Source organism: Ambystoma mexicanum, chromosome 12, assembly GCF_040938575.1.
Source record: "Ambystoma mexicanum isolate Mex_15411 chromosome 12, UKY_AmexF1_1, whole genome shotgun sequence".
NCBI classification, from domain to species: domain Eukaryota; kingdom Metazoa; phylum Chordata; class Amphibia; order Caudata; family Ambystomatidae; genus Ambystoma; species Ambystoma mexicanum.
The window spans coordinates 55,509,091-55,653,269 of NC_090936.1; positions in this window are offsets into that span (position 1 = coordinate 55,509,091).

Genomic DNA, 144,179 nt, shown 5'->3' on the forward strand with positions numbered 1-144,179 from the left:
AATCCTCCCAACCATCTTGGCCTTCCGTGAAGGACACTTGATCATCGGCGGAGATTTTAACGCCATGCCGAACCCGCAGCTAGATAAAACGCTTCCCCTCACAAACGCAGACTGCACGCAGGCCCTGGCCCTAGCCAATCTATTCAGAGAAACAGAGACCGTAGATGTATGGAGACTACACAAAGATACCTCTCGAGACTACACGCACTACTCCAATGTACATAAGGGATATTCAAGAATTGACTTCATCCGAATCTCTGGCATCCTTTACCCATGTGTCAACAATGCGGAAATTCACACATGCATGATCTCCGACCACGCTCCAGTCTCCGTGAACCTAGCCATTTCAGACCAAAAAAACCCTATCCAGAAGTATTGGAAGCTAAATGACTCCCTCTTACTAGACTTAAGTATAAGGGCTAAAGTGGAGGAATCAATATCCAACTAGTTCAAGGAAAACACCACGCAATCATCCCCCATCAACATAATCTGGGACGCAATGAAGGCGGTGGTCAGAGGCGTACTGATAGGGGCAGGAGCGGAACAACGAAGAGTTTCAAATATAGCCATATCCAAGCTTGAGAAGGAAGTATCCCGACATGAATCACAGCTAAAAGCTTGCTACTCTAGAAAAGTTGAACGAGCCCTGAGGAAGGCCAAGAGTGCCCTGGAAATGCATTACGCCGACCGGACAGCCAAATCCCTAGCATATACAAAACAGTTTTATTACATTAAAGGAAACAAAGCAAACCGAATACTAGCACAGAAGCTAAAAGCAATCCGAAGTCGAAATAACATTCTCAAGCTACAAGGGGAAAATGGCAAGTTGGTTTTCTCCGAGACGGACAAGATCAACGAACTGATGAGATATCACAAATCCATAATGACCAGTGATCCCACAAACATAGAGGACCTGCCAGAATATCTGAGGGCGCTACCATCCCACAACTCATCTCAACTAGAACCCTTGGAAGCCCCTATCGATGACATAGAAGTCATCGAAGCCATCAAAACCCTCAAAGCTTCCGCCCCGGGCCCAGACGGCCTTTTAGCAAACTTCTACCAAAAATTTGCCAGAGTGTTGACACCCATATTATCCGCTTTATTCAACTCCTTCCTATCCTCAAGAGTAGTCACGAAATCCATGGCCGAATCAATCACAGTCCTACTACACAAACCCGGGAAGGACCCTGAGCTACCCGATTCCTACCATCCGATTTCTCTCCTGAACATCGACGGCAACATTTTCGCCAAAGTATTAGCCAGAAGACTAGGCCCAGTCCTCCCAAGCTTAATCGACCAAGATCGAACGGGGTTCATACCTGGTAGAGGGACGCACGACAATGTCAGGCGGACGATTAACCTAATAGAGTGCGCCCACAAATCAAAGATAGGAATGGCGGTAATTTCACTAGATGCCCACAAAGCCTTCGACCGTATGGACTGGGGCTATATCCATGCGGTCCTCCAGCGCTTTGGCTTCGGCCCCAACTTCACCACATGGGTTATGGCCAACTACCAAATCCCCACCACTCAACTCCGAATTAACGGCGCCAGGTCAGGTCACATACACATCAGAAGGGGCACCAGACAGGGTGCCCACTATCACCCCTAGTTTTCGCTCTGTCTATGGAACCCTTCGCCGCCAGAATAAGACAAAATGAGGGCATAAAGGGAATACAGGTGGGTGACCATGAGTACAAAATCGCGCTGTATGCCGATGATGTCCTACTTACTGCGACAAACCTTCCAACTTCCTTGGGGGCACTGTGGAAACAGATCGAGGAGTTTGGGGCCCTATCGGGATTCAGGGTCAACCTGTCTAAATCCTCAGCATTACCCATCAACATCTCTCACCAGGAAAGGGTTCTTCTCACCCCGCTCGCACCAAACCCCTGGGCCAAAGATGCAATTGAATACCTTGGGGTCCAGATCACAAAAAGCCCACTGCGCATGTACTCAAAAAATATCCAGCAATTACTCAGCAGCCTGCAGAACGACCTCAAAAGGTGGAAGCAGCAGGAAATCTCCTGGTTCGGGCGAATTTCCGCTATTAAAATGAACCTAATCCCCAGGTGGCTATACCAATGTGCAGCACTACCACTACAGATCCCTGCCCCGCCATACAGGCTCTACAAAAGAAAATATTGGAATTTTGTCTTGGGGGGGAAAGCCCCGTATCAACAAACGAATTATGCTGAAGGGGAAATCACAGGGGGGGTTGGGAGTCCCCGACTTAGCCAGATACTCACTTGCCGCCCAATTATCTCATGCATTCTCCTGGGTGCAAGAAGCAGATCCCCCGAAATAGCGACAAATCGAAGAGTCCTGGTGCCCGGTCCCACTACACGATCTCCCACACCTGCCACCCATAAAACCACAGGCAAACAGTGGACCCCCTATCAGCTACGACGGTCACGACCCATTGCTGGAAAGTCGCAGCGAGGAAATGGGGAACACGAGATGCCCTTGGTCCCATGTCCCCCATCTGGAACAACCCTGAATTCTCACCAGGAAACCCTCCATGGGATTTCCAAGCCTGGATAGCAGTGGGCCTGGTGCGAACTAGCGACTTTCTAGAAGAAGGCTCGCCCATCACATTCGAGAGGTGTAAAATAGAATTCAGAGTGGGTGAGCAGGAAAGATTTCGGTACACCCAAATTAGGCACTGGATGTCACACAGGAGAACCCGAGATAAATGCTCTAGAGATCCAACAGCACTCGAACTCACACTTTTAACACCAACCAGCAGAGGCAGAATGTCCACTATATACCGGCTCCTAGACAGGTCAGACCCTGCAAAGAAAGAAAGGTATATGACAGAATGGGAAAAGGATATTGGGCATGAAATAGCAGTAGAAGACGGGGGAAAATGTGGGCTAGATTGCACAAAAGCTCACAATGCATCTCGAACAGGGAAGGGGGTTATAAAATGTGCTACAGATATTATATCACCCCGACTCAAATCCACAAGGCCAATCCAGACATTCCCGATACATGCTGGCGCGGCTGCCCGGTCCCCAGATCTCTATTCCACCTAGTGTGGGGCTGCCCAAAGGCAGAGGTATATTGGAAGGAAGTCTTGAAACATATCAAAGATATATCCGGTCTCTCCATCCCCTGGGACCCAGGAATTGTCCTTCTAGGCGAAACCGGAGACGGCACATTCCCGATATCAGGACAAATTCCTCGCCTATGCAATCACTACTAGCCGCGAGAATCGCAATGGCCCTACTATGGAAAGACGAAAGCGGCCCCTCTATTGCCCTCTGGTGGGCCAAATGTTGGGACATAGCAGTGGCCAAAAAAATCTCAGCTATACGTTCAGACTCCCTAAATAGAACTTTGAATATATGGGACCCATTTCTGGATTACGCTACCAAATTCCCTGCCCTCACCAGGAGACCCCCACTCACCAGGTGGCTTCAACGCAGCCCGCTTTACTGAACTCCGAGCGGCCCCCAAACATGACAGAATCATGTCACAGTCATCCGTGACCGGGAGGTCCCAGCTGCAACAACCAAGAGCCCAGCATCATTCTTTCCCCGAGCCTACAAACACTTTTAGAGACTACTACTTATAATCTATCTGATAATTATTGCATTGTTGTAATGAATATATTATTTTGCAAAAACTCAATAAAATGTTGTTTAAAAAAAAAAAAGATGAAACAATGGGACTTGATTATAGCCACGTTAGATAATGGGAAGGCAGCGCATCGGGATGCGTAATAGGGAGAAGAAGAGCACCCAACCTTATACCCCCGTAGATAGATTAGTTGGTTACCAGTAGTGCGGTAACCTCCAGCTGGGTGCCTGGTACCGGTGTAGCTGGACGCGACCAAATGTGGGATCGCCTGAGATCCAGGGATGGAGCTGGGCAACAGTTGGGGTTGGGATGGGAGGGGTGCGGGGGGGAATTGGGGGGTTTAAAGTGGTTGAGTTGTGGCGGGGAAGGGAGGGGGGAGGGGAGGGAGTTGGGGGAGTGTGGTGGGGTTGAGAAGGGAGGAGGGTGGGAGGGAGTGGGGTGCAGGGGAAGAGTTTGTAGTTGAGGGATGTTTAAATTGTGGAACAAGCCTATATAAAAGGAGGGAAGAACCGAGACTTGGACTGTATTTGCGGAGGGAAGAGCGGGACCTGGATATGTTATGGGAGACCTTAAAGTAGTTACCTGGAATGTTAGAGGGCGCAATAGCTATTTAAAAAGGAACAAGGTTATGATGTATTTGCGCAGACAGAAAGTAGACATAGGCCTCATTACAAGTGAGGCGGAACGGGTTAGCGGGCTGCGCTAAAGGAGGCGGACCCGTTAAACCTGTTCCGCCTCATTACAAGCTCCCCTCGCGGGACCCGGTAAGTAACGCCTGGTCAAACCAGGCGTCCTTACTGGGTCCCACGAGGGGTAGAGGGAGCAAACAACGGGCCGCTCGTGATCGGTCCATTGTTTGCTCCCTCTCCCATTCCCATTGAGCCATATGGGGGCTCGGATGGTAATGGGGAAGGTCCGGGCCCGGGTTCCTGGAGGGAGGAATTACCGGGCCCTCCAAACTCGGAATGGCCCGGTAATTCCCCTTTCTGGGAACCCGGACCCAGACCCGATTTCGGCAGCAGCCATGCGGCATGGCTACTGCCGAAGTCGTAATGAGGCCCATAGCCTTGCTACAAGAGACTCACTTAACGCAAGAAAAACTGGAGGTGGTCCGAAAGAAGTGGAGAGGGGCTGTTGTAGGCGCAGCATACTCAGCTTATGCCAGAGGGGTGATTATCTGGGTCGCACTGCATGTTCCGTTTCAGTTACTGCACTCCACGGTCGAGCTAGACGGGAGGATGGTAATAATGAAGGGGTTGGTGGAAAACAAGTAAATATGTATTATAATCACATATGCCCCGAATCAGGATATGGCGGCATACTTCAGAACCCTATATAGCAAACTTAGCGAGAGCTTGGGGGGCCGGTGATTTGGGGAGGAGACTTTAATTGTGTAATAAACCCGAAAATAGATCAGATACTAAAATAGACAGACCCACCCCAGCGGCTAGGATAGGCAGTATTCGCACTACTCAGCCCCCAAGAACCTACACACTAGACTGGATTATGTGTTCATTACACATGAACTGATGACAGAAATAGCGCAGATAGAATATAAAGCGAGGGTCCTTTTGGACCATTCGCCACTGCTATTAGCATTGCAATACCGGCCACTGAGAGCGAAGATACCGACGTGCCGCCTCCGAGCAGAGGCGTTGAAGGATAATATTTTTAGGGATGACATGAAAGAAGAAATAATAAACTACTTTGAGATCAATACTGGCAGCGTGGAGTCAGCGGGTACGCTCTGGGAAGCCTTTAAACTAGTAGTGAGAGGGGTAGCTATAGCCAAGTCCAAGTGGCTCCAAGGAGGGATCTTGGCTGAACTACAAGAAGCGGAAACGGAGATAGAAATAGCATTGAAAAGGGGAGGTAACACCAAAGGAGATAATGAAGCAATACTTAGGCTGCAGCAGAAATGCACGGGATATTGGGAAAGGCAGTGCAACCTCAACTATAAAAAATACATAGAGAGGCAGCATGCAGGAGAGGACAAACCATGGAGAGTTCTGGCATGGCTATACAAGAGCGAGACTCTCAGACAAACTATTAGGACGATAGTGAAAGAGGATGGGCGTATAGTAGACACACAAGAGGGAGTTAATCAGGAATTCGCAGACTATTTTGGTTTGTGCTGGTTGTTGAAATAAAATCAATAAAAATTGTTTAAAAAAAAGTTTTTTCATGGTTTCATTTAGGGTGAGGATTTTTCACCCCTGGATCCCCCTCTTCCAGACGCTGACCCCTCTTTATTCTCAGCCTCCCTCCACCGGGTACACTACGGCTTTTCCTTCCTTCACAAATCTTAAAGTTTTTTTAAACAGTTCCAGTGAACATCCCTCAACCGAGTTCACTCTTGTCAACACAGTGTTTCTTTGGACTTTAGACTTGCCCTCTTCTCGTCAGCATCCCTCGGTCAGATTCACTCTTGCCAACTTCACATTCACAAATGTTTGTAGGATTTACTTCCCTTGCTTTCTCACAGTTCTTAGGTCAAAGGCTTTTGACTGTATGGGGATTTTGCTTGGCCTCTTGTATGACCACTTTGACCTATCTTGGCGGTTCTCCTACGGCCTTCTGGTAACTGTAGTTTCACTCAGGTAGCTGTAGTTTCACTCAGACGGGGATCAACCAGAGTCTCTCGAGTTAGCACCCATGTGGTGCCGGTTCCCTCTGCAGCTGGTCTTCCCTTCACACTTTTACAGTTCTTTGAACTCGCCACTTTGGGTCTTTCATTCACCACAGCCCGGCACTTATCGGCTCTCCCCTCGACTCACCAGCTGTGATGAACCGCTTGGCTTTCCTCAGAACTGGAGTCAAGGCCAGTACCACGGTAGCAGGAGTTTCCCTCCCTTCCGCTTATCAGCATCGATACGCTCTGTGTACCGTTGACATCTGTTGCAGCACACTTTGGCTATTGTCCTCAGTCTTAAGATTCCCTCTGCTGAGGTTTCATGGGTCTGCGTCAGAAAGGGCAAGGTCGTGTCTCTCCTTATCAGCCTTGGATTTTTGTCGTCTTTCTCCTCCTCTTGAACTGCTGGACCTGGATAGCTATCTCGTTGTGTGGTCTGCCTTGCTTGTCCTGTGCTCTCTTGCTCCACCTTTTATCCCTGTGGGGAAAAGGAAGGGCCGTCCGGTGTGTGTAGTTTACCTCAATTGCCTGACTTTGCCTGTCCCTTGTATTGAAACATGTCAGGTGAACAAGTTTGACATTACAAGTCCGTTGTCTGTTACAATATCAAGAAGTGTTTGGATTGGAAAGGGGAATTATAGTCTTTGCTCTAGAGGGGTAGGTGATTTCGGAAGGGTGAGTTTTAGAGGATCTGTAATTGTTGAACACTTTCGACTGAGAGTTCGGAAAGTGATAATCAGAGGGACGGGATTGGTAGGGTTTGCAGGGTAAACAAGGATAGCTGGGATTGTGAAATAAACAAGGAGGATTATGGGAACGGTAGTATTTTACCTGAGCAGGTTGGGATTGCGGGAAATAGTAATCGGAGGCCCGGGAAGAAGAATGATTGGGAGTATTCGCATAGTGAACAGGAAAACAAGGATTCTGAAAAAGATGGTTTCTGACTGCAACGGGTTGTGTAATGGATTCACCAATAGAGGAGGGGATGGTGGATTCTCGAAAAGGAAGTTTACTGGATGGAAGGTAGGTCGAGTTGATAAAGCACATGTAAGGCGTGGGGACCTGGTCTTCCTCATCCCTTTCTCTGGTATAGTACCGCATCTCACCTGGGGCATTCCCCCAAGCACAACCCGGGGCTCCCTCACCCAAGTGATCCTCCCTCGCTTGTCCACCCCTAGGATTGCGATCTGAGAGCGCCAGCCCTCACCTGGCTACCTGAATAAGGGCTTCCCGAGGTTTACTTGGGAGAATACCCTCAGGTTTCTCACAAAGAGGAAAGGGGAAAGTGGAAAGACGGCAGTTTCGGGAGAAATGCATTAACCCCCTGTAAGCAGCCCTGAAGGCCCTCCCGGTAAATGTTAAATAAAAGGGGAGCAGGAACGCAGCCCTATTTTCAGCCTATATTAGTCTTTATTTTTCTAGTGAAAGTTCCCTTAGCGACTCACTGATTCTAAGGGAGGTATCTGTCTGCAACCCCTTACTGCATTTTCATAGTGAAAGCTTCCCAAGAAGACAACTGCGGCATACCCTGCCAAAGGCTCCTGAAAAGTCTATGAAGCCCACATATAATGGTAAATCTTCTTTTATGTAAGCATTTTAATTAGGGCGCTCAATATTATCAAATTGTGCCACATGAAGCACTTTTTTACAAAAGCCATCTGTGCCTCACTAACGTAGTCTGTGTTCATCACCCATTCTCTTACCCTTCATAAGATTAAACTTGCAAATGCCTTTCTCAAAAATTGTCAAGCAAAGCAATTAGAAGGTACACAGAAATATTGCATCTTACTCGTTTTTGTCTCATTCTGAATTATTAGGGCCTTTGTACAAGACTATTGGATAATTTCTGTCCTGCCTATTTGTTCAAAAAGGGGATAGGTACATTTAAACCAATGAACCAATGCGATATTAGTGCGACCATCAGGCAAGGATGCTCTAGCTTTTCTTTCTTTTTTATAATTTGGACAATTTCTGTGAATTCATTAGTCTGCAGACCCCGTTCATAGTTCTAAAAATCTTTGAAATGCTCTTGCATTTACAGACAGGGACCTGAAAATTGACCTCGATATAAGAGGTCCGGTGTGCAGTCATAATGTGGAAAATAAAAAGTTGAATGACAAAAATGTCGAAAAATAAATGTTGAAAAAAAAAATGTCGAATCTATAATTTTTTTATTTATATGTATTTTTTGGATTTGGTAAGTATAAAAAATGGGTAAAATAAAAAAAAATTAAAAAGAGGGGTTGAGGAGGGCACCCCCCCATTTCGAAAAAAAAACGTATTGAAAAACAAATTCTACTTTTTTTTTTCCACATTTTTTTTCCGACATTATGACGTTCGACATTTTTGTTTTCGACCAAATGACTATAAACCAAGAGGTCCATATGTTTTGTTTAATGCACATGACCTTCCTGCAATTGCTCATGTCATTAGCCTTACTTAATACAGATCAATTGCGAAGAGTGTCGCTAGTCTGAATTGTTTGAAGCATAATAGACCATTCTCTCCTGGCCAAGTTATATTTGTAGTGCCTTAACCAATGTTTACACTGCTGGAGAATTCTCTTCTTGGTTTGAATATAATCTACCTTGGTAAAAAGCCTCTTAAAGAAATGCTTCAGGTCAGTTCTGAGTAATTTGTAATTTATTTGACCTTTTATCTGGGGGGCAAATGTAATCATTTTATCTGAATAGGTGTGCGTGATTGGTTGCTTGCTTACAGCTGCGAATTCCCGAGTCCAGGTACTGATTTTTCCTGTGCATCCTTGAACAGCCAGGATTTTTGGGACATCAACAAGAAAAATATAGAATTCTGGAATGTAGTCGTTAATATACCTGTTAAATGCAATAATGTTGCTATCAGACCAGGTATTTTTTATTATTATATTTTTATTGTTTATTAGCATATTGGCTTTACATATACCCTTACACAACCAACTGCATGACTTTGAAATGTATCTTAATTAGAAAAGGCACTTTAAAACCTCAATTGAAATTTAAAGAATACAGTGTGTAAAACAAAACACATTTTAGAATTCACAGTTGCCTATCACAGCATTAAAAAGATGGGCAATAAATACAGCAATTGACTCATTCACCTTTTAAGATAGCCTACGTTTTCTTTAACATTGTCCCTAAAACACAATTATTGGCATTAGCATAGTTTTTTGCCATATTGCATCTGCACATTAATTATTAATTGTTGTGATTCACAAAATCATTGTAGATGGCTGGCACAAATGTTTAATTTAATTTCAATTTAATTATAGAGCAGTTTTCCTGAACGCCTCCTGAGGGATTTGCAAAGGAGAACCATAAAGAGAAAACATCTTGATTGTAGAGAATTGAGCAGAAAGAAATGAGTCCTGAAGCAAAGAGTGATAAAAGTTCAAATTAGGATCACCATAAAGACACAGTCAAATGGCATTTCAATGGCATTTCAAAGGCTAGGAGTATTAAGAAACAATTAAAGGAAATGGGTCTGTGTGCACAAAGAAGTTAGGGAGAGGCAACAAAGACCATGTTATAAGAATGCAGGGGATAGGCTGTGAACATATCAATGGAATCACCTTTTAAATACTCTTCTTCTTTTTTTATTGTTGCATTTGTGGTTCATAGAAAACCTTACACAACATAATAAGAAAATACAAAACAAGAAATCACATAAGTACATAGAATAAAAACATTAAAACGTCCACATATTCCCAGAGGAAGGAAAAAGAAAAAGAAGAAGAAAAATACAAACTAAGGAAACTAAAACCTATTACATTGCACTCTATACATAACCTCAAATCATACAATCCTTTTTTCCATTCTTTATATCCAATTCTTTTGACACAAAAATTAGAACATTATTCAGGGCCAAAATAAGAGACACATTAGTACCCCACATGAGTCGACACCAAAACTATTTCATAAACACCTCTGAAGCTCCATCACCCAGTTCTTTAAACCATAAAACCCGCTTATTTGCAAAATAAGGACATGCAATCACCAGATGTTTCAATGTTCCATAAGCATCCTTACAACCGCAAAATACAATCAGCGCGTTCACGTGGCCATGCAGTATGCTCTTTCCAGTGTTTTATCCTCTCGACAGTAAGAAACTAGTTGAGTCCAAAACGCATATAAGTTGCACGCACTACATTACACTGAAAACATTTTATATAGAGGGACAGGCATTCTCGAGAATGTTTAAACCTTGAATATTCATCGTACATTGCGTAAGTTGATATCGCATCCAGCGTATCCACCCAATCAACTCTGAATAGGCGATACTTAACCCCCACTGGACGCTGTATCAGATCAACGGCAGATAACCCCATTGAGTCCAATATCCCCATCATCCTTGATCTGAAATGAGTAAGGGAGGCAAGAGATTCATCCTTTGTTGCCATATGCAGGGCCTCATTTAAAGAGTTGACAGGAATACTCCTCCTCTGTAGCCTGTATCAGTGCTGTCAAAAAACATGGATCCTAAGATGTATTTTTTTTAAAAATTGGAGTATATATCACATTGCCACAAAGTTGCTGATGCAAGATCCAAGCTTTGTGCGCAGAAATGTAAGCCTATAAAGCAACTTCATTGACCACTTAATTTAACCTCGGTCTAATAAAGAGAGTACAACCCTTTCTAAATTTTCCTTTCCGTCGGTGTCCCAATGGGATGAATTAATTCAGGCCAGCAAAGCATCTGGGTTGCCGATCGACCCAGGCACAAAATTAATATTACTAGTAGAGATTCTTACTGCTTTAGCCGACATCTTAAATTCTTCTTTTTCTCAATCTTCTATTGCAAAAAGCCTCTTTCAACCCAAATTTGCCATCACATTTCACACACATTTTCCAATTTTGCGGATATTTTCCCAGACTTTGAGCTGCTGCTGGAGAGATTGGCTCAACAAGGCTACCCACGCAACATGTTGGACTGGATGAAATCCTATTTTATGGGTCGAGCCCAAAATGTTGCATTAGTTAGACCTGAATCACAGGGATTTACCTCAGACTGTGGTGTCTCATGGTCTGAGGCTTTTCCCACAGTTGTTTAACCTTAATGTATCCCCTCTGGCAGACATTATTCATACTTCCAGAATGTGTTTTTACGTCCATGTCAATGATGCTCAGACTAGTCTTCATTTAGAAGGACACGGGAAAGGACACAAAGGATACAACACTCACTTTTAAGAATTATTTTGAAGTTATCAATCAACAGATGTTCTAAAATAGGCCAGAACTAAATAGAAACAAGCATTAGGTCTTTCTTATTAGTAATAGGTGTGAGGGGGTCAGTAATGTGAGACTCAAGATTGTGTTCAGTTTTTTTCAAGATTCAACATTTTATTTTGCACAAAATAATAAAATAAACCCTAATTAAACATACTCTCCTAAGGGATTCACTACCTAGTCCAGGATCCATGGGAACACCTCCCAGCATTCACAAACTAACCCTCACAATAAACAACACAAACATTCAAAGCAACATGAAAACAACCAGTGTCTTGGATGACTTCTACTGGTCCTGGGCAGATCCTGCTCCCCCAGGAATGCCCCAAAGTCAATTTCTTCCAAGGAAAAGAACGTCTTAAACAAAGTCTTGAAAAGTTCCAAAGAAACAAAAGTTCACACAAATACAAATCCCTGATTGATGAAAAGTTTATTTTCTCCAGTTCCACAAAGAAAATAACAGCACCAATGGGGATTCCTGGATGACTTCCTTCCAGGAAAGAATGGGTAAAGTTGAAGACAAAAGTACCACTTCTGTTGACATCGTTATTCCTACTTGGCCCAAGGAAGAACATGTCTTAGAGAAGAGTGAGAATCATTACTGAAGTTCTTGTGCCAGTGCTGACTAAGTGTTGGAAGCAGATGAGAAGAGTGAGAATTGTGATTGTTTCAGAATTGGTAGTCCTAACCAAGGAAAAGATTGGACATTGAACCAAGATGGACTTTTAGGTTTATCTAATCAGATAAGAGGAAAAGAGCCCTAAAAGGGGAGAGAAAACAGAACGAACAAGATTTCAAGAGAACAATATAAGACGGGGAGGGAGAATTGGAAAAGCCCAATATCTGAACTTTACAACTTGATAAAAGTAGTCTCACAGAACTACCTATGAATACTGCACTAAAGTCAAACTTGCTGAGCACGCAGCCCACAGGAGAAGGGAGTCATTCTCCTGTGCCTTAGTTGTGATAGTGGTAGGGTCAGCTTAAATTAGTTTTTGAACTGTGGACAGACCTTTCTTTGGATTCACATACAGTTGACAAGCACCCTTGTTAGTTTTGGTTAGGTAGGGAACCCCCCCCCATAATTTAGGGAAAGCGAGGCGTTGTCTTCACTATTCTTTTAATAAAGAATCAGTCTTAATGGAAGACCAGAGACCGTGTCTTCCTTCTGACCCACCACAGAAGGGTTATAGATTGGAGGACGAGACTCTAAAAGAGTGTTTTCGCAAATCTATGAAAACATGGCTTTTTCAACAACAGGTGACCAAGGACTAATTCCAAAGGATGCACATACTGACACACAGACCTCAACTCACAGTACTGCGCTACTGTTAAAAAACCACACCACATGCAGCGCTCCGCTGCTTTTGAGCTACTTCTGCACGTAAAACAACATTAAAATAAAGAGTTCAGTGGAAGTGAGATTAAAAGCGAGGGGACATAGGTGTACATGGGGAGTTTGGCGACAGGAGAGAATAATAGGAGGAGGGTGAGTGTAGCAAGAGAAATGGGAGGAGTGTAAGAAGAGTGGAGGGGCAGAGAAAGAGAAAGTGTAGAGACAGGAGTAAGTTGTAGGATAAGGCAGAGTGAAAAGAGAGAGAAGTCGGAGTGGAAAGAGAGAGAGAGAGGGCAGAGTGGAAAGAGAGAGAGAAGGCAGAGTGTAGAGAGAAAGAAAAGGCGTAGTGGAGAGAGAGAGAGAGAGAGAGAAAGAGAGAGAGAGAGAGAGAGAGAGAGAGAATATAGAGAGACCAGATGTCACACTCTTCACACTCTTTCCCTTGTCTCACCTGTTTGTCCTTTGAAGTCTTCTTTTTCTGAGGTCTTTCTTTGTGCCTGGACGTTCGGGACTGGTACAGGTATGGACGGGTATCCTCTGCCTCCAGTGTGTAGACCGAACACCAGCCTCGGAGAGAAGGTAAGCGTTCAATATTCCAGGAAGATTAGGTGAGAAAAGGTCTATGTCCGGGATGGATCTAGGAACCAGGGAGGAGTTGCGGTACTCGCAGAGTGCAGAATGCGAGCACGAAAGGAACCGGACCGAAGGCCTGGGAAGGTAGAGGCATGAGTGGACCCTCAGGCGGGAGCGCAAGGAGCTGCACAATTAAATACCAGGAAGGATAATTGGAACCGCTAAGTAGCAGGTGAGTAGTACGGAAGAAGAAGGAAAGTTAGGTACGCACTTGTCGGGTACTTGGAAAGTTAGCATTGAGACGCGCAGAGCCGCGGGGCGTGCCTGTTTTCTAGGAAGTGGCAAGTCTTTGCATAAACATTAGACAGCGGCTTCTCTCTGGTGTCTGCCATGTTGGTAGAATAGCGGGTATGACGTTGCGGTGCGTGATGGACCATGAAGTCAAAAAGGAGCGGAAACGGCGAATCATGACAACAGTTGTGGGGAGAGAAAAAAAGAGTAAGGCAAGGAAAAGGAGACGGAGAAGAAGGAGAACAGGGAGAGCGAAAAGGAGGGACATCAGAGAAATGAGTGAGATAAGGAGTGGGAGAAAGAGAGTATTTGAGGGGCAGTCCCCATCATGAACACAAATTCTCATATTGCGGGGCACCATGAGAGCAGGGAGGGAATCTTTAGAATGCCCGGGGTCGATTAGGCTGTGGCCTTTATGCCATCACCACCAGAGTAGGACAGCATAGAAGGTACGGGTTACTGGTCTCTATCTGACTCCTGTGGAATAGGCAAGCCTGGCCTGGTGAGAGCCTACAGGAGGTTAAGGGATGAGTCAGGGACACCCCTTAATGGGACCACTTGCTGTCTTCTAAATAAAAGCCTTTGAACTGTTTTCCTGGAGTTTGTGATATTATTCAACCCATCTGTGATAGAACATCCTGACTATGGACAATTTGTCCCTTCTCCCCAGAGGGCAGCCACCCCCTTTGAGGATAGGGAGACGAGCCCTCCACGCAAGACCATCTCTAGAGATCTGAGCAAGAGGGGCCTCCGTGGGAGTGATTCCCCTCTTGGGGACAAGGACTCCCATTCCTGAGCGGTACTCCCAGTCCAAACCACCTTGTCTGCATATAAGGATGTGGAAAAGACTTTACTATCTCCTGCAATGACTATGTTCCACAAATATCCTACTTTTCATGCATTGGCTACAGTGCTGAATAGAATACAGCCTGAACGCCGTAGGCTTTGAAGAATGGCACGGTTCTGTTTATTCCTATGACGTACATAAAAAAGGAAACTCCTAAAGAGGAACGGGAACCATTATGCATTGGCGTCCTGGAGGGGAGGAGCCACGCTTGGCTGCGTAGCCAGTGGCAGCAAGGAGGACAAGCAAATGGCAAGCCAAATGCTTGATGGTTGGCGTTATACCCGACCGAGGAACCTAGGTCGGAGAGGGAGCAGAGGCGGCAACGCCCGCATCTCATGTGGTGGCCTGACCATGAACAATCTGCGGTGGAACAGTAGGCCAGTAACGGACGCCGAAACCAGATCATTAGAGGGAGCCTGAGCTCTGTACACATTCGGCTGTATCTATGGAGACAGGTAGCCACTGGGAAAGTGGACAAGGGTACGGGAGCCTGAGAAACCTGAGTTTACGACTACCCTATAACAGGGGGATTGTGGAAGAGATATGGACACTGTGAATTAATGTTGAGAAAGCAGCAGAAGGTGTAGAACTCTGATAGGACATGGCGGACAGCCGCCGTATCTGAAACAACTTGGGTGAAAGAAAATAACCTGTACGAGGATCACAGGACCTTGGGGAAAACCCAACCCCTCGAAGGACAAAGTTTTTATTTTCTGTTTGTTTACACAAAACCCTGGAGCGATGGAAACGTTTGCAACAAGAGGCGGTTTTCTTTGAAAAAAGGAGAAAGTGAAACCCTAACTTGATACAAAGACTGGGAATAATATCCTGTGGTGCTAATAAGGAACTTTTTGAAAGCCAAGAACACAGCAAATATAAATTGGGCCAGGCAGGCGGCCTGTTGGGGCTATTGTACAAAGCCTCCCATTTCCCTTTTAGTTATCTGTTTTACTATCATGGTAGGGCCATCATAGCTATACGGCTAGTTAGCCGTTTCCTATCAAGGTAGGGCCAGTTAGTTGCATAGGATTTGGACTGAAGAACTTTATTTTGGACTTTAAAGCCCACTGTTAGCTTATGTTTTGTTAGGTGGGGAACTTCCCTCTTAGCTATAGGGCTAGTTAGGATTCCACCCTATAGAATGCCCTACCTCTCCTCATCCAAGAGCAGGCTTCCTACCTCATCTTCAGAAAACTGCTAAAATCCTGGCTGTTTAACAAGTACGACTAACCTGATTTTGGGGACCCTGCGGTCCCTACCTGTCTCTCTGCAACATTTACAGTCCCGCTTATGTATCATATTCTCCCCTTGCTCTGTTTCTTAAGTTACCAGCGATGTGATACTTACGGGTGTGGGCGCTGCCAATACATGCAATACATAAATAAATAAATAAATGCATGAATAAATAGGTGCTTTGACTCGTTTCATTTTAATAGCACCTTTTAAGAATGAACTCTTAATTGTCTGAGTCATTTTCTAGTTCACCAGAACTAACAGAACTAGTAAACATAGCAGATCAGAGCGATGAGATGCTAAATTAATTATAATGATTTCGGCTAAGGTTTGATTGCGAAAAGCCAGAAAATAAGTTCAATATCCTACAAAACCATTTGGCACTATAAGAAACAAGAGAAATGGTATAGATTAGAGCAGCACCAGCGTGAAGATAGCATGTGCATTGTGCTATGCTTGCAGGTTTCATATATACAGCAAACTGTTGGGATTATAGCTTGTTTTGAACAGAATGGATTCATTCTTTCACTCCAGTGGACCCACTCTGGCTACCCCCAGCCATGGCTGAGCTCTCAGTGGAATTAACCTCACGCCAACATCCTCAGGATTCCATTTCAGTTCACAGATAAAAAAAAAAGATCAATAGAAATGCAGGAGCCTGTGAAATGAAAGAAAGAAATCAGGTTTTCATCACTGCAAGAACTAGAAACTGCTTCATGGCTCAGCTTTCTCTTTTACCGAGGCTCGGGGGAACTTTGAACCTCCCTGTTTGCTGGTTTCTCTGCCGCCAGTGGGGGGCCTGCAGCCTGCTGCTCGCCAGATGTTTTGGACTACAACTCCCATGATCCTGCACCAATGACTATGCTGACTTGGGCTGATGGGAGTTGGGAATACACTGGCATTGTGTGTTCAATGATGCCAATATAACTGCACATGTGTGAACTGTGTTGGCGCACGTGTTCGAATGGGTGGGTCAATGCATTTGCAAATATACAGCAAAATATGGCCCATATTTCAAAATCCTTTCATCGGTGCACTGCCATTTTTCAGGGCATTTGCAATGGGGCAAAAATTGCTCAGGTTAAAAATTGCTTTGAAACAATCGGTTCTATGAACATTTTTCACTGGCTACATTTTCGCGGAATGTACTTGCACTTTTTTACAGCAAAAGGCAGGGAAACCCCTGCACCCTTCCCCTTACTATTCCCACCCCCATATGTACCTTACACTACTTACCATATGCATTTTTCTGCAAAAAAGCGCAAAAAACCCAAGCCACCAAAAATGCATTTCATGAAAATGCATTTGGCGCAAAGTGGGCTACACCAAGTAATCCTGCACATTCTCAAATACAAACACAAATCAAAAATAGCACAGAAAGTGCACTTTTTTTATATTTGCGTTAGTTTCAGAAAAGCACAGACAGCCCTTATTATTCTCAGGGGTGACTTGCGCATTTCAGGCGGCTGGGCAGCAGCGCAAAAGATGTGCTGGGCAGCCCTCTGGCATACATTAATGTCACGAGCATGATCTCAACAGTAACGTATGGTTAGCGCCAAGCTCCCACGGAGGTGATGCCAGCGCTTTTCACACTGACAGGCCCTCTGCGTCCCTGTCTCTGAGAAATGCTGCGGGTCATGTACAAAAAGCCCAATACGCTCAGGAACGACCATGCCATAACATGTGCACGCCCCTGAGCCTTGCGCAGGGGGCTGGTGTCTTATTTTTCTGTGTATTTCAAAGGGCCTCCTGTTTTTGAATACTGATGTGCTTAAAAATGCACATGAATGCCCCCTTATTTGCGCAAAGTGGGTAAAGGCGGGCATCTAAATGTGCACATGCATGATGCACGTATTCAAATGCATTTCCAGGTCAGGGCACTTTTATTGAGATGAGATGTGTGAGAATTTGACCCAATGTGTATTTGTAATGGACAATGTGTAGCCCTGGGCAAATGTCAAGGCCCAGCACCAGGTCGTTTCATCTGTTTCAATTGATATGGCCCTTACACCTTGACAGGGTGCTCTGTAACTGACAAAGAAAGCCTTTCTAAGTGGTCTTTTAGAGTATCGGCTTAACAGCTGGCTTAACTGGCTTAACAGCTGGCTGGCTGACTTTCTTTGTTCTACTGTGCAGAGGCCTATGAACCTGCCCTTGACAATCTGCAGCCACTCACCCCCTTCTCTCCACATCTGCCAACCATGGGTTGCCAAACTGTACTGTCCTGTAAAAGAGTTGGACTGCAATCTACCCCCAACACTCTGTTTCTTGCCCGACATTCCTCTGGTGGTTGTTGGGTTTGCTAGTTGTTCCCAGTAAGGTTTGTTGGGCGCTGGGAGTTTGTCCACAACAGCGAATAATAGAGGGGGCCAGAGATGATGGTTTAGCTGGGGAGAGTATGTCTTGGATGATGCGATGAGGGACACGATATGTTCCATCAAAGATATAATGTCCCAGGCATGATGTGGTAAGCCATGGCTGGCATGGCATGATGTCCGTTGATGGGACATGGAGTTACATGATGGGGTGGGTGTGGCATAACAAGGGCTTTTGTGACGCCATGATGCTCACATCTTTCAAACTATCTACTTCGACCATTCCCACTACTTTATCCCTCTCCTTCAAGACCACTGGAAACTAGCCACATTATTTGTAACGAGCCAAAAAACTAGTTTATTACCTAGAATCAAGACCCCATTGAAATGTTGAAAAAAACAGAACAGTTAGAGGGGTACAGTACAACTTCTGTTCGCAGTGTTTTATTTTAATCACGGCATGGACAGTAAATCAAGCCAACAGGTAAGGAAAAAGCAGACAACACAAGTAGCAGAAATACCAGATCAAAGGATTCGGTGCTATTGACATGCCCCAGATCCCGACGGCTCAAGGGAAAAGAGCGGTCGGGTCATACCCTGTAAAAGCGGCTGCAACATGGAACAAATGACCTGTAAACCTGTGCTTCCAAAGACGTTTGCTGGCATTTAAAAAGAATTAAAGACTTTGCTGTTTTCCTAGGCTATTCTCCTATTGGAGATTCTCAATCATATGTTCCTCTATTGTTTCGATCAGCGTTTCCGGCATGTTAGAAAAAGATAAATAAATAAATAAACAACTGCTAAGACAGCTATAAAAAAGTAGCGCTGATTCCGTTACCACCACTGTTGTACGTTACCGCCATATTTATCGTACCACCGAATTGTGAGTTTGGCCTTGAAGTGGACGATTTACCTCCGGCATAATGCTAAACATCGACTGATTTACCTCTGGCATAATGCTAAACATCGACTGATTTACCTCTGGCATAATGCTAAACATCGACTGATTTACCTCCGGCATAATGCTAAACATCGACTGATTTACCTCCGGCATAATGCTAAACATCGACTGATTTACCTCCGGCATAATGCTAAACATCGACTGATTTACCTCCGGCATAATGCTAAACATCGACTGATTTACCTCCGGCATAATGCTAAACATCGACTGATTTTCTGCACAGAAAGACTGCTCTAGATACATCTACCAAAAAGTCCCTTGCAGTTCTATGGACTCCAACAAATAGCTACTAAAACCACCATGTCGCCCCTCGTAATCCTGTGGTAAGCCCACGGGACCTAGTGGCGGTAATGGTACAGGAATGGCGCGATAAATGAGAGGAGATTTACCGCCAAGCGCATAATGAGCCCAGATGAACAGTTGTACTTTGTAAAACAAGCAACTTTCTATAAAATAAGATGCCACCCCTTTGTTCCTTTAGTGCGTGTTTTCAGGACAACATCCAGGCGACCTTGAGAGGGACACCATGAGAGAGCGCACAACAAAGCATGCCACCCTGAAAATGGCTATTTATAAATGTTGACTAGCGTCTCCACCTAGCAGTTGAGATTGCATAATTGTGAGCACGCCACATTTGGAATAGCCGTAAGCCACACCACAAATAAGAGCAGACTATAAACATGTTAGTAGGCTTTTATTATATTCATGTAATTCTGTTAAAAAGAAATTCATTAATATGTGCACCAAGTATTTTATGCAGGACACATGGATCAACAATGGGCCATGTGAAAGCATCATGAAGCAAGACACAGAAAACAGACTTAAAGTTCAAACAAAAGACATTTATTAACTTAAATGTCAGGATGGTCGATGGCCTAACTTGCCCTATGTTTAGGTGGGATTTCCCTACCTGAACAAAACTAAGGAAAGTCTGACTAAAGAGTTCAACTTAAAAGTCTATTGTGTCCAAAACCTATACTTGCCCTCACAACTAAAGCTAAACAACGTGTAGGGGTGTCAATAATCAAAGAAATGGTGATCAACACAAAGTTCTGAGCTTCTTCCAGCTCTCAGCTTAATCTTCAGCTCCCCTTCCCCAAGTTCAAGAAAGTTCTAGAAAAGTCTTTAAGATTGACCTTGTTCTAGTTCAAACAGTTCCATAAACTCCTCGGGGCTCCCTTCCCAAAGTTCAAAGTAACACAGTTCTAACCAAAGGGATCTTGAGGCCCTGTTCTCAAGACAGTGGTTGTAGTTCATCAAGTCTCTGGGTTCCCTTCCCCAAGACTTCAACGCTGCAACCAATGTGTGATTCGAAGGTCAACGTAACTCTGGATCAACTTGACCCTCCTTCTGGTTTTTGTCAACAGTTCACTTGCAGTGCTCCTTCTTGGCTGGTTTCACAGTGTCTTTATCTTTCACAATGTAGGGCTCACTGGTCTAGGCGCAGTTGTCAGACCACACGGTCCACCCAGCACAGGTCGCGCAACCAGAACCCCTTGGCTCTTCAGCCCACACAGGTTCCTCTGCATTTGACCCTGTGTGCCAAGTCATGTTCCTTTAGTTTCTCCTTGCTAGCCTCTTGGCTCTCTGTGCACTATTTACAATCCTCTTGCCAGTCTTTGGCCTTGACGCACTACATTTACTCACAAGTTTCACTTGGTGGTTGTCCTATTCATGCCTCACCTTCGGTTGAACTCCTTGATACGTGTTCCTTTCCCCATAGGTTGCTTTCATATGGGCATTTTCCGCTTTAGCCTTTAGCAGCTCTTGGCTTTGCCTATAAAGTTTATAGTTCAACTCAATATTCAATATGGGTTTAAGGTTTAGGTTTTCAATCAATTCAGCATGCAGTCTGCCAGGTTTAGCATTGTTTTAAACCTTCATTCAGTTCAACGTTCAATATGCGTTGCTTAACACTGTTTAAAACTTCCATTCAGTTCGGTATTCAATATGTAGAGTTTTAGTGCTGTTCTCAACTTCCATTCAGTTCGGTATTCAATATGTAGAGTTTTAGTGCTGTTCTCAACTTCCATTCAGTTCGGTATTCAATAGGTATAGTTAGCGCTATTTGAAAACTTCCATTCAGTTCCGCATTCAATATGTAACTCATCTTTGAGGCTTTCATTCATACAGCGCTTCATTAGTTGTACGCAGCCCACCGGAGCGCCCCGGTTTCCCAGTATCTTTTCCCCAACACTCACCGGTCTGTTTCGGCTCTTGCTGCTCCTTTGGTTTCCCAGGCTGGCGCTCCGACCTCTGCGAGCCCCGCTCGCATGCCGGTTTGACTTCTGCATGCACCGGTAACTTTGTTGCTTCTGGGTGGACGCCGGCAGCGTCCTCTCTCTCTGTTGCATGTTTTTTTTCGCAGCTCTTAGCAGCTCAAACTCTGCCATAGAGGCTCCCTCACTTTGGGGATATCATCCAGCATCCTGGTGAAACTTCAGGTCCCACCATGGCTGCCTCCTCATGGAAAGGGTACCCTCGTCTCTCCTACACAGGCCTCCCTGTGGCTCCTTTTATGCACCTGTAGCCCTTTGACAGGCTGCAGGTGTGGATGTTTAATTCGACTTGCGTGACCATGATTAAGGGGACATGCCCGACTCTCACCATACTTTGCAGGCAGCTTCCTCATCTCAGTGCCACAGTGGTAAAATGATGGGGTAGTGTTCATTACTCTCTGTCTCCTCTCCCTTGTCAAATGTTAAATGTGTGGAAATGAGGGTAGAGGTCTTGCAGTAACCCATAAAGGTTGGGGGAGGGTTAGCTTGGTCATAATTAAGGAAATAGGGATACCATGTCTCACCTATGGGTACCCCACTGCCAATCTTTGAGAACCATCCACTCAGGTGATCCTCCCTTGCTTCTCCACCCTCAGGGTCGTGATTCAAAAACGATGGCCTTTCCCTGACCACCTGAGAAGAGAACCCAGGGGTTTAGGAGTGAGAATCCCCTCAGGTTTCTTACGACTAACAGTTCAAGTATTTCTTTTTAAAATTATTAAATTATAAAAATATTAAATAATTAAATTGTAAAAGTACTACTTTCAGAGTTTTCCACACACCTTCCAGCTGGCTAGATTCTACTGGCCTGCAAATAGCGGAAATACCATATTCACTTCAACTAGCATACACTTTAGAGAACATTTTGGCACTTAAAGACACGGTGGCTGAAACCTCATTTGCCAGAATGACTGAGACTCAATAATAGATCTAGCAATGCATGCAGGGATGTTAAAGGTCTGTGCAACCTCCACACTGATAGATATCAGTCATGAGGAACTGCTTGAGAGCACAGGAGAGCCTTTAATCTCTAACCAACTAAAACTGAAGTAATGATTACGCTGTCTGCAAAAACCTTCACCCTTTGAGCATGCACTACCTTTTTGATTCAACACGGCGTAAAAGACTACCATGCCGCCTTCCCCTTTACCAATTATTTTCAAATCTAGGACACTTTTTTGGAGGTGCAGGTCGAGATAAACTTTAAATCTAATGCCCATATATGAAAAAGTAGTAAAAGAGGATCCACGCAATTGTTGACTTATTGCACGATGTGGAGGATCAGAAGAGGGACACGGAGGCTGTGGAGACATTTTAAGCATGATGTTTATTCTAAAGTAAAATAATGCGTAACTCTCCCTATATGTATGGGGTGTTCGCTACTTGTTTTACTAACTAAGGTGCTCGTCAGTGAGGGTGAATGTCCAAAAACAAGTCCATCCACTGTCCGAATCTCACCTATCTGACCGGACCACTAATGTAACTAAGACAGGAGAATGACTCCCTTCTCCTGGTTGCTGTGTTTTGACACAGGGTTTTCTATGTTCTTTTGCTGCACCCAATAGACTATACGCAAATAGTCTGTTATCTTCTGGATTAAGTTCTGTAACTCTTGTAGGGGACTGATAGTTTTCCTCTCCCTTTTCATGCAAAGAAATCGTTTATATAAGTTCCTGCTCTCTTTCTTGTCAGGTTGTAACCTCTCTTTCCACATTTCATTTTTATGTATGAGCTTTGTCTTCCCAGACTCCTGCGTGTGTTTTCCCCAAATGTCTTTATTTATGATATTCTCCTTATCTTCGGGACGTTGATTGACTTTTCCCTTTTCCTAAGGCAATGTCCCTCATTACAACCCCGCCGGTAGCCGTACCGTTAAAAACGGCAGGCTGCTGCCAGAGTTGTAGTTTTTTTCCGGCGCCTGGCTTTAGGGAATCACCGGCACATTACAGTGCCCGCAATCCGTGAAGCCAGGAACCAGAAAATGTAACTCCCCATTCCCATCTGAGTCGCATAGAACGCAATGGGAATGGGGAGGACGGAAGCACCGGCACCATGTGCAACAGTGCCGGTGCTTCTGTCAAAGTCTGCGAGCGGATGCCGTTCCGCCTGCCAGGTCAGACCTGGTGGGCGGGAGGGCTTCCAGCTTGCAAACTTGTACTCTACCTGTCCAGTAACAACTGTGCCCGTGAGCCTACCGGCAACATTGTTACCAGACAAGCAGGGTCATAATGAGGCCCAATGAGTTTACAACCCTACTCCTCTCCCCATTTGAGTATTTGATGTTATTTTGCCTTTCATGAACATGGTTCTCATTCCTCAGCTTATTTCCAATACTTTTCTAATTAACACTGGGACGAGTTTTGTTTGAGTTATAATGAGTCCCTCTTAAATGTCTGGTAATCCCGTTCACTGTATTACCTTCTATTCCAATGGGTAATGTCAATGGTGCTTGTAAGGTCTCTGACACCCTTTCTGCTTCTTCTTGGCTCCATGGCTCACTTGTCATGCCGTCTTTTCCACGTGTGTTTCGTTTTTGTCTTCCGAATCGAACTTGCACTGTATCTCAGATTGGAAGTGGGTTTCTCTCGTCAGTGGTACCGGCTCTGTTCTGCGAGCGGGCTGCCCTCTGTCATTGCTGTGTGGTCATGCCACTACCAAACTCTCTCTTCAATCGTGTTGTGTTTTCATCGGTTCTCTTACACCGGTCTCCCAGCGTCTTTGGCTCTGTGTCGTAGCTCGACCGGCTTACGCGGGATCTGTGTTCTGCAAGAGCTCTGCCTCCTTCCGCTCTGCTACATACAGGGAGCTTCCCCGGGTTCTCTCAGCTTTGTTTCAGCTTTTCGTCCTCTCTCACCGTCTCCCACTCCCTCTTGTCATATCATCCCTTTTCAGCATCCTCAGCACAGTCCATTGGAGGTACTGTTTCAAAGGGATAGCCTTAGTTTCCTTTGGTGGATAGCATAAGTTCACTTCATCTTTATGAAATTGATAATGTTCAGTTTTGTTGGACAAATCCATGTAGGCCATCACTTTGAAGGCATCAGGGAGTTCCTCAAGGGGGGGGGGGGTTTCTCCGGGTGAGGTCCCACTTACCTTGACCCCTAGAGAGGATGTTGTGGAGTGGCCTCACCTCCCTAAACTCACAAAGGGGCACTCCCCTTAGGGAGAAGGGGGGAATTCCCTAATTTCATCATAACTGTTAAACACATAAAGTAAGATATTTGCCTCTCTCATTCTTAAACAATTAAGGTCTTTGGCGGAGAAGCAAAATATCCTACGAATTTTTCAGACTGTTCACATAATGGGTTTGCAATCATTGATTCGGATGAGAGACATTTGTGACTGAACAAATTGGCTCTACATCTGGGATTTTGCGAAGTACCTTCTCTGTTTTAAAGGGCAATGCTTTGGTTAAAAGTGGAGGAGACGATACCTTGTGAATAGTCCCACTCCCCATGAGGTCCTCCCGCTTTAAACCACCCCTAGGGGGACTGTTGGATAGCGGCCACACCTCCCAAGCCCCATGGGAAAGGGATCCCGCTTGGGGAGAAGTGACGACACCTAGTGAACCATCACGTTACATATGGTTATAAATGGTTGTCCCTCTTGGTTTTGGGACTTCTTGGGTAAGTTTAAAATTGCTTATAACATAGATATTGTATTTTGAAGTCTTTTTGGACATTCATCATAGTACTCCTTTGTATTAAATATTTATATAATAATTGTTGACAACTGTACTACATATTCTTTGTATTTATCATGTGTTTTGTTAATTATGTATTGCATGGATTTGTATGATATTCTGTGGTCTTAGAAGACTGGTTATCTCAATATTAAACATTATTTAACTTTAAAATAATACCGGACTAGCTTTCATCTGTTTCAGTTTGGAGCTCTTCTGGAGCGCTATCGACTGGAGAAGCCCTCAAGGGTGGAAATGGAAGAAGAATTGATACCAGCTAGGAAACTGATGGTATATGCTCTGTATGGGATTGAGAAAGAAAGCTAAGGTCCTTGCAGACAGAACTCCTAATGTGGAATACACTGAAGGTGGTAACAAGCATGAGACCGGCATGGTATCAAGAGATGACACAGACAACACAATTCAAGTTTCAAAAGAGGTTTATTAAAATGTCAGGATGGTATAACGCCTAACTTTCCCTATAACTAAGGTAGGGATTTCTCCTGTCTAAAGAAAACTAAGGAATGTCTTTGTCTATAAGTCCAAATAAAAGGTCTGCCTGTGTCCAAAACCCATGCTTGCCCTCACACCTAGAAATAAACAAAGTGTGGGATTCTTCTTAAACAATATAGTGTTCAAAAGTAAAGTCTCAGCTGCTCTCATCTTAATTTCTTCTTGTGCCTCCCTCCGACTTCAGGCTCAATACAGTTCCAATAGTTGTGCATTTTACCAATGTCCAACCAGGACTTGAGGTTCCCTTCCCCCTGTTCAATATGGTATACTTCACACAAAAATAAGTTCTTGTGGTTTCCCTTCCCAAGGATAACACTTCTCAGTTCCTTCAAGTCCCAAAGTTCCCTCTGGAGAGAGACCAGGCCTACTTGCAATCAAAAGGTGAGGTTTAAGGCTATTTCTAGGAGCTACACCAAAGGTAATAGCTGAAAGAACAACCAAATGTTGATGCACCGTTAGTGTAGTCATCTATGATTGATGTGGTACTGGTGGAAGGCAGCCTAAATGTATACTTTTCAATGTGTTTATGGAACTTTTGTTTTAAGTATAAAATAAAAAACGAATGTAAAAAACACATTTTCTCCAACAGTCACACCATGTCTAATTGTTTGGCCTGATGCTCATGCAATGCAGTGTCTACCGCTTTACTTAGGTCCTTCTGATATTTATACTGGGAGATACTCATTTTTGGATCCAGTGCTGGGCTCTGGGTAGACTTCTTAGGCAGTGCGGCAATCAGATGTCATGAGCCATCTGAAGACACTGTCCATTTTAGATTCAGTACGGGGTTGGACAAACTGAGCTACATGTTGCATATGCTGACATTCTTTTAAGTAGGGGGAATTAAAGCACATTGTTTCAGCAGAATGCCCACACTCCCAGCATACCTAGCATCTCATCTTCTTGAGGATTACCATCTGGGTCCATTATTACCTCCACTTCCATCGTTCCCTAGCGTGCCAGTGTGAGCCCACCCCCTGGGTGTGTTGGCGTACAACCTTGCACCCTTAGCTGGCACCTGAGAAGCCTTGTGGCCAGAGTGGTCATTAGGGAATGTATTCCTCTGAAATGGAACAACCAGTGTCCCAGCCCCAGTTAAGAACACTACACTCATCCTCTGTGCACATGGTGTTATTCCTCGTATGGGGGACCTGGAGGAGTGCCCTGTCATACAGTCCAACCCTCCCTATTTAGGAAAGAGACACCTGATATTTTAGACAAAATCTCACTCTTTTTCATAGATTTTTACTTTCTCCCTTCTAAAGTTTCCCTGACACCCATGCAAGTTGTGAGGCATCAGCAAAGAGAGTGTCGGACACAAGGTATTCATAATCTCAAATAAAGATGTTTTTTAAACAAAAATTGGCTGGGAGACTGCCTAACTGGCCCTATTCTAAGAGGAATTTCCCTACCTAAAAATCAAAACTTAAGGATCAGTGTACGTCAGCAAGTCATTAACTGAAAATCCCTCCTTGTGCCCAAAACGCCCTATCCTGACCCTCACACTAATAAACTAACTAAAGGTTTGTTTCTTGATGTTAGCAAAAAGTGTTCAAAACCAAAATTTAATAATCACTCCAACAGAAATGTTCTTTAAAGTAGAAACCCTTGTATTCAGAGGGTATTTCCCATCCCCTGGTTGCTTAAATAGAATGGTGAAAGTTCTACTTAAATTGACAGTTCCTTTGTTTCTTCACTCAACTCACAAAGTTCATGTTCCAATCACAGCTTTTGGAGCAGTCTTTCTGTAAGATGTTCTTTAACTCTGTAGATTGCCTGCCGGGAATCTTCACTCAGTTTCATGCAGCTGGTATACTGACCTGCTAGGATTTCTTTTATAATTCTTTCAATCAAACTAAATTACCTGGTATACTCGCCTGCTAGATTTTCTCTCATAGTTCCTTTCAGATTCCCTGGTATACTCTCCTGCCAGGAATCTTTACATAGCGTCAGTTGTCTGGTGTACTTGCCTGCAAGGACTTGTCTTAATTGATTCACAGTTCCTTGGTTATTCAGAAATGACCTTTACCGAGAGGTACTAAGCATATTTACCTATGGTAGCACTTGCTCAAACCTCTCCCCCACACTGGTATCTCATGCACCTGTATTGGAGTGGGATTTCTCTTGGTACTTTGTCTTGTCTGCCTGCAAACATTCTTCTTATATGGTGTTGCGTTAATACTTTGTCTTGACTGCATTCAAATATTCTTCTTATGTTCTTTTCATCGTTAACAATCTCATATTTATCAAATACGGGCTGGCGCACTTGTTGGAATGTCCTGTGGTCCCTAGCTGCTTCAGCTAGAGTCACTGGTCTCTTCCAGTGTCTCTGACTCTGCCAGCGCCTTTATGGAACAGCCTCTTCCTTCGCTTTCCACCCTGGAGTCAGCTGAGATCTCTCCAGCATTTCCTGCGGCTGTGTGGTCATATGCTGGCTTTCTCTCTCGATCGGAAGTGACGAACGAGCGGAACGACACCCAGGAGCTTCTGTGTAGCTCCTTGTGTCACCACAGCTTTTCCTGCTCATCTGCAGCGTACCTCTTTCTATCCAGGTAACCTTCTCTGTTTGCCTCGCATTTGTGATCCTCCACCTGGAGTTTTTCGTCCTCTCCTGCACTGCTTGCACCGTTAATGCTGTCACCATTTCCAAATGTCCCGCGCAAGGTAGGCTTTGGAAGACAACTAACCTGCATGCTGTATTTCGAGCATCTGTCATTGTGCACAAACTCTTTCATCCTCCTCCTTGTCTCAGTACCTGAGTGATTATGGGAGTTGGAGTCCATGAATGGGCTTTTAAGTGTCAAATGTTTTATTTTAGGACTTTTTCAATAAGGCATATTAGAAGCAGAAAATGATCTGTGTGAGGTATGGGTGTTTGGGTAAAGGTGTAAGCCTGACTAGAATGGCAATAAGCCCTTAAAAACTCAGGTATCAGAGGGTCTTCCTCATCAGAAAGGGGAACAAAACAGCTCCCCGGTGGTGGTGCCTCATAAAGCCGCCCCCAGGGGCAGGATCAGGTAGCGGCTGCCGTCCTCTGGCCACATGGGAGGAGGTCACCGCCGGGGAATCTGTGATGACTCCATTGGAGTCATCACAAAGTCAATGGGCAAATTGAATTCTACCAATTTCCATCACAAAATCTCTCTTGTGGATATTCTAAAATATTGGCATGTACGCCCCATCACCGGAATTAATTAGGACCTGACCTACTCTGATGCATAAGACCTTAAAAAGGCCAAGCCAATGGATCTGTACATTCCAGTGATAGCTGTTGGATGAGGATGCCCCAGGATTGCCCAAATCTTCTTAAATAGAATTGCCAGAGAATGCAAGAAAATGTCCTGTACAATGAGATTGTGGATTATTTTGTGGTAAAGCCTTTTTTGTATTCTTCCTGGGAGCATTCGCGTTGTGGCCTTTCCATGTTCTGTGTACTCAACTCGTCTTCTTCTGTTTGTGCCGTTGACCCACTGAATACAAGGCTAGACTTCGATTCACTTCCTGTTTATTATTTATAGATGTTACTGCCCATCACTGCCTAGCTCAGCCCCGTATTAGTGCATCATTTGTTTTTACTTATTATGCCCTATACATGTTGCAGGGCTTTACTGCAGGTGGGAGGAATGGCATCCAGTTTGTGTTTGAAATGGCTGCTGACTGTGTGCGCTCGTCTCGCTGTCACCAGAATTGATTTTTTCCCTCTCCTTGCGCTATTTTCTAGCATAAAGAAGAGACTTTGCTGAAATTAGTTTCTTATGCGATGTAAACAGCATGAAGCGGGACAGAGTCTCCCCACAATGGGTTAGTACTACTCTTGACTAAGACGCCAGGCATCCTAAAGTGCTTTAGCCATTGAAAAGTAAGGTGCTTGAATAAGAAACCAACTTCTAAGTGTGTAAGCTAGAATCTTGTGAAAAAGAAGTGTAAGGGGCCAGACATGCGAGGAAGACAACTTGGTAAAGGTTTTTCACAAGTAGCCATTTTATTAAATTATATGGGTGTGGTAGACGCCTCGCTTTCCCTAACCTAACGAGGATTTCTCTGCCTATTAAACTATGACTAAAGGAAAACACCATAATAACAAAAAGATATCTGTCCCTCACACTTATACATACAACAGAAATCATACAGGTATCATATGACTGTTCAAACTCAACAAAATAATGGTTAGATTCATACATAAACTTTATAACCATATATCCTTGTAACCTGGGTCGGTTCTACTTACCCAGAATTAAAGCAGGATTTCTCAACTCAAAGTTTCAGTAAATAAAGTTCTTTGCAATAATACAGTTCTGCTTGAACAGCAATACCAAGTTCCTTTCAATAGCCAAGTTTTGCCTCCAGCACAAAGTTTCTTCACCCCTATGAGCTTCTCATTTGGCACTTAGATTGTCCCGCTGTCTGACAAGGTTCATCACTTTTCAGAATAATTGTCTCAAGTGTCCACAAACTCTGCTTAATAAACCAAGAAATGTCATCTTCACATTGGCAGTCAATACTTCAATATGATTCTTCTGCTTTGAAAGACAACTTATTTCACCTTTCTCTTTAATGAACAATAGTCTTTTGTCAGAATGGTTTCACCACAGAACATCAGACACATTAGTTGATTTTCCATGTTCTTTTCACAACTACATTCCACCACAATGCGGTACTTCAATGTGTTCTTTCTGGTCCACTAACCTGCCAGGACTAACCACTAACATTCCCTTTCCTGGTATACTCGCCTGCCGGGACAAACACTCATACTACTTCTATAAAGTACTCTGCAGTGTGGCTTGCTTCAAACTTTAAAGAAGGTTTTTGACTTTCACCAACATTGAAATGCACAACTTCTTTCATAAGGATACAATACACATTGACGTTGTTTATTCCACTGGTATGTTTGCCATTTGCAATGCAAATCCTCTCCTCCTTGAGGCTTTCTACATGGAGGGCTTTTGTCGTGCCACCTTTTGGGTTTCCACACCAGTTAACTGCTGGTAATGTCTCATTCACATTTCTCTCCTTAGGAAAACGATTTCCCCTTTTCCTTATAATTGCAGTCTTTTGGCTTTGGTAATGCTGGTTGTTATTTTGTTCCTCTATTACCTCTCTTTACTTAGGTAATGCTGGTTGCAATCATGCTTAAATATTGACCCCTCTTTACTTTGGCAATGGTTGTTGTGGTCTAGTTCACAAATTGCCCCCTCTTTACTTTCTCCTCGCCTCTTGCTTTCCTTTAATGTGTATATTAGGCCACAAATACTTTAATTAATTAGTTTGGTATTCAAAATAACTGCGAGCAGCCAGTGGTCTAGTGTGGACTGCCCAGGGCCACATAATGAAGGCCAACTCACTTGTCTTCCCTTGCATGTTTGTTAAGACGGATTTCTGAACTCTGTCCTGGTGGCGCAGAAGTTCAGAAGGCCAACCTAATTACTTGGAACAGGGTAACCTCTGGACGAGCCAGACCAATCAAGGTAGCGATCGCGGCGGTCAAGACTAGGTCTCAAGAGGGGTGAGGGTGACTGAAAGCCCGCAATGAGCACACAAAGCAAGAGCGCTTACAAACTACTCCAAACAGTTGTTATATCAAAAATAGATACACATTTATTTTAAGGCCTTTAAAACAATGACCGTAGCGAGAAAATCACAATATCACAATATTAAACCAACACATACCATATCAACACAATATATATACAAATACACAGTCGCAAGCGTTTAAAGCATGAAATATGTAGTCCACCTGAAAGGAAAGGAAAACAGGCAGTGCGATAACGCTTTAGACTCAGTTCGCCTTCAGAGGCACCTAACTAGATGGAAGTCCGAGCCCTGCGAAGAGTGGAGCCTTGTGCTCAAAGTACCTGCCACGCCGGTGCCAACGGGCAAAAGGGGAAGCTCTTCGGAGGAAGTCAGGCAGTTCGGGTTAGTGCACAGCAGAAGGAGAACAGGTTCCGCAACTCAAGCGCAGCCTCCACAGCGGGCAGAAGCAGAGCGCGAGTACGGCCAAAAGGGTGCTGTTTTTACACAGCAGGGAAAAGCAATGGGATACTGCAGGAGGGCGACCAGATCCTAGCTAAACTACTCACCGGTCCCCGAAGCAAGCAGACCCAGACTTCTCCACGTTAGTTTCAGCAGCTGGCAGGTTCAGAAGAGCAGGGAACGCCTCGTAGTCGTGTAGAGCAAAAAGACGTCCCAATCGACGAAACGAGCACAGTTTGTTGCCGCAGCAGGACAACGGAGCGGCCGTGTGTATTCGAGCCAAATGTACACTCCTCCCTTCAGACTTGGGAACGCCAAGTGTACGAAGCGTGGGAGAGTGACCAGGACTCGAAATACAACACAACCTGGCGGCGGTTACAGAGCAGGACTCCCTTGTAAGCTGGTCAGTCAACTGGATGGCCCAGAGACACTTCAGAAGGCTTACTTGGCAGGAGTTGATGAAGTCGCCGGGAATAGCTGTTCCTGCTATTCCAAAGGTCGAAGCACCAGTACAGGCCTTCTGGTTCGATCAAAGGAGGAAAGGGTTTCACAGGACGACAGCAGTGCAAAGGAGGATTCCTTCAGCGGGTCACCAGCGATTCCTCGGTCCAGCCTCTTGGTTGCAGGATACTTGGCTCCTGTATTCCTTCGTTCGTGAGAACTCAGGAGATCGACATGGTAGTGGTGTTTCCAGCCCCCTCTTATCCACGGTTCCCTTCGCGCCAAAACGGAGGGGAGCCAATGGGAGATCCGCTCATCAACACACATACCATACGTGGACCAATCACGGACCACGGTGGTCCCAGGCATTCACACCACCCTAGACTCTCTGGCACCCAGGATGTGTATTGGGACCAGACATCCCAGCCCACACCCTGGAGGCACACAAACGACATGTAGAAGCCCGCGAAAGCAACCACGTTTCGCGGGAAAGTACATGCCCAAATAAGGAATGCCCCGGGTCTCTCGACCTGGGGAAGGTGAAGGGAGCAAGACGGTCAGTGGACAAGACAAAGGAGCCTCGTGGTCTGGCCATTTTGGGAGCCAGGCCACCATTTTGGGTTCAGTGCGAAAAACGTGCTCAGAACGCCAAAAGGAGCTCAAAATAAACAAAACGATTGCTGCCACCATTCGAGTCCCTGAATGACTTGCACCGATCAAATACCATCCTAAAAGAGTATCTAGGGCCTGTAGAAGGCTAGAGACCCAAGAGAGCTGTAACTTAGCTTACAGTGCCCTCTTGTGTCATGTTGCACTAAAGCCGCAACATGATAGAAGAAACTACGGGAAACAGCGTTCCCCAGTACTGACTGTCTTAAGGGCATGTCAGTTTCCCCGTAAGAAAGGAGCGAAAGCCCAGAGGAGTGCGGCAGAAGGCTGCACTTCTCTGGCAAAGTCAAGAACAAGGTGAAAACAACAGCAAAAAGTTTAGGGGTTGCCACATGGAAGGAAAATTACCTACAATTACGAAATCTTTCCTAACACTGTTTGCTAGACCCGCTGCCGCTTTCGTCTCCTTTTCTCACATCGGGTCCTGGGTGTTTGACGGCTCCGGTCATAATTCTGCGGCCTGTGCTTACCGCAACAGGAGTTTGTCACTTTCCTCGCATGCTCTGGTAAACGCCAACCACGGAGTAGGATGCTGGACAGGGAGAGCTCATCACTCCCACGGGAAACCTAGCAACAGCACCGCTTTCCACTGCGAGTCCTCTGCAATTCAAGATCCCAACTTCTACAACTCTCTGCACCACATTTTGCTAAAATCACAGCAGCGTTCCCAGCGTTTGCTACTTCTTCCACTGCAGCGACCCACTTCTCCTCCTACTGCTTCTTCTAATGGCCTGCACCTGAAGGGGCCTTAAATATTCAAATGTCCTGCTCAGATATAGGTCATTAGAACCACTAGTATGCACATCACAATTCTGCACCTCTGAGCTCCTCTTCCTCGTCCCAGTACCTGGAGCATTATGGGACTTGAAGTCCCTAATGTTCTTGTTCTTTATTTTCAACTACGGTTTCAATTCAATTTTACAATAGGCCATTAAGATCGTGCAATCACTAGGGAATTTAGTTAGAGGGTTCTCCCAATTCTCCTGACCCTGTGGTCCTCCCACAGAACATCACCCCCAGGGTCAGGATCAGGAAGAGTCTGCCTTTCCCTGGTCACATGAGAAGGGTCCTCCGCCAGGGTTTTTGGGATGATCAGCTCTGATTCATCACAGAAGCCAACTTCAGGGTGTGTGCATAAGTATTTTGTGAATGACAAGCCAACTTCTAAGTATGTGGATAAGTAGCTCGTAGATAAGAAACCAACTGCTAAGTGTGCAAAAAAAGTAGCTTGTGAATAAGAAGCCAACTTCTAAGTGTGAATAAGTAGCTTGTGAATAAGAAGCAAAATTTTAAGTGTGCAAAAAGGTAGCTTGTGAATACGTAGCCAACTTCTAAGTGTGCAAATAAGTAGCTTGTGAATAAGAAGCCAACTTTTAGTAAGTAGCTTGAGAATAAGAAGCCAACTTCTGAGTGTACAAATAAGTAGCTTGTGAATAAGAAGCCAACTTTTAGTAAGTAGCTTGAGAATAAGAAGCCAACTTCTAAGTGTACAAAAAAGTAGCTTGTGAATAAGAAGCCAACTTCTAAGTGTGAATAAGTAGCTTGTGAATAAGAAGCAAAATTTTAAGTGTGCAAAAAGGTAGTTTGTGAATAAGTAGCCAACTTCTAAGTGTGCAAATAAGTAGCTTGTGAATAAGAAGCAAAATTCTAAGTTTGCAAAAAGGTAGCTTGTGAATAAATAGCCAACTTCTAAGTGTGCGAATAAGTAGCTTGTGAATAAGAAGCCAACTTCAAGTGTGAATAAGTAGCTTGTGAATAAGAAGCCAACTGCTAAGTGTGCGAATAAGTAGCTTGTGAATAAGAAGCCAACTTCTAAGTGCGAATAAGTAGCTTGTGAATAAGAAGTCAACTTCAGCTTTCGAATAAGATACTGTTGAATAAGAAAATGTGAGGCTACCATAAAATCACACCCTTGAAATCTCAGTATTTCATTCGGTGCACACACTTAATTACCTGCCAGATCACGTTTGCAATGTTCAGACAAAGCTATCCTTAATCCAAACTGGAGCATTGAAGAGAGTGCGGAAGTCCTGGGGCAGATTTTGTGCGTAAACATTTCTGAGAACAGAAGGCCAAAGCAGGACAGCAAGTACCATCTCTGGTGTAAAAATGAAGAACGGTAAATCACAGGGGCTTGGCGGTCCTTATATGATCAATGTGATAAGTAACAGACATGCTTGGAAAGGTGAGGGCGTACTTTGTTCCTTGGTCATCAGAACCCCACCATTCACCACAAAGCAGACATTAATCTGTTTAATTCAGCGGTGCACGGCGATTTTCTTGGAAGACTCTGTATGGACAACTCGTACCTTGTGTATACACGCTAATCTAATGTGCTACCTTTTAAAGCCTCAGTCAGCCATTTCATACATTTTATTTGTGTGAACTTAAACAGGCAATTAAGCCCCAGCCACAACAAACTGCATTTCAATTGCTACAGCAGCGATGAAAGTTAATCTTTCATAGTACATTAATCCCACAAAATGAATTCTTTGAAAGTAGAGAAAGAATTCCCTGCCAGCCATTCCTTCTGCATTTCTTGCACAGGTTTCTGTTTTCTAACAGCATTTGAGGCTTTTGTTCTTGCTAGCAGTCCTCTGGGGGCCTCTATTGATCTTCTGATGTACGGATCAGGGGGTTTAAACACATAGCACGACGAGTGAGAATTTAAATGGAAGGCCTCAGTGATCAGTTTTTCTGTAGTGTGGATTGCAGTGGGCAGAATGTTTTTTTTTTTGCACTGTGCTGCCCAGTGGATTGTTTCTCGACCTGAAGCAAATTGGCACGTTCTCATTTCACCCAGGCTTTTGTCATTAGCCTACAAGGCTCAGAGAGCGAGGAGAAGTCGTGACCACTCAGAAAGGCGCGGGCAGCTGTGTCTATCTAATAAATAATTAAGTGGCTATAAGGATTAGAAAGATAATTAGCTTAATTATTTTAAGATGGTAAGGCAAGACGAGAAGAACAGTTTATGGGCAACTAACTCCTATGTAACCCTCTCTCCTATGTAACCAGAATTTAAGCATACTGTAACCTATGCCATGATACCCAAGGGTTTGCGCGCATAATAAATGTTACAAATAAATAAAATAAACTACAGTTAAGGAATATGCATTTATATAAAGCACTATATTGCACAATTGTTAAGAGCTCACCACACGTATGCAGGGTTTCACTTTTACCCAGGCATTTCAGGAGCTGTAAAAAGCATCACAGCATGCAATTTAAACAGTACACAATCAAATGTTTTTTGTTTGTTTGTTATTTATCAGGTCTATTGGTTTAAGAAAAAAAACTTTCACCATACATTAAAACCAGAAAGTAAAACACATATCAAGGTTACAAGCAGATTTGTCAACAGTATTTTACTAAAAACAAAGACATGTTCATCATTAAATAGCGTGATTATTGATCGTGTTCCTTAAAAACTTCATCTAAAATTCTAAGCAAGGCTAAAACTAACAATACCTTTTCACCCATTAAAAAATATTCCACGGAGTGCTCTACCTCTTCCAGATGCTTCCACTGGAGGCCCCTGAGGCATACCTCGGAGAAGCCAGGAGCTGCATACTGAAATTTATATGGCAAGGCATGAAACCTAGAATAGGTTACAAGACCCTCACCCTTCCCAAAGAAAGAGGAGGTGTTGCACTCCCAGACCTTGATGCATACCATAGGGCCGCCCAACTCAGAGTTCTTGCCCCCACCTTAGAGAAGATCCTAACAAACAGTGGGTCTACATTGAGAACTCCCTTGTAATCCCAGTTACCGTAGGTGAATGGTTGTGGGTCCCTCTAAAAAAGCTCCCGAGAAGGATCAGGGACCACCCGATTATGGGAACGATGTGGAAGGCACTGGCAGGGAAGGGACACAAGGAAAGAGTCACAACATGGCCCTCCCCACTTAGTCACATATGGTCCACACCAGTTCTGGAAGAGATCCCAGGACACGAGCATTACCAGTCCTGGTTCGAAGCGGGGCTCTGTAGGGTTGGCCAACTGGTGAGGGTGGATTCCTTCATAACTATCCAGGAACTTGAGGAGGCTTTGGGTATCGGCAGACTTTCGCCACTCCTATACCTCAGACTTAAGGGAATCCTGATGAACCCAAAACTCAAGGAATGCATACAGAGGAAACTCACCCCGGTGGGAAAAATACTAGACTCCCACACGGAAATGAAGGGCCTCATCTCCCTCCTGTACACTGCGCTTTTGATCCCCCGTGAGGGAACCACCAGGAACCTCAGGAGAAAATGGGAAAGGGGCCTAGGCTGCACCATCGGGGATGGTCTCTGGGGGAAAATCTGTACTAGGGCCTTCAAGACATAGATCGCATGCAAATACAAGTCCCATGCTGTCAAGCTCCTCCACAGGTGGCAGTACGACCCAATCTCTCTTTCAAGGATGTTCCCAGATGTAGTCCCAATGTGCTGGCACAGATGTGGTGAGAAGGCTGACTACTGGCACATGTCGTGGACGTGCCACAAGGTCCAGACCTACTGGTCAGAGGTGCTCAGTTGGGTTAGGGAGGCGGGGGAGGGGGACTACTGTTTGGACCCCATACTGGTGATTTCCGGCCTGCAACACAGAGATGAGCACTGGGAAAAGCTACCGGACGTGACACACTCGCTATTGCTAGCAGCTAGAGCGGCTCGAGCCAGGACCTGGAAAAGACCTGCCCTTCCAACAAGACATCTACCTTATGAATAAACTAACGGCCGCAATACAAGGCTCAAGTGCGCAGATCAAAACCGACTGGCTGCAATTCATGGAGGCGTTTCCCAACACGGAGGTCAAGCCCTGAGGGCAGCCGAGCTTCTCCACCCGACCCGAAACTAATTCTTTTGTGTAGACCCCCTTGCATGGGAATCATGGGAGGCGATTGTATATAGTTGGCCACGGGCCCGGCTGGTGCTGCCCGAAGAAAGGACTCTTAAAATGTGTTCATTGAGACCCGAGAATGGGGGGTGGGGGGCTTGAAAGCATTAAGCCTTATGACTTCGTTATACTTTGAAGTTGTTATGGGCGTGTGCCCAATGTATATTTTATGCATAAGCTTGCTTTTCTTTTTCTTGAAAACTAATAAAAACTGAATTTAAAAAATATATATATATTCCACGACTTGGGTCCCAAACTGTGACTTTCAGAGAAAAACTTCCACAACCAATGTGCTCTTCTTATCTCTGTTAGGCCTGTGCAAAATAGCAATGGGTGTTGAAGCATTTCTGTAATATCATTGACTGTACAAAATCTGCAGCTCATGTCCTATATATGTGATCCTACCGATGAAATAATCAGAGTGGTACAGTTAATTGCGGCCAAAAGAAAGAAAAACACTGGATTCTTTATTTTTTTATTAGGGGGAGGGGAGGTCCCCCACCAAGACCCCCTATTTCCTATCCTTATAACGTCACCCCAACCCATCCCGACTCATTTTAACCCCTTACCCCACTACTCTATATATAGTTATTTAATATTTTCTGTGTTTTTCGGTATTATGGTCTTCGGTGCAATGTAACACTGAAATATTTTCGGTAAATTTACTGGGTACCCTCATGTGTGCTATGTCACACACGTTCCTTGAAAACTACATTATTTTGTGGGGTACAAGTTGATACAAAATCGTACAAATAGAGCACAATGGCGGAGGCTCAGAAACTTGATCAAATATCAGGCTAGGACGTTATACGTTCTACAGTCCAGGCTACTATGAAGGTAGAGTTTATATTTTCCTCTGGCTTCTAGAGTCTCAATCCAGTACATCTTCAATAACTTGTGATCCTCTTGGGGGGATAGCTCAGGGGCAACGTGCTCGCCTTGGAAGCAAGACGACACAGACCACCACAGGTTTGACCCCCGGGTCCGCCCTCAGAAACCTCTGAGTATTAAGCGCGTTATAAATAACCCATCATATCATAACTTCTTTTTTACACCAACTGGATGTTTCACTCGCTCTTGTTCAGTTGTGCCCAATTTCACAAGGACATTATAGCAAGCGTATTTCCATTCGTTCAGTAATGTTTTGTTCTAATTTAATAAAGTACCCCTCAATATTTGAAATGCAATGGGTGTGTCCATGTCTATACATTTTCTGTATAGTGCTAGAGTTTTCCACATGGCCATTGAGTAGAGAGAGGGGAGGCCAAGCTCATGGCAAATTACCTGTACAGGGACTCCTTTAGGCACGGAAAGTACTCTCCTCCGGAATACCCCTCTAAAATCTGCCATATATTGTATGGGAGTGCAAAAGAGGTTTCTGCTCTGTACGATAATATGGCCACAACGTTCAACTTCTAGAAATTCACGATTGGTAGAAGTGAGTGGCGACAGTACTTCCTCGCCAAAAGACAAGCCTGAGAAGTTACATTTTTAGCCTTAGCTCTCAAGATTCTCTCTCTCGGTGCATCAGTTAACTGATGTTTGCACACATACCCAAGTATGTAAAAGTGTCCACATCCTGTAAAGTTTCTCGGTTAAGGTGCCACTCAAAGATCATCTTTCTTTTAGCCAGCGAGGGTCGGAGTGTTTACTTTGCTACGTTCACCCTCAGACCGTTCCGTTTGACATATACCTGTAGGGCATCGAGCTGGCGCTGCAAAGCTATCGGCGTCTGGTCTAGTAGGACCAGATCATCCGCATATAGTAACCAGCTCAATGCTCTCCCGTTCAATCGTGGTGGGAAACATCTAGCCTCGCTCAAGGTTACACCCAGATCTGATATAAACAGGTTGAACAATGCTGGAGCCAGTGGACATCCCTGCTTTAAACCTTCGATCGTTGTTATTGGTCTCGATAGGCATCCAGCCATGTCTGACCCTTAACGAGGTTGATGCGTACAAGGCCTTAATTGCGCACAGCAGATCGTGTGGGCACCCACAGTTCTCCAATTTTGCCCAAATGAAGTTTCTATCAATGCTGTTGAATGCCTGGGCCAAATCAATGAATACCAGGTATATTCTTGAGGTCTTTTGTAGTGTATGGGTCTTGAGGATGTTGAGCAAAAACACATCCAACGCTGTTCCTACACCCCTTACAAAACCTCACTAAAAATGTTGAATCTAGCTGAGGACTACACCCATTTATTTAAGCCCTGTAAAATGATTGAGGCAAACATCTTGCCCGCCACATCCAAAGGGCAGTAGTGCATTAGTTGTGAGGGTCAGCCCTGTTGCCCTTTTTGAAAATTGGGACAAAAATGTCTAACCTCCAAGATAGGGACACTTCTCTGAGCTTCAGAATCTGTCTAAACAGTAATACCAAGAAGCCCGCCCCCATCTTCATTTAACATGGTGTTCGTGAGGCGGTCAGGGTCCAATGCTCTTGAACTACTGAACTTTTTTATACAGGCCAAAAGTAATCTTTGTCAATCTGACCACTCTATGGCTCCTGGTACTTCTCTTGTTGGTGTCATTGTGCCTGGGGTCCTAAACAGGTTTGAAAAGCGGGCGACCCATGACTCCTTCGATACCGGGTTTATTTGAACAGCAAATGGCGGGATCTTGAGAGAGTTGATCAGTTGCCACATTTCTCTTGTCTGCATCTTTGCTACCTCACTCAGCATGCTTAAGGCATCCGTTGGATCATTGCAGCCCTATTTGACCGCATCCAGTTTTTGTGTTGCTGTCTTATGTTCTTAATACAAGCCACTAGGCCTGCCCCAGCATATGCTTTAATTTGCTTGATTTCTGTATTGAAGGTTTTTTTTCTTTCGGCAACTTGTTGGTCAAAAGTTTGCTTAGGTTTTGTGAGGGGTCAGAAATGTGAGGCAGACAACTTGGTAAAGGTTTTTCATAAGAAGCCATTTTATTAACTCTAAAGGGTTTGACAAACGCCACACTATCCCTATCCTGATGAAGATTTCCCTGCCTATCAAAATAAACTAAAGGAAACACTCTAACAAAAGGAATCTGTCCCTCACACTTATACATACAACCAACTTAACAAGGTGATATATGGCATTTCAAATATAACAGAAATTACAGTTATGTTCAAAACCTGATAACTTTTTCTCCTTGTTACCTGGGTGAGTTCCCCTTCCCCAGATTCAAACAGGATTTTCATTCAAAAGTTAAAAAAAGGAAAGTTCCTTCATGTAACAACGTTCTAATAAAGTTCTTCTTGCTCCAAGTACCTCGCTTGGACTTCACCAACAGTTCAAAATATTCAACAAGTCTTTTGTCTCTACACTGGTGACAGATATTTCCACACAACTTCTTTTCAGAAAACAAGTATACTTCCACAGTTCATCAGTATCAACAAAATACGTTTGTCAGGATGATTCCGCAACAGTTAAAAAAATACTTGCATCAGCAATTATGATTTGTCAGGCTGATTCTACAATAGTTCTCAATATACTTTAGTGGTCTTGCCACTTCTTCTTCAATGCTTTTAACCACACCACAGTATTTCAATGCTTTCCACCTAGTCCACTCACCTGCCAGGTCTACCACTACAAGGTCCCTTGCCCTGGTATACTCGCCTGCCAGGACTAATGAAACTACTAACACTACTATAAGTATGCTTGCAGTAATATTTGTTTCAAACAACTTATAAAGTTGAAGTGGGAGAATGGAAAAACAGGCTCCCGTCCTTGCCCTCTCGCGCCTGGCCTAAAGGATCACGGCCCAGGCACCCGCCACGAGAAGAGTTTGCCCATCTACCAGACGACCAAATACCCTGGTACAGGAACATACGGATGTGTCCATCTGCCTGCCCAGCAGCACGCCCTGCCCATGCTGACACCTGCGGCACGGATCAACTAGACTAAAACCAACACATCGTTAGAGATGCCATGACGACCTAGCCAACGGTCAGCACACCTGTGCAAATATACACACTGGACACTCTCGCACCAATCTACACGAAGAATATACTCAGTGCTATGACGTAGGCGACAGACATACTCACGGACGTGCATCTTTATTATTTTCCACATAGGCTCTCAAAATGCAGAAACGCAAGACGCATCATGAACTCATCTAAAGAGCTTGCTTACGCTTCTCCTAAACCCAGGTGCCATAATGAGAAATATAACGAAGACACGATACTGGTCATAAGACAATATGATACTATAACCTAAAGCGCCTGTGCACCAAACGGTTCCACCTATACACCAGGCCTAAGTAGGCCGCAAGCAAGAGCTCCCATGGACGTTAAAAGAACAAGAGTCAGGTTGCTGATCCTGCAGAATGAGCCCGGCGAGAGCAGACAGCCAAGGTCGCAATGTTGCAAACCCACATTCCGAAAGCAGACCATCAAGGGCACGATGTTGCAACCTCGCACGCCGCGCACCAACGTTAAAATCACACCTGCAAATTAAACCAGGCACACAGTAGAAAAACAATATTAATTGTGCAAAAGTCTGCCTCAAACACGGTCCCACCTCACGTGACCAAGCCGAACCTGACAGGATGCCAAGTCCAGGAGAAAGAAGGCGTCTGGATCCCTTGGTACAAGACACAGGCAGACACACTTAAAAGGTTCAATGGACATCTGCGACAGTGGGAGTAGTCGGCCTTCCAGCTCATGAATAAGTCCTCACATTGTCTGCACGTACTCATAGTGAAACATTGTTGCAAATGACAGGTACACCGAGAGCTGGGAACAGCGATGGTCCCAAGCTGGGAAGCTCACGGGCGCACCAATCAGAACATGGGGCTCTTATCACTGACGCCATTAACATTGACCAATCATCAGTAGTCTTCATGTAACAATTCTCATGTATCTAATTGTAGGGACAACCCAGATATATCACCTGACTAACCCTTGTCCACTAATATTGTTCTCTATACGTATGCTATACTAACCCTACCACTCGAGCAACCAATTAAGAGTGGCAATAGGTTTTTTGCTAACTTTCTAAGGTGACGCAAGTAGCGCGTCATACTAAGGTAAAAAGGGCCTGCGAGCCCCACGATTGTGTGTGTGTCAGGACGGACGCGTACGATCCTTGACCCATCCCTGCCGTTTTTGTTTAATAAACAGCAGAGTCACCTTGCTTCTTGCGTGTGTCTCATACTCTATCTCTTCTGGGATATCCGGGAGGAGTTGAGGCCTCCCTGCCCGGAGGTCTGCGGATGGCCCGGCCGACCCCGGCAGAATTTCCCCCCGACAAGTTGGAGGCACTGCTGAGATCTGTTTAAGATCCGCCTTTTTTATTTTTTTTTTATTTTTTTTTACTTTTTCCAGGCACTCCGGTTGCGAGGAGGCCCGGCGGCGCGGCCCCCTCTGCCGTCGCCCCCTTCTGAGGACTACAGGACCATCGCGGAGCTGCAAGAAGACCAGACAGCGCAATCCAGATATTGGCCCTCGGGAGCCGGTTGAGAAGTATCCCGCCCGCGGTTGGCGAGTGTCCAGACGTGGTCCAGACGAGGGGAGGTGACGAGCCGCTTGGAGGGGTGCACGCAGTCGAGCGGCCCTGCATCAAGAGAACTTGGTGAGCATGCCACGCACAACAAGCAATGTGAAATTGTGAGGGAGGGGGGAGGAATTAAATAAGGGAGGCGGGAGGTGTTGCACAGGTGCGCGGCGAAGGTTCGACAACTTAGTGTTGGAAATAGAATGAATGGTAGTCGAACAAGTGCGAGAGCAGTCGACTACGTTACGCGAGAGAGGGGGGCGGAGCACGAAAACATCACGTACGGCCGCTCGTAGAAACTGATTGGCCTAGGTAGCGACTACATGCAAGGGTGGGTGTGTGTGGTTTCCTACGATTTGGCATTTATTGATCAATGAGTAGATGAGGATCCCTATTGTTCGAGCAAGAAACTCGATAGGTAGATGACGTTTCCCTGTAGGCGGTAGCTAGCTAGTTGCCTAATACGGAAGATAATTGGCTGGTTAAGCCCTCCTGTCGAGGGGCGTATCACACGCGAGGCGACGCAGAGTGCGCAGTCTGATTATATTATTGATTTGATTACCTTGTTCCAGGAGTGACAGGAAGACAGCTGTAGGGTTAACGGGGGTAGATTGAAAGTGCATTTTGAACTTAAAGAATATATGAAGAACTTATCAGTAGCTCGGAGAGATCGGTGACGTCACCAGTAGGGCTTTCATACGATATCCCGAGCACAAGGCATCTTCCCTTCTGAGATTGGTGGGGAAGAGAACTGTGGTAAGGAAGTGGAAACGGAGATAAACGGTAATGAGTTGATCGGGGAAAGGCGAAACGGGGAACGTGGCTGCGCACGGAGAACGCCGGCCACGGCAAGTGTAGAAGGGGGAGGAGCACGTGAAAATAGGACGACTGTATAAGAACGTCATAAGGGGTACGCAGCCGCAGGGGGCTACGTGCGCCTCGGCCGCAGGGGGCCGTAAGGGTGTTGTATAAAGAAAGAAAGACAGAAGGAAATATACAAATGTAACATACTATATTTTTTATAATTTTTCTTAGCTGACTATCGTAAGTCCCAAAACTTACCGGGCCAGGTAAACGATATAAGGCTGTATATTGTAAACTGCTGGTGAGATAAACTGCTACCAGATAGGGGAAGGGTAACAAGTGGAGCGCTACTATGTCATACGGGACAGGATCGGGAGGGTGGGGGAACACCCTCACTACCCCACTACAACACATCTGCACAACACTGCCACCCCATAGGGAGAAACTGATTAAATATAGCATAGAATGGACCCAGGGGACGGATAACAAAATGCTAACACCGTGGCCGCCTAATGGTAGCTTCGATCCATATGCCCAACATTCATTATTAAACCATCTGCACAATACATATAAAGGGAAGAAGTTGGCAAACCATGTGGAGGTGTTTAACTTATGGAGGATGTTCCAGGGGTCCCGACCAGGACCAAATGGAATGTTCACTATGGGGGAAATACCGGAAGAAAAAGAGATTAAGGAGGGAGGAGAGGATGGGAAAAAGGGGAGTGAGGACCCAAAGAACACGGGGAACAGAGGAGAGTGAGGAGAAAAGAATAATAAAACAGATGAGATAAAAAAGGAACCGAGCAACGAGATACCCATAGCAAGGGGGGTGAAAACAGAGGGAGGGGGGTTGTACCCTTTAAGAGAATTAGGAGAAATAGAAAGAGGACAGTTAAGGGCGGCTGAGGGATACTCGAACCCGGCATACAGCCCTCCACCATATGTGGCTCATAGGAAGATGCCAGCAGGGGAGGGGAGGACTGGAGAAGACCAGACTGTGGAAATAGGAAATGATGAGTGGGTAGCTGCACAGATATTATTAAAATTACGAGGTTCATTAACAGGAGAAGAGAAGGAGGTAGTAAAGAAAACAGATGAGGATAATGCCAGGGACAGTGAAATGAGGGGGGAAGAGCTGTTACGACAACAGGAAGAGATTTTGGAGGAACGAGTAGCAAAATTAAGGGATGAGCAGAATGAATTGATCAAGCAGCTTGAAAGGGAGGAGAAAGAGAGAGCGAGGAAAAGGAAAGAAGGTAAGAACGAATTGGAAAAAATACGGGAACGAACGGAGGAGCAAAGGAGAGAAGCTGAAAGGGTAAAAGCAGCAGCAGAAAGGGTATCAAGAGTAGTACTGCGAGAAAAGAAAAGGGAAGAAGAAGAAAAAGAAAAAGAAATGGCAATGTGGAAGAGGAGGTTACTATCAGAAACAACTAAGAAATACGAAGAAGGGAGGGTGATAGAGAGTATAGTAGAAAGAGAAAGGGTGAAATGGGAAAGGAAGAAGGAGGATGAAAGAATACTAGAACAGATGAGAAGTGAAGTGATGGAGGAATTAAAAAGGAAAAGGGAGGAAAATAGTAGGGAGATGGAGGAGAGAAATGAAGGAGAAAGAGAAGATAGGAGTAGGGAGAGTGGAGAATGGGGGGATGTATATAGAAACACAGAAGTAGCAACAACATCAGCACAAAGGGGAGTGGTTGATAAAAGAGAAACAGGAGAACTGGACCTAATAGACTTACAAACAGTAACGATCAAGGGGAAAAAGACCGAGTGGGGGTTGCCGTTTATGACTGACTTTTGCAGTGAGGAAGAAGAAGGAGTGGAGAAGGAAGGAAGAAACAGTGAAAGGGAAAGTTTTGATAAACTATACATCACCCGGACCAACACAGACTCACCATGGATCAGTAGGAGAAAGGATGAACTGGAGAGAAGTGAGGAGGGAGAGCGAGGAATAGTGGAAAGACAGACACATGAGGCCGCACCATCCCCATCCCCATCACGCCCTCCCCCATCGCACCCTACATGCTCAACCACCTCACGCTCGTTACGCAAAATAAAACTCGCGCCCTTCACAGATGAACTGACACCCTATGCATGTCGGCTTAGAAACCTCCCTAGTCGCAGGCAGGAAAGACGAATACACATGCACACATTAAACACAGGAAAAGATGGGAGAAGGGGAAAAGAAGGAGAAGAAAGAGTTACGAGCAGGGGAAATACGGACGAAATTGAAGATGTAGAAGAAAGGGAAGAGGAGGAAGGGTGTGAGGACTCGATATTATGGAACACAAAGGGTGAAACGAGACATAACTTAATGCCACTTTTATAGAGAGGAGGGGTTAGACCGCAGTATGTCCCTTGGAAGCATACCGATAAAGAAAATATAAAATGCAGGCTCCCATCATTAAGTGGAGGTGTGGGTAAGTGGATATATGAAATGGAAAAACACACCGCAGGACAGAAACTGGCAGTAGGAGATGTAAAGGGCCTGTTAATATCAATATTAGGGGATAGAGCGGATGACATTTGGAAGAGAGCGGGATTCCATGGGGTAACAATAACAAACACATCGCACGATGGGGCACCATTCGCAAACTGCAGACATGCACTATGGCAGGCACTGAGGGTACAGTACCCAGACACATCAGACATAGGAGCAATTACCTCTCGCAAGATGCGTGAGAATGAAGATCCTGTTGATTATATCCAGGAGATCCAAGAGAAGTGGCGCATGGAAACGAGAGAGCAATGGGATAAAACACCAGCAATATTCTATCATATACTAGTACAAGGGCTCCCAGAAGGAGTTCAGAAACAACTAAAGAAAGTAGTGGGAATGGAAGCAAAACCATGGCCAGAAATACAACTGACTATAGTGCATCATTGCAGGACATGGCAAGGAAAAATGAAACAAAAGGAAGAGGACAGGAAAACGGAAGAGGCTAAACTAGTACAGAAAAAACTTACTAAATACACAATGGAAGGGGCACTAATAACTACGCCCACAACAATGACCCAAAGCCCCACACAAGTAGTGGCTGCACAAGATTCCGCCCAAATACCACCTTCACAGACTGTAACACAACAGGCGCCGCCAATACAACCATACATGACCAACATGGGAGGAGGACATACGATGGCAGGAGCTGGGTATTATAATTATAACAGGGGGAGAGGAGGATTTATGAGAGGGAGAGGATACGGATATAACACCCAACAACAGGTGGGAGGACTTAGAAATCCCTACCCCACAGGGCAACCAGTATACCAGGACAACACAGGGAGCTTTCCATGGCAAAGTAGGGAACCGCCGGTGTGTTGGAATTGTGGACTATTAGGGCACATGTCACGCACGTGTAGAGTTAGACCAGGTACACCATTATGGAGTGAACAGGGACAACCAATGCCCTCACAGGAACAGCAGGGCCTACAGCAACAGCAGACGTTGCAACAGGGAAATGAACAACAACAACAATTAACACAACAGCAGCCACAGACGTATTCACTGCCACAACAACAGGTAGCGATGACACAGCAACCCCAAGCACAACAAACACAACTGGGTAGGGTGACGGTCTTGGGACACAACCCTTACACAGGAAATGGCCAATCATTGTACCCTCAATAGGACAGCCCACAGACGGCCTTGGTGTGTCCCATCCTGTCAGTAACACCTAATAGTGCGGAGGAGCCACGCATAGAGGTAACGATAGGTGACAAAAAATTATCATTCCTTGTTGACACCGGGGCAACCCGGTCTTGCATAAGGGAAGGTAAATTTAAGATGTCAGGCGAAGCCATGAACACCCAAGGATTCTCTGGGGCTAGAGGGTTGGTTCCCTTTACTGATAACATTCCCTTATCTATTGGAGATTATGATCTGTCAGTTCCACTTCTATATTATAGTGCCTCACCAGTAAATATACTGGGGAGAGACATAATGAACAGGTTGAATATGACGATCTCCTTTACTGAGGACGGCATAATTTGCTCTACTCCAGGGATTAACATGCTCGCAGCACGACAGATTATGCAAGCATACTGCGGACAGACAGCGATTAGGGCGGAGCCAGTAGATGGCGAACTATTCCAGTATGGAACAGATATGGCAATTGCATGGATGCCAGGGATAGAAGGGAAAATATGGAGGCCAGCAGCCTATCTGTTCAGACCAGAAACACCTGTTAATGAACTAGAAGGAAAGGTGATCCTAATGGACATTGAGAGCATTATTGCAACAGCTGATTACATTGCTGTACATGCCCAAGACAGAGAAGGAAGAGCATGGAGGGCCGTGATAGCATTAGCAGAAGGATGTAGGCTCACCCAGGTGTCAGATGAGGAGCTGTTCTCAGATGAGAAGGAAGAAGGTGAAATGGTGTTTATGATGAGTGTGGAAATATGGCTAAGAGTGGCTTACAAACAAGTAGCACAGAAAATTGCAATGGCACTCGAGGCACCCGCATGCACCCCAGTCCCCTTCTTTAAGGAGGATATGTCAAAGGTACCCAAATCATTGTGGACTACTGGCCCCTATGACGTGGGGTGCATAAAAAGTATAGGGGGAGTAAGGATAAAATTGAAAAAAGGTGCAATACTCCCCAGAGTAAAACAGTACCCACTATCAAAAGAGGCAGATGAGGGTATATATGAAACCATAACGGCCCTTATAAATAATGGCATATTGGTCCCCTCGGAATCACCTTGCAACACGGCTGTGTACCCAGTGCGCAAGGCTAAAGGGGGGTCTTGGCGCTTCATACAGGATCTCAGGCCCTTGAACAACATAGTAGAAGCGGAATATCCCGTAGCAGCAAACCCGGCCACGATAGTGTGTGGCATTCCAGCAGAGGCATCACGATTTACAGTGATCGACCTTAAAAATGCTTTTTTATCAATACCATTACACCCAGACTCACAAGATCTGACGAGCTTCACTTACCGAAACACAAAGTGGAAACACACTAGATTGCCACAAGGGTATTGCAAATCACCCTCAATTTTCAATAGAGTGATACAGATGGATTTGGGTAACATTGAAGTGGAAAGCACAGTGTTGCAGTATGTGGATGACATAATAATTTGCAGTACAAACGAAAGAACATGCAGAGAGGACTCCTTAAAGATGTTGACAATATTGGCTGAAAAAGGTTACAAGGTAGACATGGAAAAGATACAGTACTGTCAAGAACAGGTACTTTACATTGGTCAACTTATATCCCAACATGGAAGAAAGATTGCACCACAAAGAGCACAGGCCATTTCAAACACTCCAATGCCACAAACTGTGAGGGAACTGCAGCAGTTCCTGGGGCTGTGCAACTACTGTAGAGCATGGGTGTTTGATTACAGCTCGTACATAGGACCCCTGCTTGAGGCGTTAAGGGAAGCTAATAAAGGGGAGAAAAAGCTGGGGTGGACGATGGAAATGAAAGAGGCTTTTGATGAATTGAAAGATGCGATATCAACTGCTCCAGTACTGGCATCCCCAGACTATGAGCGACAATTTTTTATATTCTCACATTGCGCTTCAGCAGTAATGAAAGCAGTGTTGGCTCAAAAAACAAGCATGGGCTACAAACCAGTAGCATTTTACAGCGGCCACTTAGATCCTGTGATGTTAGGCCACTTCCCTTGCGAACAAGGTCTCGCCGCAGCTGCTTTTGCAGTGGAAAAGGCATCAGCAATCACCATGGGGTGCCCAACTACACTGTTTGTGGAACATGCACTATTTGCGATATTGAATAAACCTAAGTCCACCCTAACCACGCAAAGAGCATCAGGTTATGAGATCATTTTATCAAGAGCTGAACTATCAATTGTTAGATGTAGCACGGTCAACCCTGCAAGGTTCCTAGCAGAAGTAATTGAGGAGGGAAATTATGCCCATGACTGTACGGAAATAACTGAAATGTACTCATGTACTAGAAAGGTTGAAGAAAACGCACTGGAGGGTGGTGAGCTCTTATTTATTGATGGGTCATCAACTATCGATCAAGGGGATGGTATAAGGAGAACTGGGGCAGCAGTGGTAAAAATGATGGAGGTACCGGTGTGTGTAGCAATAAAATGTGTACAATTACCACAGCATTTCTCCGCTCAAGCAGCGGAACTAGTTGCACTGATCTTGGCGTTGAAGGAAAGCTTTGACAAACGAGTGACCATATACTCCGACAGCGCATATGTTACATCCACTGTTGTTATGTACAAAGGGAGGCTTTCACATAACCAGTAGTTTAAAGGTAAAGAACCTTTTATTTGTAAGTTGATGACATAAAACGACCCCCAGCAGGAGGAGTACAATCTTCCCACTAAGGCCCTGCTTCTTCACTGGCTCTCCTTGGAACCCTGCTACATAAGATGCAGTTCTATGTTCTATAGTATCTAAGTGACAATAGACATAGTGAAGGAAATATTATACACTCATGGTTTAACAGGTAAACATTGGAAACACTGCACATCCTAACACCTCTCCTCCTTAAACATAACAAGTAACTGTGTGGGTGAGGACCCACTAAAATTGAAACCTGTAAAACAAATATTGAACAACTGAAATTGAAACCTGTAAAATAAATATTATACACTCGTGGTTTAACAGGTAAAACATTGGATGCGCTGCAAGTCCTGGCACAAATCAAGAGCATAGATATAGGACATCTAGTGGTTGATTAGGTAGAGTCACAAGAAAGTCCCTGTCTCCAACTAACTGAAGACAAATTAACATTGAAACGGAAAAGCCACCCTTTCCTTATTCCAAATAGCTCCTCCTTTGACCAACACTGACGAACCCAAGTCTTTCACAACTTGCTTGGGTTCAGAAAACAACGAGGCTCCTTTACGAACTTTGGTGGGGAGCTTGACTTTAATCCAATCACCCTCTTTGACCTTGAGTTCCCTACAACAATTCTTCTGATCATACCTCTCCTTGGATCTAACTCCAGCTTCAAAAATTCTCCTTTTTACACTCTCTAGATCCACATCCACCATTTTTGATTTGCCCATCCAACCTGGACATAAATGAGTATTTGGTTTTCTTCCTCTCAAGATCTCAAATGGACTCACGCCTGTGACACTATGGGTAGTTAGCCTATACTGGAACGTGCGTTCCATCACTGTTCTCACCCAATCTCCTCCAGTAGCCACCGCTATCCTAATAGCCTCCATCAGAGTCCTATTAAATCGTTCCACACACCCATTACTCTGGGGATGATATAAAGAAGTATTCACCTGCTCAATCCCATGATTCTCTAAGAATTCTTTAAACTCTCTGGAAACAAGTTGGGTCCCATTGTCAGACAAACACTTTCTTGGAAACCCTTCTCTCCAAAACAGTTGTTCCAAAAATCTGATTATACTACTACTGGATATGTCCTTGAGTACACATACCTCCGGCCATTTTGATAATAAATCCATGACTACTAATAGGTAGCTATCTCTGCCACCACCAATATTAAATGGACCGAGGAGATCCAACGCAATTTCGTCCCAAGGGACACGCGGGGACTCCCTCACTACCATGGGAACTTTTTGCACTTTCAAGCCTTTGTTTCCCTCAATACATTCCACACAGTCTTTGACTTGTTCCTCTATGTCCTTGTCGATACCAGGCCACCAAAATTCAGACCTCACAAGTCCCTTCTTCCTGGCCAGACCTAAATGCCCAACATGGGCCAACTCCAAAACAGACTTCCTCATACCGACTGGCACAACCATCTGGTGACCCTTGTATAAATAACCATCCTGAATCCATAGCTCCTCCCTCACTTTGGCAAAACCATTCATCTCGCCCCTGTGGCTCTTAATTTTACCTTCTGCAACCAGAGTAAGTACTCCTTGATATACAACATCCTCCGTGCAAGACACATCCCACTCACTTTTCTTTAATGTTTCATGCACCTGGAATATTTCTGCACTCTCCTCTGAACTTGTAAAGTCACTATCGTCAGAAATTTCCCTCTGGACAGATCTAGACAAGGCGTCTGCAACCACATTAACCTCCCCCTTTACGTGGAGCATGGTATACTGTAACCCTTGCAATGCCGTGACCCATTTCATAATGCGTCTTGACACTCCCTCCAAACCACCTTTCGTAAAAATTCCAACCAAGGGTTTATGGTCAGTGCAAATGGTGAAACTCCTCCCCCACAAGAATCTTTTAAATTTCTCGACACCCCAAACGCATGCTAGAGCCTCCTTCTCAATAACTGAATATCTAGATTCTGGGCCCTTCAAAGACCTGGACGCAAAAGCCACAGTCTGTAAACCTGTCTGATCCTCCTGCATCAGAACAGCCCCAACACCATAATCACTGGCATCAGCAAAAAGCAATGTGGGTTTACTTTCCTCAAATATTTTCAAAATGGGAGCATTGACAATAGCCTCTTTTATCATCAAAAATTCTTTCTTGCACCGGTCACACCATTTAAAAACGACTCCCTTGCGAGTGAGAAATCTCATATTCCTCGACATTTCTGCTAACCCCTTGACAAATTTGCCGTAAAACTCCACCAGTCCCAAAAATGATAGTATGCCCCCTTTAGACTTAGGCTCCTCCATTCTTTTTATGGCCTCAATAGCCTCCTCCTTGGGTCTAACCCCTTCCCCAGTGATCTCATGACCCAGGTACACCACTTTGTTGGCTTTAAAAGTACATTTTTCCAAGGCAACGGTGAGGCCTGCCTCCTTCAAAATATCCAAAACTCTTTTCAAACGAACATCATGCTCCTTCTCATCGCTCCCACATACAAGAACATCATCCTGATAACACATCACCCCTTTTTCACCCCCAAGTAATTTATGCATTATACTCTGAAACACACTTGCGGCTGAGACCAAACCAAATGGCATGCGAACACACCTGAACAATCCAATCGGGGTGATGAAGGCGGTGAGATCCCTGGAATTAGGGTGCAATTCAACCTGATGGTAGGCCGATTTAAGATCTAGTATGGAGAACACTTTTGACCCAGCTACTCCCACCATCAAATCATCTATTCGGGGAAGAGGAAACCTGTCTGCCACAACCATGCTGTTTAGATGTCTAAGATCTATACAGAGCCTCAAAGACCCATTGCCTTTTCTGACTACAACTATAGGACTGACCCATTCAGATGCTTCTATCTTTTCAATGACACCATCTCTTTCCATTCTCTTGAGTTCTTCCTCTACATCTCCTCTAAGAGCAAGAGGAATAGTTCGCAGTTTTGCAATCTTAGGTACAGCTCCTTTCTTTAGGCGAATTACATGTACAAAGCCCTTAAAACACCCCAATTTCCCAGATAACGTGGTTTGTATCTCTGTGGGCTCTCCTCCCGCAACAGACATTACCTGCTCGGGATGACTTGCCTCAAGCCTTATCCTCAATTCAGCTTGATCACTCCATGACAACAATTCACCCCCTCTGTTGGTAACATACACATAACCTTTGGCCTTCCTGTCCTTAAACTGTAATTCAGCATCAAAGCAACCTATAATATCTATGGGAACATCTCCATAAGCATTTGCTTTAACAGTATTTTCCCACAGAGTACAACTATCGAATTTGTTCCTCCACACTTCCACACTTATCAAGGTGTAGTCAGCACCACTATCCATTAGCATGCGTACTGGTACACCTCGAATTACAACCTCAGCATAAGGTTTCTGCGTTTTCACTCTGCCATTGACAGCATTCACTGTAAATACCACTTCTCTGCCATCCTCACAATATGACTCATCTTCATAACTTGCACTTATTTCATGCACTTGATTTGACCCAGCATTAAAATTTCTACAACATCGGGCAATGTGCCCTCTCACACCACACTCATTGCATATGATATGAATAGCAAAGCAATCCTTATCCGAGGCTATATGCGACAAGCTTCCACATCTAAAGCATCGTCTCCCTGGAAAACCTCTGGATTGTCCTGAATCCCTAACCATCTTGAAAGAATTCATGTCTTTGGGAATCCCTCTGCTATCTTTTGCAGGAACCCATTGACGCCATCCTCTGCCAGTTGCCGGTCTGTTCTCTTCGCTCCTTTTAGCATTCTGCGAGGCGCGTCTTGGATTCACGTACTCTGCCTTTGAACAACCTTTGACACCTTCAGCACTCAACCCTGACTCTCATCCAACTTGGGTTTACCATTGTTCACAGTATCCGATTGAAGAACTTCAATGCACTTATCTGTGTGTTCCACCATTTTCGCTATCTCAATTGCTCGATCCAAAGTGGGGTTCCTCTCTTTCCATAGTTCTTTCCTAATACTGTCATTGGAACATTTAATCATTAGCTGGTCTCTCAAGTGCTCATCCTGACAGTGAGTGAATTTGCATTTCACTGCTAAGCCCCTTAAAGCCGTGACAAAATCCTCGATACTTTCCCCATTCTTCTGCTCTCTCGTGGCAAATTTATATCTTTCCAATATAATGTTCTCCTCCACTCTAAAATGCCTGTCCAGTTTGGCTAATGTCCTTTCATATGAACCAGCATCCAAAATGTCAGAAGGCTCCGGCAATCTCTTTAAGACCTCTTGGCCTGCAGTTCCCAAACAGTGAAATAGCAATGCCTCCTTGCGCTCATTGGAGTAGTTGGCACCAAACACTGCTAAGGCATATTTGCTGAATCCTTCCTTCCAGTCTTCCCATCTAACCCTGGGTTCACCTGGCACTGCCAGAAAAAACACAGGAGCAGGCACATTTGCCATGTCTCAAAGTTGCAGAATAGAATAACAAGCTTGCAATTCTGGTTTAACCAAAAGAGCTCCCACCCACACAGGTAGGTGACACTAATTAAAAGATAGCTGCTTGGTTATCTACTCACCCTGGAGCGCCTCACCAGGGTCATCGGCGGCGACTCCTTTCTCAACCTTGCTCAGCGTGGGGCCAGGGTGTCCAATGGCCGCTCGGAAAACACACAACCCAAAATCCAATTATAAAAGTGCCAAAGCCGTGTCTTTGCCAGCCCAGTCTCCACAAGTTCAACAAAATTGCAGGGGTCCAATTCCAGCTCCCACGGACCACGGAGACTCCAGGGGTTTTCCTCTGGCGCTAGCAATGTCCCTCCGGTGGATGCCACACACTGGATGTCAGGCCATCAATAATCCACTGAAAAAGGCCCTCCCTCAGGCAAGTCAGGCTGGCTCCGCTCCACAGCCAGCACACTAGATCTGTAGAAAAGGCGCTGGGGGTCGTCCTCGGGGTCCCAGTCAAAATCCTCGTCGCCAAATGTTATGTACAAAGGGAGGCTTTCACATAACCAGTAGTTTAAAGGTAAAGAACCTTTTATTTGTAAGTTGATGACATAAAACGACCCCCAGCAGGAGGAGTACAATCTTCCCACTAAGGCCCTGCTTCTTCACTGGCTCTCCTTGGAACCCTGCTACATAAGATGCAGTTCTATGTTCTATAGTATCTAAGTGACAATAGACATAGTGAAGGAAATATTATACACTCATGGTTTAACAGGTAAACATTGGAAACACTGCACATCCTAACAACTGTCCACTCAGGGCTGTCGAAATGGAGAAGAAGAGGGTTTAGGAGAGCTGATGGCACTCCAGTGCAACATGCTCTCTTATTGGCTGAACTGATTGAAGTAATAAATGACCCCCAAGAATTAGCTTTAGCAAAATGCACCGCACACACCAATGGTGAAGACCACGTCTCGAAGGGGAATGCAGCAGCAGACGCACATGCGAAGTATGCTGCATACTTTGGTGAGATATGGAACCCCCCAGAGTCACAGAGAGGGAGAGGGAGGGGAATGGCTAAGGAGATGTTGATAAGAGAAGGGTACACCCATCTCCCAGCCACGCAGATTATGGAGCTACAAGCGGCTGCACCAATGGCCGAAAAAGAAATATGGGTAAAAAGAGGATGCACAATGTCACCAACTGACGCACTATGGCGCCAGGGTGGCACTGGAAAAGTTGTAATACCATTGGCACTTTTGGACACTGCCCTGAGCCAACTACATCATCCAGCCCACACAGGCAAGGAAGTAATTGCAGCACAAATTAGGGAAGACTGGTTCTGCCCCGAGCTAAATTCTCATGTGTCAAACTTTATCAGTAATTGTCTCACATGTCAACAGTTTACGGCCGGCCATACTCTAAAGGTGGTAAGAGGTACTATACCCCGGCCAGAGGGACCTTTCCGGCATCTCCATATTGACTATGTTGATATGATCAACATATGTCAAGGAAATAGGTATATGATCGTAGTAGTATGCCCATTCTCTAGGTGGATTGAAGCAGGGCCCTGTTCACACCCAGATGCATTTAGAGCAGCTAAATTCCTAATGAGGGAGGTCTTCCCAAGATGGGGAGTGTGCGAGGTGTTAAGGTCAGACAATGGCCCACATTTCGCAAACGAAATGTTCCAGCACATCACATCCTTGCTGAACATAAAGCATAAATTTGCATGTGCATACCACCCACAGGCCAACGGTGTATGTGAACGCCTGAATGGCCTATTAAAGGAGGCAATCGCAAAGATACAGCAAACAACAAAGAAGAGTTGGTTATATTGCCTTCCATTAGCCCTATTTGAGCTAAGGAATAGACCAGGGTCCGACCACCACCTCACCCCACACGAGGTGGTTACCGGACGTCAAATGCGCCTTCCCCTAACGCCAACATCAAGAGCATTTACCGACCACGAAAGCACAGCGAGTGTTCTTGGTGATGAAATGTACCAATATGTGTCTTCTTTGATTACTAGTGTAGTGTTTGTGTCTCAACAGCTCGAGCGCACACGGGGCGGGTCTAACAGCAATCAACAAGAAGACGCGGATAAAGAATTGGAAAAAGAAAGACTGTGTAAAATTGCTAAAGGTGACCACGTACTACTTCGCAATTTCAATAGGAAGTGGAACAATCCACGATTTACTGGCCCCCATCTGGTAGAGGAGGTATCAACGAGAGCAGTAAAGCTACAGGATAAGCGTGCCTTGAACCACCTACACGATGTAAAGATCTACAAACTCCAGACCCGCCCCAGCGCCACCGACAGGTCCATTGGAAGAACAACAACAACATCGCCGACGGAGGAAGAGAGTTCTATCACAGCCAACGACCCAAGTGTTCCCATACCCTGTCACTCCCCAGATTCCCCAGAGACAATAACTAAAGAAGAAAAGGGTGATCCCCATACTGCCCACCCCATGGTCACATGCTCAAAGAGTAAAAATACTTCCGCCAGTTGAGCCCAAACCCCCTGCCCATTGACCCCTACCCCCACTACGAGTAATAACTGAACTAAAGGACATTGTATTGCACAAGTACACATGTAAACACGTGAATGCTTTCTTTTCTTTTCTCTCGCACATGCAGGAACTGCGTATTATTGTACTGCTAAGAAAATAGATAACTAACAAATTCACTGCCCAGGAGTAGATGGTACCCTCAGACGATGACTACCCAGAAGAATTGTCACACCAATTTGTATATGAAATAAAAAGGCCAACGTACCTGAAAAAGAGAAGGGTACGTGTGTACTACACAGCATTCCTCTTGGCCATAGAATACTCAATGCCCCACCTCCACCCATACTTGCCTGACCTAAGAGATAGATCGCTTAGATTGGCGTGGGAACAGCTCTTCGCCTGGGCACTGAATGACTACCTGATAGGGAGAGCTTAAACAACAACAACTAACATTTAATAACCAGCATATTGAGAATTTTCAGGCGGGCAACTTTAACGTCGCAAGAATACGCTGCCGGACCGCAGCAAGGTAAGAGCAAAAATGCCGGTGAAATTAGCATATGTAATAAAAATAATAGGGATTTTGATGATCACCGGTTCTTGGCTGCCTCTGTATGGCAGTACAGCTGTGCTATCAATATTATTGCTGTACCCAAACCTAATACATCCCCATCCCCAGCTGCAACAGGTGTTACGTCAGGTGATACTAGTAAAATTATACACAAGCAAAATAGAGTTCAACGCAGCACATACTCAGATAATAAAGGTATTGATAATTATATACAAGATTCAGCACACGTCTCAAACAACATATGGTACCAACACATGACCCGCATTGGTAAGCAGACAACAGAAGACAGCTGCTACGTTTGCTCATTAATACCATACGCCATGAGCGCTTCCCGAACATTTGTTGCCACAGAAATAGATGAAAAGACAGCACGATGCATAATATACTTGGCACTGTTCCAAACGAAAGGAAGATTTCAAGGGACAGTGGTGCATACGGTGTGGAAAACACGAGATTCATACCCATACGAAAACAACTTCCTCAAGACTTATTTGAGTTACCACAAGAGCAGTTTACATGCTGAAGCATTCAGTTACATAACAAGTGGTCCTGCAAAAGGGGAAACAAAGAAAGTAACACTGCAGTATTTACCATGTGATTGGTATGCCACTGAAGTTCCTGGTAAACTAGGATGCTGGGAGAGGCCACTGGTGACGATAACGGGGAAGGTGTACTTGGACAACAATTGGGAGATACGAGTGATTGGAAGCAACATGGTAACAAAGGAAACTATCTCAACTATCGAGGCACACAACCACAGATGTTGGACGACTTGGATCAAGTACGTACCCATGCTCACATGGATAGAGACGGATGAAGACCCAATAACAATACTGCCGCTGACTGCGCCTAAGGTATGCTACCAACATAAAGGAGAGGTGGACGTAGGATACAACACCAATTGTGCCAGCGTGATGGAGTTACATGAGGGGGGAGCAGGAACAGCAGTAATAATGGACCATTACTGGGCCTGTGGAGAAAAGGCATACCACACACTGCCCCCTCTGTGGAATGGTGCATGCACGATGGTGCACGTCAATGTACCATCACTAGTGGTACCCAAGAAGCATGTGAATGTGGCGAACTTTCCCAAAATGGATGAAGGGGACAAGAGAAAGAAGAGATCTGCACCACCTCAGGAGGAGCAAGGGAACAGGACCAACGGCAATAATACCATCCTAAATAGAAGGAAAAGACAAGGAGAACCTCTGACTGGAAATTACCTATGGGGAAGGTCGGAAACGGCCCTCACTTCAATTCCGCCAGAACACAGACTATTCAGCAGAGCAGCAATGTTCTTCTCCTCAATAATCCATCCGGGACTGCAGGCTTACGCAAACGCAAAATGGCTCCAGATAACTAGATGGGAACTAATGATGACCATCAATTCTACAGTAAATGGATTCAACGCAATAAAAGAGGAGCTGCGAGCTGTAAGGATGGTAGCACTCCAGAACAGATATGTATTGGACCTCCTCACAGCCATGGAAGGAGGAGTATGCGCAAAGATAGGACAATCATGCTGCACGTTCATTCCTGCCAACGATGCTGACAACGGTACACTGACAGAAGCAGTTTCACAATTGGCCCAGATGCACTCCAAAATGATGTATGAAAGTAAAGGTGTGAAAAAGGATGAGAGCTGGTTTTCGCTATTATGGTCATGGATGCCATCTTGGCTGTCAGATGGACTAAAAATCATAGTTGGTTGTACTATTTTGGCTGGAGCTACACTGATCATAATAAGATTTTGGAAGGCCAGGAAGGCACGCACCACCGACGAGTTGCTTGAAATGGTCGGTATACACCCCTTGATGCCAGCAGATGACGGCCAACACGCAGGCATAATAATACAAGAGAGGGAGAAGCTGCGCAACCAGATCATCACCAACCATCTGGACCCACCCTCAGTGAAGATCGAGAACCCAAGAAACCCCAGGAGTTACATAGGGAAATGGGTATACTGTACTCCTGGAGGAACCTGTGAATATATGTATTGGTCATTTGAAGATCATGTTAACCACTATGGACATCTAGGAGGAATAACTAAAATATGGAGAGTAAGAGGAGATAACGAAAAGGATATGTTTGTGGTCGACAAGTCGACCAGAGTGGGGACTGAAGTGGGAGAATGGAAAAACAGGCTCCCGTCCTTCCCCTCTCGCGCCTGGCCTAAAGGATCACGGCCCAGGCACCCGCCACGAGAAGAGTTTGCCCATCTACCAGACGACCAAATACCCTGGTACAGGAACATACGGATGTGTCCATCTGCCTGCCCAGCAGCACGCCCTGCCCATGCTGACACCTGCGGCATGGATCAACTAGACTAAAACCAACACGTCGTTAGAGATGCCATGACGACCTAGCCAACGGTCAGCACACCTGTGCAAATATACACACTGGACACTCCCGCACCAATCTACACGAAGAATATACTCAGTGCTATGACGTAGGCGACAGACATACTCACGGACGTGCATCTTTATTATTTTCCACATAGGCTCTCAAAATGCAGAAACGCAAGACGCATCATGAACTCATCTAAAGAGCTTGCTTACGCTACTCCTAAACCCAGGTGCCATAATGAGAAATATAACGAAGACACGATACTGGTCATAAGACAATATGATACTATAACCTAAAGCGCCTGTGCACCAAACGGTTCCACCTATACACCAGGCCTAAGTAGGCCGCAAGCAAGAGCTCCCATGGACGTTAAAAGAACAAGAGTCAGGTTGCTGATCCTGCAGAATGAGCCCGGCGAGAGCAGACAGCCAAGGTCGCAATGTTGCAAACCCACATTCCGAAAGCAGACCATCAAGGGCACGATGTTGCAACCTCGCACGCCGCGCACCAACGTTAAAATCACACCTGCAAATTAAACCAGGCACACAGTAGAAAAACAATATTAATTGTGCAAAAGTCTGCCTCAAACACGGTCCCACCTCACGTGACCAAGCCGAACCTGACAGGATGCCAAGTCCAGGAGAAAGAAGGCGTCTGGATCCCTTGGTACAAGACACAGGCAGACACACTTAAAAGGCTCAATGGACATCTGCGACAGTGGGAGTAGTCGGCCTTCCAGCTCATGAATAAGTCCTCACATTGTCTGCACGTACTCATAGTGAAACATTGTTGCAAATGACAGGTACACCGAGAGCTGGGAACAGCGATGGTCCCAAGCTGGGAAGCTCACGGGCGCACCAATCAGAACATGGGGCTCTTATCACTGACGCCATTAACATTGACCAATCATCAGTAGTCTTCATGTAACAATTCTCATGTATCTAATTGTAGGGACAACCCAGATATATCACCTGACTAACCCTTGTCCACTAATATTGTTCTCTATACGTATGCTATACTAACCCTACCACTCGAGCAACCAATTAAGAGTGGCAATAGGTTTTTTGCTAACTTTCTAAGGTGACGCAAGTAGCGCGTCATACTAAGGTAAAAAGGGCCTGCGAGCCCCACGATTGTGTGTGTGTCAGGACGGACGCGTACGATCCTTGACCCATCCCTGCCGTTTTTGTTTAATAAACAGCAGAGTCACCTTGCTTCTTGCGTGTGTCTCATACTCTATCTCTTCTGGGATATACGGGAGGAGTTGGGGCCTCCCTGCCCGGAGGTCTGCGGACGGCCCGGCCGACCCCGGCAGAATTTCCCCCCGACAAAGTCGCTTGACCTTCCACAACGTAAGTTTTAACTACTTCTTCTGGGAAGAGATGAAACACATTGGTGCTGTTCCACCCTTGTAATTGCCACATGCAATAGAGGTTATGCTCCTCTCTTCCTGAATACTTTCTATCAGAAGGGCAGCTTTCCTGCCACTCTTGTTTTCCCACCCTTATATTAACCATGCACTGATAATGCCCTTCTCCCACTCTTGCTCTTATTTGGCTTAGACTATGCTAGGCCAGTTCCCACTATTGCTTATTTTTCACTTTGGCAATAGGGCCTACAAACAACTTGCCTCTCAATTGCCCCTGCTTGGCTTTGACAATGTTGGTTTTTATTAACTTGCCTTGATATTGCCCACTTTCAATTTGGCAATTCCTCTGACCTTTATAAGTACAATGACACCTTTTTTGGGAGTTCACCAAGGTCTTGTTCTGCTACTTTGCATTCTTTCTATCTATTCAGTGTTCAAAATGATTATCATTCTGCTTTACATCAGTTGGGTATTCAAAATTATTATTATTCTGCCACTTCACTTTCTTTACATCAGTTTAGTATTCAAAGTAATTATTTTTCTGCTACTACACTTTCTTTGCAACGGTTTGGTATTCAAAGTACGCAGACCTGGCCAGTGGGCGATCACGGAGCGTTCCATGGTCACAATATGCAAGTGAACTCACAGGGTATTGCATACACGTCTGTTGTGCTCGGCCTGGCAAACCACTTCTCACCATTTTCCGCAGCCGACGCCATTCGGAATAGGAGCATTCCTCGCTCCCAGGGCTCTCTGGTGCTCGCTTGCCACAGCGGCCTGACTTACAAGGGGAAAAGCTTTCATAAACAACGCTTCCCACTGAGTGACTTCTGCATTTATGGTCTTCAGGGGGACAGCTTTCACAATTAAACCTTCCCACTGCGCAATCTCTGCAATCAAGGTCTCTGAAGGTAGAGACCCTCTTAGAACCGGCATCTGATCGGCAAACGACAGTGGCTCCGGCGTCTCTGCTCTCCTTCAGATGCAACTGCAATATGGAGTTACTGCAATCACTACACCTCCCACTACTACTCTCTATGGCCTGCACATGAGGGGGCCTTTTATGCCTCCTAGTCTCCCTCAGGTGTGGGTCATTAACCCTATTAGGCTGCAACTTGCAGTCCTGTGCCTCTGTATCCCTCTTCTTTGTTCCAGTACTTTGGTCATTGTGATGCTTGAAGTCCCCAATGTGCCAATTACTTCTTTCAATGGGAATATTGTTTCCAAGTTGGCCAACTTTATTTCTATCCTTCATTACACTTTCTAAAGGAGTATTATAAGTTCTGCTTCATAGGGGAATTAGGGTTTTCAGAATCTGAGATGTTAATGTTGTGAGACTCGCATTTAACATTTCCCTGTTGATCATAGGAGCTTTTATCGCCATATATGGGGGTGACTTTGCAGTGGGGATTCTTTCTCCCAATAAATGAGTGATTTTGATAGTTTTCAGCCCCATCAAGATAATTAGCGTTGGGAAAGAAGAGCTCCCTCCGACAACAAGCCATTTTATAACTCGGCATCATCGATATTTCTTCCTCTGAGGAAGACAAATACTGCGTCTCTCCCAACAGAGTTCTCCTGTTCCCTTGGGGCCCTTCTCCTCCCATGTGATCCTCTTGGCTAATTCCACCCCGAGGGTCAGCATCAGGAAGCGTCTGCCTTCCCCTGGCCACCTAGGAGGGAGCTTTAGGTCGGGTATTTGTGAGGACTCTGCAGGATTCATCACAGTTTAAACACCCGCTTAAGCCCCCTGTTCTTCATCTCTTTAGAATCGGACAGAATTATAGAGTATTCTAGGGCTTTTGTGTAATCAGGCCTTTCCAGTTCCTTAAATATTCATCGTATCTCACAATGTATTCTGATTGGGTCGCAATTTCAGCCGGTGTCCACCTGTCGTGCACTCCACCTCTTTCTCGTATTGTGGTATGAGCTACGTCTTTAGTGTTCCCCAGAGCATATTCAAGATGCTATGGTCACTACTATAGGATCCCCCAGCCTCAAATCTTACAACATGGTGGAATGTTTTATTTGATAACACAATATGTTAGCATCACTATGACACAGAGCCATCTGCAGGGGGGTACTCCTCTGTGATTTTTTGATTCTGAAAAAAAAAAGAACAGGTGAAGGTAGTTTCTTCAATAACGTGGGTTATGCCACATTGAAACACTTTCTCCATATCATCTGTGGTTGGAAAGTGACACTAGGATCTCTGGGGATGGGAGGATTACAAGGGAGCACTGCCAGGGGACAAACCAGGAATCAAGGTAACTGCATTGACATACCAGGTGTTGCTCTTGTTCAGGATTTACGAAGGTGGTGAGACGTTTTGAAGGTGTCATTCGCTCAGTGGTAGCTTATCCTGGAAGCATTCCCTGCCTTTACAAGGACTCTTTCTCCAAAATTGCTATTTCCTGGAAACAGGGATTGGCATCTCAAGAAATTAGTGGCTACGAGCTGGGACTTCTAGGGAAAATTGGAGCTAGATGGTTGACAGCTTTAGCGGATTAAATCCAGAACCAATCAGGCAACCTCCTGAAATGTACCAAAGTAAGGGCAATGTAAAGGATAACTCGATCAACCCAAAATGATCTCTGCTGCAGTCTTAACTGGTTTCTTGGCAAGAGAACTGGGCTTTGGATTTGAAGGCAAGGCTGTGAGAAAACATGAAAATAGCAACAGCCAGTGTATTCCGGCCAATGGCATTCAGCCCCCTGGAGATCACAGGTGGCCACACTCCTTCCCATGTCTGAGAACAGATGTTTGCCTTTCCAGTCAATTATGCTTGTGAGGTGCAAGGGTGCAGGAGAAGGACTGTGACACAAAGGTGGCATATTTGGGGCTCAAGACATTAATAAGTTAAAAATAAAGTAAGAGAAAACCTATCTTTCCCTGTTCATAAGAGTGGGTTCCTGCCTCAACTAAAAGATCTAAGGTGACTGTCAGGATGTTTGTTAAAGTAAAAGTGTCCACCGCCCTGTGCTACGAAAACCCTACTTCTGGCCCTTACACTATAACCTCATAAATAAAGCAGCACTGTGCTGAACCCAGGAGAATGACTCCCTTCTCCTGGCATTCAGTCTTAAGCAACCTGGTGGAATGACTCCCGTCCCTAGGTCACAAAGTTCCAAAATAATGTTCCAAATAATAGGCCTGGCGGGACAATTCCCCTCAACAGGCACAAAGTTCCAAAATAATACACAATGTTCCCTTGTTGGGCCAGGAGAATAACTCCCTTCCCCTGGCATTCAGTCTCAGTCTCAAATTAGCCCGGGGGAAAGACTCCCTCCCCCAGGCTTGTTGGGCCTTCCTCCTGGTCCATGTTACCAGGAGATTGACTCCCTTCTCTTGGTAGTTATAAAACGGTCTCTTAAAACCAGGTGGAATGACTCCCTTCCCCTGGTCTTCTCCTCATTAAATTGCACATTTACAACACCCAACTCTGATTGTTGTGAAGATCCGCGACCCTTGCTTCTCTCTTCTTCTTTGGTTTGGTCCACTTTTTTGCCAAGTACTGCCACAAGGAAGATAACTCGTATCACTCTCTTGTTTTGGGTCCTCGATCCTGGTTTCTCTCCCCATCTCTTCATGTATGCATGGCTGCCTCGCTTTCCAAGTACTGACATGAGGAAGATAGTCCTGCTTGTAATCTCTGTATAGGGTTTGTGCCTTCCACACCTTTCGGCCTGACCGGTCCTGGTGCCTCTCCTGTTACCTTTTCTACACCAGGGATGCGCGGCCAGTTCTTCCTGGGGTCCCCCTCCTGTTTGGAGTGTTGCGCAGGCTTTTCTGCGTCTCCGTTCCTCTGCCTTGCGGATCTAATGCTCGGCCCTTGAAGTGACCGCATGGACGCTGCTTCTTGGGTTTGTGTCACTGTCTGCCAGCCTCCCGTTACAGTCTGGATGCCACTGGTTGAAGGAGTCCCGTTGTACCCTTGACTTCGAGAGCAGACTGCTTTCGGCTCCATTCTGGCCTTCTCTGTGTCTCCTTTGTGCTTCCTGCGCTTCACCATCTCTCGTTCTGGTTGGCTGCGTCTCTCCTTCAGGCAGTCCTTCTTTGGATTTCATCGCGTAAGTGGGAACGCGCCTCTACAGAAGTCTATACCGCTGCAGTTCCTTGTTAGTAGTGTTCTTCATTGCTCCTGTGTCCCACCTCGTCCCAATACTTGGAATAGCTATGTTCCCGATGTTCTTCTTCATCCCAGTACTTTCCAGGACCTTGAGGTAGTCTACTTTACAACAGCACATAGGCCTGGTCTCTACAAGGAGATTAGCATAGGAAGAAGAGGCTAGAGTGTGTTGGGGTGTGATGTTCCTAATAGGGTTGTACCCTAGATAGTCGTCCCTCTCGTTACGGAGGGGTTCCTCCCCATCAGACATTTCCTCATTATACCACCCCCAGGGGGACTATCGGGTAGCAGCCTCACCTCCATGGCCTCATGGGAAGGGATTCTGTTCTTGGGAGGAGTGACCACACCTAATGATTCTTCACAGAGGCTTGTCCTGATCTAGAAAACCACATAATATAATTTTGAAAAAAGATTATTTTGTTGCATTTACTAACATTTAATCTCCATTTCTGGGTTTACAGTCGTGCATCATCTATATTATATGTCCATGGAAAAACCTCTGCCTCCTACTTTCGAATGATAGAAAGCCTCAATAGGTTTGTTTCCTTCTTCCAAATGATTCTTTGGGTATGCATAATGTGACCGGCTGATTTTCACATACCGTATGATGCTTCTAGATTGGCGTTTTGGGTTGATTGTATATTTCTATCACCTTCTTGATTTTCATTGCCGCTTTGCTTCTTAAATTTAATTAAAATAAAGTAATCAACCTTCCATGTTGGCTGAGTACGAAATATTTGGATGTACCACCTCCTTACATTCAATAAATGTTTATATTATCTGGAGCGGAAGGTGTGGTCCGTGGTTGGCTGTGGGCGCTGTGTCACGGCTGCCCCCCCCAAGTAAGTGTGCTCAAATGAGGAACTGACAGACAAATCCATATCCTTGTTTGTATTCTTTCATGCACGAGAAGCAGGAGTGTGTGACTTATTCATATTGGAGTAGCAGATAGCTGCACTTTACACAGGGGTGCTTTTCATCCACTGTTAGGCGCACCCAGCGCTCTACTAAGACTAGACCCCCGTGAACATCCTGATGGGTTCTAAGAAAACCAGATACTGTTTAAGAAGTACTTTGGAGCTTAGAGGGAAGCGGGGACACAGCCTACTCCCGATACCCCCAAGAACGGGGAGAATGTGGGCCACTACGTGCCAAGAAGGGTAAAAAGCACATAACGGCGCAGTGAAAACAAAACAAAATCAAAGACGATTTTACCAAACCACAGGTCCGCCCCCCAGCGCTCAAAGAAACTTTGATACTCTTGCCTCCACCTGTCGGCACACAAAGGGAACCCACTGATGTTGCGACCCAGCCGTCTTCGCTGGTCACCTCCGTTACGATTGACAATAACGGCTCCCTACTTAACCTTTGTGAAAACATCAGAAGGAAATCCTTGGGTCCTGAAGCCCCGGCTCAATCCCTAACCCAAGCCACAAATCTGTCCTGTACTCAAGACTTGGACAAATTTGGAACCACACTCGGCAGTGTTGATGAAGATTGTGAATTTACATCAATAAGTGATGGCCTGGATCAGGGCAAGGATGAGGGTGCTGTCTTTCAGTCTATCCAGTCCATGGAAGCCAAACCAAAAGCCTTCTTACTATAAGTCACCAAGTTGGCAGATAATCAATCTAACCACACTTCCCTGCTTGAAATTGTCATGCAGCGGATTCTCGCAGGTGAACAATCACAACAAAACAGGAGCCTGGCACCTCTCAAAGTGGGGAGTCAATCGTTAGTAGCAACTAAACCTCAGGGAAAACCTCCTACTAAAGTTAGCAGACCTTTGTCGAGGTCTAAGCGGCCCAAGCCTTGCCGTTACCGATCAGTGGCAGATAGTGGCAAGGACATAGTGAACATTGTGGCCCACCACTTGGAGGACCATGCACTTGGGGCATTATATGCCGAAATGTCTCTGCTAAATAGCCCGCCAGATATGATTTACCTCAATGATCACAACAACCATTCTCCTTTCACTTGTACATGCGTTGGGCGGCCGCTGGCCAGTTCTCATTCTCCCGCCCTTATAAACAGCTTGAACCCTCCCCCACTTCCACCTTTAGTCTCTGGCTTTAATACCATCACAAGGGATACGGTGAAGGTTCACCAATGCAGGTACGATTACGTGGCCCCCTTGACGGATGGGCTATGGCACCTAAAGGGCATGGCAAGAAGGGCCGTGCGGTGCAAAGATTGCCTGAGAAAGAACTTAATCCTTGCAACAAGGCAAATATTGTCAATCCAGGTAAAACTCAGCACACTGCGACTCCATCTTCACTGTCAGTAGCATCTAACAAACTGAACAGTGGAGGTAGAAGTTTGGACTTGTCCAAAGGCGCATGTTGAGTACTGACAAGCCAGGTTCGACAGAGGTACCCATCCGGCGGCAACCGGCAGCAGGAAAGAATGATGGCGGCAAGCATTGAACAGACAACCCAGCCTTACCAACACAACCTTCAGCCGCCGGTCCGTTATGGCGCTCTCCAACAATAACAGCAATGACAGCCAACTTCTTTGATTGGCACACGTCGAACAAGTGAAACAGCGAAAAGAGACACTAGTGCAAGCTGAATTGCCCGATAATCATGCTTTGGGTTCGAAGTTTGTGAAAATAGTCAAGAAACACGCTTCGGACTCAAGCCCTTTTCTTAATCGTTTATGGGTCTTCCAGCTGTTCGTCCTTGTCCCTGCATTAGCAAAGTTAGTATTTTCTGATATTTCATCCTTGGAACTACCATGGATAGGCAGTACCACCAACTGAGTGTTGGTAACTACATCCATGCCTGAGACTGCCAAATTGATTTGTAGACATGCTAATGATTTGGCTGGGTTGGGATTTGACGTGGCGATCTTCCAACCATACAACGGATGTCTACGAGCTAAGGCCGAAGTGCCACCAGAGTCGTTGCCAGCACAATCTTTCTAAAATAGTTCTGCCCGGGCAAGAGGGTCATGTATTGGGCACCTGGCGGAACAAACCCTCCACTACGCAATGACTTAAGCCTCTTCTGAGCGATGAATTAAACATGATCTCCTGGAACACACGTGGATGCAGTTCCTTTCTAGTCAACCCGGAGGGGACTGTTAAGTTAAAGAGTGCTAATATTTTTATGTTGAAGGAGACCTGGCTGACTAGTAGGTTTGATTTGTTTGGGTATACTTTGCTGTTCAGCCTCTCAAAGACCCCTGTTGCCCCTATTGTCGCACCCATCCGTTTGACATACGTCCCTGCCTTTTAATCACATTGTATGACCCTCCTGATGGCAGCTGTACATCAAAATTAATGAAATCGGTCAAGGACTGCCTGAGAGAATGGACGGCACAGAATGCTAAGAGTAAGATTATTGTGACTGGGGACATTAATACAGATTGTCTAGCTGAAAAGGGGGAGGGGAGATCCCCCAAATTTTCTAGGGAGCATAACGATTGGTGTGGTATGTTTCTGGAAGTCGATGTTCATCCTTTATTACCGCACAAGGGTGGGTTCAGACCTACATGGTCTAATGGTACGCACATAAGTAGGACTGACTTCATCTTTATAAATTATGCATGGTGGTGGGAGAAATATTCCCAACCCATTTGAGTGACCATGCCATCGTCTTTATGTCACTCTCAGTGGGCATTACAAGAAAGGACATATTTAGGAATAACCCGGAGGTAAATATTCAGGGCAATCGCCTTTGCTGGACAACCTGGAATATTAGGAAATTCAACCACAAGGTTGCAAGCTCAGATAAACCTCAAGCCCAGATGTTGGCTTCCAATGACTGGCAACTGGAAGGCCTAGTGAGATCGTTTGGTCACGATATCTCCAGACACCTCCTAAGATTTAGACAAAGAGGAAGTTGGAAAGTCAACTCATCCAAAAATGTAACACATCTTGACTGGCTAACCACCGATGGAGCTCAGCTAGTGCCAGCTGGAATTACATCAACAGACTGCTTTTAACAAATGACACAATGACATTAAGGCACATCATTCACTTCTCGGTGGCTGGCCCTGCAACTAATGGGATCATAGTTGTCTCAGAGGAGTCCTGGGCGTCCCATGTAAAGAATGTCTATTGGGATGACGGGGAGGCCTTGGGTACGACCCAAACTCAATCTATGAAAGACACATGGGTCTGGCAAGGCCTAAAAGAAACGTACCTAGAGGCAGCTATCATGTCACTAAAATCTTCAGCGGCCACAGGGCCAGATGGGATGAGTAATGTGGTCCTTAAGGAAGATCCTGCTCTCTGGGTAGATGTCGTGTGTTTACTTTTCTGTCATATCTGCGAGACCGGCAAAATTCCTGGGTCGTGGAAGCAATCAGTTCTGGTTCTGGTTCACAAGTCAGGCCCCCGTGATATTCCTTGCAAATTGCGCTTGCTAGCTATGTTGGATAGATTTTCTAAAATATTTCAAGTATATTGTTGGGGATGCTGACAACTTGGGCCGCGGGGAGGGGTTTGCTCCACTATACCCAAATGGGCTTTAGGAAAAACTACAGCACTTCCCACCCAATATGGGTTATTAAGGCCCTGATATTTGATGCATGGCACTTCAAGGAGTCGTGCCTTTATGTTTATTTTGTTGATTACTCAGGTGCCTATGACTCTGATAGTCGGAGCAGACTTTGGAGGATGCTTAGTGGCGATGGTTTGTGCATATAAGATTGCATTGAACCCTGCTATATTGTATGCCTTAGAGGCCTACCCGGAAAATACCATCAAATGGCTGGAGCCCCTTGGGCCCGAAATACTACGATCGCTACTCGGTCTATCTTGTGCCATGCCACTTGAGGCAATTATCGAGACCCTATGATGGGAAGATCTCTGTGTGGTGTACGGTGGGGCGTGGGAGGTAGGTGTACGTATGAAGACGGGTAGTGAGGAAAAGGGAAGTTGTATGAGTTTTTCCAGTCGCTGTGGGAGATACCCAAAGGAGTCGTTCTAATTTGGCGAGCACAGCCATAGATGGTGGCTTGAGACTCTGTCCTGTGGGTCCGATTGGGATACTGTATCCAGAGTTACAGGGGACGAGGTGGGGTAGAGGGGGCACCCTGGGCCTGTGGATATTCATGCCTGCTCTGCATGCTGGCCATAGTGGTTTAGCCCATGAGAGTAGCCAACTCCGCAACAAAGGATTGTTGGGCCCCAGTGCCACCATCTGTAGGGCACTGGACCTAAAGCCCCTCTTACCTCCTTCCGAATATTAGTAGCAAAAAACAGGAGTTGTGCAGTAGTCTGAGTGCTATGCTTTATAACAAATCATTACTGTGGCAATAAGCCCCTCGCTGGCGGGCCATTACCGCCTAAGGTAATGCCGAGGGCCCATAGTCAATGCCGGGGGCATTACCATTAGGCGGTAATGGCCCGCCGGTGAGGGGCTTATTGCCATTAGTAGTCCAGGGTTTTTAGCCCCGGGATAGTAATGGTGTTATTATATTTTTCAATCGGCATTTGTTTTGCCGTTTGAAAAGGATTCCGCTGCAGTTCGTGTTAGTTCTAGAGAGACTAGAACGGCATACTCCTTTATTACTACGGATCAACAGGGCGCCATTTTGGACCAAGTTGATCTATAGTAATGAATGGGGAGGTGAGTGAGGAGCCTTTGAGACCCGGCGCCAGATGCCCGCAGATGCGTAAATGGGATTACAATGTGGTAAAGCTCACAATTGAGCCAATCCACGTTCAGTGTCAACCGTGGCATCGGCGCGCCGGGTACTAATGTTTAATAATGGAGTGTCTGAGGGGGCATTCCATATTAAGATGTACCTCACATGTCACCTTGCTGGCGGCACTCTGTCATCTCCCAGTTCTACGGGGAACAGGGCGCTAATTGCACTTAGCCTGACTTCTTAAAACCAACTGGTGAGGATTGTCGTGTCAATTCAATCACGTGCTATTAGTTCCATTAAACACACTTTCGGGGCTCAAAGAATAATTTGCAATTGATGCGAATTCTCTGGGTGTTGCTATTGCATAACTCAACATCCTTTTTGATTATTTAATAGATGACCACTGCAGAGTTCAGCCCCCCTTACCCCAAACTTTCAATGCCAGGAAGGGGACACATTTGACTTTGAATTTTGTAAGAGCGGTGTGTGATTAAACAGAAACAATGGCAAAAACAAAAACGCCATGTCTATCCACAGCCCTCCACTGTGGGTAATTACATACATGGACATTACTTGATAGATTTGCAATTCTATTTTCTTGAGCACAGTTCTTTCTCAAATCTAATGTGCACTCTGCATGTCCTTCGATACACGCATGCTCTTCGTCTGCTATAACGTGTCTTCTTTGCTGCGGTGATTGCAGAGTAATTGTTCCCATTAAAGTGCATTTATTCCTACACTCCTTGAGACTTCGGTCAGGGAGAGCCGGGGCAACATCAAACACGCAGAGAAAGCTCTGCGAGTCAACGCCGCTTTGTTCAGCTTTTTGAACCATAACCCCTGGACGCATTTGCCGCCTTACACCCTGAGGGTGTTTTGCAAAGACTTCAGAATCACTCGCACTTCACATTTTGGGATGAGTCATCTCGCCTTTGGGGTTTTGGGGGCATTTCTCTTTGTGTCTCCAATGCTTTTTTTCCGTGTTGTTTTTGAGGACATCCAGAAACTGCATGGCATTTGTTTCTGGTTGATAGCTGAATTTATTGACCGTGGAAGAATAACCGTGTTGCCACTAGCTATTTAAATGTTCACCAATGTTTCTGCAAAATCAAACAGTGGTTTGAATAAAGCTATGATTTTAAACAACCAGTCAATAGGGCGTTTCGCCTGCAAAAGAACCAGGGTTGCCGCAGCAGTTGCTGCTTCCAAGCACGCATGGTGGATTAACAGCACACAGGCTAAAATGATGTGTATTTAGCAGCACTCTTCTTCTCAGGGTGGATAATGGGCTGAACGGTTCTAGGGGTTTCTTTTCAACGGAACATGATGTGCTACTCTCTGAACAATTTAAACAAAAGGAGTAGCAGCGAATTACAATAATGTCCATCAGGATTCCCTGTTTATTAGGGATAATGGCCTCCCTCTGGATCTCTGTTCTAAAAACAGTGTCGCGTATAAAGCTCCAGGCAGGGCTGGCCCTAGGATTTGCAGGGCCCTCGGGGGCAAAAGATGTATGGGGCCCCTTTATTTACATTGCAGAAAATGATGTCACAAAATTAGTCATTAATATCCATAGGAACCAAATAAACTAACTTTCACTATCTAAATTTTAACTGTTAATATTACGGTTGCGGCAATATCAGGAGTGAGGCTTATTTTGGAGTTGCCGACCGAGTGTGCTGAATCGTGGGTAGAGATGGGTACCTAAAAAGAAAGTACTGTGACGAGGAAGAACAGGACAAAGAGTAATAAAGATCACTGGTAAGGGCAGGGTATGGCCATGAACAAGACATAGCAAAGTGCGTTTGTTGCAGGATAGTGCTATCATAACAAAGCCTATTTACCAGAAAGGTACAGAGGCAGTCAGAGTGAGCAATTCCACACATCGTCAGATGTCATCAACAGGGCTCAAGTCCATAAAAAAAAGTGTGGGGGATCATTAACATAATTACAGGGACTGAATGTATCCTTAAGTGAAATACACACATTTTATTCAACTGGCCTTTCTTAATAGAAGACAACTCAAAATAGAAATGAGCATTGTCTTTCACAAATTCAATCATCAATGCTCGAAAAAAACAAAAAACAGCTAGAGGAGATTTTCCTAGAACACTTCTGGCAAAGTATAAAAAGTGTACGCCCTTTTCACCCAAAAATGTATATTGAAATATTCTATGGAAAGCAAAATACCAATACAAGATGTGTGCTTTGAAGCCCCTTTCATGTGGTTTTGTGGGTTCAAATCCTGGTGGGTGAAAACTTGAGCAAAGAAGCTGTTTGCATGCTGGCCTCAAAAACACTCAAGGGGGATGGAGTCGTCACTGTGAAAAAAGTGGGCGGATGCTATCAACCGACATGTAATCTAAACTTGTACCCTGAAAATCAGCACAGGGCTGTGTGAGAAACCTGAAGGTGTCTCACCCGCTAGTACCCAGGGATATATCATCTAGGCGGCCAGGACACGGTCATCGCTATTGGATCCAGTACCTGAGGGTGGAACACTGCAGGAGGATCACCTGGATGGGGGTCTTCAGGGCGTGGAAGTGGGACACCGAAAGGTGAGATGTGGTATTCCCTTCCTTATGACACCTTTTCCCCCCTCCTGCCCAGTAGGATACTTAGAAGCTCTACCCCCCTTTTCCAACACGAACACTTTCTCACACCGTGAGCGGCAACTGACTAATACCAGAGCCGTTTACCTGACATGTCCCATCACAAGGGTCAGGCAGAGTCAGGCAATTGCCGACAACTACACACACCTGACTGCCCTTTCCCTTCCCCACTGGGATAAAAGACGGAGCACAAGAGCACACTATGAGCAAGGCCGAACGCACGAGGAAGCAGCTATTCCAGGATGGCAGTTCAAAAGGAGGAGAAAGGAGGCAAGACCTGAAAAGACGTCAAGGAGGGAGTTGCCCTTTTCAATACAGAACAACAATGCCTCCTACAAAAGAAACATAAGACCAGGCATCACAGCTGGCGAATGGTGTGACGGATGTCAGCAGTCCATGGAACCCTCCTGCACTGATAGCCAGGGCGGGGAGATGCGGTTGCCATCGGGGTACCGTCTTTGACTCTGACGACAAAAGAAACGCCAACGAGTTCAGCACAGCCGGTGAGTCGAAAGAACCTGATAGTGGGCCGGACTATGTTAGGCTCAATGTTGCATTGGCAACATTCAGAAGATTGAGATACAGAGGTCTTGTGTGAAAGAACTTGGTACCAGAGATAGAGTGGTCCAGAGCCACGTCAGCGCTCATTCGATGGTCTCTGACTGGTACCCACTCCTGAACAAAGCAAGTATAGAGCTAAAAGAGGTTGAGACTACAAGTACCAAGAGGCCATAGAGAAGGCTGGCGTGAGGTGTCTAGGCGGTCATACAAGGGTCAAGCCAAACCTCTTGTACAATCAAGAGTCCTTGACACGTTGTAGAAATTGTGAACTGTGGAAAGTGTGAACCCGACTGAAGGAATTGTGAAACTGGCGTTTGAGACCAGCTGAGAGAACCGCTGTGGGAATTGTGATATTTTTTTTTTTTTTTTTATTGGTTTGTTACAAACCTTTAAAAACTGAGAAAAGAAATGCAGAGGAGAAGACTAGGAAAAGCCACCAAACTAGAGAACCCACAAAAGGACAGAACCAGTCAGTAGGTCCCTCATGTGACATAGATTTGTTGGCACAATGTTTTGGGTTGGTTTTACATTCACCAAAACTTCAAAGCTAGGTGTTTACAGGAAAGGGACGGTTCTTCCACTGGTGCTGATTAAGCGTCCGCCTCTGATAACTTCGACGATTGTAATTCCAAATTAGGTTCTGCCTTTAGTAGCTTCTCCATCATTGATTCTAAAAAGAAGGTTAGTTCAAATGTTAGGCTGCGATCTGAGTCTTGAAAGAGTCGTGTCCACCATTCTTCAGCGGACAATGAAGGCTTCGCCATTATAAACCTTCCAAGATGCTTTGTGCGTTCCTGTGTCAGATGACTGCATACCAGCGTCAGATGTTTCAACGTTTCAGTATCTTTCCCACAGAGTCGGCACGTTGTGGAGGTTTGATCCATGCCGTTCCGTATGTTTAGATTTTCTTTGGTTGGAAATTGGTTGAGACGATATTTCATGAACAATGCTCTACGTTTTTTGTCTGGAAATTTGTGTAAGTATGGCTGAGTTTTGTTCAAAATTCTCTCTCCATTTGGCATCAGCTTCATTATTCTGTGTTTTTTGCACGTGTCACCCGTGTCAATCCAGTCTTGGATCCACAGCAAGGATTTGACCTTATTCGGATTTTCTTGCAGTAGATTTTTGTCCGCTCCTATGTCGCTGAGGATTTTTTCACAACGTTGGAGCCACATTGAGAACACAGAATTATCATGCTCTATAGCTGAAGTTTTTAGGATGTTATATTGGATGATCGGCTTTTCAGCAGATACTTTGCGGAATTCATTTAGGGTGTTCCACGTTATCCTTCCATTAATAGATAGGAGGCTCAGATCATATCTTATACAGGCGGTTGGTACGCCAGGGGGTAGACACAATACTTTCGACCAAAACGAGTGTTCCAAAGAGGCCCATAAATCTGCTGGACAGCCAAAGGCACATTCAGCTCCATGGATCAAGGCCGGTATGACTTTTGCCTTATAGAATGTTAAAACAGGTGTTAATGAGTGTTTCCCGAATTTTGAGTTTACAATGCAAGCCTGCGCTGTCAATTGTTTACATTTTGACTTGACTTTTCCTACCCATGGGGCATCGTTTATACTTGAGCTGAGCAACATACCCAGGTACAGCGATTGTTTTTTTAGCTCAATTTTGCCATCATCCAGTTTCCACGTGAACTTTTTTTTCCCAATAGGATCTTTGTTCTTTTGCAGATCTTGCAGGATTAAAATTTCTGATTTTTGTGTGTTCACATTTAGGCCGTTTAGCTGGATATATTGGGCTAAAATCCCGAGTTTTCGTTGCAGACCTATTGGCGTCAAGTCCAAGAGAACAAGGTCATCCGCATACAGAAGCCAATGAAGATCTTTTCCATTTACTTTTGGAGGAAAAGTGTTTGCACCTTTGTATGCATCGCCCAAGTCTGAGATAAACAGATTGAAGATAACAGAGGCCAGAGGGCACCCTTGTTTTACTCCTCGATGTGTTTTTATTGGAGCCGATAGGGTGCCACTTTTATCTAGCTTTATTTTTATCTCTGTGTTGGTATGTAATGCTTTTATTGCTGAAAGTAGGCTAATTGGACATTGCCAATCAAACATTTTTTTCCAAAGTAGCTCTCTGTCTATGCTGTCAAAGGCTTGCGATAAGTCCACAAATGCCAAATAGATTTTTTTGTTTCTTTTTATTGCATCCATCTTAAGTAGGTTTAGCAAAAAAAGGTTTAGGCCACAGCCTACACCTTTGACAAAACCCGCTTGACGGATGTCCAGATGACTTGACTCTTGGATCCACTCTTGGAGTTGTTTCTGTATTTGAGTCGCGAATATTTTTCCCACAACGTCCAGCAAGGCAATGGGTCTGTAGTTTTTAGGTTCAGCTCTATTGCCTTTTTTAAAGATTGGAATGACAATTGCGGTTTTCCAACTGGTTGGGACTTTTGCTTCATTGGCAATTGTGGCAAACAGTTTTGATAAGAAGTTTGCCCACTCTTCAGGGTTTTGTTTGAGAATAAAGTTCGTCAGGACATCTGGTCCCGGTGCCCTGGAGGGGGAGCATCTTTGGATACTCTGTAGGATGACCTCTTTATCAAAGTGCAAGTCCCATTTTGAGAGCTCAGGGAGTATCGGGTCGATGGTGGTACTTTTTTTCTCGTATACCGAGTTATAGTGGTTGATCCAATCTTTTTCATTCACCATATTTGATTGAATTGCGTCTTGCGTGCAGTTAATGTTGTTTATTAGTTTCCAAAACTCTGAGGAATTTTTGTTGTTAAGGCTTGCAAGCATTGTTTCGCTGTCGTTTTGATACATGACTGCTTTATGCGAGATTTGCCAGTTTTTGTATTTCTGTTTGCTGTTTTAACTGCCTTCTTTTGTTGTTCAACATTCAGGTTTCTATGTTGCCTCAATTCCTTTTGCAGTTGTTGTTTTCTTTCCCGAATTTGTTTATCAAAACGATGTATTGGTTGGAGGGAGGGTTTTCTCAACCCCAAGTCTGCCGTCATAAATTGTTGTAGAAGGCAATTATATTCAGCTCTCGATTCTGTTGCACTCAGTGCATACTTGTCATAGGATTTTGTTAATATCTTGACTTCATGAGGTTTTATTCTCAGCCGAGATCTGTTAGGTTCGACAGAAATTTGACTGTGCCATTGTTGGGGCTTCTTAATGTTAGACATTTTAATTGCCAATTCTAGTTGACTGTGGTCACTGTTTGAGTTTGCTGTGATGTTAAGAGCAATGACTCGTTGTTGCAGATTATCAGATATAAAGAAGTAGTCTATGGTGGAGGACTGCTTCAGAAATCTCCACGTTTTTTTGGGCGGAATATCCCCCGTGATGTTCCCATTTAAGATGGTGACATTTCTTTCCTCGAGATCATCACACCATTTTTTTGCCAGATTTTGTAGCAGGGTTTTAGGTCCAGGCGTCTTTGCCTCATTTACACAGTCCAGATTAAGATCACCACAACAGATAATGTTTGGATTATGATGAGCACTGTTTATTCCATCAATTAGATCACACACCATTGTTATGAATTTATATTTTCCTGCATTCTTGTGATGCCAATAGATATTAATGATGTGAATTTGGGTTCTGTTGTTGTTCATCTCATTTTTCGCGGTAATCACAGAATACTGTATGAAAGGTGATACGTTTATTGCTTTCTCTAAGTTCCAACCAGAGTTCTTCTTTATCATTGTTAAGAGACCAGCAGATGGACGTCCCTTGGCTCTTGTAATAGCCGGGTTTATAGCTAGCTCATATACGTCAGACACAGGACAGTTTGCCATCCATGTTTCTTGCAAGCAAATAACGGTTTGATCGTTGCTCCAGTTTTTTGGGTCGTTAAATAGGTGTATGAAGCCTCTTGTATTCCAAGAAAGAATGTTTATGGTCGGGCCGACTGGCCCTTGTTGGCATTAGCTCGATTTACTGCCTAGGGCACCTGCTAACCAGTTCCAGTTTGAGCTCTTATTTGGCTTTTCTACATCTTGTGTTACATCGTTTTCATTTGTTGCTGTGCTTATGTTTCCATTTATTGTAATTTTTATTTGTTCGCCGGGTGTAAAGCGTGCATGAATTTTATCACTAAACTCCTTTTCAATCTGGAGTGTTACTGGTCGCTCTGCTGCCTGCTCACTTGTAGATCCTATTTGGGCCACACCAGATTTCTCGGCATGTCTATCCTGACTTTTGAAATCTTCCGGACTTCCACTTTGGGTATCAATGGAGAATACATCCTCCCGGGACGTATTTCTTTCTTCATGAATGTCGAAACCCAGGGACAGCAGGAACTGGATTGCGTTCATGAGCAGGTCACTTATTAATCTGGAGTCAATGTGAAGCCGAACTTTGTCATTTCGATAATCGCTTACAAATTCGACTGTTTGAATATCATTTGACTCTATAGAGCGAAGGCCGGGCACATGATGTAATAGGCGTAATACGTTATTTCTATTTAACGTTAGGCCATCTTTTGTATCTAAAATTCGTTCCAGGATCAATACGTGCCTCCCAGGCTTTTTGTGTTTCCCATTTTGCAGGCTATTTTTTTTAATGGCTTGCCTCCAGGTTCCGTCATTCTTTTTGGCGGTTGATCCTATTGTAAGTTCCTTTGAGCATGTTTTAAGCAAGGATTTACCTGGTGGAGTATGGCATCTCGATGTTCCAGCGGCATCCTTCACCTTTAGACTGTCTGTTATAGTCCCTGTATCATTTCTGTTGTGTGATATTTCAATCAAACCGTTAACAGCTCTTAGCCGTTTTCTTTTCTCATCCATTGTCTCGAATTTGGTCTCTTGTTGTACTGGATCTGGGGCTTTTGAGTCTTCAATGGGCAATATTAGTTGGCAGATTCTTCCACAGTTTGCCATATCTTGTGTGTGTTTTACCAGCTGCTTGTTCTCGGGTTGTGGAACACTTTGATTGGCAGAGTCCTCAGCAGTTTGCTCGTCAGTTTCCTCATAGCATGAACCATCCTCGTAGGTAGAAAAGTCAAGAAGTTCACTCTGTGCAGTTTCTACGCTTTCATCTACGACAATTGTTTCATCAACAATAGTTTTTTCGTTTGTTTTAGAACTTGGCAGAGCTTTTTTGAGACTTCCACTCGACTGTTCTGTGTTTACGAAGACATTCACTGCCTTCAGATTCCTGAGAAATTTTCTTGAGCCGAGATTATTTCGTTTTCTCTTACATTTTTGATTTTTTGATTTCTTTTCCAGTTCTTGACTTGAAGCGGACAAGTTCGGTTTCTGAAATATATCGTAAGTTTTATTCTTGCTTAAGTTTTGACCAGAAATATTTCCTCCACTTGAACTAGAATCCTCCACTTCATTTGTCGAAACATGGGGGTGGAATGTCCGTTTCATTTGGTGTATTGAGGATGCTTACGATCTTTTTCTTTTCACCTGTAGACTGAGGATTTTGATTAACATGTAGGACTTGCGAATTGAGGTCACCGGACTCTATGATGCCATCGGTATTGGCAGAAGTTGTTGGACACACTTCTGATTGGGGGGTAGTATCCTGGACGGCTGCAGTCTTCTCTTTTTCCAATTGATTGCGAATGTTTGGTTGGCACGTTACAGGGTGAAGATTATGAGTAACATTTGCCACATTTGACGATGGGCAGGAAACCTGTATAGTTTGCATCAACGTGGGACATGTGGTTCCCACGATAGACGGTTCCATACCTTCCATTTCTCCAAGGCGAACTTGTGTTGTTTCTTTGTCTGGATGTCCAGAGAGGCATGGTATTGCCGTACCGGTCCGGCTCACCGGTTGTTGATTCAGCCCCTCAAAACCTTTAATTTGGGTAACAACAGACCTCGATGAAGATTGCTGGGATGTCATCGTGTTTGGGTCCACTTCATCCCTTCTCAGTTTTTGACTTTGTTTTAATAGCCCCAGTGCCTCTCTGGTCACCTCAGCTAAAACTCTCTTGTCTTCAGTATTATTTCTCTTTTGGTCTGCAAGGTCCTTGATGGACTGGTCTACTCTTTGGATATTTCCCCATAGTTTGGCAGTTGTCATAGCTCCCTGGGTATCTGCGAGAGGCAATTTCGAATTCATCAAAGCAGACAGGGTTGAGAGATCTTTTATATTCTCGTTAATTTGCTCATACATCTTAAGCATAGGGGCTATCGCTATTGTCAGCGAAGACATGACAAAAGGTCTTAATTCATTTAAAGCCTCCTTGATTAATTTCTGAACGTTTGCATCGTTCCTACTTCGATTTGATGGGACTCTATTGATCAAACGTTTTGGTTTTGAATTATACCTTTGTTCTTCTGGAGAGTATGAGAGAGATTCATCATTGCTAGATGAGGCTAGCCGTTTTTCTGTACTTAGGCTGAGAAAGATCTTGGGTGAGGAGCATCTCTCTTGATGATTGCCGTTTAAGTTTGTAGGAGTATTATCGATTTGCCTAGGTCTATTCTGTGAGCATTCGAACGGAGGTGACAGACTTTCAGCCACCCGTCTTCTTTTTTTTGCACCGCCTAGCCAGTGATTCCGCGGGGTAGATACTTTAACTGGTATCGGTGGTGTTTGCTGTGTTCGACATGGTTCATTGTGTATTTCTTCCAGATTGCTTTTTGATTCATTGGCTACAGCTGGTTTTGAGGTTAAAGAGCCATTCAGTTCAGTCAAATCTAACAGCAGTTTATTTACAATGGCCAGCGAATTTTGTTTTTTTGCAGGGGATTGCAAGCTTTTTTTCATAATGTTGCTCTTTGAACAAACAGGATCTATGTTTTCTTGTGGCAAGGCAATCCCCGCCTCGTCTTGGCAAGAGGCGTAATCGCATCTTTCCGGTTTTTCAGAGGATGGATTATTGATTTTGCAATTTACATCTGTGTCTTCCAACAAGTGGGAAACTTCCATGCACTCCTTATTGCAATCTGTGTATTTTTCTCGAGTCTCAGTGGTGCAATCTGTATCATTTTCACCTAGCTTGGGTATGAGCGCGGGGTGAGTAATGGGTATATGGAACTTTTGGGCACTCACGAGGACTCCTGGACATGTCGGCGCGCATTCTAACCAGTCACTTGTGCATTCTGAAGTTAGGCGCCTTTCTCTTGGCATTATGACTACAGGCACGGGGTCTGCATCCAGTCCAGCCACTTGCACGGCTTGCAAGGCCAACACTCGCAACCGCGGCGGCTCAGATATGAGATTCCCTTCCCCCATGGCCCCCAGGGGATCAGGGTCACCCCTCCCCCTCGCCCGGGCACACTGCACGCCTTGAACTCTTGGAGCGCGGCTGATTGACACGTCATTCGCCGCCGCCTCCTTTTCGGCGCATCAACAGCCGACCGCGGCAGCTGCACACACCCCGGCAGCCCCCACCACACCCGCCCCCAATGGAGCCAGCCGACTGTGAGGTAAGGTCTCATGATTTTTAAACATGAGGTGAGCCTGGGGTGGGTCCTCAAATGAGTATTCCATATATGTTGCCTCAGTTACAATGTTATTAGCTCTCATGTTTGAATGATTTTCGCGAGGCTTAAATGGTAAGGGGTTTGGGAGAGAGATAGTACGAGGGGCCGGGGAAGAAAAGCTGCATATTTTTCTTACTTGAGCAGTCGCAGAATCCTCCTTATTTAGGCTTGTAGTTTCAGTTGTTTTCGAAGGTACTCCTCGCTCAGTTCTGCGCAGCTGTAGACGCGTTAGAGGATGGTGGATGATTCGCGGTAGCTGCTTTTCGCGGTTCATGTTGACCACGCACTAGATGACAGAAGGTGCCTCGTAAGCCTCGTGAGCCTCCAGAGACTCACGAGACTCTGCACCGACTCCGCGCCGCTCCGCGGAAGGAGGGAGTTTTTAAGTCCACACCCCTCTGATTGATAGTAACAATAGAAGAAGGACAGCACTTCTCCAGCAGGAACTCCGGGTAAGCAGTGGGTCAGAGACTCACGAGATATTGTGAAGCACACACTTGCCATAGAATAACAGAGTGACCCAGTGAGACGTTATCACCCTTCACAAGCCTCTGTTTAAATTGGCAAGTACTTTGAAAGACCAATGCTGAAAGAAGGATGGGAGCCTGGCTGAGGGAGATCTTAGGGCAGTGGTCTTCAAACTTTTTTAGCCTGGGCTCCCCCTGAGCAAAGATGGACAGTATGTAGAAATAGCTATGAACTTTTGCGTGCCGTCACCGCACCCTACTTCCAGTACATACCCTGGACTCTCCCCACCCTACTCCCACCACTATCCCAGTGCTGCCGCCCATCCTGCTCCCACCACAGTCCCATAACACAAGCATACACACATCCATACACATTTAAATAAAAAATAAATCACCATAAACGTACCTTCTGCAGGGGCCTGAACGTGGTTGCTAAAATTCCCCGCTCCAGGTTGCTCTGCCCATATGTGCGAGGAGGCGCAGGAGCACCCCCTCGCACATATATCCATGCAGTGCCCCAGCCAGCATTTCCAATGAGCTATGCAAGGCTGGCGAAGCAAAGCACCCCCAGCGTTGCATGGCTCTTCGATCATGTGCGGCTGGGGAAATGAACAGTGTTTCCCTTTGACAGTTCAGCCAGCCCAGGAGCTGAAAAAGCAACTGAGGGAGTGGTCAGTGTTTCATTGCGCTGGCTCCTCGGCTCCTCCATAATGGGTGAGGTGGCCAGTGGGTGGACGCCCCCTCACCCATTATGGATGAGCCGGCAGGCTTGGACTGGCCTATAGGGCAATAGGGCGATGATCGTACCAAAAATGCAAAATGCTAGTGTAGGCCAGTCAAAATGGGCCACTTTTTTTGGACAATGTGGGCCAGTTTGAGGAGTTACTTCACTATGCAGCTAGTAGTTTTGACCATTGTTGCTGAATAAATATTCTTTATCACAATTTGTTTACGTTTGAACAAAAAACATCCCCTTTGGTACTATTTAAACAGACTGAATATCCATTTGCAACTGCTGGCCATTTTTTCTCATAGTGCCTAAAACCGTTTTATGGTCCAGTCTGACCATGTGAGCTGCCCCTTCCCATTTCGTCCAATAAAAAAAAACAACAAAAAAAAGTTTTTTTTTTAACATTTCATGCTGGTTTCTGGCGCCCCCCCTGTGATGCGGCAGCGCACCCCTGGGGGGGCACGCCCACAGTTTGAAGACCTCTGTCCTAGGGTGAAGAATAATCACCCGACGTCACGGTTACCAGAAGGAACTTTTGTTTTGTTGTTTTGGCAAATCAGGCCCTCTGAAGCAAGAGACTTTGTATAAAAGACTTGGTCACAGAAGGTCCTGATATAGAGACTCTTCCTGTGCTAAAAACGTGAGGAATAGAGATCCCGGCCATAACATCCTGACTTATCATTTTATGAAACCTTCTTTCTTTTCTTGTGAAACTTTATCCCATACTATTTTGTAGCATAGCGCTAAGGATTGGCAATCGTTTTTTTACTATATGCCCTTTTTATTTCTTAGACTCTTCTAGGACTGTTTTATTATTATTCGATGGTCATTGCTTGCTGCCATCTTAGATTTAGGTTTAGATTAGGCATTTATCTCACCCCTATTTACAGTTTAATAAACACCCTTGAACTGTGATCACGTGTCTTTGTCATGCTTTGATACCATGCCTTCCTTAAAGCCGGCAGAACATCTTCAGTCCAGCAACCTCTCTTCCCACATCCATGGCCCTGGTAAATCATCACAACAAATTTGCCCTCTGATCCTTTCCCCTCCTCACCACGACATTTGACTTTCAACAATACTCTGGTTTATAAATCCGACTTGAAAAGTGCACACATCATAATTAAAGTACGCCAGCAATATAGGAATCCTTACAGACATATGTTAAACAAAAAGAGTACAAATGTTGCGTTGTTTCACCCCATCTTGAAGACTACAAATACCAGACTGCAATTCCGCGAAATGATCAAAAAGTGGCACCAGGGGACCACTCCGGTGGTGATAGTGCGTGGTACAAATATCCTTTAACATTAACTTTAACATTGTAGGTTGTCTTTCAAGACTTAATCATAACATAATATAATGTGAAATGGTAACCTTTTGCATTGTCTGACAAAGGCATTCTTTATATGATGCGAGTGAAATATGACATTCCATCCCCCCCACCCCCCAAAATGTATTTGCCACACCAAATGCAGACAAATGAATACTGTCAACATATTTTAATTGTCTTCAAAGAAGACCAACTTGGTCAGCAACTCGTTTTTCTGTATGTACTTCCAGAATCAAATGCCCCTTTTTAACCCTTTGTCCAGAACAAAGGTTCTTAAATGGACCATTACTTTAAATAAAGAGCGCGATAGGCCCTAACTGTGAGGCCCCGAGGGTCTGATGGGCCTCTGGGGAGGTGGGCAGAGGGAGGCATTTGTCTCTAGAAGCGCGTCACTTGGGTCTGGGACCTGACAGCACTGCCTCGCTAAAACAGGCACGAAGAAAAGCCCTGTGGCTGGAAGCAGCCAAGCCCTGGTTACTTATGCTCACTTATACTCACGGCAGCAGGCAGCTGCAGGGCCCGAGGAGCACAGGGCCCAGGGCGACGTCACAGACTGACCATGCTTCAGGCCGGCTGTGGCTCCAGGCACACCTATTGACACTCTGAACACAGCCTCATGGCTACAGTGCCCAGCACACTTCTTTCCTCTCTAAATATATTATTGGGTTAAAGAGCCCAGCAGTCTATTTTGAAATCCAAGGGATATGGACCCGAGCTCCCTCCCAGCCGGGCAGGCTCACTATGGTCATGATGTGCAATGACGATGCTTCAAATGGGCCGGCAGCCATTTTGAGTTCTGTCAGAAGCTTTGTTAGTTTCCTGCAATGCTCCTTCACTGATACTCGGGCACACAGATGTGAAGAAATGCATGGCCAAAGCAGTGATTATTCTGCTAATTGATTGGTGCAGAGCGAGCAACGTCACGCCTTCAGGGGGGCAACAACGCTCATGTCTCCTCACTTGCGCCTCCTGCTGCTCCCACTTCCTCTCCACATTGTCTCCCTCCTCACCAGAGAATTCCAGGACTAAACAGATAATGTACAGGCTGGATTTATAGAGTGGGTCAGGAAGAGGTACAGAAAGGGGCAGAGAGAGACTGTCCTGGGTATGGGGGTGGAGGGAACTGGAGAGATCCCAACCATTACCTTCTCCGAATAGCTCACTGCACTTCCGCAAAGGTACTGGCAGGCTGGTGCTCCTGGTCCCTAGAATCCTTCTTAGTTTTAGGAAAGGTTCAGGATATTGATGTCTTCTCACTTACTACATTTTGAATATTTTTGTTGTATTCTTAGCTCTTTTCATGCAAAATATCTAGAGTCTCCATCCTCTCCTAATGGATGCATGGGGGGGGGGAGACACAGAAAAGAGATCTCTGTATTTTTGCCCCCTCTACCTATGTATATTCTCCAGGGTCCAAGGGCCCTGGATGCATTGGACGAGCATGAGCCCGAATAAGAGGGAACTCCGCAGGCAGATCCACATACTGCACACTCAGGTCAATTCTGCTGGGAACGAAGCCATCATGAAGGATGGTGTGTCAGGTTTATCCTCACCACTTACAGAAGGCACCGTCTCCAGCCACAATCCCATCTGAGGCCATAGGAAGACTCACGGGAGATTGGAGTGGTATAGTAGTGAGGGCAAGTGGGTAGTCATGTGGTACAAAGGTGTTTGGTCTTCATTCTATCCACTGTGCGCGAGCTGATGGGATGGTGCATGGTGGAGGCTTTTAGTTAGACATTCAGAAGGCGGTGGCAATGGGCAGTTTCCATTCTCAATACCAGTAGTGCATGGTTTACGTTCTTGGAGTTTGGTTTATGGCGTATCGGAAGACTATCACTTTCAGAGTAGGGAGGGATATGGTGCTTAAAGAAATGTATCTCTTGTGTGTCACCGACCTGTATCTCACGTCCTGGGAACTATCTTCCCAGTGCTAAGGACGTGACTTACACTTCGGTTCCATATTTAATGATAAACGCATCCAGCACTGTAGAAGACTTCCTACTGCATCTAAAGAGGTTAAAGACCAGAATCAACAGTTGCACAGGGATCAGTGGTGCACTGATGTGTTTGTAGGGTGGGGAGGGGGAACTGTGGAATAGCAAACGAGAGGACTTCCAAGCGGCACGGATGGAGGACTAGAGAATTCAAGATTTACAACATTCAGATGTTGTGAGGGACTGGAGGGGGGTCTGTACTTCCGCTCTCTATTTGGTAGAGGAGAGGCACAGAGGACCCCTGCCAAGATTCTCAATCTTGGTACGTGGTCGAGCAATCAAGGCCTCGCTTCTCGGGAAGGTGAGTACAGTGTAGTCCCCAAGCACCCACAAAGCAATGTCTGTACACTGTATCGGTTAAAACACAGTCTTTATATAATTAATATTCAAAGGTATATACAATATCACGATAACACACTTTGTACTCAGTTATCTATAATGGCAACTATACAGTTCTACCTGGTACCACAATTACTATTAGATCTCTTGAAAGTGCATCAACTGTACGGGTAAATGGCACACAAATCAGTTTGTGAAGGAAACCAACAATAGAGAAATGAGGAAAGCAGTTGGTAAGAACAAGTGTCAGAAATAACCTGTCGAAGGTCTGTCTACCAGGGAGCTTTGGCAAAGATCAGCTGGTGCACAATGGCCCCTCGTAGCTCGGGAAGAGGGCGCCTTACCAGGTCCTCTCTGGGTCAGTCTTTGGAGAAACAGCAGCTTTCAGATTGTGAAAGCAGGAGAGCAACAGCATGTTAAGCTTCAGTTATTCCAGTTACTCGTCGTAGTGGACTTCAGCTTCTGAACACGATTCCTAGCAGTGAGAGGTCCCCAGATATACTGTTGATCTCCCATTCATTCCGCTGGGTCATACTCAAGCATCCAATCACGACGAAGGGCATTCATGCAAGCAGGCAGCCAATCAGGCACACAGTGCATTCAGGCCATTCCCTTCTCTCCAGACACTCACAACAAGTTATGTATATTGGGACAAGCACCCAGCCATTCAACATTCCACACTGCATTCCTACCGGTTTCGGGCAGGGATGTCTCAGTCATTGGGCCTCATTACACGGACGGCAGTAACCATGGCGCTATTAGCGCCATGGTTGCCGTCGGTATTTTACCGAGTCCGCCATGGTGAATTACGGAATTACCGCCCTATTCCAAGGTGGGTGGGGGCGGTAATTCCCCATTCACCATGGCCCTTCCCCATTCCCATTTCTGCCCCCATAGGGCTCAATGGGAATGGGGAAGGCAGTAATTACGGTACCGCAAATTGCAGTACCATAATTACCTCCTAGGTCCCTTTGCGGGTCCCGTCCTGTGATGTTCGTGAGGACGAATCATTCCTCTCCTATCTATTCCAAGAAAGCTGCACCGGATTATGACCGCGGCAACCCTAGCAACGGTCTCGTTGTTTCCCCGCATTCCTCTACGACCTACTCCAAGATGGCCGCTCCGGGTTATGACCGCGGCAGCCCTAGCAACGGTCTAGTTGTTTTCCTGCCTCGAGCCACGCAGGATGCGGAAGTCGATCGTTCTTCGGCATATCAACAAGGAAGTCCTGGAGACCGGCGCGTTGCTACTCTCTTAGGAGTATACGGACGCTCAGTGAGTATAGCTAGCCCAGCCTTTAAATCTCATTGCCTCCCTTTCTCTCGCTATCCGTACCTTGTTTCTTTCTCAGTCTTACATCTACTTGTTCTTAGAATTCGGAACACGATCAGCGGATCGAAGGTATCGCTTTGGCAACCACTAAGCCACGGCAACTACTAAACCACGTCTCCACAGAACGCGACACATCGCGACATTATCCCGTGTTCCCCTCGAAGGTAGAATTCTTTTCTCATACTCTCAAATCTGTACCATCCGTATTTCTTGATCCTTGAATACTTGATATCCTTGCTTCCCAGAAAATCCCTTTTCACAATAAGGAGTACTTCTTGAACGGGCTCGAATCCCCGGGCGCCGCATCTACTATACTCCCCATCTAGATGTGTGAATGGTAATCTCTGTTCTTACAAACTTCACCTCCGTTCCTTATTGTGTTGTTTTCTCTTGACCCTCATGTTTCTACCCTTATACCTCTCCAGCATCTAACCAACACATAACGCTGCCATCGGATCGAGGCCCTTTAGTTTCCTCCTGTCCGCCTCGCCTGTATCAACGCTCCCCAGCAGCTCTCCATAGGGTTTTCTCCCCCATGAGGGTTTCCCTGGTTTCTCCACGGTCGCCAAGTATTTAACTAGGCTCCGAAGGGTTTGCCAGGGGGATTCCTATTCTCTACTGGGACATAACATTCCAACCTTTCTTCTTGAAACCTGGTACACCACTGGAAATACGAATTGGTCGTTCCTCTAATTCCAGGTAGGAGATTCTACGCTTTCTGTGTTGCAATGCATGAAAACTGTTTAACTGCCGGATTCGGCTTGTAGTGAACATTACAGATAGCAACGCCCGAAACAAACTATTGTTTTTAGACATTGCACCTAGAAACCTAGAATACCCTCATAATGGACCCTCAACAACAACAGCAGATCCAACAGCTGATCGCTGCGGTGCAATCCTTAACCACAGAGGTCCAACAACTCCAGCAGGAGAACACTGCCCTAAAGCAGAATCAACAACAGGCAGCTCAACAGATAGCCCAACAAGTAGCACAACATACTGCTGCCTCACGAGTTCCTCACTGTTCAGAGGTCCCTCCAGGGCCTCTTCCTGGAGGCCAATTCGATGGGAATCCCCACAAGGTGAAAGAATTCCTAGATTCCTGTTACGTTCAGTTTGCCTTCAAAAACGCTTTTTTTCATACTGATCGGGATCGTGTGGGTTACATGGTTTCCCAAATGACTGGCCCAGCTTTAGCCTGGGCCACACCCCTAATCACTAGTAATAATCCTATATTAGACTCCCACACGGCCTTTTGTAATAGTATTCGTACTATGTTTGGCCGACAGGAGATCCGAGTAGCTTCCCAAGAACACTTACTAGACTTAAAACAGGGAAATTCTGACATTCTGGCATATATAACCAGATTTAAGCAAATGGCCAGCGAAACTACTTGGGCCGATGACGCACAGATAACCATCTTTAGGAGAGGACTGTCGGAAGAATTGAAAGATGAAATATCCAGGGTTCCACGTTCTTCTTCTTTAACTGAGTTTATTGCCCTAGTCCTTCAGATTGATTACCGAATGAAGGAACGCATCAGTGAAAAAAGGAAAGGACGGATACCCCGTTTTCCTGTGAATCTGCCTGCTGCTCCACGGGTTCCATCCACCGAGGAACCCATGCAACTAGGTGCAACAGGCAGGGGACCCCTTTCCCTTGAAGAACGGAGTCGAAGGCGACCCCTTGGTTTATGTATGTATTGTGGTTCTAATAGCCACACCGTACAGGAGTGTCCAATCGCACCACCAAGGAGATCGGGAAACGCAAACGCCCGACCGTAAGGGGAACCACGGTTCGGGCTCCTATGACCAAGCAAGGTTCCTCACAAGTTGTCCATACCTCCACTTGTAACAATCCATCGGATACTACCATGGTGGTTGTAAAGGTTTCTCTAACCTTTGGGAAACAGGTCATACAAGATATCCCGGTCCTTATTGACAGTGGGGCTGCCGGGAATTTTATCGATGATCACTGGGCCTCTTCTCATGGTATCCCTCGGTCTTGTAAGATAGAATCCATTCCCGTGGAAAGTGTTGACGGCAGTCCTTTGATATCTGGACCCATTACGGATCATACTGGTCCTCTGCTTATGTCTATCTCTTCTCATCAAGAACTCATAATTCTAGACATCATCCGGGCGGCACACCATCCTATTATTTTGGGGATACCATGGCTCAAGAAGCATAATCCCTTTATCAATTGGACAGCTGGGTCCTTCTTTTTGGGTTCCGAATTCTGTCTTGGCCACTGCATAAAAGATCAACAAGAGGTTCTGTTGGACACCAGCTCTTCCTCTCCTGACTTTCAGGGAATCACTACTCTAAATCAAATCACAGGGCTCCCCAAACTGTATTATCATTATAAAGAAGTCTTTTCCACCTCTGAGTACTCGCAGTTACCACCTCATAGACGAGACGATTGTGCCATCGATCTGATACCTGACCAACCTTTACCCTTTGGTCGAATGTACATCCTATCTCAGAATGAAAAAGAAGTACTACGAGAATATCTCAGAGTAAATCTTATGAATGGGTTGATCACGGAATCTACTTCACCGGCAGCCGCTTCCCTGTTTTTTATATCCAAACGGAACACAACGGAACTTCGCCCTTGCATAGATTTTCGGGGTCTCAATAAAATCACTATACCAGACAAATATCCGATGCCCCTGATACCAGATATTCTGGAAGCAGTCAGGGGGGCAAATTTATACAAAAACTGGATCTCAAGGGAGCGTACCATCTGATACGGATCAAGGCCGGAGATGAATGGAAGACGGCATTCCGGACAGCATTTGGCCATTACCAATATCATGTTATGCCATTCGGTCTCTCTAATGCCCCAGCGATATTTCAACGCTTTATGGATCATCTCTTCGCTGATCTACTCTTACATAACGTAATAGTGTATCTGGACGATATTTTGATTTTCTCCTATACTCTACAGGACCATGTTAAACATGTGGAAGAGGTTCTTCGTCGTCTTCATCAGAATCACCTGTTCTGCAAATTAGAAAAATGCTCTTTCCACCAACCTCAAGTCACTTATCTAGGTTATGTTCTCTCGGCCAGAGGTGTAGCCATGGACCCGGAGAAGGTTTCTGCCGTATTGGACTGGCCTATCCCGACCTCAGGGAAAGACATTCAGCGGTTTATCGGCCTTGCCAATTTTTACCGGCGGTTTATTCCGGGATTCTCAAGCCTGACTAATCCACTGACAAATCTGTTAAAAAAGGGAGTATCCTTCTCATGGCCTGAGACTACAGATCAAGCCTTTAGGAGACTTAAAGATCTGTTCACGTCTGCACCTGTTTTACAGACCCCTGATCAGAATCGTTAATTCATAGTGGAGACGGATGCTTCTCAATATGCTCAATATGCTTTGGGAGCAGTCCTTCTTCAGTCGGATGGTTCCGAACAGGAACATCCAGTGGCATACCTATCTAAGACTTTAGTACCTGCAGAGTTGAATTACACGGTATTGGAGAAGGAGCTGTTAGCCATCAAAAGGGCTTTCGAAGAATGGCGACATTTACTACTTGGAGCTAAGTACCCGGTGGAAGTTCGAACGGACCACCACAACCTTCGTATATTACAGTACGCCCAGACTTGCAATAGTCGTCAGGCTCGGTGGGCTCATTTTTTTTCCCCTTTTAGGATCACATTCTCCTTCATACCTGGGAAAGATAACGTGATCGCTGACGCTTTATCACGTAAAGAACAGCTCCCCAATGATTCCTTTAGATCTGAACCAATTTTTCCTAGGGTGGCATTAGGGTTACATACCCCCCATGACTTCTTGGCGCGTCTAAGGTATCAATCCAAAACAGTAGGAAAATCAGGAATATCACTCGGGGCGCTACCTACATTGGTCAAGGAAGAAGGATGCTATTTCCTGGGTCATCGGGCTTTCATCCCTACTACCTCCCTCCAGAAGGAAGTATTGGATATGTGTCACAAATCTAAGGTAGCGGGACATCGAGGAATCACTACCACACGAGAGATGGTTTCACGCTGGTTCTGGTGGCCATCTCTACGGGAGGACATAAAAAGATACATTGGATCTTGTCCAGATTGTCTTCAGAACAAGTCTCCCCGAAGGTCTCCATTGGGACTACTGGTCAAAATGCCAATTCCATCACGTCCTTGGCAGATAGTCTCAACGGATTTCATTGTTGACCTTCCCCCCTCGAAGGGGTGTTCGACGATAATGGTTGTGATCGATTCTTTTACAAAGATGGCTCACTTCATATCTCTTGCCAGGATTCCTACAGCGGCCGGTATGGCCCGTATCTTTACCAACCACATTTTCGCGTTGCATGGCCTACCAGATACTATCATTTCTGACCGCGGAACACAATATACCTCTCTCTACTGGAAGCACATATGTCAACATCTTGGGATTTCCCGTGCCCTCAGTTCCGGTTATCACCCCCAATCCAATGGACAGACGGAACGGCTCAATCAAACTTTAGAGGGATATCTAAGGAATTACATTTCGGCAGCTCAGGATAACTGGACAGATCTACTTCCATTGGCAGAGTTTGCTTACAATAACTCCTATCACTCCGCCAGCCACACTTCTCCCTCTTTCTGCTCCTATGGGTTTAGTCCTTCAGCATTCCCGATACTAAAAAGATCGGAACACAGATTTCCTGATGTAGACCACTTAATGAATCAAATCAGACAAGGCCACAAGAGGGCTAAAGATACCCTGTTACAAACCCAGGATAGAATGAAGAAATTTGCAGATCGCTCCCGTTCTCCAGCCCCTATCATCAAAACAGGAGACAGGGTATGGTTGTCTTCACGATTTCTCCCCAGACACCTGGTAACCTCCAAACTGTCTCCAAGATACTTTGGTCCTTTCCGGGTGGATAAACCCATTGGCTGTGCTGCCTTTAGACTTATTCTTCCTAAAACCTGGTCCCGAATTCACCCTGTTTTCCATGTTTCCCAATTGAAACCGGACAACCGTAATTCATTTCATCCATCGATAACGACTCGTCCTCCTCCCATTTTGGCCTCATCTGGTCCTGAGTTTGAAGTGAAGGAAATCTGTGATTCCCGTATTCATCGAGGACATTTACAATATTTGATCGATTGGAAGGGTTACTCCCCTTCAGACCGCACCGGGGAGCCGGTTGACGCTGTACATGCTCCTCGTCTCATAAAATTGTTTCACTCGAGACATCCCGACAAGCCGGGAGGGGATGGACCTAAGAAGGGGCATACTGTGATGTTCGTGAGGACGAATCATTCCTCTCCTATCTATTAAAAGAAAGCCGCACCGGATTATGACCGTGGCAACCCTAGCAACGGTCTCGTTGTTTCCCCGCATTCCTCTACGACCTACTCCAAGATGGCCGCTCCGGGTTATGACCGCGGCAGCCCTAGCAACGGTCTAGTTGTTTTCCTGCCTCGAGCCACGCAGGATGCGGAAGTCGATCGTTCTTCGGCATATCAACAAGGAAGTCCTGGAGACCGGCGCGTTGCTACTCTCTTAGGAGTATACGGACGCTCAGTGAGTATAGCTAGCCCAGCCTTTAAATCTCATTGCCTCCCTTTCTCTCGCTATCCGTACCTTGTTTCTTTCTCAGTCTTACATCTACTTGTTCTTAGAATTCGGAACACGATCAGCGGATCGAAGGTATCGCTTTGGCAACCACTAAGCCACGGCAACTACTAAACCACGTCTCCACAGAACGCGACACATCGCGACATTATCCCGTGTTCCCCTCGAAGGTAGAATTCTTTTCTCATACTCTCAAATCTGTACCATCCGTATTTCTTGATCCTTGAATACTTGATATCCTTGCTTCCCAGAAAATCCCTTTTCACAATAAGGAGTACTTCTTGAACGGGCTCGAATCCCCGGGCGCCGCATCTACTATACTCCCCATCTAGATGTGTGAATGGTAATCTCTGTTCTTACAAACTTCACCTCCGTTCCTTATTGTGTTGTTTTCTCTTGACCCTCATGTTTCTACCCTTATACCTCTCCAGCATCTAACCAACACATAACGCTGCCATCGGATCGAGGCCCTTCAGTTTCCTCCTGTCCGCCTCGCCTGTATCAACGCTCCCCAGCAGCTCTCCATAGGGTTTTCTCCCCCATGAGGGTTTCCCTGGTTTCTCCACGGTCGCCAAGTATTTAACTAGGCTCCGAAGGGTTTGCCAGGGGCATTCCTATTCTCTACTGGGACATAACATTCCAACCTTTCTTCTTGAAACCTGGTACACCACTGGAAATACGAATTGGTCGTTCCTCTAATTCCAGGTAGGAGATTCTACGCTTTCTGTGTTGCAATGCATGAAAACTGTTTAACTGCCGGATTCGGCTTGTAGTGAACATTACACGTCCTTAACGGCTGGTAAAACCAACCGTTAGGGTAGGGTCCCACAAAGGGACCTCGTAGTAAGGCGATAAGTGTTTACCGGCACTGGTACCCTTACCGCTACTGGTAAACCCTTACCGCCATCCGTGTAATGAGACCCATTGTGTCAAACACCAGATACTAGACATCCACAACATAGAATGCGTAGTCGTCACACACTCCATTCACCCAGGTCCCACCCACAGGCGTACCCACAACATACGGTTGTTGGGAAGGCTCCAGCCAGTCTGGTCAGCACTTCCCCACACTACCATATATGGAACCTCCACCCAACAGCCAGTCAGTGGGAAGGGACAGAGTCAGGGCTTCCCGGGACTTCGGGAAGATCAAGGTAACAGGCGATGGAAGGCAAGAGGCAATGGGGGCCATTTTGTCTCCATCAGGAATCTACCGATTCCAATGACAGGGCCTGGGCATCCCAAAATGGAAGACGCTCAGGGCACCAGTCAATTCAGCACAGAGCTGCCACCAGCACATACCCTGCTCTGTGAGCCACCCACAGTTGCCCAAAAACATACACTACGGGCACAGGGTTGCACCCCTGCCCATTAGTGCCTTAAGGGTATCCCATGGGTATGTTCCCCAAAACCAAAGGAGAGAGCTGCACCGCCAGGAGTCCCACAGAACTCCTGCGCGGAAAACATGACAGAACACACAATAAAAAGCAGTAAAGGACAAGGATACAGAGGCCCTGTCCTTCTGATGCATTTCCAGCATCACAAATGTACAAAAGCCGATGCCACAAAACGGAGTGGAATCCACAAAACAAGACAAGGAAAATAAGGGATTAATGGGTAATGTGTACAAATCTGTTAGGCGATCCTCTGCACACCAGTCCGCTACACACCAGAACACACACCAGAACACTGCTCACATTCCCCCTACACCTCCTCCCACGCTTCGAGGCTCAAGTGATTCGGTGAACCCAAAGGACCGGAAACTCCGTACCAGTTATAGTGTACGGTCTCGATTGCAACCCTTTCTGCATTGGCAATTGCCTTGGAGAGCGTATAGCAGAAGAGGCGGTGTTACGTCTCCACGTCGATCACGTGATCCAGAGTGGCGTTCCTCACGTGACCTTGGTGGACGTCACATGACCCAGAGACGTCACATGATCCAGAAACGCACAGTATAAAGGTCGGAGAGACAGAACACTCATTGCTTCTCAGCTGTCTTCAGACTCTGTTTGGCGTTACCTATTGCTCCACTGTTACCTTGATCAAGGAACTCTACCTCGGACTCCTTCGGATACCCTTTGTACCTTTGCCTTGGAACTGTTTACCTGTTGCCGGACTTTGGACTACATCCTGACTTGCTTTTGGATCATCCCTTGGTACTTCATTGAACTCCTACGCCATTTCCCTTCTGGGGATCCAAGTCTCGCCTTCACTCCTTCAGGTGGCTGATCCCTCATCCACGCTCTCATACGGTCCTACTATTCCAGGGACCGCCGCATCATCTGAGTCTCGAACCTCTACTAGGTTCCCGGGGTTTTCCTAACACCCGATAGGTAAGACCTTCTAGATCCTTTTGATTTACTGAACTGTATTGTGGTTGCCTGGTACTTAACCTCATTCCTTTTTGACAGCAGCATCGGTGTTCCAGAGGTTCCGTGGATCTGGGAAGTCATCTCCCACCTGTGGCCTCAAAGGTCGTACAGCGGGTTTCTTTTAGTTCCCCTGTACGTCACTTGGGGACGGAGGTCTCATCGGTCTACACAACACTCAAGTCGGAACAGACTGAGAAGCCGTATAGTCGTGTTAGACAATGCAGGGATCCACGGAAGAACCCATAGCTGCTTTAGTCCAGGCGATTACAGTATTAAGGGCATATATGGCCGCCGCAAATACGGTGATCCACCAAAGGTTAGACTCCATACAGAGTGTTCAGCATTCCCTTCCTGTAGACCCTGAGTTCGGAGATGCTAATTCTTCCACCACACCTCCTCCCTTGGTTAGTACTACAGTCCCCACCCCGGTGATACTCCCAACTCCTACCCCCCTGGCCACTCCTGAACGTTTTCAAGGCGACCCCAAAAATTCAGGACCTTCATTAACCAGTGCAAGTTACATTTCCTGTGCAGACCTTTGGCCTTTCCTACTTCCACTGCTAAAGCCGCCTTTGCCCTTTCCTATTTAGCTGGGACAGCTGCAGCTTGGGCTAACCCTCTGTTGGAGAATAATAACCCAGTCATTTATGATTTCGATCTGTTGGTTCTAGAAATGTCTCGAGTATTTGATACCCGACATAAGGCACAGTCTAGGGATTTGGAGTTGTTAGAACTAACTCAGGGTAGAAGGACTCTGATAGAATACATCACCCGCTTCAATCAATTAGTTGCTGAAACATCATGGCCAGAAAGCAAGCGGGCAGTTGTCTTTTATAGGGGGCTGAGTAACATAATGAAAGATGCTTTAGCAGTGATCCCTTCTATGCCCACTCAGTATCCGGAACTAGTGGATCTTGCACTACAAGTAGATGCACGACGATTGGAACGTTAAGCCGAGCTGGGGGTTTCTTCCCATCCTACACTTACCAGTACTCCTACTTCCAGTGCGGAAGAACCTATGCAAGTGGGTGGGTTACGTAGCCCTATTACAACATCTGAGAGGGAACGTAGAAGGGTAGATAATGCATGCTTCTATTGTGGCATCACGGGACATTTTGTGAAAGAGTGTCCTCGACGTCCCAAGAAAAACCAGGTTTTTCGGACAGCTCGACCTTAGACCCGGAGAACAGGTCGAGTGTTCAGTCTCTATCTCCGGGTACCCCTCTTGCCTTTGCTCGTGTTCAACCCGTCTCTGTGAACGCTACACTATGTCCCTCTACAGGCCTTCTTCATACAGTCACAATCATCATTGATTCAGGTGCTACTGGAAACTACATAGACATTGCTTTAGCCCATTCCCTCAATCTACCTTTAGTGGTAAAAACCCGACCTGAACCTGTTCAAGCCGTAGATGGCTCTGCGTTAATTTCTGGTCCTGTTCGACACCAAACTGCACCTCTCTTGTTGACCATACAAGATATTCATACAGAGACCTTAAGCTTTGACTTAATCACCACACCTCAGTTCGGTATCATATTGGGGATACCATGGCTACGTGAACACAATCCGCTGATCAATTGGCAATCAGGCACTGTGCTCTTCGAATCCGAGATCTGTCAGAATTATTGTCTCCCGACCCATCAAACTACCGACACCCCTTCTCGAGCTTTGGGAGCCTTAGCTCATCTCACGCTGAGTGTAGATGGATCCAAGGTGGTGACTCCTCATACCGTTGGGGGGTTGATGTCTGGGATTCCGTCTGAGTACAAAGCATTCGAATCAGTTTTTGATTGCGGCTCTTCTGAGGTACTACCTCCACATAGACCATATGATTGCCCCATCGAATTAATCCCTGACTCCACTATTCCTTCGGGCAGGATTTATTCTTTGTCTCCCTCGGAGGAACTAGCATTGAAAGAGTATGTACAGAACGCCCTTAGTTTAGGACACATCCGCCCCTCTACTTCACCAGCTGCAAGCCCTATATTTTTTGTACCGAAGAAAGAGGGGGATTTACGTCCTTGTGTGGATTATCGACGTCTTAATGCCATCACAAAGAAGGATAGGTATCCAATTCCGTTAATCACACCCCTTCTGGACCACTTATCACATGCTTCTGTTTTCACCAAGCTTGACCTGCGCGGCGCATACAATCTAGTACGCGTTCGCGAGGGCGATGAGTGGAAAACGGCTTTCTGTACTCGTTACGGGTTGTATGAATACCTAGTCATGCCCTTCGGTCTTTGTAATGCCCCGGCCACATTCCAACGTTTTATGAATGACATATTCAGGGATATACTGGATGTTTACATGGTTGTATACTTGGACGACATCTTGATCTTTTCACGTAATCTTGATGACCATGTACAACATGTCCGAGAAGTACTATCCCGTCTCAGAAAACATTCCTTATTTGCCAAACCTGAGAAATGTCAGTTTCATGAAACATCTGTTGAGTTTCTGGGATTTCACATTACTCCGGGAGCGTTATCCATGAACGATTCCAAGGTCAGAGCAGTCTTAGAGTGGCCAGTACCTCAAACACTCAAGTCCTTGCAATCCTTTCTGGGCTTCGCCAATTTTTATAGGCGTTTCATTTCCTCCTTCTCCACAATCGTTGCCCCGCTCACGGCCCTGACTAGTCCTCAGATACCCTATCGTTGGCAGAGGGAACATCAGGAGGCTTTTGAGGCTTTGAAAACCGCTTTCACTACCGCACCAGTGCTTCAGCACCCCAATCCTGACCTCCCATTCATAGTTGAGGCGGATGCCTCTTCTTTTGCCCTTGGTGCGGTATTGTCCCAATCATGTCCTACAACAGGCAAATTACACCCAGTGGCATACCATTCCCGTAAGTTCTCCAGTACTGAGACTCACTACACCGTTACGGAGAAGGAACTCCTGGCTGTCATGGACGCCTTTCGTGTTTGCCGCCATCATCTTTTGGGGGCTAAACATCCGATCACGGTATACTCAGATCATCGAAATTTACAAGACCTGGCTTCGTTGAAGTGCATTAATAGCAGACAGGTTCGGTGGCATCTTTTCTTTTCCTCTTTTGATTTTCGTATTATGCATCGTCCTGGAACTTCACATGGTAAAGCAGACGCCTTGTCACGTTCCCCGGGTGGGGTCGAGTTGCCAACCTTCCCTGACACTGTTCTCAGAAAGAGTCATGTAATTTGTCTCTGTACACCCTCATTGCCACTATTAGACTCGGTCCGAACCTGGACTAGCATTCATTCCGAACAGTTGCGAGAATGGGACCCCGTGTATTCTAATGGTTTGCCTTTCGTGCATGACCGCCTGTTTCTTCCCACACCTGACACTCGTAATCTGGCCCTTGAGTGGTCTCATGATGCTCCTTTTAATGCTCATCCCGGTCAGGAGCGCACTTTAGATCTCCTCAAGCGCTGGTGTTGGTGGCCCTCTATGAAGCGCGATGTGGAGTGTTACGTTAATGCGTGCGCGGTGTGTGCTCAGGCTAAACATCGGAGAGGCCGACCGGTTGGGTTACTGCTTCCGCTTCCGGTACCTCCCAGACCTTGGCATACACTGACTATGGATTTCGTGACCGATCTCCCCAAGTCACAAGGTTTTGACTCAATCTGGGTAGTGGTGGACACGTTCACAAAAATGGCCCGTTTTGTTCCTTGTAAAGGTATTCCTTCGGCTCCGGCCTTAGCAGACTTGTTCTTTGAACACGTGTTCATGTTATTTGGGCTCCCTTCGGTCATTATATCCGATCGAGGATCACAGTTCACCTCTCGTTTTTGGAGGTCGTTGACTAAATTGTTGGGCATTGATACCAGGTATTCTTCGGCCTATCATCCTGAGACTGATGGGCAGACTGAAAGGACGAATCAATCCATGGAGCAGTATCTTCGCTGCCTTATGTTGCAACACCAGACCTCCTGGTTGGCCGTTATACGGCTTGCTGAGTTTGCATACAATAACGCGGCTCATTCAGCTACAGGTTGTTCGCCTTTCTACGCCCTCTACGGCCAACATCCCAAGGTCTTGCCGGTCCCTGATGCTTCTATTTCATCAAATCCTGCGGCCACGACATGTCTTAGGGATCTGTCTGCGATACATGCTAGTACTGTGGTCCATCTCACTGAAGCAAAGGCGTCTATGAAGGCCCGTGTGGATGGCAAACGTCTAGCTGCTCCTCCTTTGGTGGTGGGTTCTAGAGTTTGGTTATCTTCACGTCACCTTCGCCTAGTGGGTTTCCGGAAGTTGCTGCCTCGTTTTGTTGGCCCGTATGTAATCTCTCAGGTGGTGAACCCGGTGGCGTTTCGTCTGGTGCTTCCTAGTTCCTGGCGTATCCATCCTGTATTCCATGTCTCCCTCCTCAAACCCTGTCCCGACTCTGTCCGTCTTAGAATCCCTGTTGCGCCGGTGTCCCTGGCTTCTCCTGATGTCTTTGAGGTGTCGGCCATTTTGGGGTCCCGATGGTTTAGGGGTAGGCTCCAGTATCTAGTGGATTGGAAGGGTTACGGTCCGGAGGAGCGTTCTTGGGTTTCCGCCTTGGATTTAGACGCCCCTCGGTTGGTAACCCGCTTCCATAGGGATCATCCGTCCTGCCCACGGGGTCGTGGGCCATTGGGGAGGGGCTATGTTAGGCGATCCTCTGCACACCAGTCCGCTACACACCAGAACACACACCAGAACACTGCTCACATTCCCCCTACACCTCCTCCCACGCTTCGAGGCTCAAGTGATTCGGTGAACCCAAAGGACCGGAAACTCCGTACCAGTTATAGTGTACGGTCTCGATTGCAACCCTTTCTGCATTGGCAATTGCCTTGGAGAGCGTATAGCAGAAGAGGCGGTGTTACGTCTCCACGTCGATCACGTGATCCAGAGTGGCGTTCCTCACGTGACCTTGGTGGACGTCACATGACCCAGAGACGTCACATGATCCAGAAACGCACAGTATAAAGGTCGGAGAGACAGAACACTCATTGCTTCTCAGCTGTCTTCAGACTCTGTTTGGTGTTACCTATTGCTCCACTGTTACCTTGATCAAGGAACTCTACCTCGGACTCCTTCGGATACCCTTTGTACCTTTGCCTTGGAACTGTTTACCTGTTGCCGGACTTTGGACTACATCCTGACTTGCTTTTGGATCATCCCTTGGTATTTCATTGAACTCCTACGCCATTTCCCTTCTGGGGATCCAAGTCTCGCCTTCACTCCTTCAGGTGGCTGATCCCTCATCCACGCTCTCATACGGTCCTACTATTCCAGGGACCGCCGCATCATCTGAGTCTCGAACCTCTACTAGGTTCCCGGGGTTTTCCTAACACCCGATAGGTAAGACCTTCTAGATCCTTTTGATTTACTGAACTGTATTGTGGTTGCCTGGTACTTAACCTCGTTCCTTTTTGACAGCAGCATCGGTGTTCCAGAGGTTCCGTGGATCTGGGAAGTCATCTCCCACCTGTGGCCTCAAAGGTCGTACAGCTGGTTTCTTTTAGTTCCCCTGTACGTCACTTGGGGACGGAGGTCTCATCGGTCTACACGACACTCAAGTCAGAACAGAATCCTAAACTAGCTCCTGTGCTCCCTGCTAATTTTAGTCTCTCTCTAACCACCCTATCATTGGCAAGATCTTCAAAGGGGGTCGCCTACCATCTCTGAATCTAACAGTGAGATCTATCTGCAGACTCTCAGTCTGGTTCCCACCCTGAGAGGAGCACCGAGACAGCCACTCTTCTGTTGTATCTGGGCTTTGGGGTGCTGCTGGCTGCCTTTATCTCGTTAGATCTGTCAGCTGTAATCAACACGGTGGACCATGGGATCTTGTGAGAATACCGTGGGAATTAAAGTCTTAGTTTATGGACGAGTGAAATCCAAGAAAGGATGGGAAGAGGGACTGATGTCCTGTGCAGCTCTCATCTATTGAAGCCAGAATATGTACAAGAGCCTTAACCTGGATCCCATCTTTTTTTGGGAGAAAGAAGTCAGAGTACAGATGGGGAATTATACCGCACCTTGCTACTTGTTCCCGTGCAGAGCCCTGTAGGGTTCCTCTTTCTGAGATTGCCATTGAACATCTATATGTAACCCATGGCCCTGGTGGTGGAGGATTTTGGTCTGCAGTGGCAGTTATATCCCCCCACATCTTGTTCTTTCTCATGGTCCAACCACCAGTCCCAGTGGAAGCGGTCAGGAGTCTGGATGCCATTTCTGACAGCCAGCTGTCCTTTTTGCCCCATGGTGATGCAGTGGCGAATTTTGCTCACTATCACCTTTCCAACATCTGAAGAGTGTGCACCCTGCTGAACAAAAACAGCTGTAAAATGTTAGTTCAGACACTTGTGCTGTATAGACTGCAGTGCTGCATGTGGATCTACCAGGGGATTTGCAATAAATGTCTAGGTACACTTCAACTGGCCCAAAACAGGGATATTATTGCCATTTCTTTTGTTGAATAAAACATGATCGTTTCCCCCCAAACTTGATTAGCCTAAGGCTGGTTAGTTATGGAGGACCAAATCCACTGGCAGCTTTTCGCTCAGTGTCAGAAAATCCTGCATGGGATGATAACGCATGAATGTCTCGTTCAACATTATTTTTAGAGGGTTATTAAAGCGTTAGACAAGATTATTATTCATACAGAGGGTAATGTGACCACTCTGTACATCAAGCACAATCTACATTTTCACATTAGTGATATGATGTGATAGGTTATTTATAACACGCTTAATACCCAGAGGATTCTAAGCCTGGACCCGGGGATCAAACCCATGTTTCTACGTGTCGTCTTGCTTCCAAGGCGATCACGTTGCCGCTGAGCTATCCTACCGAGACTAGTGTGTTCCTATTAATTGAAGTGACCTGTCCCTTTCATTGTAATCATAATTCCCTCCTATTATATAAGGAAACTTCTTGTAGACTATATAAAGCAGTGCTGTATTTAAACTTCAGTGAGTATGTTGACGACTCATTGGGAAGACATGTTAATTCTATATCTTACTGTTAAAAGCCACCCTCTTCACTGATGTGCTTTATTCATAATGGTCTCCTTCGAATTCATTATAGTAGTAGTCATTTATATAGTGCCTTTATCCCATTAGTATGGCCTCAACACGCTTGTCGGGTGAACGCCCTTGGTGGACCAAAGTGAAGTGCATGGCATTTCTCAGGAAGAGAAGACTGTGTGCGCACATTAGGCCTAGGTATGGAGTTAAGTGGGCTGGCCGAGTCCCAGTAAGCTACCCATGATGGTCAAGCATGTGGATGGGTGTTGGGGTGGGCCGGCGAGTGCAAGAGACTTGTTATGTGTCCAGGTAGACCGATTTATTCGTAGGTCGTATCTGAAATCTAATGCAGGTGAATTGCATGTGTCCAGCTAGACTGAATTTTGCCATAGGTCAACACTGTATTCTGATGGCAGTGATATGGTGCTTCATGTACTAGTCTGGTGTATGGAAGCAATGCGTGTGAGTCGGTAGCCATGCCGGTGGCTGGTGTCCACCAAAGTGGTGCTAGGATACGTACCTTGATGTTCAAATTGGAGCTTTGCCTTCAGTGTGGCCAAGTGTACTGAGCCATCCAGTCATCTCTGCGAGTTTGCACTTTACATTACTTTGTGGGAAAACTGAAGAGGCACAGGCTATGGCCATGCCTAGGTTTCATAAGGTGAGTGAAGAGAGGGCGGTTCTTCAGGTTGCTGCAGGGAATAACCAGCTTTTGAGGGCCTACCTGAAGGAGAGGTAGTCTTCATTGCAGTGGTTGTTCAGTGGAAGGCAGTTTCAGAGGGTTGGAGGTTGGACAGAGAAAGAGGATCCTCCAGTTCTGGAGGAATTGAAAGGGGAATCACAAGGAGGAAGTGCAGAGCTGGATCTAGGTCGTCTAGTGGGTTGGTAGGCTGTAAGCTTGTCTTAAAGAAATTGGCCCTCATTACGATACTGGCGCTAAACCATGGCGCTATTAGCACCATGGTTGGTGCTGGTATCATAACGAGTCCGCCAATGTTCAATGGGGAATTACCACCCCATTCCAAGGTTGGCGGGGCAGTAATTCCACATTGAACATTGGCCCTTCCCCATTCCCATTTTCGCCCCATAGGGCTCAATGGGACTGGGGAAGGCGCTAAGTATGGTACCGCAAATTGCGGTACCGTACTTAGCACCAAGGTCCCATTGCGGGTCCCTACTTTAGCGGCTGGTCTAGACCAGCCGTTCAGGTCGGGTCCCGCAAAGGGACCTCGTAGTAAGGCACTAAGTGTATAACGGCGACGCAGCCTTTTACGGCGCCGTTAAACACTTAGCGCCAGGGTCCTAATGAGGGCGTTTGTCTTGTATCCAGTCTTGTGGAGAGCACGTGTGTGATGCACATGGCCTTGAAAGTTGCCCTTCGGCTGATTGGAAGCCAGTGTAGCACCCTGAGGGCTGGGGTGATGTATTCTCTCCGTGACAGGGCAAGAAGGAGTCTCACTGCAGAGTTTTGGATTCATTGGAGTTTTTTGAGTTGATATGCAGAGGCGCACAGATAGAGCGGGTTGGCGTAGTCTAAGCAGGAGAAGATGATAGCAAGGATTGCTGAGACTCTATGGGGGTCGGCGATATAAGGGAAAGTTCGCCTGAGGATACGTCGGTGGTGATGACACATTCTGGACATGGAATTGATGTGTTGGGAAAGTAATAGGCTGCAAATGCCAGATTCATGCATGGACTTGGGTGCATACTGCCAGAGGTTATTTGCCCTTCAAATCTCTGCGTCCACAGTTCATACATCACAAATGTTTGGGTCAGAAAAGAAGCCTGTGAGATAAGGAAAGGGCTGGTTCTGGGTTCAAGTGACCCACGGCTTGCCCCTTAATGCCAAGTAATGTGTTGGTGTCCTACTGACACAAAGGTTTCATTGACCCCACATGGATGGATGTCTGTGGTCATGCATTTGCCCATGTGGGGGTTGGGTGGGGGAGGGTCAGGCAGTGTATTTGCATTTAGTGGCTTTACAGAGCAAGTCAAAATGCTGCTTTTACATTAGAAGGTGGACGGGTTTTGTTTGATGTTTTATTTTATTTTAAATAGAATCACTCATAAGAGGACTGAAATCCATCGCAGGAGCATTGTGCATTCCACTTTGCAAGATTTGACAAAGTGCAGGAAATGAGCACAGGGACTGGACTAGTTGCAAGCACAGCCTCTTGGAAATCCACAGGTGTTGACAATTGCATCAGTACCCCTTGCATGTTTTAGGTGCACTGAATCTAATCCAAGACCTCATCAAGGATGCAACTCTGATGTATCCTTGAGGTACCCTTGCTTCTCAGGCTGAGGGTTGCGCCACGACAGCCTCACCCTCTGCGCGTCTCCTCGCACATTTACCCAACTCTTATCTGAACTCCAGTAGGAGTTTTATAGCTAGATCTGGCTCCCTTTGTGCTGAAGGAAATGGAGTAAGGCATATATGGTCATAGTGTCTGCCTGTCTCAGAGGGGCAGGGGTTGGTGGAGCCAAGGCAAGGCTTGACTGGATTCCTGAATGACGTCTGGAATTCCCAAGGGGAATCCACATATTGAATATTGACGCAGCCTGGGAAAGTTTGAATGTGGCGATCACCAGTAATTGGTGACAGACAATAACTTGAATGGATGCACCCTCCTGATTGGGTGCAGAGTTTTCACTTAGTTCCCAGTTTTCCTGTTTAACCTGGGCGTCCCTGCCATGACTTTCTCTAGCCTTGGCAGGAATACCAAATCACGAGAAGAACAGGAGGAAGCCCTGTCAATGCAACTTGCCAAGGCTTATCTGAGGATACAGTCCTGCTGGTGTCTGTGGATATGAAACTTCTCAAGAGACCCAGAGGTACTGGAGAACCAGTGTTCCATTTGCCCATCCCCGAGGAAACAGCTGGCCTCAAAGCTTCCAATGACTCCCTGAGAAGACTTGCTGCCCAACACAGGGCAAATCAGTCACAAACAAGTGTGAGCAGTGGAACGCCTGAAGCACCAATGCCACCACTACCAGCATTGTTTGGACTCCAAGGAGTCCCCCCTCTTTACCTGAGCTGAGCACCTGAATCAGTATCCGGACTATCTGCTTAACTTTGCATATTCACTTTGACCCCAGCTGGTTGGGTCTCAACCCCAGAACACCAAACAGTCTCCCCAATTAAAAATGTGATTTTATGGCCTCACAGGGTAGCCTGCTTGCCAGGTCCCAGGACCAGAGCTCCAAGCTTCCTAAATGCGGCCATAGGGGAATGCAGCAGGGACTCCCCGCATCACTGGGTCCTACCCTGATGTGATTGATCTCAAGTCTACAGATGAATGTCTACATGGTATTGAGGGAAGATGTGCTGAAGTGTAATCCATCAATATTGGCCTAGGAAACAACTGCTCTATGTTAAGTACATAACTTGTATTGAAACTTGTGGCTGCGCAAAGTCAGGAAGAACACGTTTCCGTGAAAACAGTGGCTCAGCATCAGCGGGGAAAGAGCCAGAAAGAGATAACCATAGATGAAACCCAGTTATTCCATGTGACAAGCCTCCATGAGGAGGAAGGAAGAAGCTTTCGAGTGGTGCAGCGCAGACTCCATCCCATGAACATGAAGCGGAAGGCTTCCGACCTGGGTGTCTACCCAAAAGCTAGAGTGGCTGAGCAAAGGAGGCATACCACGGGACAGAGGTGATGCAGAGGGAGAGACAAGAGACGAATCAGGGAGAGGCTAGTGCCGGTCCGGAAACAGGCGTGTCTTCCACCAGATCTCCAAATGCCCACCAGTCATTAAGTTTGGGCTGATGCAGGTGGCAAGGGAAAGAACCAAGTCACTCTTTAACTACTTCACTTACTTTTTTACTTTCAACTTTATTTCGGAAATTGAACCAAATTCCATAAAAGTACATAGAAAAGAAACATTCAAATACAATTTCATTAATATTCCAGAAAAGTAAATATATGAATAAAAATGTGTTGTATTTCCTTCAGAACTTTTCAAACTAATCAACAAGTTCAGGTGTTTGCAATCGATAACGTCTTATTTCGGATAAGTAGTGCGTGTTTATTAAAGGATAGTTCCGGGACTTTTTTTTTATTGTCTCTACGGTTCGGCCATGTGTTTTTAAACATAACTCGGTAGATCGTAGAAAACTTTCCTATGGACCTTACCCGACTTTTCTTCCATTAACGCACTCGAAATCAGCCGCCATTTTCTGATAATCCTATCATTTCCCCCCATCGCCCTGGCTCACCTGCTTTTGCGGCACTAAATCAAATCCCCCGCCCCTGAAACAGACTTTATCAAAACATTCATATTCCCCGCCTCTATCCGTGACGTGACTGAGCTGCGTAGGCAAACGCGCCCAGGCGTCTTCTACGCGACTCCACACAGAACCCGGAAATCAACACAGATTAGCTCACACAACACAGCGCGCCACAATTGGGAATATGAAACTGTACTTTTAAATTAAGCCGCAAGATTGTAAATTTGGTAAAGTACATTTATTTGACATCAAATGTTTTGAGAATATTCAGCGATTTTCATTTTTATTTGCTCACGTTCCAAAAAGTTCGTTTTGAGGCACGCGATGTTCCTTTGCTGTACACAGGGTCTTATATCATCTCACAATACAGCGCCACAATTCGGAATATGAAACTGTGGTTTAAAAGCAAACGGCAAGATTGTACATTTGGCAAAGTACATTTATTTGACATCAAATGTTTTGAGAATATTCAGCGATTTGCATTTTTATTTGCTCTCGATCCAAAATAGTTCGTCTTGAGGCAAGCGATGTTCGTGTGCAGTACACAGGGTGTTGGTTTACGATAAAATAAGCTCTTCGGTCGCACTGATAATCGCATGGCTGTTCCAACAACGAGGCACTAGGCCACCACAACGGTCTGTATGTTGCATCTAGCCGTTAGTACCGCGTACGGGCATACTTGTACTTGGCGATCATCCCATAAAATGGTCAGGGTGGTAACGTTGTTCACGCGGAGAAGCAGCTGGCAGTTAAAAAAGCCATCCGCCGGTGTCTGGTACTCGTGACACATACAATAATGAAGGATGTACCTGTTTTAAAAACATAAAAAATGAAATTAGTCTCACCATCAGATCTTTATTAAAAATTATTCATTTTATATATTAGGTCGGGAAATTATTTCATAGCTAGGACAGTGCAACTGGGTATTATACGTCAAGGGGTGCTGTAGGATACTGAGACAGTCCCCCAGTGCAGGGGTTGACAGGGAGGCAGTGCAGGTGGAGAGTGGAAGGGCCCAGGACCGAAGTCGCAGACAGTGGACCAGTTGTAGCAGGGGAGAGGGAGAGAGAAAGCAGAAGCAAAGAGGAAGGTTTTGAGGTGCTTCCGTAAAAGGAGATGGTTCTCCTCAAGATAGTGCGCGGTACAAAACAATATGCCACATAGAACAAACAAGTACAACTTAACCCGTCTTTAAAGCTACTGTATAGTAATTAAATTGCGGTATAAACTCATCTAAAGAGTTACTTACATTATATTTGCATTTTCCATTGTGTCTGTGCATAGGGCAGCCCCGAAATACCACTCCTTCTATGCCGACGTTATTTCTTCTAATGAACGAACATTAAATGGCTTTCGTTTCTGAAATTATATTCATTATCGTTTCTTACGTTATTGCCCCACACCCCCAAAAAGAAGTCTTTCGGGATGGTCCCGGCCTGTCAAGGTCAAATAACAATAGAACCTTATACTGAGTGGTGGGCCATTCCGGCACCCGAGCAAAAAATCAAAGCAGCTGACCTTCACTTTGAACGAGCACACATTCCTAGTTAGCTACATTCAGTGTAAGGCCATCTCACAGGACTTGAAATTTACACTCCATCTTTGCATTTTGTCTGCGTGCATTTGCAGCCCCAGAGAACCATAAATACGGAGACATTCTATATTTTTTGAAAAATGATTTATATTACTGTTTGGTTTAATTTAATGCGCAGATGAACAAGGTTGGATAGACACATTGCATGTACATTGATCAATCACTTTTATTTACACAATACATAGTTACACATATTCAATGGGCCTGCAACATGAGGAGACTCCAGAGCAAAGTCACAGGTGACACCCGGGTGGTTCGCACAACTGCACGGTGAAGGGAGGGGCAACGGTGGAGAGACACATTGCATGTACACTGAGCAATCACTTTTATTTACACATTACATAGATACACATATTCAATGGGCCTGCGACATGAGGAGACTCGAGAGAACAGACAATCAAATTACAATCATTTAAACCGTGATGTGTATTTCTCAATGAGCTCTTCTTTAGGTGGACATGGAACAGAGGCAATGTTGGGTGGCAATGCAGTTGTCCCCTGCACAGGTTCGTTCACAACTCCATGTATGTGCCTATCTAGGACATCAACAATAAGTCTCTCAATAAACTCATATTGCATATCCTCAAACACTGGTTTGATCACCCATTGTTTACTTCTTTTAGTGAAGGCCTTATTGTAGCGAAGCGTCCCTAAAGTTCCGGTCGTCCTACTTTGTTGACGGCCAACATTATGGTTATGTGCCAAGACCGCTAGAAGAGTCCGATTTATCATGCCCTCCATGCCAAAATGCAATCGTTTTGGCCTGTACTTTAGGCACATATTGTGGAACACCTCCAAATCTCCTGTGTGGCAGAATTCCGTGAGTCCCCTCAAATCTCTTAATTCTATCTAGAAAATGCACAATATGGAACCAATTTACATGCATTCGAATGATATGTAGATGTAATTTTATATGTGGGAGACGACCATGACATAGTAGTGGCATCACTGACATCAAAACCAGAGTATACTTACTCGTTACTCGGATTACGCGGACGAACAGTGCCGCGAAGTTCGTGCATAAGCACCATCATCATCCTCAACATGGTCCGTGAGAGGCAGGCTTCCCTGAACTCTGGCAGCTCGGTGATGCATTGCGGACTTGGCTCGCCTTCCGAAATGTAGGCCAAGCACCTGGAATTTTCACGGCAGCAGCAGTTCTCCTCCTCAGTTGGCATTAGCTCGCACCGATTGCACGTGCACCAGGTGGAGACGCCGTCCATGCGACATGGTCCAGGCTCTTCATCCGTTGACTGGTCCTCCCAACTGCCGACCGAATCCCCATCGTTTTCACGTGCTTGCCTTTCCAGTAGTTCCTCTTCGGTGTACTCGGGCTCGTACATATACGGCATTATTGTAGCCATTGTGTGGTAAAGAAAGTAAAATAATTTACAGAGATGGTACAGGTGTTCACAATGCCTAGAAGCGGCGAAGGTAGCTGACCAGAGCACAGAAACGAGTCACAGAATACTCAAAGTAACACAGAGAGAGTAATGGAATCGAAAATCTGCTGCTGTGTGTTGTGAAACGGTGTGTTTATACTTATTGAGGAAAGAGGCGTCCTGCCATTTCCATGGCGACACTTCATTAGCTGAGGCGCAGCGATTGTTGACACGAAACGTGCTTTGGCGTTGGGAAATGGGCGGTACGCGTCTGCTGATGTCAGGCTCAGGGGCGGGGGATTTGATTTAGTGCCGGAAAAGCAGGTGAGCCAGGGCGATGGGGGGAAATGATAGGATTATCAGAAAATGGCGGCTGATTTCGAGTGCGTTAATGGACGAAAAGTCGGGTAAGGTCCATAGGAAAGTTTTCTACGATCTACCGAGTTATGCTTAAAAACACATGGCCGAACCGTAGAGACAATAAAAAAAAAGTCCCGGAACTATCCTTTAAAAGTATCGATGGCATATGCAGATTATCCGTCCTGTAACAATGTTGTATAATAATAATAACAATAATAATAATAATAATTTGGCATTTATATAGCGCTACAAACCCTCAGGTAACTGAGCGCTGCTTATAATTACCCACGGTGTGTGGTGCTCATTTATCGACCTTGGAAGGATGAAAAGCTGAGTTTGGCCTTGCCGGGCTTGGAACCTGCTAGCAATCTCTGCACGGATGTCAAAGCGAGCGCTCTACTCGCTGTGGCACTTGACCGGCATAATGACACGCCGGAAACCTTAGTGAGGCTGGTTTGACCCCTTCATTGTGGCTGCAACATCAGCTTTATTACTATCACACACTCAACAGTCCATGAGTCCTGTGGCAAAAGGCCCTCTACAATGTTGGATGCTGTGGACAAAGTAATGTCTCAAATGTAAGTGATTTCTAGTCCATGAGAGGAGCACCGGGAGCTCAACCTGCTCTGTGCCCTCTGCTCCAGCTTCTGGCGCTTCTCACTCTATTCAGCCGGCACTTCCTTGTTCTCGCGAGATCGCGCAAGACTACTGGTCCTGCAATATCTATACACACCTCCCCTTGATAATGCAGAACAGCTTATTGCATAACATAGTCATTGTATCTCACCGGTCGTCTGTGTTCCCTTCTCGGCCGATCTTCTTTCACGCCACTGGTGTCCAGTACCTGACCAGTTTCCTGGAAGGCTTCTGATGCATCTCCTTCGGCTTCTTCCTCTGTGAACTCTCTCCTTCCTGCATCCAGTTCTTGTTCTTGCAAAGTCTCTCTGTCAGGGCCTTCATAGGGGTTGGGTTCCTCTTGTGGCTTTTCTCCTTCATGATGCTTCTCAAACATGGCTACTCGCTCCATGTGCGGCCATCCTCGGTGCGGACATGGTTGGTTCCTCTATGAATCGCTCTGTACTGGGGAGACCCCCCGCCGGCCCAGAGAGCCGAGGTTTGCTCCGGAGTACTTTAAGACGAGATAGCTGCACCTTTCAGATGGATGGCGGTGCAGATTTATCACTCCAACACCAATCAATAAGGACAACTCAATGGTTTGGCAAAGGGAGTCCGTTTAATGACAAGTACAAAAAAACGGGAGTCATAGAAATCAGCCAGCAGTGATGCGATAGTCCATCTCGCTTCAACTCCAACAACCTTCATACAAACAGTAACATTTATACTCAAAACTCGTCACAATTGACGTGTAACACTTAAAAGTTAACATGTAATTCTAATGGTTAGGAAAAGGTAACTTTAATATAGGTATTCTATCGGAACAGGCAGTCCCACACTGGAAGATCAACAGTCTGCAGAAATCAAACAAGGCCCCTCCCCACAAGCCCCCTCCACTGAAACTAAAAAAGCTCAACAGCCCACCTCTCAAAGTATAGGTACGGCTATGTCATCCACAAACCACAAAGGAAAGAGCAATGTGAGAAACTGTAAAGAAACAGCAGGGCCTATATCTAGCGGGCTCTCTGTGCCTCACGACAAAACACCAACTACCGCTCAAACTCAGCGATCAGCTTTTTTTAAGCCCATTGCTATTAAAGCTGTACAAGCAGGGAAAGCGGTAAGCCAAATTCCTTCTAATCATGAAGTGCCATATGTATCAATTCTGCAGATCATCAAATCAACAGGTCGCCCACAACCCAATTCACCTCTGGGAAGGGATACAGGCCTTGACCAATCCGACTACGCTAATATGCGGAATGTCTCCCAACTGGCAGGGCCTACAGCTGAAGAGCTGCCCCAAGATCCTGCATGCTCTTCAAAGACCAAAAGCAAAGCCAGCATGCTTTTCCCTACCATACTAGGCTGGGAGTCCGATCCGGACGTTTATGGTAATAAACGACTAAATCGTTCTGCTTTGCTGAAGGCTTTCAGGAAAATTCCAGCACTTCGGACGCTCCACTTGGATGATATAGAATGGATCACTCTTCCCCAAACGCACAACCATCGTATGGTATGTAAAGTACAAACCACCATCATCTCTAACTTGGTATGGCAACATAGGCGCGAATTGCAAATGATTGGGCTTATGCCGACACCTTTCAAAATTCTTGATGACGCAATTGCGTTTAATGAAACACCACTCAGTCAACCTGCCCAAATTTTACCATCTGTAGCCGCTCCAAATGACCATGGTGGGATCCAACCGGAAGTAATAAGTCAGTTGGTCTCCCTCTCAAATGCCAGTAAGCATCGGTCATGGTTGACCTCTCTGGCTTCCACATTGAACCCCGCCATGGATAACATCCCCACTTAACAAGCCACACAAGATTTCTATCCTTTCATGGAATTTATGTGGTTTCACAAACCTCTTATCCTGGTTCAATAAGAGATACGATGCTATAAAATGTGACATACCTCTCTGTCAATAAACCATGGCAATACAAGACATCACATTGCCATGGCGGGACTGCCATCTGTATCAACACGAAATTGCACTCAATTACACATGAAGTTTATGAATCTCCACTGTACTTGGCTGCTGTTATGTCACTACAACCTTCTTCTTGGGACTACTTTTTATGTGTGTTGTTATATCACAACCCCATCCGTTTAAAAATTGATAGTACATTTGATTTATTAGACATGCTCTTAGACAAAGTACTTACTAAATATTCGGCATGTCGAATAATAATTGGCGGGGACTTCAATGACGAATTTTGGAAGGAACTTTATACTAATATGGACAGTGACCTTGCCTATTCATTGCAAGGTAGGGGCTGTATGTGGAATCGACATTTAGCATCTTGGGATATAATATTTCTACCAAATCAAAATCCAGGCTTAGGGTACACCTGGAAGAGGGGATCACTTACATCCTGTATAGATCACTTCGCTATATCATCGAACCTACAAGATTGTTGTAACCACATATTAACAATAGACATGGAATTTGGCGATCAAATGTTCAATCAATCATCATCGAATCAGCTACATATTCTCAGTTGATAGCGGACATTATGGTCATGATCCAAAATTAAATGAATTATCCAAATACTAAAAATCAATCGAACTGCTGCCCTGAACTCCTCCTGGCAAAACAAACTAAAAATGCCGAAATACGTAAACTCAAAAAAGTCTCTCCACATCTGAAGATTACGATAAATTGAAAAGAACCATTTGTAATACTTATCGTAACAAATGCAAAAACATCAAACGGCATACTTACAATTTCGACAATCAAAAGATAATAAACTCCTTATCCCGCAATGACCGACGATCGACATGGGCAATTCTTAGGTCAGATTCAAGTAAATTGCCCATGAATCAGGCTTGCACGATAACCGCGGCAATATGGGTCAATTTTTATGAGAACAAATCTGCGCTTCCACCTCGGTTCTCTAACATTAATGCAATCAAACCAACTCTTCCATAGTTAGTTGCCAATAATCCTGTGGTCACTTCAAGATATTGAGTGTGCAATTAACGCACTTAACTATTCAAAGGCAGCTGGTCCGGATGGTATCCCTCCCTGTGTCTTGAAACGACATCCAACACTCTGGACCAAAATACTGAAATCTCAGTTCGGCAATGTGTTAACACCCTTAGTCATTCCTCCCTCATGGTTGGGCTCAATTATTGTACCCATATACAAAAAGGGGGAAAGGAGTAATCCCGCCAATTATCGGTCTATCGCACTGATAGATGCAATAGCTAAGGTTTTTGCCATCTTACTGTTGCGGGATCTCCAAGCATTTTTGCAAACCAACAATCTCCTGTCTCGTTTTCAGATTGGTTTTAGATCTCGGATGGGGACTTTCCTTAACGCAACGCTCATGGCACATTTACTCGCCAAAACAAAAACTCCTGACACAGGGCCAATATATATGGCCTCGGTGGACCAAACAGCTGCATTTAACTGTGTAGTGCGGGGCCTTCTCTGGCAAAAAATGCGGGCGATGGGTATTCCAGGTCATCTCACATACCTAATTGCCAAACTGCACACCAATAATGTGTACTTCATTAGAGTAAATCAAGCTGGAGCTACCATGGGTCCAATTCCGATTACATTAGGAGTCAAACAGTGTTGCAACCTGGCTGCTACCTTGTTCAATTTATATCTTTGCAGTATAAATGACATCTGGCTGCAACAAACCAGTTATCCTGCTCGATTAGGCCACCTAAAAATCCAGTGGCTCGCATTTGCCGATGACATAGTCATCTTTGACCGTACACCGTCAGGTTTGCAAACAAAGCTATCCCTGTTTGCCGAATACTGCTCATCTCACAACTTGCAGTTCAATGCAGGGAAATCTAACATCTTCCTGTTTAAGAACTTAAACGCTCTTGTCCACGGCAATGGACCATTGGTTCCACTTTCATCCCACAGACATCTACAATTAGATACTTGGGTTATATGATATCAGACTCAAATCCAATTTCAACATGGAAGAGCACTTTGAATCAAAAAGCAAAAATCCTCTCAACACAAATGCGTATGATACTAGTCAAATATTGCACGTTTTCGATGCTTCCGTTGTTTGAATTTTACATCCTTAAAGTCGAGGTGATATTATTGTATGCTCTTGACATGTGCTTGGCAAATATAGATCACTTCCTCGATCAATTACAAGGTTGCTTTTGGAAGGGTGTTCTGCGTCTGGCTAACTTGCTTCCTAACGCGGTATTAAGACAGGAACCAGGATTGACATCATTTTTCTGCCCGCTATAAGTGGCGACAATTAACAAACTTTGCAAAAATGCTATTTCCCCTTAAAAACTCTCTTTATGAAGATCTGGGGATGATGATTAATGACCTCAATCCCCCTCCATTAAAATCTCCTATAGAAAAATGGAAGCTCTTCTAGACGAGTTGGCATTAACTCCCGCTGATCTTGAATATCGCCAAGCACATGTCAAAATCTGCCTATTTGTGCATGACTGGTGTAAAACACTAAATGCCCTGGACAAATTCAAATCCTACAAAGAAGCTGCTAAATTTGCTACAGCTCGCACTCCACATAAACTATATGTACAGCAATTTCCCTGTCCTATAGCCAGGGATATGTATTTAAGGTTTAAACTCAATCAACTGCTAACCTTAGAGAAAACAAAAAATTGTTTAAAGTCCACCGAAGCCTTGTCCGGAGACAGCTGCAGATTCTGCAAAGTGATCAACTCGCACGAATCACTTAAGCATTTGACCATCTATTGTCCCTATTTTGAAGTGCAACGTAAAGAAACATTTTAATTCGAACCTGCGACTGGCTCCGCTGTCTCAAGAGAATGACTCTGGTTGGTATGTATGTGGGGCTCGACTACCAAAGCCATTTTACGGCTCATGCGTTTTCTATCCATACTGAATTTTGACTTAGAAAAACAAACTGCCTACTATGTAAGTAATCTTGCGTCTAATACCAATGGAACTACTTGAGAAGCAGTGACCCTGCTGACATATTGGTAAAAACAATCTTTTGAAATTATGATAAAATGCTTGAGCAAGGTTGCTAATGTTAATACGACACTGTGAAAGGGATAACTGACATTGGGACCACAAGTATGGGCTGTTCTATGCAAACCAAAAAGTGGAAGTGGAAGAATGGGGAGAATGAACCATATGACAATCACTTTTTTGTTTCAGAATGTATTTCAAGTGTTTTTAAATTCTGTATTTTACAGGGACAATCATTTAAAAAATATTATGTTTATCTGAAAATGAAATCTGTAATGTAAAAGAAAGTTGTAAAAGTTTGGTAATCAAACTAGAAACAACGGTTTGAATAAAAAAAAATAGGTACTATATCTGTATATGGTAACGGAGTGAGGGGATTGGGTAAACACTGTTAGGTGGGCGTCTAAGCCCTTCCTTCAAACATGACTACTGTAGACGTCACTAAAAGTACAACGTCCCATTGGTTCTACTAACTATTGGACCCTAGATTATTTGCTCCCTTGTGATTGGGTTGGCACCAACCCCATGCATACATTTCCACTTTGCTTAGCAGCACGCAGAATGGTGAGCCAGGTGCAGGGTGCCCCTCGATTCACCCGGCCTTCCTTCAATCAATCATCACTTTAGTGGCTATGTGTCAATTAGTTAACTGTGGTTGGCCTCGAAACTGCATCTTCTTGTCTGGAAAAGTTATATCTCTGTCTGGGCGGATGCCAAGCGTAGGTGTGAACCCGTGCTGCTCCTAGCTCGGATGGTCATGTGCTACCCACACCGTGAATTTGCTGACTTTCTCTCAATTTGTGCATTTAATTCTTATTCGGCTTGCCACCTGCCTACACCTCCTTATCTCGACCTTCCAAGGACAAGATATTCTGTTCTTAAGTTTCAATTATATGTAGCTACTGTTCGCTCCTTCTATTGATACAACCTTGGCTCCCCTAGCATGAGTTGCATTTGCTGAGTTTCGATTCAGCCGTCTCTTCTCGTTTAGCTAGAATATGAATCTTGTCTGGTTTGGCCTCCAGTAACCTGAGTTGATTCTGCTTTTAGTGCAAAGTGGAATCACACTTATAATAATGTGCTTCGTTTTGAGGTAGATTATGTATAACGGCGCTTGCCACTCTATTCTTTTACTTAGCATAGCAAGTCGCACTTTTTTTCTTAGCTTTCTTGCGGTTTCAAGCATATGTACAGGCATTAACTGGTTGAATATCTTCATCCTGCTTACAGCTTAAGCTTCTTTATATTTCAACATCGTTCTCTTCTTCTAGGTTCACGATATCCTTATTCATGGAATTTCGTCTCTGTGTGTCATTTTTTGATTGTCATTTCTTCCATCTGTGAGTCTGTCTGGGCCCTCGTGACGTCACCATTTGTCTTCCATTAAGGTCTTTTTGGTTTCTTCTGGGACGGTACTTAGGCAATCTTCATTTCGTCTCATTTGCTGGTAGGGTTTTCTCAATGGATACCTTACTGTCCCTGGTTATCTAGGTATCAGTACTTCAACAGGTATTGTTCTTCTGATAGGCAGTAGGCAGAGTACAACTGCGGCTCTCTGCTGGTTTATTTGCTCATCATACGTCACATATTTTGGTGTGAATGTTCCTGGTACTTCGAAATGGGCTATGGGAGTACAGGCTTTATTTGGGACCTCCCCTACAACTCTTATGGGTTGACTGAACTTCGAACCAGTCAATTGGTCCTTGGTTGGTAGACATATTTTGAACCAGTCACCTTCCTTTACCTCTCGACCTTGGGTCGTCCTTCTTCTGTCGCTCCATCTTTTCATGCGTGCCTTGCTGGTTTCTAATCTCCATACTACTTCCGACATAACTACTTAATCGTCTTCTCTTGCTCTGGGCAACCATGGTGGCACTAGTGTAGATGCTGCTCTCCTCCCCCTCAACATGCGAAATGGGGAGATTTGGGTGATCCCGTTGTGCGTTAGCTTGTGGGCCGCAATGGCCTCCTTGATAGTTTTGAGGGGATCCATCCCTGAATCGGTCGCCAATTGGATGGCTCCTTTAATGAACCTATTGGCTCTCTCCACAAGTCCATTTGCTTGGGGATGGTACAGCGCTGCTTTCTTTTGATGAATGTTATTTTTTTGTGCAGCAATGACTCCATATCCCTTGACACCAACTGTACTACATTTTCTGTTACTAACTCGCTGGGGAGACCCTCCCTCTGAAAGATAGATGTGAGGACTTCTGTCACGGTGGCAGTCGTGATATCAGGGACGAACTCAGCTTCTACCCACTTCGACAGGTAGTCCACCAGTACTGTACCGTACCGATACTCAGGCGTCATTGCCTCCAGCGGTCCAATAACATCCAGTCCCACTTTCAGCCATACTGCTTCGTGGATCTCCGTGGGAATCATTGGAGCTTGCCTGATCTTCAAGCGCTTATCACTATTGAGACACTTGTGGCATCTCTCAATCATTGTGTGAATTTCCTGATCCATAGAGGGCCATCAGTACGCTTCCCTCACTCTTCGCGGCATCATTGTGTTCCCTAGATGCCCTTAGTGGGCTCTGCACAGAATGATTTTTCTCATCCCTGTCAGTGTTATCACTTGGTCGTTTTTCATGATCAGCCCATCCGCCTCTGAAACTTCCTCTGCCACTTTCCAGTACGGCCTCGTGCCTTCTGGTACTGACCTTTCATTTGGCCATCCATTCTTGATCCATTCTCTGACTCTCACCATGGTGGGGTCTTTCCCATCTTCTTCATTCCAACGTCTCTCACTTAGTTCCAGGTAGTCTGGGGCCTTGAGATCTTGGATGGACGCCACTATGCAATCCTCCTGCAGGAAGGTGGTGGCTTTGTTTTTGTCTTCCGGTAGCCTTGACATGCAGTCTGCTTGCACGTTTTTCCATCCTGCTATGTGATTAATCTCAAAGGTGTATTCCTGCAGCTTGGCCTCAATGCGTCCCAACCAGGGTGTCGACACTTTTGTCCCTCCTGCACTGAGCATATGAATGAGGGGCTTATGGTCGGTGAGTGACCAGTTTATATTTTGTGCCCCACACACACGTCCTGAAATGTTCAACCACCCATGCACACGCCAACATCTCTTTCTCGACTGTGGAGTAATTTCATTCGGTCGTGGATAGGGCTTTGGAGGCGAATGGCACTACACCTTCTGCATCTTCTTTCCTTTGGGTGAGGACGGCTCCTAATCCACAAACACTGGCATCCGTGGTGATGACTGTACACCAATCTGGATCGAACGGTTGCAGGCACAGTGCTCCCACTATATGCTTTTTGATACCTTCTAGTGCTTTTTTCTGGGCTTCTAGCCATGAGAATTCAGTCCCTTTTTTAAGTAGGTCTCGCAGCGGCGTCGACTTTTCCGAAAACCTGGGGATGAATTTGGCATAATATTCTGCTAGTCCTAGGAATGACCTCACTTCATCCTTGTTAGTTGGCTCTGGAGCTTTGATTATTGCTCGCAGCAAATCTTGTTTGGGGCTTATGCCTTGTGATGAAATCTTGTACCCTAAGTATTCAACTTCACGTGCTCTCAATACGCATTTTTCATATCTTAGCTTGACTGCAGCCTCTTGCAACTTGGTGAGAACCTTCTTCAGGGTGGCATCATGCGTATGTTCATCTGCGGCATACACCAGGATATCATCCTGGAAATAAGACACATTTTTTATGTCTAGTAGTAGCACTTCCATCATACGTTGAAACGCTGAGGCTGCAGATGACAGGCCGAAGGGCATCTTCCTGAACTGGTAGGTGCCAAACAGGGTGATGAATGCGGTCAGTGGCTTGGCGTCTTTGTGCAACAGAATTTGATGAAACGCATCCCTCATTTCTAACTTGGAGAACACTCTGGCCTCTTTCATCATGAGGATTAGCTCGTTAATGCTTAGCAGGGAGTAGCTGTCTGAAATCACTTCCAGGTTGAGACTGCGAAGATCGATGCATACCCTTAAGTCTTGTAAATTTTGTTTTTTAATGAGAACGACAGGGCTCAACCACTCTGATGCCTCAATTTCCTCGATGGTGCCTTTCTTCACCATTCTGTTGAGTTGATTTCTGAGCGTGTCTCTGGATCCCAGAGAACCTCCCGCCACCAAATCCCCAGCACACTATCCCCCCTCCCACCACCAACTCCCCAGAATACTATCCCCCCTTAAACTCCCCAGCATGGCCACTCAGGGCAATACGTGTCTCGATGTTGATGCCTCTTCCCCCCCCGCCAGCCCCCAGTGATCTTGGGTGCAAATGGTGCTGGGACTGATGCCTTGGTGTGCCTTGCTGAGACTCCTCTGTGGGAGTCGTGGAAGTTGAAGGGATGGAATCTGGCCCCCGGATATGTTGGAGTGTAACCTCCGTGCACTGGCGGATGGCCTCTGCGAGTGCCGAAACCCCTTCGGTCATCTCCCTGACCCTCTGGCCTTATAATGTCAGGGTGGCTGTACTGGCAGTCATCTCGGCCAGGTTAATGGTGATGGCCCGCACAATCCTGCGGATGGCCCCTTGTATGCTGTCACGTATGGACTGGTGGTGTTCTGATTGCGTGTGCCCTTTCGCCTCCATCTCCCTCTGTCTCTGCTCCATCTTCTCCAGCCTCTGCAGTGCAGTGCTGCTTGGTGGTGCGTGCCGTATGGAGAGAGCCATGTAAAGGTGTGTCAATTCTGGCTCAGGTGTATGAGCAGCACGCTGCCGGTGGCAAGTGCATGTCAGGTAAACTGCTTTAGAATTAGTCTGTTGTCTTTTACTGTAGGGGAAGGTGTTCGTGTTGTAAAAAGAAGGTGGTAGAGTTTACAAGTATCCTACAGGGTCAGAAGAGAAAGAGATATTATATGGAATTGTATTTTTCGTCCTAGGCGTTTGGATAATCTCGGATAGATGGTTTTTGTAGGGTTTGTAAAATGGGTACGAGGGTTTATGGGAACAGTAGTTGTTAGTCAGATTCGACTGGGAATTCAGAAAATAATAATCCGAAGGGTGGGTTTGATAGGGTTTAGGAAGCAAACAGGGATAGCTGTGAGTATTGTGATAGGCAACAGAAAAACAAAGATTCCAAGAGCGGTTGTTTCCTACTATGACAGGGCTTGGGCTCTAACTGGTTCACCGCAGGTACATGGGTGGTGGGATTCCAATAGGGTAGCATCACTGGGATGAAGGGAGACAGCTGTGGAACAACCTACAAAGGTTTCAAGGATCTCGTCATCCTCTTCTTCTTCATCGGCATAATACTGCATCCCTCCTGGTGCTTTTCGCCGAGCATAACCGTGGGCTCCCCTACACAGGTGATCCTCCCTCGCTCGTCCACATCCAGGGGGGTTGGGATCTGAGAGTGCTAGCCCACGCCTGGCCACCTGAATAAGGGATTCCCGAGGTCTACCTGGGAGAATACCCACAGGTTTCCAACAGTGCGCACAGGGGTTTGTAGCCCTTTGGTATGTGGTGACAACGGAATGAGGTCCAACTGTGTTTCCACAGTCTCCCTGCTTGGAGGTGGGCCTGGGTGTCAGACTCTCCAACAGAAAGAGTGGGTGCAGTGGGCCTTGCATTGATTCTGGTGGCCTGTGGAGTAGACATCGAACTGGCCCTGCTGGGTTGCAGTGTCTCACGGCGGGACATCCTTCTTGGTATAGCCTGTCTGCACCTTTACGGGGTGGTGGTGGCAGACCTTGCCTGCCCCCTAGTACTCCTCGGTTGCCTCTGGCAATGTGTGATTACCTGTATGGGACATAGGAAATGTCAGGGATGGTTCCCCGACCAGTGTTGGCATGCAAGACACATTTGACACTATGGTAGAGAGTGGGACCCCACACATTTGGGCAGATGGCCATGGTTGGCCAGGAGATATTGAATGTTGGCACACCATTATGGGGATGGTTGCAGCAGTGTGTGTGTGACACATGGCCAGTTGGTCTTTGGCCTGTGTGTGGGGTGGGCATGGTGTCCATGCTGGGGCAGTTGATGTCTTACATGCCCCCACATCCCCTCCTCGGGTGGCACTCAACTTGGGGGAGTGGGTGTGCTGGCTTACTCCATGGCACTGGCATGGCTCTATGGGGTTCTGCTGTGCGGCCAGCAGGGTTGCACTGTGGTGTACAGTGATTGGGTAGCTTAGCCCATGTCGGTTTAGGGGGACGTATACTTCCCTGTGTCTACTCTACCATGCCAACATGGGGCCGGACAACTGGGCCAGCAACATGCTGGTGTGACTGCTGCTCAGTGTTGTGTTTGCCCACGCACCATAATCCCGCTGGCACCCCTTCTTGCTGCTGTAATGCTCAGGGGTGCCCTTTGTGCCCTGCCCCATGGCTGCTGGAGGGTGCCTGATGGGCAACCCCCTCACTCTACCTTGTTGGCATGCCCAGCTTCTGGGTCTGCGGCCATGTGTCCTGTCCACTGGTGCATCCTATGCTAGACTGTCATTTGTGCATGCATTTGTGCTTCGGGAGGCGGCGGCGGTTGACACACCTCCGGTATTCTGGTTGCTGGCACCCGCCTCTCCACAACCAACTCCCTCTATTCCCTCCATATCCAGCATCATGCTTACATTTTCCTCCTAGGCAGTGAGGACCAGTGGCTCCATAGTGTCTTCTCCAGTCTCCAGGGAATCCTGATGGTGTTGGGACAGCAGTCCATGCACCCTGACCCTGAGGTCGTGCATCATTTCTTACAGTCCTCTCCGTCACAGGGGACGCTGGCCACAGCAGTCACTTTCTGGCTGATGGAATTCCAGATGGCTGTCCTGTGCTGTGCTGAGGTTTTACGTTGCCTGATGCCATATAGCTCCTCACTGTGGGCACTCATCGATGAAGACCACCATTCCGTGTCCGGGTGGCTGCAGGAAGTGGATGGAATGTGTTTTGCAAAATGGCCACCGCAATGCTTCCCATTTCAGCGATGATGCAATTTCCACGCCACTAATTGAGCCACGGTCGCCGGCGGTATCGCTATTTGCGCCGATGTTTCAGCAGTAACACTTATTTTGGTGAAATATTCAGCCGGATGCTAATAACATTCCTGCCGGAGTCAGCCACGCGTTCATGCCAGGCTGTGATGTGCTCACTAATACTACCTAACAACCCGGCGGTAATGCTGTTTCCGCTCTGGGGAAATTGCGCCGGAATACCGCCCAACTTGTGATGAGGTCTCATTTCCCTTGACAAAGAAAGAGAAGAGAGAAACATCAGGAGAGTAAGAGGCTCACTTAGAGAATGAGCATATAGAAACCTGTCCCTCACAATGAACCCCAGAACAGGAAGCAGGGCACCAGACATGATCCTTCCTATGTGGATTACACACAGTGGTCAAGGAGTTCTACCTCTGAAGAGGAGCTGTGTTAAAGAAGTGGCTTGGGCTATATCCCCAGATTATGTTATACCATAGAGATTATAAGGGAGACCAGTAGTCCACGATAGGGACAGCCCCACCGCCATATTATTTATCCTATCCCCTATCCTAACATGGATTGCATCTGCCAGCCATAGGGAGGAAATAGTTATTTGGTTAAAGGTCATTTCCTGCCCGTTCCTGCTTTTGGATTGGATCCAAGAAGTTCACAGGATGCAATATCAAAAAAAATGTATATTAGATTAGAGAACCAGTGGTGCAGTGGCAGTTGGTCCATTTTTAATAGGAGGGGCGTGAATGTTTCCAACTAATGTGTGCGAGCGACTGAGCATGGCAAGGAGCCATGTCCAATTAAAGAGGAGGTCAGGGGAGTCTCCCCCCGTGACCCCAGAGAAATATTTCATAATATTCATTTAAAATGTTGCATTTTTTAGCACACCATTCGTTAACAAATCTAGTAGATGCTAGGTCACAAACCGTACACAAACTAATTTTCCAGTTAATGTTCATGATGCCTTTTCACAGAACATATATCAGTATTCTGATAGTGTATGAAGACATTTTAATACTGGCTATACCCACGATACATGCCAACATTGTACCAGTGTAAAAAGACATTTTAATTCTGCATGTGCCCAATACTGCCAGTATTGCCATTGTCAGAAGACAAGTCCATGCTCCTATGCCAGTGGGCACACTAGAACACACTCATGCTGGCTTTGCTCTTAAAACCAGTCCATGTTGGCTGTGTGACTATATGCCCATATTCCTGTGTAAGAACAGTCGTGTTTTCTTTGACAGTAATGTTACTGTAATAAAATGACAATGCTGGCTCTGCCTGCAATATATGCCAGTATTCCCATATATCTGAGCACTGACACACAGGTGGCATAGTTGTTGGCATAATCGTTTATTATACCAGAAATAAAGGGAAACCCTCCCTCTCCCAAACTCTAAGAGGGGTTTCCCTACCTCAACTAAAATACCAAGGAATCAGACAGAAGGTCCTTGTGAATCAAGAGTGCACGTCCTGTGTGTGAAAAAGCCTACTTCTGTACCTTATACTTATAACTAAACTAAAGAGGTAGTGGATCTTCTTGGTCCAGCAGAATGGCTCCCTTCTTCTGGACAGTGGATCACAGTTCCAATTGTTAGGTGGGATCTTTACCTGAGGGGATGACTCCCTTCACCATGTCTTTATCCCTTTCCAAGTCACAAAACAAAGTTCCAGATTGTAAAGTATTAAAGGTCTCAGTTCAGAATGAAAAGGTTAAGTTCCTGTTCAAACATCAACATTCCTTATTGCCTATAGTTGTTTCTTCACTAGTGGGTTCCTGGAGAATGCCTCCCTTCTCCGGGTATCTTGCTCTCAGTGTTTTCACAACGCCAGTGGAATTACTCCCTTCCCCTGACCATCCTTGGCTTCGCTCTGACACTTTCTTGGCTTTTACTTTCACAGTTCACAACACCCAGGGGGAATGTTCCCCTTCCCCTGGCCTTTTCTCTGGCTTAATGCACAGCTTGCCCCTGCTCTCTGATTGATCTTGAGCTAGTCTGTGTTCCCTTTTGGGCTTCTCACAGCTTCCCTTGTCTTTTCGGATGCTGCGGCGGCTCCACAGTGTTTGGTGGGCAACAGCATGCACCTCTTCACCTGCCCGCGCGGTTACTATGTTTCTGCGGTCTGGACCTCTACTGTTCTGCTTGGCCAAATGGTCCTTCCACTCTGGACCATTTGAGGACACTACTGCCTGCTCGGTAAACTTGTCTGCAAGTCCTTCGAATCGGCAGTGGCTCAAGCGGTCCTCTTGCTTGCAGTTCCTCTCAGGAGGGCTGCTCTCGCCTTCCTGTTTTCCCTCTACTATTTTGAATGTGACTTGACCAATAGGATTTCAGGAACCACTAGAATGTGCACTAGTGGATCCAGGAGTGCTCTTCGTGCATCTGCATTGCCTCGTCTCAGTACCTGTCCTATATTCCTCCCTTGGGTAGACGACTCTTCCTCGTCTCAGTACTTGTACTATAATTCTCCCTTGGGTTGACTAGATTCTTCCTTATCCCAGTATTTCTAATTTTGTTTACATGACACATGTACATGGGGTGATAAGGGGTGGGGGGTAGGTGAGGTGGATTGAAGTGGTGTATACTGCGTTCTCCTTAGATAGTCATGTTTGCTTCCCTCCCCATGAGAGCTACGTACCACCCCCATGGGCACTATCGGGTAGCAGCCTCACCTCCCTGGCTTCAAGGGAAGGGACTCCCCCTCGGGCAGAAGTGACGACATCCAAGGATTCGTCACAATTCCTACTGTGAGAACACTCACTTTAGCTTTGCCCATTATGCCATGCCTCTCCAAGAAAACATCTCCATGCTGTCTGTGCCCATATAGAGTAGTACAGGAAAACATGTCCATGCTGTACCTGCTTATGCAGGCCAATCATCTCCATGCAAGAATACTCACTTTGGCCATAATGCCAGTAACAATGCCATAAAAGTGCAATGAAACAGGCCTATGCAGGTTGTGCCAATGTAGGCCAGTACCCCATGTAAGAACACACATGTTGGCTTTGCCTATGTCAGCAAAAATGCCATGTCACTTAAAGGAAAACATTTTTTTTTTCAAAATATGTTTATTTGCATTTCTTTAAACATGTACCTCGGGACACAACATTGTCCCCTCCATCCCCCTATCTCCCACCGGTTTTAACGTCTTTTCATTGTCCATGCGACCCTTTGGTGCGTTTATCTTAGCCAGTGAACATATCAAGAATCCGGATGTTGTGGGGGCACCATTGCAGCATGTAATCACTTTGCAGGAAGTCTATGGCATCTCCCCATTCTGTGGCGAACTGCTGTCTGTCTCCTTGAATATTATATGTGATCTTCTCGATTGCTACATAGGTCCAAATCCTGTGTCGCCACTCCTGTGTGGTTGGAGGGGACTTTTGTTTCCATTTTTGTGCTATGGCTAGCCACCCTGCAATGAGGAATCCCATAAAGTTCTGTTTTTGTGTCTTTGTGAAGGACTTGTCTCGGAGAGCCCACATGCCACACTACCATATTTCATCTCCTAGGTTGGCCACACCCTTGAAGATTTCCTGCATCTGAGTTTTCACTTCCCCCCAGTATTTTTGCAGTTCTTTACAGTCCCACCATATATCTCTCCAACTTCCCATGCAATCACAACCCCTCCAGCATTTCCCTTGTGTTGTTGGGAACATTTTGTGGATTCTCTCTGGCGTATAGTGCCATTGAATACTTTGGTCCAGGCTTCCCTCGTTTGTATCGCCCTTGTCCACTTCGGGATTATTTGCCAGAGGTAAGTCCATTGATCCCTCGTTATTTGTTTCCCTAGTGTTGTTTCCCACTTTTTCATGTACTGCCAGGTGATGTTTTCTTCTTGGGCATTTAAGAACTTGTAAAGAGAGGAGACAAATTTCTTTTCGCCCTTTTGGGTCATCATATATGTCTCGAATGGGGTGAGGTCCCTTGTCAGTGCCTTTGTTATTCTTGGCGTTGTGAGCCAATGGTGGAGCTGCTCGTACTGGTATCTGTCCCTATCCGTGAGGCCCAGCAGTTCCTGGCATTCTATGAAGGTTCTGACCTGATGTCCCTCCTGCATATCTCCCACTTTTGTACAGTCCGCTTCGTGCCATTTTTGAAAAGATCATTTTACCATTCCTGGGGGGAAGTCTGGGTTATCGAAAATTGGTATAAACGGTGCAGGATCTATCGTGAGTGTTTCCTTCTTAGTTGCTCTGTTCCATACTTCCATGATGGTACTCATGACTTCGCTTAGTTTGATGTTTTGATGTCTATGTTCTGGTTTCCTCCATAGGAGGTGGCGCAGATTTGATCTTAAAGGAAAACATTTTATTCTGGCTATTGCCATGTAGGCACTATCCCAAAGAACACTCACTTTGGCGTTGCCCATCTTGCCATGCCACTCCAGGAAAACATCTCCATGCTGGCTGTGCCTAATAAGGGCAGTTCAGGGAAACATGTCCATGCTGTACCTGCTCAAGTAGGTCAGTATCTCCATGCAGAAATACTCACTTTGGCCATAATCCCAGTAGCTATGCAATGCCGGCACAATGGAACAAGCCTATGCTGGCTGTGCCATTGTAGGCCAGTACCCCATGTAAGAACACACACTTTGGCTTTGCCTGTAATTTAACAATGAAGCCCTGTCACTTAAAATATTTTTTTTAATTCTGGATATTGTGCATGTAGGCAAGTATCCCAAAGTAACAACATTCACTTTGGCTTTTGTGACCCTACCTAAAGTCTACTGCAAGGTGGCCAGGGTAAGCCAGCCGCTACCTGATCCTGACCCTGGGGTGGTATTAGCCAGGAGGATCACCTGGGAGGAGAAGGGCCCCAGGGCAACAGGAGGACTCCACTGGGAGAGATGTTGTATTTTTCTTCCTCAGCGGAAGAAATTTCATTGATGCCAGAATACGTCATGGCTTGCAGTAGGAGGGAGGTTTTCTTTCCCAAAGCTAATTATCTTAATGGTGGTGAAAACTGTCATAATCAATTGTTTACTGAGAGAGAGAACCTCCCCCACAAATTCACCCACATCTATGGTAAAGAAAGTTCACGTGACCAACAGGGGAATGTTAAATGTGAATCTCAAAACACTAACCTCTCAGATTCTGAAAACTCTAACTCTCTTTTAAATAGGAACCACTCATTAAGTCCTTATAAAACTCCTTTAAAAGATGTAATTAAGGATAGAAATGTTTTTTTCTCTGAATGTTGGAAACAACATTCAGAGAAAAAAAGGTAATTCGAACATTGGGGTCTCCAAGTCCACAATGCCCAAAGTACTGGGACGAAGAAGAGGGATGCTGAGGCACTTGACTGCAAGGTACAGTCCATTAGTGTTCATGACGCACACCTGAGTGGGACTAGGAAGTATAAAAGACCCCCTCGGGTGCAGACCATAAGGAGAAGTTGTGGGAGGTGGAGTGATTGCAGTAGAAGGTGAAGGGAAGCAGAGACGCCAGAGCCACCGCTGTTTGCAGAGCAGATGGTGGTTCTGAGAGGATCTCTACCTTTGAGGATCCTATGTGCAGAGGTTGCGCAGCGGGAAGGGGTGTCCAGGTAAGCTTTCCCCCTGATGGCCGTGAATGCAGAGGTTGCGCATTGGGAAGCGTTAATTTAAAAAAGCTTCCCCCATTGTGAGTTGGGCACCGGTGGCAGGCGAGCCCTGCCGTGTCCATGTAGCGGGGAACGCTACTTTCCCCACCTATGTGGGCCGCGAGAAGAAAATAGAAGCAGTTTGCCATGTTGAGCGAAGCAGAGGAAGCATAAGATCTGGCGTCAGCAGAGCGAGCGAACGAGTATGTGGCACCTGGTGAGTTCACTAGCATTTTTTTTAACTCTTTATTTCAGATTTTCAACAATATACAACAACAACATCAGTATCAACATCATAGATCATTGAACCACAAAATACATACCAGCTCAGGATCCTTGTAGTAAAATTGCAAACATAACTCTACATGAAACAAACTAAACCAAGACTAACCCAACGCAAACCCAGATGCACTAAACAAATGTAAACAGACAAGTAAGACTACACAAAACAAGAAAACCACACAAACAACACTAACTCCCCCCAATATTTACATTACCTGAAAACAAACCAATTTACTCCACTCTATAACCCAATCTAGCATCAACGATAAAGATCAATTAAGCTTCCCCACAATTCTTCATAAAGTGTTCCTTGTTTTCTCCAGCAGTGAAGCCATCCATCGACAGAATCACCTAACTGAATCGATTGGCAGGTCAGCTGAAAATCAATACGAGACTGTCAGTGAGAAAATATATGTCAATTCTGGGTGCTATGGCGTCCTGCATTCCTCTGTGGGCAACTGCTGCCTGTTCATGAGGCCGGTGCAAGAGTTTCTGGCGGACCGGTGGACGCAGGCCCAAGGGCTCTGGTCGGACAAACTGACCGTCGATGAGGACGAGCTCCTACTAGCTCTTCAGTGGTGGAAAAGCTTCCAGAATCTATCCAGAGGGGTACCCCTACAGGAGCCGGAATTTCGGCTCACCATAGTGACGGACGCGTCCCTGACAGGCTGGGGAGCACACATGGGCACTCTGCAAACGCAAGGTCGTTGGTCTCGGAGGGAATCTCTCCTGCACATCAACGTTCTGGAACTGAGAGCAGTGCGCTGGGCCCTGAAGTCGTTCCTGCCGCACATCAGAGGGTCCATAGTGAGAGTATTGACAGACAACATGACGGCGATGTTTTACTTGAGGAAGCAAAGGGGCATGCGATCTAGAACCCTTTCCACCGAGGCTCAGAAGGTGTGGCACTGGGCTCTGAAACACGATATATCCATCGTAGCTCATCATCTTCCGGGGGTACGGAACGAGCAAGCGGACTCGCTCAGCAGAAATATGCACCAAATTCACGAATGGGAGATAGACAGCATTCAATTGTCGAAAGTCTTCGAGAAATGGGGACTGCCTCCGCTAGATCTCATCGCTACGAAGAGGAACAAGAAGTGCGAAATGTATGCCAGCAGGTGGCCACAGGAAGGATCGCTGGGGGAAGCGTTCTCCTTTCCGTGGACGGACAAGTTCCTCTATGCCTTCCCTCCGTTCCCTCTGATATGGAGAACTCTGCAGTGGATACGCAGGTACATGGGCCAGGTCATCCTAGTGGCACCGTGTTGGCCGAGGCAGCCGTGGTTTTCCGACCTGCTTCACCTGTCAGTGGATCAACCAGTAACGTTCCCGAAGGTTCCCAATCTCCTGTCCCGGGACGAGGGAACAGTGTGGCATCACAATCCGGACAGTCTCAATCTCACAGCTTGGCTCCTGACTTTTCAGAATTTGGTGCCTTGAGCATTTCGTCGGACTGTCGGAGGATCCTGCAAGCAGCGCGAGCCCCTTCCACCAACAAGTCGTACAAGTGTAAGCGGAGAAGGTTCTGTACGTGGTGTCAAGGACAGACGGGAGTGCAACCTCTAAGGGTTACTCCGGAACAGCTTCTGCCGTATCTGCTACACCTAGTGAAGAGCGGATTATCTTTTTCATCAATAAAGGTACACCTGGCGGCCATCTCTAGGTTCACGAGGAGAAGGAAGTCGTCTCCCTTGTTTAGTGACAGGTTGGTGAAACACTTCATGAGGGGTTTGTTCTGGACGTTCCCTCCGGTTAAACGTTTTCCCCCAACGTGGAGCCTGAATATGGTGCTAGCAGAGTTAATGAAACCACCCTTTGAACCAATGGCCACATCGTCGATGAAGTTCTTGTCATGGAAAGTGGCCTTTCTAATAGCTATAAAATCAGCTAGGCGGATCTTGGAGTTGCAGGCGTTGGTCATAGATCCTCCGTACCTAAGGTTTTTTAAGGACAAAGTGGTTCTGTCAACGAATCCTCGTTTCATTCCAAAAGTTCCTACGGCTTATCATAAGCACTCATCCATTGTCCTGCCCATCTTTTCGCGACCCCCTCATCGGCTGCGGAAAAAGTCCTACATATCTTGGACGTCAAGAGAGCTCTAAAATGTTACCTTCATCGGACTCAGCAACTTAGATCTACGCAACAACTCTTCGTTGCATATGGTCCCTCGGCAAAAGGAAAAGCAATTTCAAAGCAGGGACTGGCCCGATGGGTCTCGTCGACGATTGCCTTCTGTCATTCAAAAGCGGGAAAACCGCTACAAGGGCGTCCGAGAGCTCATTCCACAAGGGCAACTTCGTCGTTGACGGCGTTGTGGGCAGGAATCCTGCTGACAGACATTTGCCAGGCGGCGACATGGTCAGTGCCTCACACATGTACCCACCACTACTGCCTCGAACGGCAGCATGCGGATGAAATACAAATGGGAAGAGCAGTCTTGCGCCATCTGTTTCAATAAGGTAAGCCCTTTTCAAGAAGGGTCTGTGCTTATTTTGACATATGTATATATGGAGGTATATAAGGATGTATATATATATTTATATATGTGTGTATATAGGTATTGATCTGTGCATGTACTGTTGCGCATTTTAAATTGGCATCCTACGTAAGCATGGTTCGCTATACATATGCTTGGGAGATTACTGGATTCCATTCACACCTCCTCTTTTTCAGGATCACTGCTGTGCATTCTATTCTAAGCATGTGAATCCATGAAAGATCCAATGCTGGAGAAGGGAATAGTTTGTTACCTGTAACTCCATTTCTCCAGCATTGGTATCGTTCATGGATTCACATGCGCCCGCCGGCCTCACCGGAATGCAATCGTCTTGTATATCTAGGTTTCACCCCATTCTGCTTTGGAGGGGTCGAAATCTGAAGGGAGCCGCGAGGGCGGGGCATTTATACCGCTACGTCCTAGTGGGGCATGCGTGCGCGGGCCCAAAATGACGTAGATAGGACACAAAAGTGTCAAATGTTTTCCTATGGGAAACGGCTTTATAAGTGTACCGAGGGTTCCCAGTCTGTCGACGGGGAATATTCTAAGCTTGTGAATCCATGAAAGATACCAATGCTGGAGAAATGGAGTTACAGGTAAGAAACTATTCCCTTGCTTACTATACATAGTTTTTTCATATCTTGACAAAACTTTAACATCCAAAATCCACTCCTCCACTGTCGGTTTCTTACTTGTCTTCCAGACCTTCATTATCTGCTTAACCACCACCAACAAAACTTTGCTCACCCCACAGGATAGTACCCAGCTCACATGCTGCCCACCACTGGACAATAGAAAAATGACTGCTAAGGGATTCCGTGGATAAATAATGTTCCAAATTTGATCAATCCTATCGATAACTTCCTTCCAAAAACGCATCACCCTTTCACAATTCCACAACATATGTAGCAGATCACCCTTTTCTTTCGTACAAACCCAATATCGATCATCATCAACCAACCTCAATCTACACAAACGCACTGGGGTCCAATATATTCGGCCCATTATCCGTTGATGTATGTAGCGTAATTGCAAATCCACTTTAGCATTCGTCGGGACTTTCCAAATCCTTTCCCATTCTCTATGTGTAAGTTCACTGCCTAACTCCTCTGACCACAATAACCATAACTTTTCCCATGAATCCAACCATTGCCTATCAGGTTGCATAACCTGCATAAAATTAGACACTCTTTGAGATCCAATAACCAATATATTAAAAATTTCTGGTCTTTTAAAAAAACGGAGCATCCATTATTTCTCTCCGTTCTGAGAGTAAAGTTACCAGAATATCATACCTTCTTAATTCCCTGTTGCGTAACCCAAACTTCTCAACTAAACTTCCAAAAGGCACCACTCCTTCATCACTTCACACATCAACAATAGTCAAAATGCCTCCCTGAACCCAACTTTTCCAATACAGTACCTTATTATTAAACTGCAGAGAGGGATAATGCCAAAGGGAGGCCTCCTCATAAATATAAAGACCTTGTCCAGTCCCCATTACCAATGACGACAAAGCATCCTTGGTGGCCAATACCGATTTCAAACACCGCACCTTCTTGGGTAACTTTCCAAAAGAAAACAAACATTTAATATCATAAGGTAAAAACCGCTGCATCTCAATTTGTACCCACCACACACCTGACTCAGATCTTCCCCAGTGTAATCAGACACTTTCTTCAATAAAAAGCCACTACCATAATTCCTTAATATCGGGTACCCAAAACCCCCATCTTTAGCAGGACCATAATGTACCGAGGAATTCTGGCTCTCTTCCCAAATCCCCACAAAAAGTCCTGAAACACCCTATCTATATGTGCAAATGGCCCCTTTGTAAAATGCAGAGGCAGAGATTGATCAACATATAGAACCTTTGGTAGCAAAAGCATTTTAATAGCATTAGTTTTACCCCAAAAGTAAGATTGACCCGTCCCCATCTCAAATTGTCCCGCCTAAGAACCTCTATTTTTTTAATCCCCATTATAACTCACTAACTTCTTGAAATCCTGAGTAATATAAATACCCACATTTTTCACACTAGAATATTCCCATTTACAATTCCAACTAAGCAAATGTTCACACCCTGGTGAATTCCTCACCGGAAATACTACCGTTTTATCTCAATTGATCCGATATCCAGATAGCTTACCAACTTCCTCAAAGACACTCCTCAATACATGACCCCCTACAACAGGATAATTCAAGATGACCACCACATCGTCTGCATAAGCCAGAGCCTTAACCTCCCCATCTCCCACAACCAACCCTCTGATACACCCCTTCTGACGTATATACGCTAACACGTATGACGTTGAGAGAACATAATACATTTTTAAATCTTACTAGGTTGACATTTTTGCTTATTAGAATACATGCTCTTTCTGCCGATTTCATAAGATAAAGGAAGCAGTCTGTGGCAGTCCCCCATGTGATCAAGTTTGCTCTCTATCTCTACTGTGCCTGTGGGTGGAGATATTCTACATAAACCACCTCAGTCCGCGGAGTTTGGAAGCTGAGGTTGGAAGCAGTCTGTGGCAGTCCGTGGAAGCACGGGGAGCGGAGGGAGCGGAGGCTTCCCCTGCCCTCCCGGACACCATGGAGGAGGTTGGGCGGTCCCTGAGAAGCAGCCAATCGAGTCGAGAGGACCTAGTCTTGGACTTGAGAAGTCCCCTGAAAAAACCTACACGTCAGCATCGACCTGTTCCCACAACATCCGCATCATCCGCAACGGCAGCGACTACACAATAACTCTCAGGTATGAGCCTGCGTGACTCAAAAAGTTTGGAAACAAGCTCAAATATTGATGTGATTAGGGGCAAACCCCAACCCATGCCATCTTTTCCGCAGAAGGAGAAAACCCATGCGCTGACCCCTTTGGAGCAAGAACTCCCCCTCTCACCCCCCATTGCCGACAAGCCCCATGCGCCCTGCTCACCGGGCAGAGGAGAGGTGGCTAACGGGGACCAAAATGACGGTTTATTCGAGGCTGAGCCACCGCAGCATTTAAAGCCCTCGAGTCCCTGTCAGGAAATCGAAGTTCCCGGGAAGTCAGTGGGAGTGGAGGTGGGTGAGGTGGGGGCGGGGAAAGTGAATCGAAACTGGTGGACTTGGCGGGGAGAACGAAGGCGGCCGCCGGCAGAGAAGTGTTGCGCTGCAGGCGAGCCCCGCGGGACTGGAAGCAGACGCTGTGGGTGGGATAACCCCATGCACTGTCTTCGGTGCAGAGTCGCACGCCAGTCGGAATCCAACATGCTGGGAGGAGTCCAGAGAGGCTCTTCAGGACGAACAAGGAGAGCCAACAGTGAAAGAAAACACAAACTCCCTAATAAACATTGCCATAGAGATCTACTCTCTAAGGGCCTGTCCCGACCTGAAGAGTCCGGACACTATGACAGAAATGGATAAATCTTTTTTAGAAGAAAGCATGGATTTAGGGGAGGGTCTAACAGTGGAAACAGCGATCTCAGAATTGAGGATTGAACTTGGTGACAGCTATCCTCAAAACCACGATTCCCTGCACGCATGCAATGAACAAAAAATAACATGTAATACGAAGAGCCCAAATACAACGATCGTCCTGGTTGAATCTTTTATAGAAGAAAACAAGCAATTCCAGGAGACTGACAAAGAGGAGCTAATGACTACAGAAAAGGGGGTCGATTTCGGTGATAATGATCCTGAAAATTCATTCCATTCACCAGCACATAATGAACTTCAAGGGGCAGGGGATGGGATAATACCCAGGAAATTGCCACCAAAAAATTCCCCAAAGAAATTAGGAAATAAACAAAGAGGCACTAAGCCAAAGTCATTAACATTGATGGGGAAAATGCCTCGGAAAAACACCTCAGATGTACTAACTAAAAGAGCGCTGAGGAGAGCCATACCTAGACAAAAAGCAAACACTCTCCATGCTAATTCAGTAGCAAGATTTTTTTAAAAACCATTGATGGAAGAACATCGTCAAATGGAAGAATTGTCAGATGCTGAGTTGTTGGAGGGTGATGTTTCCCATACAAGCGACAAATTACAAGAACGGAGGTTTGTATGGTCAGGGATGAGAACGGACTCTCCACAAGCAGTCCTAAAGACAGGAATTCGATACTTTAAAGACCCAGATTTACAGGGGAAGCAGGTTGTCTCGAACTTGCCCCTACAAAATAACACACAATCAGAGAAAATACATGAAACCACTGGCGATATTTCAGGGGAAAGACAGAAGCAACAGGCAAAAGGGTGTTCCTCCATACCAGAGGTAGTCAATATATTTGACAGTAATAAGGAGGTTGATCCATGCGCATTGAAGGAATCCAGTGGGACGTCAGCGCAGGAAAAAGACCCAGTACGAGACGAAAGGCTCACAAGGGACTCATTCCAAGACAGCTTACCTGTGGATAAGGCTCAGACAATTTCAATTTCAACGGAAAAAAAGAATCTTACCTCAAGCAGGAAATAACGTTTGGGATCTGACATCGGATGCTCTACCTGTGGAAAAAAATCAAGAAAATATATCAGAAAAAATAATAAACATAGAAGAGGAATTCCAAGCTGATAATTCTCTGAGGTCCAACGTTTCTGGACATTGCTCTTCGGCAGGTCCTCATCAGCGATCCCCACCACGAAATAGAAGACACTCAAATTGGTCAGTGAACAATGAGAGAAAGACACCAACACGTAATAGAAGATCTTCAACCGTGACCAGTGACAATGAGAATGGATTAACAACAAAAAAAACTGACATTTTCGCAATAATGTCAGCAATAAATATTGCAATGAACCCATTCTGCAAATTGTATGAATCCATACATGATACCTTAAAGGACCAGCTAGCCCTGGTAGCAATGTTCCCCACAAAAATGATCTATGTTGAAGGTTTCATTATGGCTATGGAACTAAGGGGGGGGAGCTCCACACTCCGAACAGCTTATTGAACAGAGAACCCAGACAACAAAATAAAACAGAAGTGACGAAAAATACCAAGCAAATTAATTCAACCGCTACGCAGACCGAGGACACAGCTAAAGCAGTCAGGAAAGAGTCGGACGGAAACCAGCTGGGTGAAACGCAAATGATAAAAGAAAACGAGATCACCCCTCGGTACGTCTGAGAAACACATAAGAAAGGCCCCCAATTAAAAGCACAAAATCAACAAGGGGGTAAACGGCAGGGTGCCACAAAGAAACTAACTACAAATGGGTGTGTAGTCCTGACTTTGGAAAAAGACGTTCTGAGTACGACGCCCGTCTAGGGTGTAGGAGTAAGAGGACATCAAATCGAGGCTCAAAGAGCGAAATCTCAAAACACGATCCTGGAGCAAAGACAATCTAAACCGCAAATATTGGAACAAACTACATACCCGCTTTTTGCAAATTAGAAAATGAATGCAAAAAAGTTGGACAGAGAATAGTCACACTAGAAACACAGCTGGTCCACACGGTGATGACAAAGGAGTCAGCAAACCTCCAGAATAAAAACATCCAGCCAGATGAACAAACGACAAACCGAACTGTGTTCTTCGGAGACGTAGAGCTCCCAATTGTGGAAAAAGCAGATCAAGATTCGTCCACAAAAGGTCGACAAAAGGAGAACAAAGTCCTGGATGAGAGCACCAATCTTATGGAGTTGTCGATATACTCCGTCAAAACCGTGGACACTGAATCCAGCTTAGAGATGCAACAATTAGAAGGTGTGACAAAAGAAGCAGGAGCCAAAACTAATGAAATTGTAGAAAAAGATCAAAAAAGTCCTTTTCTCACCTTAAAAGAAAGGTGTGATAAAATTGCCGGGGCCCTCAAGGCCAGCAAAAGGGACAAAACGCTGCCAACAGAAATAGAAAAAAGATGGACTGACTCCAGAGAGAAAGAATTGTACTCACGGGACAGGAACTACAGGAGCAGTTCATCCCGTACAAAAGGAATCATAAAAACTCAGTCCTGGGGAGAAGTCAAATCCGTCAACAATCGTAAGAAAGAACATACTCAAAAAAAAAAAACTCAAGAGATTCAGATTATGAGAGAAATTCAAGAAACAAAAGAAATAACAATTCAGAGAATGAGAAAGATACTTACATTCCATATAGTAAAAAAATTGGTAGTGAAAGGTCTTTTAAACTGGAACGTGTGGGGGACACATGAGATAAACTGATATTGAACAGGAAGAACATAATGGCCCTAATGAATTGTATACCAAATCTGAGGCAGATCAATTCGGACGACATCAGATTTGTGGAATTTAGCTCCTCGGGGAAAAGAGACTGTGTCTATCTACACATCCCTTCTCCAATAATCAGAGCAATGATAACATTGGAACAGGAAAGCTTTCATATGCTGGGGTACGACGGTTGTGAGTGTCATCTAAGAAGCCAAAAATTGCAGCACGGAAAAAGTAAACCGGAAAAACAAGAGAATACACAGTCAAAACAAGAAAAGGAGCGGGCCAGTTCAAAAGGACTTATATCTAGACCAATTGAAAGGTCGAAACAAAAAGAGGCAGAATCCACGATCCAAAGCAGCTTGATTCTCCGGAGAGGGAGACCCAAAGAGGTACTCCTACAACTGGTGAAACGGTGAAAACTCCATATTTGGACCCTCTCAATAATGGTAGACACCCCAAGGGCCCTCTTCGGAGCCTGACAATAACATTTGCTCAAGAAGATTTAACCAGGGACAACAGACAAACAACCATAATCACCCCCAACGATGAAGAAAAAGTCGCCCTCACTAGATGGTCGTGGATTTCAAAAGCATTAACAAAGAAGAGCTAGCCACCCAGGGAAGTGAAGGACGGCACGGAACAAGTGTCGGGAGGTGGGACGGAAGAAGCAGGAAAAGATACCATCGTAATGGGAAGTTGGAATACCAGAGGTTTTAGTCACCTCTTGGCAAAAAGTAATGTAAATCTAGGGGAGTTTGACATCTTATGTCTCCAAGAGACATCGTTAATGAATAAACCCTTTTTGGAGGGATATGAAACCTTCATATCCCCAGCGATGCATTCGTGGAAAGGCTGTCCATCGTCAGGTTTGCTGACAGCCATCAGATCTGGAGTGGGAATCCAATGTATAAAAACGGAAGTGCCAAATGCTCATTTCCAAGTATCCGTTTTGAAATGGATAAAAACATCTGCGGATACTAATAATCAAAAAGTTGCAAAGGAGGAGACAGTGGTTTTGATAAATACCTATTGGAACCCAGCAGTAATTAAGAATGAAGACTTCCTGAAATTAGCAGATAGCATATTGGAGAAAATACATTTAGAATGGGCGCCCAAATTTATTATTCTTTGTGGGGACCTTAATGCGATCTTCCCTAAAAGCATCATTTCCAATGGAACCACGAAAAAAGTCCCACTAAATATGGTCCGAGGCCACCTATGGAAGGCGGCGATGTCAGCATGGGACCTTCATAGTTTAGAGACATCAATGCGCAGTGGGGGTTTACTTATCTCGACATGGGAAAGAAACAACAAGCGTGCAAATTTAGATCACATATTTGTCTCTAACAAAATGCTGAGAATTATGGTTGATTTTGAAGTGGTGAAAACATATAACAGTGATCACAACTTATTAAAAGCAAAATGGATCAACACGAGGAGGCCTAGACAAACCATGGCCGTCGAGATTGAGGCATGTAAAGGAGCCACAAGGTTGAGACTGTCAGCTAAAGCAGTGGAAGAACTAACAGGTACATACACTACCATATGCAAACTAAAGTGACAAAGGGGGTTAAAAAACGAAAAAGACAACATTGATTACCATCCATTGTTAAAAGTTTATGAAAAGGAAAAAAACGTATGGCCAAATCGTGAAATAAAAACCCACATACACGAATTTAATAAATGCATTGTGGAAGAGAGGAAAAAATTAAGAAAACTAAAACGCCTTGAAAGCAAAACACATGCCCTTGAGATGGCGAACCAAGTTAAATCCGCTGTAAGGACATACAAAAGTTGGCTATGGCATCAAAGAGCTATAATTACCCAAGCAGATGCAACTGCAATGCTGAGGACGGTATGTAGCCGGAAATCAAGAGACTTCTGGACCTTGATAAGAACAACGTCAGGGATCCAAACAAATCCAATAAATAACTTTGTTGGAGAAGAAGTGTGGATTAAGCACTTCAGTGACCTATTCCAGAAAGTCGGGTGTCATAATTCAACAATTCCAACAGCCTCTAACACCGATTGGATGACAATGTGGGATCGGGATGCCATTAAGAGAAAACTGGTCCATTTGAATAATTCAAGGGCCCCCGGGCCAGATGGCATTACAAACGCAGACATAAAAGAACAGCAAGAAGAATGGACGGAATTTAGCCATGAGGTGATAAAGAATTGTACATTACACAAATCCATACCCACCTCTTGGACAACTGCAACTATTGTGCCAATTTATAAGCATGGACCAAGAGAGGAACCAAAGAATTATCGCCCAATAGCACTACTCGATGTCGTTGGAAATGTTTTCGGCTCATTACTTTTGGAAAACTTTCAAAAATGGGCAAGAACCTCGGGCAATGAGGATCCACTTCAATCGGGGGTTTGTGAAGGATGCCGGGACGGCCCCAAATATCTTGTTTTTAAGCATCTTAAAAAGCAAGATTCACAAAGGAAGTCCTAAAATCCATCTGGCATTTGTTGACCTGGTCCAGGCTTTCGACCAGGTCAACCGGGAAATCTTATGGGAAAAATTAAGAGCAAAACGCTGCCCGGAAGGCATTTTGGAACCCATTAGAGCTCTTCACCAAAACACCTCCGTAAGGGTATGCTTAAATCGAGAAGGGCTCCTTTCAGAACAAATTCACACGGCCAGAGGAGTAAAGCAAGAGTGTCCCCTTGCCCCGACGCTATTCAACTCATACCTGTGGGATATTAAAGATGGAGAACTAGTGATCCGCTCATTTCCACCAACAGTAGGAAGATCTAAGATCTCGAGACTACTTTACGCGGAAAACCTCATCTTACTGGATTATACACCGATTGGCCTGCAGCGTCAATTAAACGAGCTGGTAGTTTACATAAGGAAGAACAACTTGGAAATTAACAAAACCAAAACCAAAGTTATGACTATGGAAAAACATAACATCCATACCGAAACATTCAGATGGACCCTTGAAGGGGAGAAGTTTGAACAGGTGAGGGAATTTAAGTATCTAGGGGTGATTCTTAGCACCAACAAACAAGAGTGTCCAATGCAAAAACATCTTTTGGAAAGAACGAAGAAGCTGGTAAGTCAGGCCAAAGCGATAGACGGAAGATTCTGTCAATTTAGAACAATCCCCTTGATGCAATTTTACAAGGGTAAAGTGGTTCCTTTCAAAGGGGCCTCTAGGGGACTCTGACGTCTATGGAAACAAGGCGAGTCACCACACACGATAGAGACACCAGACACAAGGTTGTATTCCCAAAGCTAGGGTTTTCTTGCAAAGCAAAAGTCTCAGTTGGCCAACTCGGTCTCATGCCCCGCGACGTGTATCTCTAGACCTCGAGGGACGCAAGAGAGCGAATTACGTACATCAGTTACATATATACAAAATGCATATCAAACAATCAGCTATGACATGTTTAATACCCCCCTTTATTGGGTTTCTTTGAACTTGGTGTGATGATGGACATCTCCGACCACTATGACACCTTCAAACATCTATTCTAGTAACAATTTGCAATTTGTGAGTGCGAAGGCATCTTTCGGTTATTGAATAGAACACGGCGCTTCTGTTCTTGGAAGTGAACTACATACGAGGGGGGAGTTGCATTCCGGACCTTGCTATCTATCAGGTGCTATTTGCGGCTTGGGAGCTGACATGCTCTAGCGGGCTCAGCAAAGGAGGGCGTAAGAAAAGCATAATTCAAGCCTTTAGCTGTATTATTCTAACATATTCTACCATATAACGAGACTGGCTGGCAGCTGTGAAATGATTAAATACCCTGCAGCTCTGCTTCAAGGCTACATTCAGGAGGGAGCCAGGCATTCTTCCTGGCACTGCCTACGTTTGTGTTTCAGCAAACTCTTGTTATCCTCACGGCCCTGCGGCCTTGTTCTTTTCACATACAGACAACAATGTTTCACAGTCGAGCAGTGTAAGCGGAAAATATACTGCGAAGCAATAGGAACAGAAAGCAATGAGCAATTGTTTAGAAAACAAAATGGCGATTCTTGTTACATCAAAATGGCCGTTCATTGGCAAACTCAAAAACCTATATTTTGTCATATCGTGCATGAGACGGTTGGCCCACGGCCACCAAAATGCATTTGCGGTCTCAAAGTAGAGGTATCCGTATTTCTAGACTGACAAACCCTCCTTTGGCCGTATTGAAACCTCCTCTAGTGATGATCAATCTGAGGTACTTATGTCTGAGTCTTGCATGCTATCGTGGACATCATTGTCTTCGTCAATATCTATTGCCATCAACTCTTTTACTGCTCTCCTCTCATTTGGGTCTGGGCTAGTTCGATCATGAGGTTGTTTTTTCTTTGTTATAATATGCATGCATCCTTCCGTACATCCCTCAGTTACCTCAGCGCAAACTATGGGTAAACAATGTATACAACAACAGCACGTTAGGAATATTCCGAACACCACTACTAATATTGAGATCAACCTCCATCACCCAAGATCCTAGTATTCCCCAAAACCAAGATCCGATTCCCCAGCTCCCTTCTCCTGTGGGGAGTTCAGAGCTTAGAACGTGCATTTTCTTTATTGCTTCAAAGATCATGGGGGAATAGTCATCGACATAAACGCAACATGCTGATCCCACTATTTTGCAAATTCCCCCACGATCAACCAGGATCACATCGAGAGCCATTCTATTTTGCAGCGTCATTAACCTGATTCCTCTTTCTTCCAACGTCATGTTAAATAATATATCTGTTGTTGTGTTTATTGTATTCTTTAGGATTCTGGACAGTTGCCTTATATTATAGGAGTTCACTATCTGTCCTAAGAATGGAATGAATGATTTTGCTACATCAGTTGCTATTAAAACACCTTTGTCAGTCCTTTTGACTCTAGTTTTGGATAATCTGGCCATGGCTGCTGTTTCTAAGAGGAATACTCCTGGGAACAGTAGCCCTAGGTAACATGTACCTCCCCAGTTTCTGGGCAACCAAGGGTATGCTTTCTCTCCACATGTAAAATAAACTGGATCACCTACGTATACTGGTTCTATTTCCCATCTTAGTACCACTGTATTCATACAACCAGTATATGTTCCGACTAAAAAAGAGCCTTTCTTTTTTAGACAAAAAGGGACAGTTCTTGGGCTATAATTCACCGTGTAAAATGGGGGAATTGCACCTTTGTCCCCTTCTGTTCTTACACGAAACGTCATTACAGATGTTTTTTCTGGCGGGGACAATCTATCTCGTCTATTTTGTCGTGTTATCTTCCGTGTACTTTTCCTCGTGGGCTCTGGGGCTATTACTTGTGCTTTATGGAAAATGGAACAACCCACAGGCTTCATTATTATCTCCTCAAACTCATTCATGTTGGTTCTGTCTAATTGACCCGTATTACTCTCATTCCATTTCCCATAGAACATTGCACCTAAAGATGCACGACATGCAGAACTTAATGGTAATGGCTGCACATACCACCCTATTCTTTTCCCGGCATGCTGTGGTAAATGGGCACATACCCAGCAGTTTGTTTTCTTCAGGATTGCATGTGTCATGTTCATTATCAGCAGTAAGGTGTTATTTCCAAAACCTTCCCTGTGTTTTTCTTCCATTGGGGGTAGGGTATAAGTGATCACCTGAACCGGGCTTTTAGTAGTGGATATATTAATTATTGGTAAAAACATTTCTAGTCGGTGTATTGTTTCTACCCACCATAATATTAGGGCTGTCGATATTGGTGCTACCACGCTCATAAAGCACATTATTATCGTTAGTACCAGCATACAATTTGTTTTACAATGCGTTTTTCTTAAACTTATAGTCTTTATAACTGACTCATTCTCAGCGGTGGTGGTGCAGGAGAAGGCTGGAACCGGTCCCGGCATGTTTCTCGTCGTCCTTCTTCTTTTTTATCACAGTTCGTTGTGGATATCTTTCTTCGTCGCGCTTGCTCTGATGTTAATAAGTTCAATGGAATTGTCACAGTTCAGTTCTGCCTGTCCTTTTTAGCCTGGATCCGATTATTCGTTTTTAGGCAAGATCACTTGTCCCCTCTTTCACTGCTCAGAGGACCTTTGATTAGTTATCTTATCGCCTTAGTATCATGTGCGCCCAGCTTGTCCGCTCTGGTTCAGGACACATGTACTGTTAATCGGTTATCTCACTTGCCATGGTACCATGTGTGCCCAGTTTGTCCGTTCTGGTTCAGGACACATGTACTTTTTATGATCGCACTGAGGAGCCGCGAGTCTTGAATTGTCCGACTTGCACAATTCTCATGCTTCTCTCCTCTACACCTCTGGTTCCTTATACGTCGATGAGCTGAACCAGAGGTTGACATAAACACCAAAAAGACTGCGGATCACTTTGTCTCCCGAGGCCGCAGGTTGTATCGCCTTGCTCCTGGTATCGTATGATCCGTGAACAGTGCCGGTGCACTTTCACATTCAGGCTTGAAGTCAGCCTGTGGCGCTACTGCAGGTGCTGGTGTGCGCCGCGCCAATGATGCAGATCCGTTCTTTGGCATGCTGGCATGTGCTGGTGGGCGCCAAAGGGGTACACGATTTGGTTTTGCTGGTATCTGCAAGGCAGATTTCGCGTCGGTCAGCAGTGATGTCGATTTTGCTGGGCAACGTTGGGGCACTCTTTGCCATTCCCCCTCTTTGGCAATCGTCTCAGGCTTTGTTTCGAGTTTCACTTCTCGTTTTGGCAGATTAGGTGGCTGCTTACTGGCAACAGTTTCTTTTGTTTCTGGGACCGGTGTCTCTTTCCGGTCATCAGTGTCAGGCAAGTCTTTCAGTGCAGTTGGAATCTTCTTGGCATGGGTGGCATGGATCCACGACTTCCTTCCATCCACCCGTATTGCCGTCTGCGTCGCCAAAAGTACTTGATGGGGCCCGCGCCACCTAGGTGCTAATGATGACTTTCTTTCAACGTTTTTTAGCAGCACCCAGTCTCCTGGCTCCAGCGCGTGCCCCGGACCGGTGTATCTCACTGGTAATGCCTCCTGCAC